Source organism: Quercus robur, chromosome 2, assembly GCF_932294415.1.
Source record: "Quercus robur chromosome 2, dhQueRobu3.1, whole genome shotgun sequence".
NCBI lineage: Eukaryota > Viridiplantae > Streptophyta > Magnoliopsida > Fagales > Fagaceae > Quercus > Quercus robur.
Genome location: NC_065535.1, coordinates 76,965,282 through 77,109,460, shown reverse-complemented (window position 1 = coordinate 77,109,460; position 144,179 = coordinate 76,965,282). Strand labels below are relative to the sequence as shown.

The window sequence follows — 144,179 nt, the reverse complement described above, 5'->3', positions numbered from 1 at the left end:
AGAAGATTAAACTATTAATTTATTATGGACTTTATAGCTTTGTAGCAATTGATTTGAATCATTTTTCTTTTTCTCTTTTTTTAAATTTAATAGTTTGGATTTGGGATAGGAGTTTTAAGCCATAAATTTTTTTTTTTTGAGAAACGTTTTAAGCCATAAATACCTCCATTGAAAATATTAAAAAGTACCAACTGCAACTAGTTTAACTACAAAACTTTTGACCCAAAAACTTATATATATATATATATATATATATATATATATAATAAAAGAAAAAAAGAAAAAGGAAAAAGGAGAAAGAGAAAAAGTTGTTCAAAGGCAAGAGTTATTTGAAAATATCCCGGAAGGTAAGGCGTAATTACAAATGACATAAAGACGAAAGGGACATTTTTCAACACCAAAAAAAAAAAAAAAAAAACCAAAATGTCAATACTGTCCTCTCATAATAAGAAAAGAGTTTTTGTTATAGAATGACCCAATGACAGAAGTTAAAAAAGTGGATTTAAAATTTTATGAAATATATTTTTCTAAAAATAACGTCAAATTGTGCATAAATATTAAAAAGACACACAAAACCATAATGAGCTTTTTTTTTTTTTCTTTTTTTTTTTTAAGGGAGTTAATGATATTGAGAATGAGCTTTTTAAAAAATAATAATAATTTTAAAATTTTGGTCATTTTAAAGATTTTTGGGCTATTTTAGTCTTTTAGAGGTTTTTGGTGTATTTTTGGCATATTTTAAAGTTTTGCAGATATTTTGGTCATTATATTATTGTAATGTAATCATACGATCTAAGATTACATGATTTGAGATAACATTATATATTGATGTAACATTAAGCGAAACCTCTTAGAATACACAATTATAAACTTTTCCTTTTATTAGGGTCTATGTGGAATTTAAGCTCCTTGTTTGGAGCTTGGAATATACAGGACGGTCAAATTCCATGGGGTCAAATTGGATCAGCTTATCTACGAGAAAAATACTTACAATTACAAACAACAAAATCTAGAGCTAATGTGGCAATCACATTTCTGTCTGAACTTTGATTGGGATTTGTTAGAGAGATTAGGCAAAAACTTGTTTTGCAGTGTATTTTTATAACTTGAAAATGTGTTCATGTGAGATTTTGGTACTGGAAAAGTAAGCTAGGAAGACAAAATATATCAAACATTGCAGGATATATATGAACCAAAATCTCTTACCTCGTATTCCTGAATTGAATCAAACCCAAGAGCAACATCAGCCAGCTTTCCTGAAATGAAACACAAATACTATAATAAATTAGAGATGGAGAATAAAAATGTATAGCATGAGAAACAAAATTTTGAGGAAGAAGAACCAAAAGTAAAAGAGTAAAGCTAAACAGAAAAACCAGAATAATATAATATACATACCATTTCTGTCAGGAAGAATGACGGAGACAATAGCTGCACCCCAGTTGGTGAATTTCAAAGTGATATTACCCTTTCGCAGCTCATAGAACCCAATTTTTTGCGCATTGACAGATCCAAATGCAGCAAGAATGATTAAACAGCATAGCACAATGATCTTGGCCATGTTTTCAGACAGTGGTCTTTTCTTTTTTTTCTCTCTTTTTTTTTTTTTTTTTTGGGAGAAAATCTTTTAGTTTTTCTCCTAATGAATAGCTGAATGGTTTTTGTTTTTTTGTTTTTGTTTTTAGGATCAAATAGCTGAAGGCTTGATAGGAATATATACATGTACAAAGTTAGGATAATGTTTGTGCTAGAAAGAGATGAAAGGTACGAACAGGATTGGTTTAAGCTGTCAACGACTGAAATAATAATAATTCAAAGACTGGTTTAGTTTGACTCGGTAAAGGCATGATGTGTAAAGAAGATACTTTATTTATAGTCAAGCGTTGTTACTTTAGCCTTGTTGTGGTCCGCAAGATCCATTAATTTCCCCAAGGGGTCCCAAAAAAGTCAAATTTCTAGATTTTTTTGGGTCAAGAGGCCCAAATAATTATGCGCAAATTTCGTATATTTTTTGTAATTGCAAAATTTAAAAAAAATCAAATATAGATAATTATATCATCAATCAAATATTTGAAATTCAAACTTTTATAATTTACCACTGCATATCCTTAACGTGATGGTTACTCCATAAATATAAGTGTTTGTGGAGTATGGGAGCAAAAACTGAGATTCAAGTTTATAGAAAAAAGTTTCACACACATATATACTTAGATTATGCTAGAGTAGAATTTCTATCTTGTATAAAAAAAATAAAAACTTTTATAGTTTAAAATTAGGACAAAATTTAGCAATAAAATTGGTTGTAGGCTAAGGTTACAACATTATTCAATATCTTTTTATTGGAGGTGAATTTTGAGAATTCTAGTATTGAATTATATCTTCTTTTTATATTCTCCATGCTTACAAAATTTCTAAAAAATTAAAGATCAATAGCTATGCTATCAATAAATTGTTTAAATTGCTAGTTTTTGTAGTTTAAAATTATATATAAAATACAAGTTTATGGATCATATAGTATATAATATCTGATTGACATAAAATTTGACATGTGTATTAAGAGTGTAAAGAATATATAATTCAACAGTTAGATTTTTAAAATAAGATTAATGTTTATTTTATTGAGTAAGGTTGTAGCCTTAGACTACAACCAATTTTATAACTAAATTTTGTCCTTAAAATTATGCATCAAAGATGGGTTAATGGATTAAATAATAAATAAAATATAATTGACCCAAAACTTGGCATGCGTCTTAAGAACATATCAAATATGTAATCAAATAGTGAAATTTTCAAATTACTAATCCAATTAAAAACCACTTTTTTTTATTAAATATGGATTTTGACAAATTCATCGTTAGATTACATTATCTTCGTATATTCTCTATACTTGCAAAATTTTAAAACAATTAAAAATCAATAATTATGTAATCAATTTAAAGTTTAAATTTCAAATTGTTATTATTTAAAACTCTGCATCAAAGATGAAATTAAAGATTAAATAGTAAATAAAGTTCAAATAACACGAAATTTGGCATGCACATTAAAAATATAAAGAATACATAATCAAAATTTCAAATTTTTAATTCAATAAAAAGTTATTCAATAACGTGACATTTCTTAAAATTACACCATACATAACTTAGAACAACTCTAGCATCCTTTCATTTATAGCAACAATCTTTAAAAGCTAAGTACTTAAACCCAGGCAACCTGACAATAGTCAAGTCACAACCGAAAGAGCCGCTAATGGTTCACTCCATCTATGAGTTTTTATTGGGCTAGGTCTTTGAACAAACATTCACAATGTGACCTTTGTCATTGCAACTAATAGCTACTAGAAAAATTATGTTGAGGTCGAACTACTGCGTCAAAATTGTCCTTTATCCACCCAAATTGAAAGACTGCCATGAATCATATTCAAAATTATAATCCTTTCACGCCTGTTAAAGAACATAGGAAGCTCATGATATTTGGATTTTAGTACTTATATTACTCTTCCCTCAAATTTTTGCTAAAATAAATAGATGATTTGGAGAAGTTGAATGTTTGACCTGACCAATTCTGGAAGGTGTGAAGAACTTTTTGATTGTATGTGGTTAGGACTTTAATTGATGTTTTTTTTTTTTTTTTTTTTTTGAGAAATTTAATTGATGTTAATTATTTATATTTGTATGAAATTTAAATGTTATAATGATTATAGTGTATGTGCTTTTTAAATATGAAAAAAAAAATGTTAATTTTATCAATTTTTTGGTCATTTTTATTGAACAAAATGAAATGGGCTGGGACTACGCCAACTCAATATAACATATTTATTAAAGAATCTGATGGGTCATGAAACGGCCTGACCAATTCTATTATGTATGTGTTACTATCAACCTAACAAAGAACTATTTAAAGAGTGTGTTACATGGATCATTTCGAATCAACCCACTTAATAAACTAATTCTGATATGATTAAAGTGTTTTAATACAATTATTAAATTTGTTATGCTTGTATATATGTAGTTATGTACCCATATAATGGAATACTCCCTATCTTAACAAGACATGAAGTCGGCAAAACCAAATCACAGTCCAACTTTCCAAAAACTCCCTCTTAATTTTACATTTTGTTTTATGGACATTGGCAAACCAAAGCACACAATCCAAAGGTCATAAATTACGTTACCTTATTAATTGGCTTAGATTGTGTGAATTTAAATTGATTAGTTTAGATTGTATGAATATGTATTTTGCATGTGTGATAGTCTATATTAAGTATTTGCTAGATGTGGGTTCCAATTAGCTCAACTGGTAAAGTCTCTGATGGTTGTATAAGAGATCTGGGGTTCAATCCCCGCCTACACCAAAAACTGATTGATGTCTTGGTCTGATTATAAAGAGTTATCATCAAGAGCTATCATTAACTGTGACATAACTATTCCTTTTTATGATATAATACAGATCAGAGGTATGGCAAATGGTATCACTAGATACGTTTAATGAAGATAGAATATCACTAGATTGAATGTGTTTATTTTGGATGTTGTTAGAAAAAATAAACAAACAAACAAACATTGAACAGAAACAATGTTGCCCTGCTAAAATTTAAAAATAAATAAATAAATATATAAAATGTTGCCCAAAGGAATTGTCCTGCTAGATTACATCATCTCCAAAGAAGAGGCCCATTATGAAGATCAACTTACCAAGTTGGTAGTAGTACTTTTTCTTTTCTTTCTGATTGGTTTTAGTCAGACATTTCTTCTCTCTTGATCAGATCGAAAATTGGTTCATCACCGATTTTAATGGTCCAATGGCGCCTTCTTGTGTCTCTCAATGGATACATCTAGAGTTCAATAAACACACACATAAAAATTGGAGGACAGGATCAAGAATAGTATGAAATAATAAAACAATAGCTTGACCAATTTGGGCCATGTACCAACCATTGAAGACATGGGAACATTCCACCTTCCATGGTTTATACGTTGTGAATCTCTTAGCCCAATAAAAAGTTCGCCATTAGATATGCCCATAAGTTCGGATAAGACCCCTACAGGCTACAGCCCAGGGACAGCGAGATGAGTTGAGTGAATTTAGTGATGTATTAGGAATTTTTAGTAAGGGTCCGGACACAAGTTTAGAATAGTTATTGGCAAACCCAATAAATTTACTTAATTAATAAAATATTTTTAATACTAATAAAAATGTTAAATTTTCACTCCTTCAATCAAATTTTGTTTGAATTGAATAATTACTATAGTTCAATCATGATTGAATGTAGAGGTCTATCAACTTTTAATTAATATTTAATTGTGGTTAAGTAGTACTTTTGAACTTAATATTAAACTAAGTATTTTTTTTTTTTTGGAGTAGACAATAGACTTGACTAAAGTATAATAATAAATATAAAATAAACGGGTGGATAGACTTTTTTCATCCTATATATATATATATATATATATATATATACACACACTTTAAGTTTGAAATTTGATACTAGAGAAAACAAAGAAAATGTTTCTAATATTTAAAACGGATTTAACCATCTATGTCCCAAGTGTACATTGTTTTCAAAGATTTCTACAAAAGAATGTATGATCTTGAGACTTTTTCCTAGTCGAATTTTCTTTAGATACAGCTCGGTGCTTGGTCACCCTCTATGTCATGTATGTCAAAGCATGGGACGCACCGCACATATTTTGAGAATAAAATCGTGTGTCACATATATAAGACAAAATCCTCAAATGGCTATCTAGTTATAGACTTATAGCTAGCTGTTTAATTGTCATACACTATATTTTTTTTTTTGAAGAAAAAAAAAATATATATATATATAGTGTATGACAATTAAACAGCTAGCTATAAGTCTATAACTAGATAGCCATTTGAGGATTTTGTCATACACTATATTGAACAATAAAAATATAAATGGATTTTTTTTTTTTAACTAATGCCTATTGTTCAAATGGAATATTCTCTAGAGACATTATTAGTTGGAAGTGTAAAGATATTAGAATAATTTTAATATATTGCTTTATTTGACAACAACTTCACCAATAATTGATTTCTCAAAAAAAAAAAAAAAAGCTAGGGAATGAGAACACTGAACAGATACGTACGCTTCACACGTAGTCAAAGTTAAAATAGCTTAAAATTGCCCATTATAAATATGGAATCCCCGAGTCCATACACCAAGAACAAATTAGGCTTTTCTCAAAAAAAAAAAAAAAAAAAAGAACAAATTAGGCTCACTTAAATATGGCAAGTCATAGATTCAATGGCATTCTCTTTCTCCTCTCTGTGTCCTTTGTCTCCTAACCTTCACATCTTCTGCAGATTCCAATGTAATATACATCTGTCTCCATCACATGTACAAACACACGCACAGATGCATCAATGGATAGAATTTTTCTTTTTGGCAATGCATGCATCCATAAAAAACTATCACTAGTTGTGATGTCAAAATAATTAACCCCAAGTTTCAGTTTTGGTTGGTTTTAGTGGCATGGGAAGAGACCAAAGGGAATACAAAATTGGTTGAATCATGGTGGAGATTTGCGCAATAGAAGAAGGAGACCAAAATATATCAGCCCCACAACTGTTTCCAAAGTAATGGCCTGTTTGGAAATTTAGAGAGGGAGGAGAGTAGAGGGGAATGGTTCCCCTCCACATTGTTTGGATGTTTTTAAAATTAGTAAGAGAGAATGGAATAATTAGCATTTCCCTTTATTTGGATATTTTAAAAATTAAGATGGAGAGGAGAGGAAATTATTAAAATAGACAAATTTACTCCTATTTGAAAATGGACTTGCAACATTGGTCTATTATTAATTTAGAAATGGTAAATTGAGAAATTTATCGAGTCAATAATTTATCTACTCTATTCTCCCTTCAAATCTCTCCAATTTGGGGGAATTAAAAATGAGGGGTTAGAGGTGGTTAAAACCCCTTCAAACTCCTCCCCCTCCTTTCTTAAAAAACTTCCAAACAAAGTAATTGAATTACTCTCCCTCTCTCTACTCTACTTTCCCTTCTTTTTTAAACTTCCAAACAGGCCATAAGTCTAAAGTGGAAATTCAATGCAGGCAAAGATATAACTGCAACACTAGCAATTTTCAATGGTACCCTTTATTTTCCAAGCTGGAATGGCTATATCTATGCAATCAAAGAGTCTGATGGGTCTCTTGTTTGGGAGAAGAACTTGCAAGAGTTAACTGGCCTTAATGCAACTGGGTTTGTACCTAAGGTCAATTGGACAGTATCAAGATCAACACCAACTATAGCTGATGACCTCCTGATCATTGGAATCTATGGACCAGCTGTGGTTATTGCTGTTGAAAGATCAACTGGGAAGCTTGTTTGGTCAACCCAGCTTGACAGCCATGCCGCTGGACTCATCACCATGTCAGGAACTTATTACAAAGGGTTAGTAAATCATTTATAAAGCATATATATTACTAGAAATTAAATACTAAAATTACTATTGATTTTATTCCAACATGCCTATAAACTCAAGTAGAAATTAAAGAACATAGTTTCATTTCAGTCACATAATAATAGTTTCATTTCAGTCACATAATAAATAAATACTTGAATTATCCTTTTGTATTATTGATATGACATATTTGTTTATATAATTTAGGTAATAAAATTTTGTATTTTTCCGTAATTGAATTAATATTATTTTACTAATTGTTCATGTTAAGAACCCACATCATATATCATCTCATCTCTATATATTAAAAGGATTTAGAAAGTTAGTTATTCCTTTTTTACTTCCAAAAATGCCCATAATTTAATTAACTTATCATTATTCCTAAAATATCAAGAAGTGAGGTTAAAATTGTAAATCAACAAAAAATTAAAAATATTCCTATAAAAAAAAAATACCCCACTTCCCTTGCTCCTATAAAATTCCTATTAAAAGGGTTACTTATTCCTTCCCACACTTCCCACCACCCCAAGTCCTTATAAATTAAAAAAACAAAACAAAACAAAAACTACCCACAGTTCCTATCAGAAACAAAAACTACCCATTCCCACGTCATATAAAAAAAAAAAAAAAGTAAAAAGAAAAAAGAAGAAGAAGCAAATCCACACAAAAATCAATTACAACTTCCTGTAAAAAAAAACTTCTCCTTTCATTTATTTCTCTCTTCCCCTTTTTAACTTTTTGGAATCCACACAAACCCACAATATTCCTTCAATTTCTTCTTCATTCTTTTATCCTATTTTCAACTAATACTATCTTCTTCTACACTCACTGTTTTATATACCAAATTCTTCTCAATAGTAAGGCATTTTCCTATCAAAATTGGTAAGTTTTTGAAAAGAAATTTTATACTACTTTCTCAATTGAATTATATTATGTATTGTACTTTATTAACTATATATACTGTGAATTGCTAACTCTGTGACATTTTGTGATGCACTATATGAAAGGTATTATAGAAAGTTTGGTTATGAATGAAAAATAATAAAACTAAACCTAAAAAATAAATAAATAAATAAAATAAATAAAAAAACACAAAAACCACATTGCATGCGCTTTGTGTGTGATGAGGCTAGTACATATTAATGTGGTGAGTTATCCACACACACATATATATATGTTTTGAAATGAAAGGAATAAGTTATGACTACTAAGTTTCAAAATAAGTTATTTCAATTACATGTCTAAGGCTCCTAGCTCACCTGCATTTTAATCATTCACAAATATAAGTGTTTGTGGGGTATTAGGAGTAGAGGTTAGGGTTCAAGTCTCCAGGAGAAAACTTCACACTTATATACACTTATATTAGGTTAGATTAGAATTTCTATCTTACATAAAAAAAAAAAAATTTTGAAAATTGTAAATTACACTCCTAAAATTTGGGGTGTTTGGATTTTCTATCTTAATGTCTCAAAATTTGAATTTTACCCCCTGAAGTTTGGAGGTGTTTGAATTTTACATCCTAACGTTTCAAAATTTGGATTTTACCTCATAAATTTTAGAGGTGTTTGGATTTTATACCCTAAAGTTTGGAGTATTTGAATTTTATATACCATAAAGTTTCAGAATTTATGGAATAAAATCCAAACACTCCCAAACTTTAGGGGGTAAAATTTAAAATTTGAAATTTCAGGGTATAAAATCCAAACATTGGCTTCAAAATGGTAAAATCCAAATTCTGAAATTTCAAAGTGTAAAATTCAAATACCCTCAAATAAGTTTGGGGTGTAGTTTGCAACTTAGCAAAAAAAAAAAAAAAAAATTATACAATCAATGTAAAATACATACCTTGCTTGATTTGCCGCTCATTCTCTTAAGTCTAGTCTGAAAATATTGAACATCTATTGGTGTATTTGCGTGGTTGAGTTGGCATTACCGCATTAAACTCTCCTTGCTAAAATTTCGTTATTCATTCCCCATGAAAACTCAAAGCCAGGCTGAATTTTTGAGCAAGGATAAGATAGCAAAAGAATAATAATAATAATAATAATAATAATAATAATAATAATAAAGAAGCTGAAACAATTAGAAATATTGGGTGTGGACCAAAGGATTCGATTGATTTGGTCTGTAGTAGAGTTTTACAGAAAGTCAACTTGAAAGCAGACTTATCAAAGTATCAATCACACACAGCATGCTCTTAAATATTTTATACGTATACTCATCGTGCAAGTTATTTCCATTTCCAAACAAGAAGATGGCCCCGAGGGACCCGGGAGTTAGTGCGTTTTAGGGTAGAATTTGAGTACACTTTTACTTCTTTCTTTTCATTTTTATATAATGTTAGAAATATTAAATGAATGTATTGTATTTCTCAAACTTAAGGTGGGTGTGAGACCAACTTGAGGTTGTCAACCAAAGCACGAAGGCGGACCATTAGAATGTGACTTGGTGAAGATATTTGCAAGTTGATCTTTAGAGGAGGGACCGAGAACAGCTTGAGAGCACCATGACCAAGATGATAACGGATAAAATGACAATCGATCTCGATGTGTTTAATTAGTCCGTTCATGAAAGATATCATTGTGAGCAATATGAATGACACTCTGATTTTCACCATAAAGAAAAGTAACAGAGGATGTAGACATACCTAAGTCCTTAAGAAGCCATCATAACCAAAGGAATTCAGATGTGGTATTAGCAAGGGTACAATATTCTGTTTCAGTAGATATTTTATTTTAGTTAATAGAAGATAAATAAAGCTGGTATAATATTTTTTTTTTTTTTTTTTTTTGAGAAAGAAGTTGGTATGATAATTAATATGTAATAACTGATAAGTATCTTATAGTTGGATAAAACATCTATATTCAAATTCAAGATGTTATATGTTTAATTCAAATTCAATTATTATAAAGTAGAAAAGTAGATGTTATATGTTTGAGAAGTGTTTTTGAATCCATAATTTATTTAAATTATCTTTTTGTCCACCCTTGTTAACAACTAGCCATTTAAAATTTATTGTGAAAGTGTTATGAAAATATTGTTGACATAGCATTTTTTTATATGTTTAACTCCTATCGTATCTATAAATAAAAATTCAAGATGGTAACACATAGGAGTTACAAAATTAAGGATAATGTATATTAAACCAAAGGTTATTTTTGTCTATCATTTATGTCAAAATTTTATAAATTGTTCCAACACGTTTTGAAGTTTTAAATTAAACATTATATTTTAAAAAAAAAAAAAAAAAAAAAAACAGTTCAATTCAAATCATAAATCTATTAAACGTGAAATTGTAAATGAAAAAAAGTTAAAATAACAAAATAACCGTAACTTAATTGGAATGAAATACTGTTTATATATATATATATATATATATTATTTTTTATTAGGCATAGGTGTTAATATAGTCACACGACATTCTTTTTTTCTAAGTATTTATTCATCAATGACATCATCCTAAATTATTATATGAGAGATGCTACGTTCACAATATTTTTACAATAAATCATAGGTGGTTAGTTGTTATTGGTTCAAATTTGAAACGAACACTAAGATTACTTTTTTGTTCCAACAATAACAATCAGTAACAACCTGCCATTTAACTTGCCACTTAGGATTTGTTATGAAAATGTTATAAAAATTTTGTGAATATATCATTTCTCTTATTATAAATAGGGGGGTTGAATTGAACCATTATCGAAACGTATATGTTTTTTTTGTTTCTCAAAAAGAAAAAAAAGTTTTAATTAGAAACTCTTTTTTACATGATAAAAAATTTACTCTAATTTAATTTAAGTGTATATATTTATGAAATTTTCTCCTAATGACTTAAACCCCGTTATAGATGTACTTCATTTTAATTTTGCAAAAATATTCCAATAGGTTTACATTACTCCAAGGAGAATTTTGTTCCCATCCCCCCTTAGATGAAAAAAACACATGCTACCTTCACTACTTTACTATAATAGGAAAAACCTGGGATATTGTCACCTTAATGCTTGAAGTTCTGTTTAAATATAATTATGATGAACTTTATTACAAATTTACAATACTTCATACGTAATTCACCCTGATGTATGTGACTTGATTTTTGTAGGGGTTTCTATGCTGGTACATCTTCACTAGAAGAATCTCTCAGTGTTGAACAATGTTTCACCTTTCGTGGCAGCTTTTCCAAATTAGATGTTCGTTATGGCACCATCTAGCTTGTGCCAAACCTTTATGTTGCCCGATAACTATGGCAAACTTGGAGGATATGCTGGAGCTGCTATTTGAGGAAGTAGCCCTTCCATTGATATTCCAAGGAAACATGTTTGCATTGCCACTGGAAATCTATACTCAGTTCCTTTAAATGTAAGCCAATGTCAAGCAAAAGAGAATAATCAAACTGTACCAACTCACCCAGACCAATGTATCGAGCCAGATAACCATTTTGATTCAATTTTGGCTCTTGATCTAGACTCTGGAAAGATAAAATGGTATCACCAACTAGGAGGCTATGATGTATGATTCTTGGCATGTAACAATCTTTCGACTCCTAATTGTCCTTCGAGTCCAAACCCAGATGCTGATTTTGGAGAGGCACCATTGATGGTTAGCATAAATAGTAATAATACCAAACTAGATATTGCTGTTGCTGTTCAAAAGAGTGGATTTGCATGGGCTTTGTACCGCAACAATGGCAGCCTCATATGGAGTATAGTAAGTTTACTTGATATCTAAACTCTAACAAACCCTCACCCACTTTATATATATATATAAAGAAGACGAAGAAAAACCCCATAGTTAACCTCTATCTCCATTTTTTTTCACACTCCCTATTCTCACGGTCAATAGACTGTCACATTTTTTTTTTTTTTTATATATATATATATATAGCATTAGATGACATTAATTTTAAAGAAAATGTTAAAGTTACAATAAATTTTATATAAAAAAAAATGGCAATATATATAATAATAATATGATTAGCATCATTTCAATAACATAATATATAAATAAATATATGAATTATTATTATTATTAGTATTATTATTGATGGAATCTGAATTATTTTTTTAGTTGGTAACAATAATTTGTAAAACTTAAGTAATAAAATTGTAATATCTCTAATAAAACTCTAATCTTAAACCGTTGAACCTCTAGCTTATAGAATGCCTTTTTAACCAAAAAGGTTAAATAAAATGTCACTGGCAACATTTTTAAACAATACGAAGTATACAATCTTCCTTATCCAGTTTCTAACTATGATTTTGTTGCAGGAAGCTGGACCTGGTGGTCTTTATGGAGGGGGTAACTGGGGATCTGCCACTGACAACAAAAGGGTGTACACCAACATATATAATCAACTATGATGACAAGAACTTCACTCTCAAACCGTCTCAGGCAACCACAACCGCTGGTGGATGGATGGCAATGAATGCTCATAATGGTGAAATCCTATGGTCCATGGCCAATCCAAGTAACGCTACTTCCTCCGGTCCTGTTACTATAGCTAATCATGTGCCTTTTGTTGGATCCACAAATCCAAAAGGACCCATTTATGCATTGAATGCTAAAACTGGAGATATCTTGTGGTCTAATGAAACTGGTGCCACTATGTTCGGAGGCATGTCAGTGAGCGATGGATGTGTCTATGTTGGCAATGGATACAGTTTTGGGTTGGGTAGCTTTAGTCCATCTTACACTGCTGGAACATCACTCTATGCCTTTTGCCTCAACTGATTACTCATTGAGTAAATCTATAAACATACGAATAAAACTTTTATGAGGCATGAAACTTGCTATTATCTTAAGAGGGTCCCAAAACCCAGATAAGAAAGAGAATGTGGACTATATATATGATTCGTGACCTGATGGATTTACAGAAACATATGGATTTGTTGGACATTTGGTGCTACTTAATTTCTTTGTAATGGTGCTTTTAGGAAAATTATCAAATTAATAAGGAATAATGTTACAACCACAAACTATTTTACAATATTTTAATAAAATGCTAATGTGGCCAATAATGCAAGAGATACAAACTATTTTACAATTTTTTTTTTTTTTACAAACTGCTGATGTAGTGAGAGATTATTGGTAAATGAAAAAATGATATTAATGATGAGTTTAGATAAAAACCAATAAGAGGTTAGCCACATCAACATTTTGTAAAAATATTATAAAATAGTTTATGATTGTAATAGCATTAGTGCATTACTCAACTAATAAACTTATACTTAAATTTGATTTGGCCTCTGTCTCAGTGAAAAGAATCAAAATCTTTGTTTTGGTAGGCGATTACACAATTGACTCCAATTCTAAATACAGGCTTTTAATTCTACACCAAATTATAGCAACGTGCATATGTCGTAGCCATTTTCCAGGGGAATGGGGGGAGGAATTATATTTTAAACTCTATAATTTAGGAATATAACAATTTGAACTTTTTATTTTTTTAAAGTATCAAATTAAACTCTATTTTTTTTTATAAAAAAAAATGTTAACATATTAAACTTTAAATTTTCAAAATTAATAAATTCAAATCTAAGCCTCTAAGGATTCGAAAGGTTATAAACTAAAATCTTAATTCATATTAAACTCCAAACACAATTTACTTTTACTTAAGTAGGTGAGGGTTAACATATTTAAAGATCAATAGTTATGTCATCAATAAATTTTTTAAATTGCAAATTTTTATAGTTTAAAATTATGCATTATATATAAGCTTATAGATCATATAGTAAATTGTATCCGATTAACACAAAATTTGACATATATATTAAGAGCGTAAAAACAAAATTCAATTTAATAGTTATATTTTTCAAAATAACAAAGTTTAACTACAAAATTGGTAATAGCCTAAAACTATAACATTACTTAATAAAATAAATATTACTACTTGTTTTGAGAATTTAACCATTAAATTTTATGCTAAAATAAATATTACTTAACAAAATTTCAACAGTTAGATTCTCAAAATAAGTAATAATATTTATTTTATTAAGTAAAGTTATAGTCTTAAGCTACTATCAATTTTGTAACTAAATTTTGTCCATTTTTTTTTCTTCTTCTTAAATTTCAAGGTTTAATTTGTAATTTTTAAATTTTAATTTGTTACTTTTGAAACTATAGAGTTCAACATGGGTAAGTTTGAAGAAATGAAAACTTAAATTAAAGGGTCATGTAAATATAATTGATATGATGTGCATGATAAATAAGAGTTATGATTTCTCACAGTTCATGAAAAAAAAATTGATGGAGCTTTAACTGAAAATTATTTCATCAAAATTATTGCTGACTGTAAAATATGTTTAGCAAACTTTGAGGATTTATCCCATCATTTTGAGGTGTCACGAAATTGACAAATTTAGAATTATGATCTATAATGCAAAACTCGAACAAGAAGGTTTTATTTGGAGTCTAAAGCAGGGGAAAAAAAAAAAAGAATAGTGGAAATGTCATTCACTTAAGAAGATGGGGAATCGCTCAAATGAAAGGGATGATCCCTATATCTGATGTATAGAATAATTACAACATTCATAAAATCCTTAAATAATTTATACGTATACTATACGCCCTAGGAGCTAGGGGTGTATTTGAGTAAACTTTTTCCCTCCTTTTCTTTTTATTGAATGGAGGGTAAATAACTCTGTATCATATGTTATAAGTATTTTATTGTCAATTAAGGAATTTTAAATTTTAAGTTGAATTATATTTATTCAAAAAATCATTTGATGTATTGGTTTTATAATGAATAACAAGTATTATAGCTCTTCAAAAAAAAAAAAAAAAAAAAAAAAAAACAAGTATTATATAACAAACGTCGTATCATAGGTTCTAATCATTGTGAAGGTGATTCATTCTATGTGACTTGATGTTTGTAGGAGTTTCTATGTTGGTAAATCTTCATTGGAAGGTGGTCTCAACATCAAACAATGTTGCACCATTCGTGGCAATGTTTCCAAATTAGATGCTCATTCTATAGTAGCATCTAGTCCATGACCAATCCAAGCAACACCACTACCTTGAGCCCCATTATTGTGGTTAATTTTAATTTATTGCTTTTATAAATTATAAAGTTTAATTTGTTAATTTTAAATCCATAAAATGCGGGTTAGTTTTAAGAAAAAAAATTGAAGTTAAATTAAAGTGTCATATATATTATAATTCTTGAAAATACATGATATATATAAATATATATATATATATATATAATATGAAAATTTTTGCATAAATAGGTAAGAGTTAAGAATTCTCATGGTTTATGAGAAAAAAAAAAGAGTATGATATTTCTTTATTTAACAAAATTACAATGTTTTAATGATTATAGTGCATGTGCTTATTAAATATAAAAGAAATGTAAATCATGCCAACCCTGCAAGAAGTATATGAGTTTGACAACAATGGCCTCCAAGTCCTATATGAATGTTTTCTAGTCATGTCTTGCTTGGGTTTCTCTCTTCTATACCAAACAAAAATAAATAAATAAAAAACAAAAAATCACAAAATAGTCAACCACACTAGTTAACCTAGTAAATAACATATAAATTTCTACTGATTTGAGTTATATATATATATATATATATATACACTGCTTTCCTAGGCTTAACTGCATAGCCCCCTTCATACATGCGCAAACCTTTGTGTATTCTTGATTCGCAGCAGTCGAATGTCTATCTTAAAGATCAAGAGCCTATGGTTATTAGACATGATGAAAAAGAACCTGTCAGTTAAGCCAAGGTGACTTGCGTGGGAACCAAAGAAGGATTCTAGACCATGTTAAACACTTGAAATCTCTCATAGGACATAGGCAAGTCATCCTTGGCTTCCAAACAAGACTCTTATCTTCATGTAAGACCTCCCTTCTCCTAAACAATCTCCATTTTATGTGGAAAAATAAGAGTGTCAAAAGCTTAATTGGGGAAGAAGAGAAAGTCTAGCATGAGAGAGAGGAGCCTGTCAGTTTAGCCAAGGTGACCTACGTGGGAACCAAACAAGGTTTGTAGGCAATGCCAAACAATTGAACCTCTTGAAAGTGGCAGGTAAGTCATCCTTGGCTATCAAACAAGACTCTTATCTTCATGTTAGACCTCACTTCCTCTCAAATGTTCTTGCTCTAATGGGAAGTCCTAGAGTTTCAATTTATAGGCAATGAAAGAAGAGAAGATTAGATTCGGATTGGCTGCCTAACGGAATATATTCCCTTTAGTTGAGGGACCCAAATTATAGTATTATTTTCTAGTAGCTCAATCGTGAAGAAAGAATTTTCCCTGTAAGAAAACTCATGCATCTTGGTACTAGTCACATGGCTTCTTGATCATACCACTTGTCGTGAATATGTACCTGACTAAGCTGACTTTTAAGTTCCTTCAAAGGATGTGCATCGCAAAAAGAATCAAGATCCTCAAAGAGTTTCTAAAAAACCCTACTACATAGAGTTCCTTTAATCCTATCATTTCTTTTAAAATAAACATTCTATATTATTTATTGTTGATATTCTATTAACAAAATCTCTTAAAATAACAGTTTTTAAAACTACTCCAAATATGTAATGTTAACGTGAAGTAGACGGCATATCCAGAGTTAAGGAAAGATAATAAATAAAAAGGAGATTGAGATAGAAATATGGATAAAAGAAGAAAGAAAACACATCAACCAACTTGCATTTAAAGCTTTTGTTTAAAATTCTTTACCTGAAGCGCCATAGCTTAATTTTCTTGTGGCTGATCAAAGAAGATGTTTAGATCAAGATCCTCTAACAATTCTTATGGACAATTTGAAGAGATTGACTTGTGGAAGATGATGAAGAAGTGTAACAAGTTAAAAAGAAAAAGATAACTATGTTGTTAAAGATGAAATATGTGTAGAAAAAAAAATTAATTTCTAATACTCGTACTATTCTCTGCACTTATCTGTTATCTCACATGCTTCTTTTATTATTATTTTTAGCCTAATAAGCTATTTTATTTTATTTTCTAGCTAGTAACTCGATCACCAAAAAATAAATAAAAAGATGACTGACCTTCTAGATACCATAAATTCAAATGGTTTTGCCCTCACAAAAACAGCATAAAATCTTAAGAAAGAAAGAACAATTTTGAAGTTTGACTAAATTTGGAGATAAGGCTTTGCTGATAGAAAGCTTGCAACTTTACAAGATCAAAAGTAATACCCCTTTAGAATCTTTTGGGAACATGATTCTAATGGCAACACATCTATCGAATTGGACAAGTCCACCTGGAAGATAAATGTCAATGCGTTGGCCACTAAACTTAAGGTTTTTGTTCTGATTGACTTTGTGCTTTACTTTTAGTTTTAGGCTCTCACATCATGCATTCAAGGATGTTTTTCTTTTTACCGTAAGTAAATTCTTGTACTAGTATTTTCCCTAGGACTTTTGAAAGTGGTTTTCATTTAACTATATAATTATATTGACTAATGCAACACAAAAAAATGTGCTATTTTTCTAAAAAGATAATTGAGTTTAATTATGTGACACATTGGTCCATGTAGTCACATGAAATGTACCTACTTAAGTTTTTTCTATCATGCAAATCCTTTGTAACTGTAATGCATATGGTAATTGGAAAAAAATGTTAAAATTTCTAAAATTTTCCATAAATTCATTGTGAAGGCTAGGTTCTATTAAGTAAGTTGACTAATCGATGTCTCACGTAATGTGGATATAAGCAATTAGTTCATTTTGAAATTTTTAATAAAAATTATTTTTATAGTTCATATATAATACCTATTATGTGTTATAATATTTGAAAAATAAATTTCAATTATAATTACACATTATTGACTATATTTGGATAGTTAATTTTGATTATATATTATGTGTCCTTAAAATGAGTTAAAATTTATAATTTCAATTAGTTCTACCTATACTCTTTTTATTATTATTATTTTTTTACAATAAAGATTATGGGGATTACGCTCCCAGAGGTTTAAACCTGCACACTCCCTACTTGAGAGAGACAAGCGTACCATTCAAATGACAACATTCAATGGTCCCCTAAGTAAATTCTAGGTGGCATGGATTTCTTGTAAAGATGTGGCTCACTTGTATTAATTTCTTAGAAGTGATGTTTTTTATTTTTTTTATTATTATTTTTATATAGACATATTGGTAAGGAAAGTTCCATTCAAACTAAGACCATTTTAGTTTGAAGCAATGTGGTTCACTCATCCTAATTTCTCCAGAAGTACTTTTTTCACCTCCCCTATGGTACAATACGGTTATACCATTTTGCGAGCGATTTTGATCAATATAGATGCAGTCGCATATCCAAATGGTTTCATGAACACCCCTAATTATAAGTCCATAAGAATTAAAAACAAAAAATACTTAGTGCATATAACTAGCACTTTTATCAAATTTGAGAGAAATGATTACCAAGCAACAACCTTTCTCCTAACTTTCTATAAGCAATAAAAAAATAAAACAAATATCAGGTTGTTCTCATGTCATAATTCTATGTTTCACTCTTATACCATAAGAATGCGAAATGAAAAGTTCAAAATTAATTAGTGTCAAGTCAATTAGTAAAGTTATTGTCAAATAAAGCAATAATAATTCCCAAAACTCTTCTTTTATCTTTTACTTTTTTGAGGAACCTTCTTTCAACTCTTCAAATTAAAGTCTCTGTATAACTAACATCACTCATTCAGAAGTAGATTGTTTTTTACTTTTTCCTTTTGGAAATTCAAGTATGAATTGTTGGTCTTTGTATGTAAGTTTTTATGTACAGCTTTGATTGTTCATTTTTGACCCCTTAAACTAGATTGTTTAACCTAAATAATTAACCAAGTTGATTATTAGGTTTATTATTCAGATCTAGGTTAAACAAGCATATATCATATCATGCATAGCAGCAGAAAAATAAATAATTACCACAATATGATGACCCAAGAAAACCAATGAAACGAACCATTTCATGGTAAAAACCTAGGGAAGATTTGACCTAACTATTCTCAAGGTAAAGCAAAACCACTATAAGAGAATTGAAGTTTTTACAATCAGATTTAATCCTAAATCTATGGCTACCTCTAGTAGTAACTTACTGACACAACCACCTGCAAGATCCAAATCCACAGACTCCTCTCCCTAGATTTACAGCAACAGAAGCACCCACACTTGAGACTTTGAGATCCCAATCAAAGGTTTCAGATCACTTTCAGTTGTTGATCTCTGTAACAGCAACTAGGTTCTACCAATGCTTGATTGTAGATCTTGCTCTGGTAGATGCTTGTGTAGTTAGAAGGTACATCACCTCTTAGATCTCACAAGAAGTAACACACAAGTCTTCCAAAAGTCTCCAAAATGTAGCTAGGATTTCTCTTTTATATGTAGACAAGTTAGAGTGAAACCCTAAACATTTTCATGGGCTTGGGCCTGATTTAAAATTCTGCAGAATTTCTTTTTCTGCGATTCTCAATCAGTTGAGTCTAATTCTCGATCGATCAAGTTTGGTAGATTGTGACTTCCCTTTTATGTAGTTAGCACGAACTTGAAACTTGAAACCTACACCTCTGAGCATTGCCTAACACATAGACTAGATATGTTTTGTTCTCAGTTTGCCAACCCATACAAAATATAATTCTAAACATTTAATCCTTAAATCTTTAAAACCTAAAAATCTCTCCATTTGGCAATCCGTGACAAAACACACATACATAATGAAATGCTCAATACAAATACCAGCCCAAATACAAAGTATTGCCCTAACACAATTCTAACACAACTACTAACTATTAATTGCTAGTATAGATAGTAGCTGTTAAAAGAATTAACTTGTAAATTTTTGGAACACTAAAAACAAACCATAAACGCATGTGTGGAAGATATAGTAGAATTCTAATAAAAGAACTAAACTTGAAATCACAAGATATCAAATGAACAAACATCAAATATACTATCATAGTCAATGAACCATCAAAGTTTGTGAAACAAGAACAATAACACTAAACAATAATAAAATAAAAAAAATACACAAAACTATAAAATAAAAAAAAAATAAAAAATAAAAAAACGTCAAACTCCCCCTAAGTACAAACACTCTCTACTCCCCCTAAATACAAGGACTCTCAAAGTCCTAAAACCTACTCCCCCTTTTTGTTACGTATTGCCAAAGGCAACCATCAATCAATAGAGAGTGGAGGAGGTGGAAAAACACTCCTATACTTAGCAAAATATGCTCTCAAGGCAGCCACTTCAGTCAATAACTCATCTAGAAGCTGTCCATGAGCTGCCTGAGTAATCATAAAGGACTCCATCATGGCACAAAGTGAGAAAGGAGGGGTAATCGTAGGGTTAACATGGTCATCATTGCTAGAAGGATCCATAGCATCAGTGGGATCCACATGTACCTCCTCAGCAACAGGCATAGCACCAGAGGAAGAAGTTGTAGTAGAAGCTTCACCTCTTGATCTCTTTGAAGTCCCAATGCTTGGTTCAGCACTCTTCATCTGAGCTTGTAGCTGTCTAAGAAAAGTGGCTCCTATAGGGACAGTGATATGAACTAACTCTAAAGGAGGAAAATCTGATAAACCTAAGAACCTCAAGATCCTATATATGTACATAGGGCAGAACAACTTTTGACCATTACTCTTACTCCTATAAATATCCACAATAGTTTGAATGAAAAGAGAAGGAAAGCACATAGAACCATCAGTAATAAGAGCATAAAGAAATGCACACCTATCTATAGGAACAGTATAAACATGAGAGATAGGATAAATGTTATGGTAGGAAATCCGTAAATACAAAGAGTTAAGCTCAATAAACTCTCAAGAGTTTATTCTTGGTTTAGATCCCCAAGAAACAAACCTACCACAAAGCAAAGACATAATGTCATCAACATGAGGAAAATCAGTGTAAGGATATGTGGATTTACAAATTACAGGAACTCCTAGAGCTTCGGAAACTGTTTGTTTACAAATCCTAAACTCTTTACCCCTAATCGAGGAAGTCAAAGAATGATCACCTATAACCTCATAAATGATAGAGAGATTTGAATAAAACTCTCTAATCAAGGCAGCAGGAGGAGGATCAGACACTTCACACAAGGAAACCCAATTCCTAAACACAAAGTTCCTACATATAGAGGGATCTAACTCATCTAAGACAATCTCTCTCTCCCCCCAAATAGACCTATATTTGGTTAAGGTCTCATAGGTATCCTCACACTTAGCAGAAAGAAACCTAACCCTATCAACCAAGGGAGAGACAGAAGAAGATGAAGCAGTGTTCCTATTAGCTTTTGTCTTAAACTTCCTACCAACCTTAGGAGCCATGACAAAAGGAAAAACAAAAGACAAACAAAAACCAAGGGCAAACTACTTCAGATTGAGTCAGAGACAGGATAACATAAAATTTTTGAAAAACTATATGATGCATGACAATAGTACATAGATGATGCATGATCTAATGCTCTAAATCAGTTCAATTTCATCTTAATTTTGAAAATTTACCAAGAAAATTAGAAATTTATCAAAAACCCCAATTTTGAAAAACCTAATTTTCAAAAATTCTTATATTGAGCAATTGAACAACACAACAAGTATAAAACATGTTAAAATCACTCAATTAAACAATATCAAGAGTCAATTTTAATCAATTTAGCCCAATTGAACAAAATTCTCAAATCTCTCAAGAACACAAAAACCCTAATTTTAAGATTTTTGAGGAAAGCATAAAATTTTTGAAATTAAATGATGAGAAACATGTTTATGTGATTCATAAACAAAAACCCATTAAACAAATTTGATCAAAAAACACAAAATCATCAAAAACCCCAAATTTTCTTTGATGCGAAAATTTTGAAAAATTTCATGAAAAATGCATGAATGCATGTAATTAAAACAAAAAGAAAGGGTAAAAGGGTCTTACCTTATGTTGAGGAAGAAAACCTTTGAATGTTTGACTCAGAAAAAGACAAAAAAAAAAAAAAAAGAGGTGAGAAGGGATCGAGAGAGGAATCGAAGAGAAAGACAAAAACATCTAATCTGATTCCTATTAGTTAAAAAAATAAATAAATAAATAAATAAAAATAAATAAATAAAACGAGTTTCGATCAATCGGGAGGAATTGAGACAAGAATCAAAAATCATTTTAAAAAAAAATCCGACTGATCGAGAGGAATCGAGCAAAACCCAAGAGTTTTAGCCTAAAAACTGAAATATTCTTATTTCTTTTCGATTGGTCAAAAAACAAGCTCGATCGATCAAATCCTGAAGAAACAGAAATTTTTTGAAAAATCTAGAAAATTTTTTGCAGAAACATTTGTAAACCAATTTTTTATGATATGAGATGCATGTTCATGATTTCAAAAGTTTTGCAAATAAAATTTTTCCAAAGAAAATTTTGATCCAAAGCAAATTTCATCAAAATTTTCTTTCCTCACACTCCCAAAATGCATTAAACACATCAATAAGTTAAATCTTGGACGGCCATAAAAACTTAACACACAATTGCATGTATAGAGTTTAACAAAGACTTATTTGTGGTATGTGCAACTAGTCAGTGTATGAGATACTCACAAGGTGATATGTAGATGGAAAATAAGCACAATTTCTACATTATCAATCACATAAGTTTGAAAGTGACTATCACCTAAGGAGTTACATTATATAACTCTCACATCTCCTAGAAAACACGCTTGCAACCATGCAATTTTTTTTTTTTTTTTGCTTTTCTTTTTCTTTTGAAGCATATTTTTCTTCATTTTTCTTTTTACTTTTTGCTTCTTTTATTTATTTTGATAGCAACAACTTAAAAATCTTGTTGTGCAAGTGCTACAACTTACTGAGCACGACTTTATGATTTGCACACAAGTGTTCATGATTGGTGAGTAACAGTGGTAAGATGGCTATTTACGCCTTTCTCGTAGGATTTTTTTAGTCCTTCCAATTAAAAGAATGAGACTTCAAAATCAAGAGCATGTGTTTAAAGACCTTAAACAACTCACACATTATAAGCACTACATAGCACAAACTAGCAAAGTGCATAAAATAAAGCTTATCAAAGCTAAACAAGATACACAATCATGAATCGCAGATTTCATAGGCTACCCTCAATTACACATCTTGAAGATGTATAACACAAAAACCTTCCTTTTTCTGATTTTTTTTTTTTTTTTTAAACTTGAAAAACATCAAAAACAAACCTAGAATGAAATGCATGATTGTAATGCAAATGCAAACCCTAATGAAAAACAGTTTTGGTCATATGAGATAGAAATAATTAACACAAGGACCATGAAACTCATAGGTGACTAGGGACATGTGATCACATCAATCACTTGACAAAGAGACTTAAACTTGCTTCTATCAAGTGGTTTGGTAAAGATGTCAGCATTCTAACGCTCAGTAGGAATGTACTCAAGAACAACAACTTTCCTATCAACAAGATCCCTAATGAAGTGATATCTAACCTCTATATGTTTGGTCTTAGAATGTTGTACCGGATTCTTAGAGATATCAATAGCATTAGAATTATCATAGTAGATAACCATAATTTCCTGTGATAGACCATAATCACCTAAAAGCTTCTTCATCCAAAGGAGTTGTGAACAACAACTTCCAGCTACTATATATTCTGCTTCTGCAGTTGACAAAGAGACAGAATTTTACTTTTTGCTCATCCAAGCAACTAAATTGGTTCCCACATAAAAACACCTACCAGCGGTGCTTTTCCTATCATCAACATTACTAAAAAGCTCCTCATCAGAAGGGTTCTAAGAGACAGAATTTTGTTTTGCTCATCCAAGCAACTAAATTGGTTCCCACATAAAAACACCCACCAGTGGTGCTTTTCCTATCATCAGCATTACTAAAGAGTTCCCCATCAAAAGGTTCTCATCAGCAATCTCAATTTCACTTACTACAATAGTAGTAGTGAAAGCCATAAATTTTCCTTATTGATCAATTTCTAACTCATGTTCAAAAACTTCATCATCATTTAGAGTAACAGCTATAGCTTTTCCTTTAGATCTCAAAAATGTTGGACATTTAGATTTTAGATGACCATAACCCTGACAACCATAACAATGTTGTTCTAAAGAACTATTAGAAGATTGACCAACTTTACTTTTTGATTTTTCAGAACTTTTATTTTTGGTTGTGTCATTCTTCTTCACATTCTTAAGATTAACATTGTTTCTATTTCTTGCCCTTCTATTATTATTTCTTAAAAAATTTCTAAAGTTCTTGGCAAGATAAACAATCTTAGTAGATGAAAGTTCATCATCAAATCCACATTCATCAACATCATCAATAGATTTCAAGGCCATAGATTTGAATTTGTTAGTTTTTGGTAAGTCGGATTCTTAAGACTGAAGAGATCCTACAAGTTCATCTACAGGAATTGAATCAACATCTTTACTTTTAGTTATGGCAGTCACTTTTGGTCTAAAGTCCTTACTTAATGATCTAAGAATTTTCCTAACAATTTTATGTTGATCATAAACTTCACCCAAATTAAAAGCAAAATTTACAATATCATTCAGCTTAGCATAGAATTCATCAAAAGATTCATCATCAGACATTCTAATACTTTCAAATCTAGAGGTCAACTGCTACAATTTATTAATTTTTACTGCCTTAGTGCCTTCATGCATTGTTTGCAAGATGTTCCAAGCAGTGTAAGCAATCTCCACATTTAAGATCCTCTTGAATTCTTCGATGGAAATAGAATTGAATATCGCATTCATAGCCTTACTGTTAAAGCTTGCTACTTCCTTTTGGGCAGTTGTCCATTCACCAAAAGCAGTGGTTGGTCTTTCCCAACCATCTTCAACAATTAGTTATACTTTCTCATCAATAGATTTAAAAAAGGCTTTCATCATAACCTTCCAATAAGCATAGTTATTTCCATCAAAGTGTGCAGGAATCACAAGCGAGTGACCGTATTCTATGACAACAGGGGTCAAGGATCAACTTTAGGTCAAGATTCCTAGAAACAAGAGCTAACCTGCTCTGATACCACTTGTTTGTTCTGTTTAGACCCCTTAAACCAAATTGTTTAACCTAGATAATTAACCAAGTTAATTATTAGGTTTATTATTTAGATTTAGGTTAAACAAGCATATATCATATCATGCATAGCAGCAGAAAAATAAATAATCACCACGATATGATAACCCAAGAAAATCGATGAAACGAACTTTTTCAAGGTAAAAACCTGGAGAAAATTTAAGCTAATTATCCTCAAGATAAAGCAAATCCACTATAAGAGAATTGAAGTTTTTACGATTAGATTTAACTCTAAATCTATGGCTACCTCTAGTAGTAACTTACTGATATGACCACGTGCAAGTTTTGAATCCACAGACTCTTTCTCTCCTTGGATTTATTGCAACACAAGCACCCACGCTTGTGACTTTAAGATCCCACTAAAAGGTTTCAGATCACCTTCAATTGTTGATCTTTGTAGCAGCAACTAGGTTCTACCAATGCTTGATTGTAAATCTTGCTCTGGTAGACGCTTGTGTAGTTAGAAGGTATAGCACCTCTTAGATCTCACAAGGAGTAACACACAAGTCTTCCAAAAGTCTCTAAAACGTAGTTAGGGTTTCCCTTTTATATATGGATAAGTTAGAATGAAACCCTAAACTTTTTCACAGGCTTAAGCCTAATTTAAAATTCTACAGAATTTCTTTTTCTGTGATTCTCGATCGGTCGAGTCTAATTCTCGATCAATCAAGCTTGGCAACTTGTGACTTCCCTTTTCTGCAGTTAGCTCGAACTTGAAGCTTAAAACCTACACCTTTGAGCATTGCCTAACACATAGACTAGACATGTTTTGTTCTTGGTTTGCCAACATAGACAAAATATGATTCTAAACATTTAATCCTTAAATCTTCAGAACCAAACATTTAAAAGTAATGTGGGAAATATTATAAATCTTATGTATACTTAGATTATTTAGTTTGTTTGCTATAGCATCAGTCAAATTAATTATTATGTCTACTTGAAAACATTGTTTTAGTAAAAAATCAATAATAATAAAATTGTTAACTGAAAGTTCACTTGGTGTGTAAAATACTAGTGAATGTTTAGACCCCAATTTCAAAATTACCAACGCAAGCTTATACTCAAACAATATATGTGTGGAATGATAAGTACAAGCTATACCTAAACAACCAAACTACTCCAAGCCATAATGTAATCACAACACAACAATAATTAAAAACAAAGAGTAAGAGTTAGAGAGATGCAAATACAAGATAACACCGACACGTGTTATCGAAGAGAAAACCGAAAACTTGGGGAAAAACCTCTCCGACGCCCTCCAAGTGGTAAAATGATCCACTAGAAAATCAGTTGGGATACATGAATAGCAATAGACCCTCCAAGCCTAATCTACCCAATGCACCTAAGCCCTCCAAGCTTCTTGTTCCAATAGGGTTAAGCTTAATCTTGTCTTCTCTAGCTTACCGGATCCCGCAACAAGCTCATTGCATCAACCAAATGAATTGGTCCTCTCTGAACTTCTTCCCAAGCACCAAATAACCTTCTCACTGATATGAATATGGTGAGGTGAGGATTTGGCTAAAGCTACTCTCAAGGGTATGTCAATGGAGAGGGTGCGAATAGAGGAATTTGAAGAGTTAAATGTATAAGATTGTGGATAAATCAATCTTATTGTTCTTTGGGATTTCTCTCTCAAAATTCTCTTTGGAAGCTCTCTACATTTTGTGGGTATAATGGTATTTGTAGTAGGGTATAAGAAGGAATGTGAAAAGTCATTTTTTTGCAAAATTAGGGTACTTTAGATGAGTCGCAAGTTCTAGTCACCAACTAACAAAAAGGTCAGACTATATTTTTTGTCTTGTAGTGATCCAGCTGTCATGACCCTTCAACTTCTTGTATGCTCCACACATGTGACACTTCTGGCGAGTCACCACTAGTGAGTACATCGAGAGTTCCAATCGCGAGATGCTCTTTGATTGCACACACGTGATCAAATCTTCACACAACCCTTACATAATTCCCACCTAAATACAGAGTTTCTAATTGCTGAATTACAAGCAAATTTGGCGTAGAATAAAGCCAACACATGGTTGAATAAATTCAACCTTACACTAACAATTATATTTTTACAAAAAATAAAAATAAAAATACAGATTGACATGATATATAATAAATGTGGTTGGTGTCATGTCAATAACTTACAAATGATCTTTTTAAAGATTTATTATTTTATGTTTAAGAATTAACATATTTATATTTAACATTTTCAAATCATTTAAACAACTATGAAAACAGTGAGGAGTTTTATAATAAGTATTACTAAAGATGTTATGCTTAAGTTTTGTCAAAAATAAATAAATAAATAAAAGAGAACGAGAAAGGAGGAGGAAGCCTATATGGTTAATTAATGATATATGAAGGAAAATTGATTTTCCTGTTGTTATGGAATCAATTTTTAGAATAGGTTTTTAAAAAAAATCTTAGAATTCATCATTTAATAAGCTACTTAATGAATTACGGATGCAAAACCCATAACCTCTTTACAATTTCATAGAACATTGTCTTTTTTTTTTTTTTTTTTTTACAAGATAGAATTCTACTCTATCTTAATCTAAGTATATATGTGCATGAAGTTTCCTCCTGGAAACTTGAACCCCGGTTCTTGCCCCCCACAAGCACTTATATTTGTGAAGTAACTATCACATCCAGAATGTGCGGTGGTGAACATTGTCAATCTAGAGCTTTTTGAACCCTGAAGCATCACTGACCCAACTTCATCCTAGCAAGATTTATACTTGTAAAGGATCGAATGTTTGAGAGAGAATATTAAAACAGTCCATGGTAAATATTTGTCAACGGAACAATCTTTTGAAGACAGATTGACATTAATAATGTAAACATTATTTTTTTCCCAACAATTCAGCTTTGTAGATAAGTCTAGTCATGACATGGCTAATGGACTTATTAGCTGATTGAGTACTCCGACAAATCTGAATTTTTAAAAGCATAGATTAGATTGCTTAGCTAAATAAAAAATTAATCAGCCAAATTTACTAAAAAAAGATCAGATTGCTTAGCTAAATACGCGATCTGAATTCCAAACATAAAACAAATTTTAAGTGGGTTGACAAAATTATGATTTGTAGCAATAGATATATATTAAAGATAACCTGTGGTGAGTGAGGTAGCATTAAAAGTTGTTTTAGATTTTCAATTCTGTTCTGACTTTCTTTATTTCCTGGAATAGATTAGACTAGCTGAATTCTCTAGGAATTTTACTTTTTGTCAAAGCTATTAGTAGGATGTAGATCGATTCCTAATTCTGCTTGTGAGAAATTCTATATTCTCTTTTCTATATGGGTTGACCACTTGATATTGTATTAGTAGTACTGGTCTCATGTTACTCCATACACAAAATACTTGAGAGTCTAAGAGGAAAAGGAGTTCATTAAAAATTTTATATGACTATAATTACATGCAGATGGAAATTTTTAACCGTTACATAATCGATTGTATAAAAATTCCTGTAATTTAGGTTACATAAAAACTTTGCTCTCTCATTTTAGTGTCGCAGATCTCTTAGATTACAATTCATTACATTTCCATTAATAGTTGTTAATATGCATTGTCCTTGATATTCGTTACTACAAGGAATGGTTATACTCCTTCGTTTTGTGTTTATTACTACAAGAAAGCATACTAAATATTTATTTGACCACATCGAGAAACTGATAGAGAAGGAAGGAAACCCAAAAGGGAAGGAATATAATCAAGTAGGTGTTTTTTTCAAAAGCCTAAGCAACTATCACACACACTGTTAGGAGCTTTACAAGTTGCTGATGATGGCATAAGAATTGGAGTGCTTAGACAACATCAGGCCAGTCACATGGCTCAATTTTTTCTCAAGACACTAATGGCTCCTCATGCCTATCTAGTGAAGCTCCTAGTTACTCTTTGAGTGGGACAAGCCCAGTCTCCTTGCTGGATTCAAATTGATGAGCATGATGAGGGGCAGCATGTGGAGGCACCTTGCTCCACATGATGCCCCAAGGCCATGGCAAAGGAGGGCCATGGTGGGCAGAAACGGATTGTTAATGATGGGCAGCAACAGGTGGTGCTGACCCTACGTGGTAGTGCATGGCATGATGACTTGGTTAGTGATTGCTTTGTATGTGGGCTTGGTGGCTTGGGTGCAAGGCAGTGCTGGGCTGCTGTGATGATGATATGCTGTGCAAGACATTGGGCTGGTTGGTGCTGGCTAAATGCATGGACTTGTATGAGTGGGCCGATGGCAGTTACTTGGTGTGCTGCTGATGGACATGTTATGTGGGCTGTGATGCTGATGAGAAGGGCTTGGGCAGAGGGGCAAGGCTTCTAAAACGTGGTAAAACTATTATGTGTGGGCTGCTGGAACATGGGCAGAAGCCTCATGATGATGTGCTGAGTAATGGGCTGGTATGTGCAGAGTGTGCAGCAGCAGTTATTGGCAGTTACCAAACGTTTCCTGGCTTTGTGGATGTTCAGACATGCTGTGTAGGGGCTAGAAACGTGGAAGGCAGGCCAAGACAGCATCAGGTGAAGGTGTCCTAAGTCAGACCACATGTGGCAGCAAGTCCTGGACAAGGAGCAGTTACTGGGTAGTAACTACTGTGACAGTTTATTTTGTACATTTATCCTAGGCTGTTGGGGCTGTCAATAGCAGAGTGTGTATTATTTGCTTAGAGAATTTTGTGTGTATTCTCCAGGCTTCCTTTGTGCTTGATATTGAGTAATAAAGGTTGGGGTTGGTGCCCTGTAAATACTGTGTGTGCTGTGTGTGTGTGCATTCCCTTGATAAATCTGTGCTAAGTGTTCCTACAGTGTGTGAGTGTGGAGTGTTGGTTGAGACTAAGTCAGTGGGCTTAGTGTCATCACAGGCAGAAAATTTAAGAGAAAAATTGACCCTATGACACACGCACATATAGTAGAATTTCAACATATAATGTTCGTGCCATAATAATTCTTCTTTATCACCAAATCAAGACACTAATTGGTTTTTGGTGTAAACGAGATTTGAATTTCAAATTTTTTATTCAACAATAAGAGACTTCTTCTCACAAAAATAAAAAATAAAATAAATAAAATAAGAGACTTTAACAATTGAAATAACTAAATCCATAATCACTGTCATTTTTAAGTAATGAAATCTAAATCTTACATAACTTCTCTCGTATATGACCTTACAAGATCTATATAACCCTTGGCAAGGAAACATATTTTTTTTTACGTAAAACCAAGCTGCACGACTTTTTATATTGACTTACTAGTTTAAGCTAATAAATATAATGGAAAACCAAAATAATATTTTATTCTCATTTTAATAAATAAAGCAAGTTGTTAATCTCGTTTCATTGCCAAAGAAAAACATTAAATAAAAGTTCCTTATATCCTCTCAAGACACTAAACCTGGTCTGTCCTCTAAAACACAATTGGAAAAGTATATTTTATAATTTATATCAATAATCAAATAGTAGATGTAGGTTGTATATATGTTCTTAAATGAAATGCTTGTCTTACACTGAGACTGCTACCAAAGTATCCAACCATTAGAGTCATACATGACCCCTCAAGGCCTAAACAATTTGTTACCATTGTTTAAACAATAGTTTTTAGTGTTTAAACAACATTACACGTATTTTCACACATTTTTTCACTTATACGTATTTTCAAAAAATACAAACAATGTTACTAAAACAACATTACCAAACGGGCCCAAAATGTTGCTGACTCTCGAGTCCCAAGTAAAATCAATCTATTTATTTTTATAGGCACATGGCATTGAGGATTTTTCTTTCCTTCGGTCAAGATGCCACGAGGATAATCTGTCACATATACTTCATTCAAAAAAAACCAATTAAGCAGAAGTGTCCATTTGGCATTGGATTATAGGCTATTTTTTTGCTTTTAGTTTTTATGTACAACTTTTTAAAACCTCAATTTTACTTACTTTTTCTTCCTTTTCAAAGTACAATTATACTTTAGCACCCTTTCAACAACAAGTTTTAAGCAAAAAGCTAAATTACCTATTTCCAAAAAGCAAAATACACCATATAAAGTGTGAGTAGCACAAAGTATCCAACTGAGTCAATAATTCGATATGTATCTTCACCTCATTAAAAGAACAAAATAAGAACATATATTAGAAAATTAAAGAAAAAGGTTAATAAAAAATTAAGTACATCCGTTTGATCCTAATTCATAGTTTATATATACTAGTTGCAAACCCACGAGATGCATGAAAAAATGTAATATAATTATTTTATAAAAATATAATGTAAAATTTGTAGGTTGAATAGAACATGTGTTATTAAAAAGTATTTTCTATTTTTGGAAGTTTTATGTAATAAAACATATAATGTATTTAATTTGTACTCAACAACAATACATGGTAATTGTACAAGCATCATGTCGAGGCCCAATCGTTTAGCCTCCGTAAGGTTACATGGTCAAGGACTAGTGTAATGTTGGGGCCTAGCCAATCAGCCTTCATAAGGTTACAAGGTCGGGGGCCAATACCAAGTTACGAGGTCGCCTGCTAAGCACCATTTTGTAACATTTGCAAGTTTCAAGGGAGTCGCATCAATCACTAAAAATAGGTCCCATTTGGTCAAGAATATATCCCAGAGGGACCCACCAACATGGAAAATCACTCTCTCATCATAATGACCCCACTAAGAGAAGTCTATAAATAAAGACTGATAGTAAAAGGTTTAGGGGTTGGCAATTTGAGAGGGACACATGAGAGAAAGCGAGGAACAACAAAAGAGAGAGGAAAGGTTTCAGTTTGATAGAGCTTGGCCTTCTCGGGAAACATACACACTATTGAAAAGAGTAGAGGGTGGGCTATAAGCACCTTCCCCTGGGCTGTTGGATTGGTTCAAGGTCTTTTTCATTGTAGGAAACTCCATACCCATTAAGAACAAGTAAATTGGGAGTTTGGCCCAAAACTTCTTAGTCATCCTGGGCTCAAGCACCAGAGTAATATATATTGTAATTTAATAAAAAAATTAAATTACATAATTATAATATTGTTTTATATAAATGGAGAAATTTTATTAAAATAACCTTTTTTAAATATACCACAATCGGTTATGTACACTCTTATTCCATGGAACACATGCAACATGTTACATTAAGTTTTAATTTTATTATTATTTTTTTTTTATACAAGATAGAATTCTACTCTAACCTAATCTAAGTGTATATGTGTGTGAAACTCCCTCCTGAAAACTTGAACCCCGGCCCTTACCCCCCACACTCCACAAGTACTTATACTTGTGGAGTGACTATCATACCAAAGGTGTGCAGTCATTAAGTTTTAATTATTATATAAGTATATAAGTTTAGCATTTTTTTTTTCTTTCCAAATATAAGTATAATGCCTAAATTATTGAAACTTGAAATTTAAGGTAATTTTGTGAATATTTATTATTTTTATTGCTTTTTTAGAGCTCATATCTCTAATTTCAAGTGTTTATTTTGTTTGTATTTGTTTACCCAAAACTTAAGAGTTTGGCCATAGAATGAAATTTCATACTTTTTAACTCAAAAAAAAAAAAAAAAAAAAAAAAAAAAAAAAAAAAGAGAGAGAGAACTTAGCCAAAAAACTTAAAAAGACAACCAACATAAAGAATCAATTTAAGGCCTAAAATGGACCAAATTAGACTAAAGTTTACCGAATTTGACCGAAATGGAACACAGTGGACCAATTGGACTAAAATCAACCGAAGTGAATTGAATGGACCGATTGGACCAAGTGGACTGAAATTGACTAGAATGGACCGAATGAGTCCGAATGGACCGAAGTGAACTAAATTGGACCAAAAAACTATACTGATGTGACTTAACAGAACCATAGCAATTATAAATAATAAATGTGATGTCTCATCTTTTAGATATATTGATTTCTAGGGTCAATTGAAAATGACAATTACATGCCTCATAATTTATTAAATGGCCTATCAATTTATTTAAAGATTACTCAAAGAGTAATTAAGAGAGGCAAAAGGCAAAGAGTGATGTTCCATGAGTGGAGGATGGGGATCTATATCCATTACCAAGATATACACATCCATCACTCACTGACATGCCCCCATACACAGTAGCTCCTGTTTCATAGGACCATAGAATTTCTCCAGTTTTAGCGTTCATTGCATATATGGGTCCTTTTGGATGTGTGGATCCAGCAAAGAGCACATGATTTGCCACAGTTACAGGACCTGCAGCAGTGGCATTGCTAGGATTGGCAGTGGACCATAGGATTTTGCCACTATCAGCTTCCATCGCGACCCATCCACCGGCGGTGGTGTTTATTGCAGATGGTTTGAGAGTGAAGTTCTTGCCATCCGAGTTAGCAATGTTTGTGTACAACCTTTTATTGTCAGTGGCTGCTCCCCAAATACCCCCTCCAGTAAAGCCACCCGGTCCAGCTTGCTACATCAAAATCATAGTTAGCAAATCTGGTAAGAAAGATTTTAAGCAGTTTCAGTGTGTAATTCATTCATAGGATGAGTGATTTTGCTAAAATAAATTAATCTCTATGACAATCTTTGGAAAAAAATTTAAATTAAAAAAAAAATGTAACAAATAGATATTTAGATGTGGGACCAAGGATTTGTGTGAAGATGGAACTTAAGGAATATTTTTATCGAAGGAGTATCATGTACCCTCTCCATTTCTAGTGAAAAGTCTATCTCTTGATATATGATTAAGATTTTATTTTTTGAATATAAAAATGTACAAATTGTGATGTTATTTAAATTTTTTTAAATAATTTAATAATTTGTATAATTTTAAATTTGTAATATTTCATCTGAATCAAGAAATTGACTCTTTTCATTTCCAGTAAAATGCATTTTTCCTCTCTCACATAAAAATATATTAAATGTGTTGCACCTAAAGGTGTGACTAACCCTTACATGAGAGGAGAGTATAATACAGTGTACTGAATGATTTCACAAAAGAGAGTTGGAGTTCTAAGATGTTCCAATATTTATTTTGTCTAAGATCAAGCCGACTTACTGTAACCCATATGAGGCTTCCATTATTGCGATCCAAAGCCCAAGCAAATCCACTTTTCTGAACAGCAGCAACAATATCTAGTTTGGTCTTATTCCTCTTTACACTTAGCATTAAAGGTGCCTCACCGAAATCAGCATCTGGGTCTGGACCAGGTGGGCAATTAGCGGTTGAAAGATTGTTACATGCAACAAAAAACACATCATAGCCTCCTAGTTGGTGAAACCATTTTATCTTGCCAGTATCTAGATCAAGTGCTAGGATTGATTCGGAGTGGTTATCAGGCTCAACACATTGATCTGGATGAGTTGGTACCGTTTGATTATTCTCCTTTTGTTGACATTGGGTTACATTTAAGGGAGCTGAGTATAAGTTCCCGGTGGCAATGTAGACATGCTTCCTTGTAATGTCAATGGAGGGGCTACTTCCCCATATAGCAGATCCAGCATATCCTCCAATTTTGTTATGGTTATCAGGCAACATAAAAGTTTGCCATAAAATGGTGCCAGAATGAACATCTAATTTGGATAAGCTACCACGAAAGGTGCAGCATTGTCCGATGCCAAGGAGTTCTTCTAGTGAAGATGTACCAACATAGTAACCCCTAAAAAATCAAATACAGCAAATATCACATGAGGTGAGCTATATATGGTGGAAATGACAGCAAATATCACATGAGGTGAGCTATTTATGGTGGAAATGAATCACTTTTTCTTTTTTTCTTTTTCTTTTTGCCTGAACTAATTCTAAATCTCTAGCATAAGTTCATCATGTTATCTCCCAATTGTAAGATAAATTTAAAGTTGCGAAATAAAATACACATACCTCCAACCATAGTTGTTTAAGTTTTTGAAGAAAAGAAGACTCACTATATGATAATAGTGTATATAAAAGGGTCTTCTAATCTATGGCCTTTACCTCACACATATCCTTTTGATGGAAACACAGGCTATATATATAGGCTAGACTAGAGACCCTTTTAGATGAAGATTTCCATAACTCTCTTTCCATCAAGGAGCTTAAAAGTTGTAATTTCATGGTGTTTATTAACCAAATGGGTTACACCATTTGAGAGTTACTAAAGGATGTTTTATCTAAAATGTAACTTTCACAAATAGGAAACTTAAGACATAAAATAAGAAACTTAAGACATGAGTTTCATCTTTAAATGTGGGCCACATAAAATTTTCTTTAAGGAGATATAATCCTACACCAATTACATGTGTGCATTTTGATCTAGGGGAAGGAGGAACAAAATTTCCCATAGAGCAATGCAATCTAAATTGAATTTCTTTACATAATCGAATGGACTAACTATAATGCATAATGCATTCGGTTCAAAATGAATAAAGAATTAAGGATATGTTTGGTAGACTGTAATAGGCATTATAATATAATAGTTATTCCTATGGTTTAGCTATTCAATAGTTTGGTTATATTTTTATTACAGGAAATAGTCATTCTTTATGAATAACTATTCTTTAAAATGAGGAATAATTATTCATCTCTAAAAGGGAAAATTATTAGGTAATCCCGGAGTACCATAGATGTATACTCCCCCTTCTCACATAATTGTGGGTCTCACTAATTAAATTCATGGTAAGACCCACAATTCATGTGAAATGGGGGAGTACTCATTTATTGTATTCCCGGAGTATTCAATAATTTTCCCTAAAGGGGATGTAATAGCTATTCCTTAATAGGTGCATTAATTTCTATAATTAATATATTTCTAAATCAACAAACTTTTCATATGCACATAACAATTATGAAAATAAAAAATTATAAAAAATAACTAATCTCTCTTTCAAATTTAAAAATATCATTTTATAGGAAATATAATTATATGAGTAAGATATTTCTTAAAATATATCTTAAGTTTGATTTAAAATATTTTCATTCCATTGTATTTAGAGTTCCATTATTGTGTTGTCACTAAACAAATGAATAATAATAAGCATTACATTACAACACTTTGTATTCTTTGTAATATCTATTCTTATTCCTATGTAATTACCGTTATAATCTACCAAACATGTCTTAAGACATGATGCTTTTACAAACTTGTTTACCATTCATTAATAGAAACCTAAGGCCATTTCAAGTTCAATTTCTGGTTACTCAAAGAGCAATGCTAAATATATAATACTTTGGGTAAACTACATATTTTGTCCCTATCATTTAGGTTAAATGTCAATTTAGTCACTAACTTTTCAAATGTTTTAGTTGAATCCCTAACATTTTGGCATTGTATCAAAATGGTCTCTACTGTTAAGTGATGGATAAAAAATATTGACATGACTAACAACAAAAATAAAATATTATTTTCATGCACGGCCACATGTTTCGCCACCTCAACGTAAACTTTAAAAATATGTTAGGTGAAGGTGAGGTGGATTTTTATTAGACTAACGGAACCCAAATATATATTTTTTTTATCACTCCATTATGGAGTTATCATTTATCCCACGCCTACACTCTTCTTCCCAAATAAAGCTTTTATTCTCCAGTCAAGAATCATAACACCTTTCCATTCAAGATCGTAATGCTAGATCTTCGTTAAAACCCAAAAATAATACCAATGATAGATTTGTCCAGACCATCAAAATAAAAACTGAAAAAATATTTTCTGTAAAAACCTTCATTTTCTTGCAAGCCAAACAACCCAAATTGGCAAGGACGGAACCAGGATTTGTACCTGGGAGGGGCCAAAGCTTAAAACCAGAAAAAAAAAAAAAATTTATGAAAATAAAAACTAACATCTATTTCATATTCAACAAAATACTACATACAAAATAAGTATTTCTTAAATATTTCATATTATAAAACACATCAACAAAGTATAACATACAAAATAAGTGTTTCTTAATTTGTGTATGATTTTTATTTAGTCCATATTTATTTTTTTACTTTGTTTTTGTAGTTAAAGGGGCATGAATTTTATTTATTTATTTTTTTCTCTTTTTGGTCAATATCTAAATATTTTAGAAGAGGAGAGACAAAATATATATATAAGGGCAAATCTTAATTTTTTGTATACCAATTTGTATGCATATATTAGTTTTTTTTTTTTTTTTTGTGGCGCGGGGGGGGGGGGGGGGGGGGGCATGGCCCCCCTCTGCCCTAGTGTAGGTCTGCCCCTTACCCAAAGACCCTTGCTGAGCTACACGTACACAGCGACCCAAAGGCTTGCCAATTCAAGCTTTTCGCACCGTTTGACCACTCCCTTATGATTCTACCCAACTCGATCTCCACAGCCACTGAGCCCACCAAACATTGCTTCCTCTTCTTCCCATATGGTAACTCCCTCTCCATGATCCAACCCTGTCCATGTCATTCCTTGGATTCTTGCAAGATGCCACTGTCGAAGTCTAGGAACATGAGGTTGCCAATGGTGAGGATGGTGGAGGTGATTTCAAGGAGAGAGAGAGAGAGAGAGAGAGAGAGCTTATAAAATTTGGGTTTTGTTAATATTGGCTGAGGTGGATTTTTAATTGAGATGGCAAGTTTTAATTAGTCCACTTGGAATACATGTGACAGTCTATGTGCCATGAAAATAATATTTTATCTTGACCGTTAGTCATGTCAATATTTTTCATCCACCTCTTAATAGCAGAAACTATTTTAACACAATACCAAAAAGTTATGAACAAAACTGACACATTTAAAATGTCAATAACCAAATTGACATTTAGCGTAAATGTTAGAGATCAAATATGTAGTTTACCCTAATACTTTTTACAATTTTTTTTTATTAACAGTTTGTAAAAATGTTTATATTTATGTTTATTGTTTTTGTCTATAAGAAAAATGAGAGAAGGGGGTAAAGAGTACTGATTTGCATTTAATTAGATTTGTTTTTCACTGTTTCTGTTTTTTCTTGTTTGAATATAATTTCTAAAGATTTTGTCAAGTCTCTCAAAGGCATAAGTTATTGTGCAATTAAGATTCCATTAAATGATATTTATTTTTTAAAAATAAATAAATAAACTCAGACACTATACAAATATTTAGAGAAGTGCACACATTAAAAAATAAATTGCATAATTTTATACATAATATTCTTTAATTAACGTCAACTTTAACTTGTAACTTAGGCAATTCTTATATAAGACACTCTTTTATATACGTAAAAATATTTAAGAGCATGTGTGAATTATATGAGAATGCATGTGCTCTAGCATTCTCATATAAATTAACCCAAGTCAAGTTGAGATCTCAACTTGACTTAGGTTAATTTATTTTTTTGGATAATGTTATGCGATCACAGCTAACTTTTTTAAATTAAATAACTGATTAATCAAGAAATATACATTAATCTTTTAAGACGAGATCAAGAGAACGAGAGGCGAACCTGCATGCAAGGTGTATATGGTTGAATGACTAATATGATAAACTATAAGGGGGTTGTTCTAGTGGTTCTCTTCCCAATGTCTAATAAGATCTGTGAGATCATGAGTTCAAAACTTCTAACTCCATATATGAGTAATCTCCAATGAATTCTTCATTGTAATTACTAGAGATACCAGTGTGCATGGGTCGGGTTGGGTCAAATTGAGAGGTTTTTATAACCCGACCCATGTGAATCGGGTTAGACCCATGGGTTAAATAGTTTTTTTTTTTTTAATTACTATTATTATTATTAAATTGAGCATTAGAACAATACAACCACAAATAAAAGCAAACTTATAATCAAATAATCATGAGCATAACACCAAACCAATACAAACTATACAAGACCAACTTAGAGTTTGGGTTTTATTTATGAAGAGGAGCAAAAAAGTAAATAACAAAATCGTACAATATATATTTTTAAATTTAAATATATATTAAATATAGGTGGGTCAGGTCAAGTTAGGCAGATTTGTGAATCTTATGACCCAATCCTAACCCAATCCACTATAAAATAAGAAATTCATAACCCAACTCAACTCACCAACCCTCAAAAATATACCCAACCCAATGGGTTGAGTTAGATCGGGTCTGTTTTAGGAGGTTGGCCGTACAACCTTAGTAATTAGCCTAATATCACTAATAATTTAGGATAAATTACTATTTTGGTCCCTAAACTTTACCAAAAATTTGTTTTTCATCCCTAACTTTTAAAAAGTTCTTTTTCATCCTTAAATTTTGTAAATAGTTGTTTCAATAGTTTAAAGATGAAAAAAAAAATTAAAAGTTTAAGAATAAAAATAAAACATTTTCAATAGTTTAAGAATTAAAGACAAATTTTTCAATAGCCGAGACAAAAAATGAATTTCTTAAAGTTTAAAAATGAAAAACAAACTTGACTATAATTTATAGATGATTCACCAACCCTTTGTAATAAGTTCCAGACATGGTGATGAGTCCTGCGGCATGGTTATCAAGTTGTGTTGACCAAACAAGCTCCCCAGTTGATCTTTTAACAGCAATAACAACAGCTGGCCCATAGATTCCAACAATGAGGAGATCATGATCACCAACTATCGTCGGCGTTGATCTTGAAACTATGTAGGTGAGAGTGGGTACAAACCCGGTCGCATTAATGCCAGTCAACTCATGCAAGTTCTTCTCCCAAACAAGAGTCCCATTACATGCATTGACAGCATAGATATTGCCATTATAGCTTGGGAAATAAAGGGTACCATTGAAAATTGCTGGTGTTGCTGATATATCATCACCTGCAAAGAACTTCCACTTTAGACGTAGTTTGGAAACAGTTGTAGGGCTGATTTTGGTCTCCTTGTTTGCATATCTTCTATTATGCAAATCTCCACCATGATTCAACCAGTTTTGTTTAGCCTTTGGTCTCTTGCCATGCCACTATAGAACCAACCACAAACAATAAAATTTGGTTAATAACTTTAACGTCGAAACTTGTAATATCCATTATGCATGGACGAATTTATATGTGTGCATGTGTGCAATTATGAGAGAGAGTTAATTACATGGGAACTTGCAGTTGCTGTGATGACCAATAGACAAAACATGTAGAGTACTAGAAAGACAAAAGGAGTGTAGAATTTATGAATCCCCATTCTAGTGGAGCTTAACTTGTTCTTGGTGCAGGGATTTGCAAAGTCCGGATCCTTATTTATAAGGTTTAAGGGGACTGTGAGGGACATTTTCACTCAAAAGTTATGTCAAATTTTTTATACCATTTACAGTTCCCTGCATTAGAAATAGATTAATTTTATCGGGAATCTTTCACCTCACTAACATTGCCAGATTAAATTTCATGTGAAAAATTTAGGTTTGAACCCTTTCCCCCTCCCCCAACTTGTTGTAAGCACTAAAAACAAAAAGATATTAGGTGCATAAAAATACCATTTTTATAAGATTTGAGAGAGGTGTTTAGCAAGCAATCTTACTCCTAGCTAACTTATTGTAAGGAGTAAAAAATAAAAAAGATATCATAAATCTGAAGTCTTACAATTAAGTTGTTGTCATTTCATAATTCTATATTTCACTCACATATCATAAAAATACAAAATGACAGAGTCAAATTAATTAACTGGTGAATTTATTGTCAAATAAAACAATAATAATTTCTTAAACTCTTTTTTTCCTTCTTTTTTTCCCCTTTTTTGAGCTACTTTTTTCAACTCTTCAAATTAAAGTCTCTTTATAACGGGACAGGTAATTTATAAGTAAATTTTATTTTACATTTTTATTTTGGAAATCCATGAATGAAGTGTTAGTCTTTGTGTGAAAGTTTTTAAGTACAACTTGTGTGTAAATTTTTTAAGTTTTTATTCTTTTTAAGTACAATTTTAATTCTATCATTCTTTTTTTTTAAGTTAAATAAGTTAGTAAATTTAAATTACTTCAAAAAACATTTAAAAATAATGATGAAGATATTACAAATTTTAGTACATAAGTCTTATACTCTAAGACTATTTAGTTTGTTTACTATGGCATCAGTCATATTAATTATCATGTCAATTTATAAACATTCTCTAGTAAAATCATTAAAATTGCTATAAATTATTTTCTTACAAATAAAAATAAATTATAAATTGACATGATATATAATAAATGTAATTAGTATCATGTCAATAACTTATCATTTTTTTTTTTTGGGAGAATCATTTATTTTGTGTTTAAACATTCACGTATTTACATTTAACATTTTCAAACATTTAAACAACTATGAAAACATTGATGAGTTCTATAATAAAGAGTACCAAAGATATTTACCTAAGTTTTGTTCTTAAAAAAATAAAAAAAGATACCTCTATAGTGAAAACTTTTGGGTGTTGGCACATTGAAATTTATATCAACGAGCGGTTTATATATGTTTTTTTTTATATGACGGTTTATATATGGTTGATTAATGATGAAGGAAAATTGATTAACTTATTAGCATGCATGGAATCAATTTTTAGAATGGGTTTGGAGGAAGAAGAAAGAAAATCTTAGAATTCATCTTTCAATAGGCTACTTTTTTTTAATTTTTTATGAAAATTCAATAGGCTACTTAATGAATTACGGATGCAAAACCCATAAACTCTTTAAAATTTCATAGAACATTTTCAATCTTGAGCCTTCTGAACTCTGAAGCATTAGTGACCCAACTTCATCCTAGCATGATTTATACTTGACACTTGTAAAGGATCGGATTTTTTAAAGAGAATATTAAAACAGCCCATGGTATAAAAATATTTGTAAACAGAACAATCTTTTGAAGACTGATTGATCATTAATAATGTAAACATTTTTTCCCCACAATTCAGCGTTGTAGATAAGTCTAGGAGTCTAGTCATGACATGATTTATTAGCTAATTGAGTACTCTGACAAATCTGAATTTTTAGAAGCATAGATCATATTGCTTAGCTAAATTAAAAATTAATCAGCAAAATTTACTAAAAAAATATCAGATTGCTTAGCTAAATACGCAATCCTAATGATGATTTGTAGCAATAGATAATAAAAGATAATTCGTGGTGCATGAGGTAGCATTAAAAGCTGATTTCAAGGGAAAGTCAACTTGAAGCTTAAATCAATAACATCCTTAAAATTTGATCTAATAATGTGAATCTTGCACGTAAATTATTGCCAGGATAATAAAGTTTAGTCATAGTATTGAATGCAATCTTGACTTTTGATTGAGAATATGCCAAAGATTGCAGTTTTGCAGTTCTGATCTTTACTGAATTCTTTCTTTCCTGGAATAGATTACAAACTAGCTGGCTACCTTGGAATTTTACTTTTTTTTCAAAGCTATTAGTAGGATATGGATCGGATTCCTAATTCCTTAGTCTATTTAACACAGGGCAACCTGCTTGTGAGAAATTTTATTTTTTCTCTTTTCTTCTAAAGCACGATGTATAGAATTTGACAACTTGACATTATATTATAAGAACTTGTTTCATATGCCAAGAACTTTGTAACTCAATTTGCACCTCCAAATGTATCCGACAAAGACATTCAAGATTCAAAAATCCTCTACTCCAACTATCAAATTATCGAAAAAGTGTACCGGTTTCATATGGTTTGAGCCATTATGAATTTATAATACTGAATTCATTGCCATTTTGCATCAATTAACCAATGGTGTCTTGTTGTCACAAGTGGTGAAGACTATTTCTTATCAGCTTCTCAAGAGTTAGGGTCATGGACACAACCTAAGAGGCGACAGGTCTATATGTGGTTCCCAAGTTTGTAGATTTGAATTCAAAAGATGTTTGAACTTTAAAGTCCTTATTTGATGCGTGGAAGAAAACATATTTTTAGGTAAAACCAAGCTGCTCAAGCTGATATCAATACTAGCTTGATCATTTAATAAGCAGCACATGACACTCTACATTAACGTATTAGTTTATGCTAGTAGATCCAAGTGGGGTAGTGTTAAGTTTTTATAAAAAGTAAATAATGCAAGTTGGTAGTCTTGTTTCATTGCCAGAGAAAAACATTAAATTAAAATTAATTATATCCTCTCAAGACACAAAGCCTGGTCTGATCTCTAGAACACAACTGGACAAAAATATTTTACATCAATAATCATATGGTAGATGTAGTTGTATATAAGGATGGCAATTTTGCCCCACCCCTTCCCGCTTCGTCCCACACGGGTTTTCCTGCCCCACCCCGCCCTGCCCCTTCCCTTGATGGCAATATTACAACTTGTATATTCTTAAATGAAATGCTTGTCATACACTGAGACTACTACAAAAGTATCAAACCATCAAAGACATAAATGTCGCCCTCAAGGCCTAAACAATAAAGAGTTGCTAACACTCGGAGTCCCAAGTAAAAATGTAAAATCAATCTATTCCAGAAAATGAGATTGCATAGTTCAAACTTCAGATTCCCTTTATAGAAAAGTACAGTCTCCTAAAGAAGAGGATTGTTTTTCACTAATATGGCATCCTAAAGAAAAGTTAATTTTATTGATTGCAGACTATCCATTTCATTTATAAAGATTATCAACCTATTTAACAGCTCCAAGAAAACTTATTTTCTAATTTTTTTAAAAAAAATCATAAACAAATTCTATTGGATACATTATCATAATAAGACTACTTTGACTAGAAACCGCTTAAAAACACCTAAAATCGAGGAAATAAAATCTTAAATTACTTGATCCTAAAATTACATAAAATATCAAAAATAAATAAGTGATAAAAATTGATGCCTACGTTATGTTCCATGTCAAACCCCCATCACATGATTGAAACTCGATCTCAAATTTTCATCTAAAAATGTTCCACATCAAACCCCATCACATGAATGAAACTCAATCTCGAATTTTCGTCTGAAAATTGAAATCTTCCGCTCCAAATAAAAAGACATTTCAAATACTTAAAAAACTTGATAGGGTTTTGAAATTTGTACTGCATCCTTGAGATAGTGAAACAAAAAATCCCCACATTCTGTCCTACATTATACCAAGATGGGGAAAATTAAGTGGTCAAATGACATGGGTGCCACCATTTATATTTGTAAGCAATGGATGCATTTATCTTGTAAATGGTTACAAGGGAACTTTTTGATATATTAATCAAAACCATACTCTGGAACCTCACTCTATTGTAAGTTTGTAATAAATGCTGCTTTCTTCCCCACAGCGATGGGGAGAAATTGCATTTATGAATTAATTTCTGTTACACCATTGATGTCTATGGACAATAACAAAGTTCAAAAAGATATGACATGTTTTCTTAGACTTATGATGGACAAAGGCCTGAACCTCCCAGTTCCTATTATCAGCTTTCTCCTTTAACTTTCTTATAATCCTGACCTTTCCTAATCTGTCCTAGATCAATTATGAAATACTCAGACAAGTGTGAAATCAGGCTAGGTCAGAAAAAAGGACCTTGACTTTATGCATCAGATTGGCTCAGCACCAAGCTCATATTTTTATAGATTTTAATTTGAGCCCATTTTGCTTGTCAAGCTTCATGGTAACAAATTTACTATATTGAGAAACTTTGTGGTTTTAAAGAGGCCTAAATGCAAAAACACCCCTTGTTGGATTTGGATTAGTTGCAAAAACAATCTAAGGTTCCCATATCCATCAAATTGACCTCTGATTAATTTTCGTTTGACCATATAGACGGAAAATCATATGACCAACATGTGACTAGTAACGTGAATCAATTGGTAAGTCTTCTTAATGTGGACAAGCAATTGTCACGCTATTTTTCCAACCCTAAGAGCTAACGGGAGTTAGTCCAAGGTCAATTTGGGGGATATGGAAACCTCAAAGAGTTATAAGGAATAATTGAAACTTCAAGAGGTGTTTTTGCAATTGAACCAAACTCCAAGGGGTGTTTTTGCTTTTTGGCCTTTAAAATATGTAAAGATGAATTTTTTGGGAAATAAATTTTACAGTCAAGGAAAAAGAGAGAATTTTACAAGGCATGCAGTAAAAATGGAGTTGGGGGTAAAACATTTAGACTAAGGATATTTCATGGCACCCATTCCTTGATATCCAATGCAGTATATCAAGATATACCGCGCTTTGTCAATCAAATAACCAACAAAATATAAATCAATAAAGTAAACAAGCTAAATATTAAATTTCATAGATTCTGGGTTAAGCATAGTTAAGATTTCTTACATCTGAGAATTCTATGGTGGAGCAGAGAAATAAAGTATAAAGCATACATTGATGCTAATTTCAACCGACAATTATGCTGAAGTGCAAGTCCATGACTATACATTGAATTTAACACACAAAACACAAAGAACTAAGGTTAAGACTCCAGGTACACCACACCCCTGTTTTTCCACATACCTTTCTAATATCTGAATTCTCAAAGCAGATAGCACCAAACTCACCTTCTCCACCCTGGCCGGGCCACCTTATCTGAAAGTTAAATCCACCAAATGGTTAAATCATTCGGAACAAAATTCCAGAAACAGCATCAACAGTACACAACTGAAGATTTTTTGGAAACTAATATATATAAACTACAAATTGAGTGACCCAGAAATAGAAAGAATGGTCTGACTTTTATGCCAACATGCAAGAAGAAGAAAGTACACATAAGAATGGAAATCATTTTTTATGCATTTGATAGAAAGCTATTGTGTTGGCTTACATCTTCCATGACCAACTTAAGAAACATTTGGAAGTTCAAGAGATAAGTAACACAATTTCTCGCAGCCCTTGAAACAATCTTAGAAACAAGATGATGAGATATAAGCAACATGCTTAATATCAGATGGATACAACAGGTGGAGAACAAAAATGTATTTAAAAAAATCAAGTACATTACAACCAGCTGATAACAAAAGTACAAAAAACTGCATATCTGTTCAAGGTTCTTACCCTCACCATCTTTAAAGGATGATAGTGATCTGTCACTTTTGCCCCCTCCTTTGCCATTTGATGGAGCTAACCTTTGCACCCGTGGTGACATTGAGCTCAATTTACCATTAGTGGAAGCTGGCAAAGAATGCCGCCTGATGAAACCATTTTCCATTTCATCTTGACCAAACCTCGGGGATCCTTGTGCTCTAAGTTTTGCCTTGGCAGATTCAGTTGCTTGCATATACTTTGGCAGGGTTGGAGTATTCTGTGAAACATTCTCTGGGTATTCCTGCTTTGCTGGGAAAGATCTTCTCCGGCTTTTCTGGTTCTCCTTGCTAGTGTGATCCTCCTTTGTATTTAGCTCCTCATTCACCACTGGAATCTTATCAATTTTTTCAACAGTTTCTAAAGGAAGTCGCTCACCAGTAGGGTGATCATCATGCATCATATCAATTGTCTCCTCCAATACCAATGGTTTTGGAGGTATTTCTACTATTGGGTCATTTACTTTTTCAGAGGAATTATTGCTACCCTTCTGAGGAGCATCAGATACTGTGGAGTTTGACACCTTTCGCATATTTAACTTTGGCTTCTCAGTCATAGCTTCTGACCGATCAGGAGTCACTGAGTTGGATACAGCAACTTTCCTCAAATTCCGTTTCACCCTCTCAAGTTCATCTGGAGTCTGTTCATGCACTGGTTCTGCTTGATGGGTCATAGCTTTCCTGAGGTAGCGTCTAGGCTTTTCACACTCAGATGTGGGATGCAGTGAATTATTTTCAACATTTACAGTTGGGACCTTGCGCACACCTCGTTTTGCCCTGCTTGGTTGAGTTTCCCCTGTTTGAATGCTGTCTTGCTGTCTATGAGATTTAGCATCGGGAACACATTTTGGCTGTGAAAGTGGTCCCCAAAATTGAGATGATGTCCAGCGTTCTAGCCAATCCCAAGCTGAATTTGGTTCAACTGGGTCATAGTGGAGGCTCAAGGGCATAGCAGTTGGCAATGAAGCAAGAAGCTATATAATGAGCAACATTGAAAGTCATCAACTCCTATATTACATGCGGTAATAAAAATAAAAGACTAGATATATAATATCCTAATATCTTACTTGCTTTGTCACTTTGTTTCAATTTCATATAGTTTTCTTTTCTTATATGAATCATTTAAAATGTAGATTATAGAGGCCACTCAAGTTCTGCAGCTTGAGCCTTATCTGGTAAGTAAACCACAGTGTTACATGGGTCACTCTATATTGAGAAGGTTAATGATAACAATGCTATGGCTACTTAATTTCCCCAATTAGTGCACCCATACTACAGTCTATACTACCTTTTGCACACATAACTGTAGTGAAATGGCTGACTAGTCAGTGGATTAATCTTATACAGAAGATGATTCTAAAATTCAGAACTTTTTTTTTTCTCAATTGCAAATGATATACTAATCGTACAAACCATGAAAGTTTTGATGTATCTAAAAAAACCATAAGCTTATATACCTTACAAATAAAAGCATTTGTTGACAGCTTTTCTGGCCTACTGGTTGTATGTAATCCAACTGGCTCAACCCGTGCAACATCCTGGTAAAGGGAAGGAGATATTACAAAGACAGAATAAGATGCACAAGATATTACCACATTTAGAGCTACCTAGAAAATGTAATAAGCTCAACAAGAAATGAGCTTATCCAAGTAAATCAATACCTCAACAGTGAAAAGGAAAAAAGAACAAAAAGTAAAAGGAACTGAAAAGCATTATGACATCACATTCTTGAGATAAATGCTGACGGTCAAGGAATAGAAAGTCTATAAGGAAGCATGTATTAAATTTGGATGATGAATAGATGAGTGACACACATGACATTCATTCAAATCTGAAAATTCAAAGTAGCATCAATCAAGGACTTTTTGGGGCAGGTATTAAATCAGGACAACAAGACAAAAAGCAAGCAAGGTCATTTCACTCATCTGCAATTAGATCAAACCATCTAGAGATCATTGTGGTTCAATTTTGAAAGCACTGTTAAGGACAATGAGAATAGCAAATGGTTGATGCTGTGATATAAGATACAATAGCAAATGGTTAACAAGTGATGACAACCTTTTGGGTAGCCAAACCCGATTAATATTGTTTAAAAGATTTGAGCAGAGCTGGTTTATATTCCTGCAATTACTTAATAAGTGGGAATACCTCAAAGATGAACAGGATATGGATTTAGTGCAAAAGGGTAATCCATAATATACCAGAGGCCCCAAGAAATGTAATTTTAGAATTTCTTCTATATGATGAACATAACTCACAAGGTTTTATATAGGGCTAAACAGCAAAAAATGATCCATATAGCCAACCCCACTTACTTGGGATTAAGGCTTAATTAAGTTTAAATGATTTGTATAAACACAGTGCATAAAGAACTCCCAATATTGGGTATAACAGAAAAATTACAAGATTCTTTTTTCCACATCATATAGATATTCAGAAAGACCAGTTACAGATTAAATAAAACCAATTTAGGTGTTACTTGAAAACTTACCACACTGCATCCTTTCTGCACTTCAAGCCCACAAACAGAAAGTCTGACTTTTCGACCACGAATGTGTGCCTGTAACTTAACAATTCCCTGCATGCAGTGCAAAGTAGCAACGGCTTGTCTCCTAACCAGGTGTCCACGAATAAGTGCTTGCAGCCTTATGATGCCCTTGAGAGCACGAAATGCCCGGCGAGCCTTCACAGATATTACACTTAAATTAGATCCGTATTACATTGAGATAACCTTACATTTAACTTAATGAAAGAAAAATTTATGAATCTGTGTTTCGCAGATAGCCAATGAGAACTTAATTTTCGTTCAAAAATTATCTAAGTACAAAATTTCCTAATAGCAAATCACATAAATAATTAATTAAAAAAAAAAAAAAAAAAAAAAACCCACTAAATATAGTGTTTCGTAATCCATACACATCCTTTTTCTTTACATTAAGAGGAAAATTTGTGATCCCACCTGAATACATGTCAGTAACTGAAATAAGACCCTCATACAATAGAAATACAGACACGTCCACAATATCTATACTTCCCCACCCCCAAGCCAAAACCCTAAAAGATTAACTAGAAAATTAAAAATCAATGTGCACACATGCATATAGTGCTTTTTTCCCTTAAACAATGTACCATAAAATTTTTACATGTATGTATTTCTATCTCAATTTTCATTTTATGACTATCATTAATAATGCTAATTGCTTAAACAATCATTCGCAGTATGTACTGGTACTCCATAGCATCAATTTTTAGATGGTTTCACCAAGATATTATCTCATAATGGCTTTCATGAGTACTTTAAAACCACGAATGCTTTCAATTATAAGACAGTACTATAAGAGACTGTAGTCAAAACCCCAACACATTGCCATAAGGGCATGCATGTATCTAGAAGATGTGGCATACAACGCATTAGAGAACCGGAAAGACATGCTAGAAAGGATCGCAGAATTAGCTTCAAATTTCTGGTTCATGTAATTAACCATTATGACATATCTTTTTATTTCATGCAAGAAAAGTTACCAAATAGCCTTTAAAAGCTGCCTGTGCCTTTGTAGCAGCTTGTTCTTGCCTAGTAATCTCAGCACTGCCAGCTGAATCCAAACCCATGGTTCCCTCAGTATGTGCACCTTGCTTTGCAGGCATTGAGACAACTGCATCATGTGGTAGGTTGGCAGTTACTCCAATTTCTGATTTTTCTTCAATTCTGTTCAAGGTATGAAGTGCCACGTCTGAAACTACAGAAGGATTCGCTGACAAATCACCAGACACTGCCTTACAGGCAATGGTTGCCTCTTTATTGGTTGTAGATTTCTTCACATGAGATGAGATTCACAAATTAGTGCAGGCCCAAGTCAAACATTGCTCAGAGTATATCAAAAACCAAATTGAAGGCATGTGCATAATTTCCACTAAATATAAGCAGTAAGCAAGTAACAAGCAACAGGCAAAATGGTAAATCTATATCTTCTAATCATCAATTGACAAAAGATATGTGAAAACATATTATGTACTGAAATTTCAAGTATTACATGAATTAGATATATGATACATGATACCTAGACATAACGCTAACCTCACATAAACTTCTACACTTTGATCCAACAATCAGGAAGAGGCTATAGTTGCAAAACATTGATAATCAGCCAATTCAACCTCCAGATGGGCTATAAGCCACATTATATAATTATGCCTTTTACATAATTTAATGGAGCATAAATCATTAGAGGCATGAGATATTTAGATAGTATGGTATTCTGACATGACAAGATGATATCAATATCTCAAGAAAAGGGAACAGTACAACTGTACAAGTACAAAAATATGTAAAAATCTGTCATTCAAATAATTATAATGCTCCACATGCTCCCTTCATACCATTAAACCAACATGATACATCAAATCATGTACACATGCATGGATTCAGAGAGAGAAAGAGTCAGATCACAACTGTGAGCAGCAATGGAATACTGAAAGGCAATAACTAAGTACCTTTAGAAAGCTAGATTTGGATGGTTTCTTCCCAAAAAGTATGGTCTTGATCCACTTTCCTGGAGACTTTCCCATTGCAAGAAGGCTTATACCAAATAAATTGAACTTATTCTCCTAACCCTGTATGGTTTAACAAGTTAAAGCTCAAAATACATATATACAAGCTGAAAAGAAACATGAGATAAGTTTTATGTTGAACCAAAAAAAAAAAAATTAAAGAACACCAAAGATTAAGTCATGATTCCCAATTTCAATCTGAACCAATTTTTTTGAGCCCACATAACCTCACTCTAAGTCCTTATAAATAACACAGAATCAAAATATCATTCAAACAGAAATAAACAGCAATTTCTTTGTTGCACACTAAAAGCACTTAAACCATCCAAACTAAAAAATTCTCTCTGGACTACCAAGCAAAAATTACCAAGACTTCTATACACAGCTACTGAAACCCTTCCCATCTCACCCCCCCTCCCACTCTCCAAATACCCCCAAAAGAATTCATTCTCTTGGTTGTTGTCCATGTCATATCATCATGAATTAAAAGATAAATTAAGCAGTGAGTATGCAGCTATCATATACTCTTGACCACAAGACAAACTCACATAAATTCCTCTAGCTCACAATCAGAGCGCCCAGCATAGAAATTCAAATTTCAAAACAAAGATGCAACCACAATTTTAATTGTATTTCCACTAAAAAAAAGGTAAACATTCCAGTAAACTAAACACTTGAAGGCAAATTACAGTAAAGCATAAATGCAAAAAACTTGGTTCCTTCATTCATTCTCAAATCTCAATGCACCCGAATTCACCATTTTGCACAAAACCCAATATTCTAAATCAGACACAGCCTCATAAACACCACAGACCCACTACAATAAGCACAAGGAAACATAGTGCCCACAAACCAATACAGAAACAATACGAAAATCCACAAACTGCCCAAAAACCAAGCTCTCATATGAAACTAATGTAAATAGAATAAACACACAGAAACACTGAAACAGTAGAAGATCTGCACAAAGTAAAACATACCTACATACATGAACACTCAGTTAAACAAAAATATATAATACACCAAACAAAATAACAACCAAAAAAAAAAAAACCAACATTTAGAGTAGAGAGAGTGAGGGAGAGAAATGAAAGTGGGTTTGAGCAAAGTGGCTCAGATCTGAGACATACCTGAGAAACGGAGAATGGTGATAGCTAGGCGTATGAAATAGTTCAAGAAATGTTTATACAAAGAAATCAAAGTTTGTATGTATTAAAAATCTGACCCTTTTTTTTTAGTTGACACAGCATAAAGATTTGAACTTTAAAACAAACAAAAACAAAGAAACAAAATTTCAGGAAGACTTACTTGATAGGAGTAGTATAATGGATTGGGGCCCTTCAACTTCAACCTCTCTCTCTCTCTCTCTCAGTCTCACTCACTCACTCTCACTTAAAGTGGTTTTGTTTCTTTTCTTTTTTTGGGTGGGAAATAAAGCAATGAGAACTCAAATATTTTAATATTGCACAAAGGAATAAAAATTTTAAAATATATATAATTTTTTTTTTTGAAAAGAAAAAAAAAATTGAAGAGAAATTGCTGAAAGGAAGTGGTTATTGGAGGTCGGGTGATAGGTCAATTGCATTCAGATTTCAGAGGGACCATGGGTCATAGCCCCACGATTTTATTTTGCTTCTTGTTTTTTCACCTAAATTCTTAATTTTCTCTCAGAAATTGTACATAAAAATAAATGACTTTCTTTAAAGAAAGCCACTTCATAGCTCATACATTTATTATGTGCATTAGTATTTTAAAGGTGTGAGAGAAGAAAAAAGAGAATGCAATAAATTACAAATACTGTGATCTCGAATTGTTAATGCTTGTCCCATTTCTATTTAGGTTCCAAGTCCTGACAAATTTAATTGGGAATGCAAATCTTCTGTACCACTTTTTATGTACTACTCTATGTTTTACTAATTACTAATTACTTTCCATTTTAAACGTCAATTATTCTATAAGAAAAATAAAATAAAAACATGACAAATAATGATTGGTAAAACATAGAATAGTATACAAAAAGTGGTACAGAAGATTTGGACTTTTCAATTGATGGACTTTTTTTATTATTAATTCTATAGCTACAATAATAAATAAGAGAGTTCCAAATCTTGATTCTCTTCAAAGAAGAACTATCAACATCACTAAGCTAAAAGGTTCTAACAACTTATGGTATGTTTCTTAAAAAAAAATTATATGTTAATATTATTTTCAAATTTTAACCTTTTAAAATCCAATAATATTTGAATTTATAGCATCTATTTTATGGTAATTATCCTTTATCATCATATGACACCAATGAATTTTTATTTTTATGAAAACAAATTTAGACTCAAGCTTTTTATTCAACAATAAAATACTTTACTAATTGAGCCTTTTTAAATTGACTTCAACTATTTTTTAAGAGTCTTAAATATTTAAAAATGCAAGATGAACCCAAAGAATTAATTTCCTACTATGTATAATCAAAGTCGGCCCTATAATAGATGCAGTTGATGTGGTCGCCTAAGGCCCCAAGTAGAAAAAAGTCCTCCAAATTTTAACCAATAGGGTTTTTTTTTTAATTAATTAAGCCCAAATATTAGCTAACAAATAAAATAAATTTTTTTATCAAATGAAAGACAAGAAAAAGAGAGAAAAAAATGCTACATCTACAACATTTTTTACAACATTTTTACAAAAAAATCCTAAGTAGTAAGTTGTTACAAGCCGTTATTGATAGCAAAAAAATAATTATAGTAGTAGGTTCAAATTAGAATCCGTAACAATTTAACATATAGGATTTGTTATGAAAAATATTGTGAATGTAGCACTTCTAAAAAAAAAAAAGTTCACAACATTTTTTACAATAGTTGATAAGTTGAGTTGGCAAACTTTTACTAATTCTCACTTAAGTCCACCACTACTTATCACTATTAATCTACCACATTAATAGGTGTGAAAAGTTTTGTCAAATTTTTTGTGTCTATAAACTTTCTAAAAAAAAAAATTACATGAGTCATGTTAATTAGTAATAATTTTGCATATATAACAAGATAATAGAGTTTAAGTAATATTTAATTTTTTTTAAGTCATATATATATATATATATAAAATGTCTCAATGTTAGTTTTCGTTTTAGGCCTCTGAATACATCAAACAGCCCCAGTATATAATTTGGGAAAAGATAGACATCAATTTTTTAGCAGACAATGGAAAAGTAAGTGCTTTTATGCTTTCATGGAGAGAAGGCTCCAACCACAACATAGTTACTACAAAAAAAATGCAATTAATATTGGCCTATATTTGAAACCAATTTTTTATTATTCTTTAACAAAGAGTCAAAGTTCACTAAAAAAAAACAAGGAGTCGTAATTGAGTGAAAGATAGGGTTATCTTCAAATGCAAAATGATTAATCTAAATGGATGAGCTGGGTTTATTTCAACAGACAAGTGGGACGTCATTATTCTACGCTGTCCCGACAACTGAATTTATTATACAACAAGGACTTCGTTTTGGAATTTTGGATTTGCCGACTAAAATAACATCAACATCCAACTCATTTTTCAGAATATACAAACTTCTTCCTCGTGAAATAAGAATGTGACATTTTTTTTTTCCTTTGTTTTTTAAATAAATGGTTAAGATCACAGGACCTTCCTAAAGAAAAAGGCAACTTTAGATTTTTGGCTATCAGCTACCGACACATTAGGCTTCATCTCGACCCCAAAATGTAATGGATTAGAATGATTACAAATTGATTAAGATTGAAACTTGACCAGTGAAAAGATAATAAAGGAAGATGCACTAACACTTTGACAAGCTGATAGCCAAAGAAGCATAATTATCTATTTATTATATTTATTGAAGTAAAAGCTCAGTAAATAATCCGAATATGATTCTAATTATATTTTAATTTTGTATTAAGTGCCATTCCAATTTAAAACTATTTCTAAAACATTCAAAACTATAGATTCAATTAAAATTTTAAACTTATTTTTAATCAAATCAACTTCAAGTTCGTTTATAACTACTTCTAGTCATTCTCTCAAAAAAAAAAAAAAAAAAAAAAAACTACTTCTAGTCAACTTGCAACTCATCCAAATTTTCTTGCCAAAATTATTATTTAATCAAGTATATGCTTCAATGAAAATTTTACAATTTTCTAAAAAAAAAAAATTCTTTTAAATATATTTTCATAATTGCTATTTTTTTATAACTCATTATATGATAAAAGCAAATTAATATTATCCATTGCAAATGTTCTAAATTCATTGCATCTCAATCGGCAGTATTAAACTTATAAATGAATATTTTCTATGTTCCTAGTATTTTCTAGTTACACACTGTTGTATTAATTAAGTGTTGTGTGTGTCACCGTGTTGTGTCCAGGGCTACAACAAAGACCAACATCAAAATCAAGGAGATGAGAACCAATATGGAAATCAAAGAGATGATGACAGGGTGAGATTGTACATTGTCACATCGAGGCTTGTGGTGGGTAAAGGTTAATTTTAATGTACCAGTCAGACCAAATATGTCCCATGGCAACTGTTGTGTAGAAATGACACCAGTGAAGTGATTTTTGCTCATTAGTCATTACTCTCTCTCTCTCTCTCGTGTGTAGGAGAGGAGGATGGCAACTTCTACACACCCAAGACAACACAAAGGAAGATTGACACCAACATACTCACTGGTGGGGATTAGGGGAACTCAAACCCAAGACCTAAGTTTTGGGCCAAAGTTTTGTTGGCCCAAGGCTTGGTTACTAAAGAAATGAGACTTACAAAAGCATTAATAGTTGGGACTTTTGCTTTGTTTCTAGGAACTCAAACTTATTAGCCCATGACTTAGCAAATTGGATTACTCATTATAATTGGTATAAGCCTATAATTATCTATTCTCTTCCTAATTGGCTCTTTTGCCCATAAGGTAGAGATGGATTTGAATCCTTCCCCTCTTTTTGAATATAATTATCCTTAATTATAATTTTTTTTTTAAATAAAATCAACCCATTGCCCATATGCATGTCTCTTGCTTTTGCAATCCCCCCTCCCCCAAATAAAGGTCTATGTTTTTAGTGGATTGAACATTTATTTTGCCCATTGGGTAGAGATGAATGCACAACAAGATTTGGTAATTCTTGATTTTGTAATGTTACTCTTACCTACTCTACATTAACATATTAATATATATATATATATATATTCAGTTTTAAAAAAATTAAAAAAAAAGTATATGAGATTAACCCATACTATTGGTTTTGTAGGTTTTCTTTCCTCTTCCAACCCCCTTCCAGGAAAGTTTAATTTGAATTCCAATAAGATTTTTGTAATTTAATTACCATTTTTTAATATTTTCAACAAAAACGTTTAAAGTTCAAATCCTCCGACTATTAAATTATATATATATATATATATATATATAAAACTCCAAAATAATGAAATTAACAACCCGTTACAAAAAACTCCAAAATAATGAAATTAAGGCTACGTTTGGATAAGGCGTTTGCGTCTGCGTTTTCCTTTTTTTTTTTTTTTTTTTCACACGTTTTTGAGCTTTTTGAGTGCTTCAGTTACTGTTCATGTACTGTTTAATGAACAGTAACCGCAAATTTTGACTTTTCCAATTTATTTCAGCCAATCACAGCACATCGTGTACTGTTTACGGACCCACAAATTTCACTTTTCAGCAACTTTTTCAATAAAAATGGGTCCCACGATACTATTCACACATTTAAAAATTATTTTACTACAGTGTTTTTCAGTTTTCAACTGTATCCAAACAAACTCTAACAACCCGTTACAAAAAGGAAAAAAGTCAGCTTAACCCTAACCTTTCTTTGGGCCAAGTGTAAAGTATCCACTAGCCCAAATTGTAGTCTAACAGATTTGCACTTTTGAAGCCCATCATAAACGACGCCGTTCCAGTGCAACACTATGAATTAAGCTTCGTCTCCAGCAGTCTCTGTGTCTCTCGCTCTTCCAAACCCCCAAATGGGTTATCTGAGCAGAGCTTCAAAGACCTTAAAATCACTCAAACACTTCTCTCTCACACACCCATTTCCCTCTACATTCAAAGCCAACCCGCTATACACAAGACTTAACAACAACAACAACAACGACCATTTTGGTTTGAGCAATGGCTTTTGCTCTCATTCTCGCCAAAACAGCAAAGAAAACTGCTTAGATTTGAGCCAGTACCCTACAGAAAGGATCAGGAATTTTTCCATTATCGCTCATGTTGATCATGGCAAGTCTACGCTTGCTGACAGGCTTTTGGAGCTCACTGGGACCATTAAGAGAGGCCATGGTCAGCCTCAGTACCTTGACAAGTTGCAGGTATATCAGCACTTTAAAAAAAAAAAAAAAAAAAAAATTCTTGTTGTTTAGGAAGAAACATGAATTGGGTATACAATGGAATTTGTATTGCTTTCGAGTGGGCTTGTTTCAGAGTGATGAGTGAAGTTTATGTTTGCTGAGTTGTCTAGGAAGAGACATGAATTGGGTATTATATGGAATTTATATTGCTTTTGAGTGTATGATGCTTTTCATGGGTTTGTTTCTGAGTGAAGAGTGAAGTATATGCTTGCTAAATTGTTTAGGGAGAGACATGAATTGGGTATTCTATGGAATTTGTATTGCTTTTGATGAGTTTGTTTCTGAGTGAAGGTATAGACTCTTCTTAGTTAGTGAGAATTATGAAAAAAGAAAAGACAAGAGTTTGCTTAGTTGTTTAGGAAGAAACATGAATTGGGTATTCTATGGAATTTGTGCTGCTTAGGACTTTTTTTGAGTGGTCCCGTATTTGGGGGTTTACACATTGTCATTCTTTGTTTAATTTTCTTAATTCTGTTAGCCTTTCTTTTTGATTGGCTTGTATTTTTTTCAGTGCAGTGAGTTTACTATCGTAAATCCATTGTACTTCTATTATCAATAAATTTGTTATTACCTATCAAAAAAAAATTGTATTGCTTTTGAGTTTGTGGTGCTTTTGATGAGTTTCTTTACTAGTGAAGTTCGAGTCTTCCTACTTGATTAGAATGATAAAAGAGAAAAGAAAAGAGTTTGCCAAGTTGTTTAGGAAGAGACATGGATTCGGTATTTTCATTGCTTTTGAGTTTTTGGTGCTTTTAATGAGTTTGTTTCCCAGTGAAGTTGGAGTCTTCATAGTTGGTTAGAATGAGAAAAAGAAAAGAAAAGAGTTGGCTTAGTTGTTTAGGAAAAAACACAAATTGGTTACTCTATGGAATTTGTATTTCTTTCAAGTTTATGGTGCTTTTTTTTTTTTTTTTTTTTTTTATCTTTCTGAGTGAATAGTGAAGTTTATGTTGGCTTAGTTGTTTAGAAAGAGACATGAATTGGGTATTCTATGGAGTTTGTATTGCTTTCGAGTTTGTGGTGCTCTTGATGGGTTTGTTTTTGTGTGAAGTTTATGTTCTTAAGTTGCTTGTGCCAAATTTCTATCTAACAAAAATATCAGGTGTCTTGGGGAGTGTGTAAGCTTGAGAAAACGATGGCAAAAGACTTCTGTTGTTCCACATTCGGTTATTGTATTACATTAAATGTTGTTTTACACTTTTACTTGATTTTTATTCTATATGCCACTAATTTGATGAAATTTTAATAGGTAGAAAGAGAGAGGGGAATTACAGTAAAGGCTCAGACAGCAACCATGTTCCACAAGCACAATTTTCATGGTACTAAAATAAGTGATGCACAAGATCAGCCAAGTTTTCTACTAAACCTGATTGACACACCTGGTCATGTGGATTTCAGTTATGAAGTATCACGATCCCTAGCAGCTTGCCAGGGTGCTCTTTTGGTTGTTGACGCTGCCCAAGGTGTTCAAGCCCAAACTGTTGCAAACTTTTATCTTGCTTTTGAATCTAACTTGACAATAATACCTGTCATAAATAAGATTGACCAGCCAACTGCCGATCCTGATCGTGTCAAAGCTCAACTAAAATCAATGTTTGATCTTGACCCTAGTGATGCTCTTTTAACATCGGCCAAAACAGGGCAGGGTCTGGAGCAAGTCCTTCCTGCAGTGATAGAGCGCATACCTCCTCCTCCCGGGAAGAGTGGTTCACCTTTGCGTATGCTTCTATTGGACTCATATTATGATGAATACAAAGGAGTAATATGCCATGTAGCAGTTGTTGATGGTGTGCTACGTAAGGGGGATAAGATTTCATCTGCAGCGACTGGCCAAGCTTATGATGTTTTAGATGTCGGGATTATGCATCCTGAACTCACCCCTACTGGAGTCCTACATTCTGGACAAGTGGGATATGTTGTGAGTGGCATGCGTTCAACCAAAGAGGCTCGTGTTGGAGACACACTTTCTCATAACCGAAGTACTGTAGAGCCCCTTCCAGGTACGTACATATATTTCTGTAGTTATTTTCTCCCACTTTAGGTTTTTTTGTTTGTTTGTCTTTTTTTGTGTGTATTTGCGTTCTAGAGAGAGGGGCTGTTTTGGTTGGGGGGGGGGGGGGGGGGGGGTGGTGGTTGACACTGCAACCTAAAATAAAAGTAGAAATTTCTGCAACCTCCTGTTTCATGGATTTATTGTTGCTATTTGCAACTAGGCTGGCAAATTAGGAATTAAGTTGAGTTTAGTATCAGATTCCCAGCCAAGTGGTGGTATTTTGGTAATTCATTTCAACAGGAGAAGATAATGAAAGTGCTATATACTCACAATTTTTAAAAAATTCATGGGTGCACCCCTCTTTTTAATTGATTACTGTACTTATCAATCATTTTGTTGGAAATTCACTTACACCTTCTAGTGTGATCATTATTTGACTTTTTCAAGATATTACTGACAAAAAATCTCATGTTAAAGCAAAGATAAAAGAGTCAAATATTGTGCTATTTAAGAATAAACTTAGATGCAACCTAAAATAATTGGGATAAAAAAAGATAAGGAAAAGAAACTGTTAATTAACATGCAGATCATGTGTGACTAACAACTATATATGATATATGAATTTATTTCAGGGTTTTTTGAGCTTCATAAGCTACATAAACAGGCAATCTAAGCTGAGGATTATATCTTTATCTATATGATGCCACATGCTGGTTTCATATTTGCTTGTAATAGGTAGCATGACAAAGGAAGCTATAGACAAAAGTTGAGAAAAATTATGACTGACAACGAAAAGGTTATAGAATTTTAGCTGGATGACTGCATAATGTTTCAGCATGTCAACTATGAGTGTTTGTTGGCCTTGCAAGGGACAGATCTCTTGTATATTGCATTATAAATGCATTCCTGCAACTACAAAACTGGCTTCAGTTAAAAGGGTATTGCTATATAATAAAATCTTAGATAAACTTGAAAATATAGCAGTTTACAAGCATAACCATCGATAATGAAGGTGATTATGTCTTGGGATTATATATTTGTTGGTTATATCCTTAGCACTCTTTTCTTATCAACGTTCACTCATACCTCTTTGACATTTAGGGAATTGAATCTGTGAACTTGATTAGTAAATTGTTATAAGCTTGACCCACAGTGAAAAAAATTGGTGGTATTTGAAGTTTTTACCTAATGACAATTTAAACTAAGGCTGCAGGAAATTGGGTTATGTTGCATGGATTCTATTTCCTTTTGTAATAAATGCACTGGGTGACACCTGTGAAAGTCCTATTTCATGTCCACAATCTTCCTCTGCCAATAAAGTATCAGAATACTGTTGAGGTTGGGGTATCTAAATTTTGAAATATAGGGATAGTTAGGATGGTTAATTTGTTCTGTTTCAGTCTGGCTTTGGCTCTGAAGCCATAAGTCACATTTGTAAAAGCTACTATTCTTATTGCTAGTCACTGCCAAGTTTTTCATGAATCATATAGAGATTAATCTCTAGCATAGTTACTGGAGGAAATGGCTGCGTCAGTTTTACTATTTGACCCTTATCATTGGACTGTTTCGTCTCTTTCTCTCTGAGAAGAGGGATTATGAATAATTTGGCAGATATTTATTTCTTTATTATTATTATTATTATTATTATTATTATTATTATGAATTTGTAGTGGGTAGTTGTAAAGTAAACAGATATTTTGGCTGTAATTTGCATTTAGATTTCCCAGGTCCTGATGCCTTTTGTGAATTTCCAAAATGTAGGATTCAAGCCTGCAAAACATATGGTCTTCTCTGGAGTTTATCCAGCTGATGGATCTGATTTCGAAGCGCTTAATCATGCAATAGAGAGACTGACATGCAATGATGCTAGCGTCTCTGTTACTAAAGAGAGTAGCACTGCACTAGGTCTGGGTTTTAGGTGTGGCATCAACTAGTGAATGACTTGTTTCAGCTCCTACTTAAATGAGGAACTTTGCTCCTTCTAACATTTGAATTCGAGCCTCTTCATATGTAGTAATCTTTTATGTGCTTGTTGTGTTCTACCCACAGGTGTGGTTTCTTAGGCTTACTTCACATGGATGTTTTCCATCAGCGTCTTGAACAGGTGATCTTTCTTTTGTTTCTTGTTACATGAAGCCAAAAAGTTATGTTGGGTTGTTTAAAAGAGTTATTCTCTTTGCAGATAATGATTGCTATTGGGCATAATATCAAAAAGTGGCATTTAGAGTTGATATGGCAATAAATAAGGAAATTATATGATACCAGGAATCTCTTTTTAATTGAACACATCCATCTTGTGTCTGCACTATATCTTAAGTATGATTTAGGATAGGGCTCAAATTATTTAATTTGGTTTGGTTATAAATCATAATTTTGAGATACAATCTGCTTAATGTTACCCACATTGTTTTGGCCTCTAAATATTGAGAACTCATGTCTGTTTATGCAATAACAGGAGTATGGAGCTCATGTTATTTCTACTGTTCCAACTGTTCCCTATATTTTTGAGTATTCTGATGGAAGGTATATATTCTAATCTTGTGTCAATGAGATAGCGTTTCCCATATGCTTTACCAAAAAATTTATGTTGGTCCCATTTCTAGCAAAGTTCAAGTACAGAATCCTGCTGCATTGCCCTCAAATCCCAAGCAACGTGTTACAGCTTGTTGGGAACCTACAGTATTAGCTACAGTTATCATTCCTAGTGAGTAAGCTCTCATATTCCCTTGTCATAGTTATTTTTTGGCAGCAGGTGAACCATATAATTTATCTGTTCTTTATTTGTCATCCATTGAAGGTATGTGGGGCCTGTTATTACCCTATGCTCTGAGCGTAGAGGACAGCAGTTGGAATACTCATTCATTGATAGGTAAAATTCGTGCCAGAACTAGTCTTAAATTATGTTCTAATTATCCTCCTTTGTTCAGAATATGTATGGGTTATCACTTATCAGAATGTGTAATTACAATATATTCTTATGCATATTCCGTGGTCTTACCTTAAATATTTTGTTGAGCTATGTTCCTTCATTTTCTTCTTATCCTAGAATTTTAGTGAATTGGGTTTTATATATAGACAGAAAATTGTATGCTTTGTTGCTCATATGTTTATATTAAGCAATAATGTTGTTTTTTAATGGTTAAAATACATTTTAGTTTGTCTAGCTTTTATGTTGCTGTCAAATTGGTCTGTCAAATATCAATTTAAGTCATTAACAGCCTGAACTTTGGGTTTGCCATGAATTGGCCCTTCCGTCAAGCTCCATCTGCTTAGTGTATAATTCCATTTTGTTTTTTTTGCTAATTTTTAATTTTTAATGAATTATGAAACAAATAGATGGCTAACCTTTGCATGACCATGTGAACTCGTGGAACAATGTCATTCCAGAAGGTAAGGAAGGATTTTGTGCAAGGAAAAAAAAAAAACCTATAATCACAATCCAATCCCACTCCGCTAAATGCCACCTATGCTGCAGCTAGAAGACCACATTCCATGGCATCATTGCAGCAAAAAGTATAATCCAAACAGCCACAACCCTTATTCACACCTTCACCAAATTGCATCCATAATAAAAAAAACTACATCCAAAGCAACTACAGTAGCAGAAAACATTTAAAGAAACAAAAGAAAAACCCAAAGTACCATAACTCAAACCCACACCACTGGCTGACACATCTGGAAACCCACAACCTATAGTATTATGATAGAAGAAAATAAAATATTCAAAAAAAAAAAAAAAAAAAAAAACCCCAAAAAACCATGGGTCGAATCCACACCACCACCAAATGCCATGTGCAGCCACCATGGCTAGAAAGAGCACAGCCTCAACCCCAAATACTTAAACCTTCATCCACTGATCACCAGCACAAAAACCCCATAACCTTTACGAAAACCCACAAGAATTCCAAAGTGAGTTTCAAAACCCCGTTCATCTGCTGGTCACCTTACTCCATGGACTATATTCATGAAAGAATGACACCCATTTTTCCAGATCAATGCCAGTGATACCTGGAGCCCCCACAATCATCGCTAACTCACCCATGGCCAAACATCAAGCCTGCACCCCTTAAACATCACCAACAGCAAATCCTAACTACCAATTGGAAAAGTATTTTCCCAAACCATCAAATCCCTTCCATGAACAAGGCTGATCGACATAAATTTATTGGAGAATGTTGAAGGTAAGAATAAGGATTGGGTCCAGGTTGATGATGTATAGTTAGGTGAGCTTGAGGTTGATGGCATTGGTTATGTGGTCCGATGGCAGTGGCTTGGTGTGTGACCGTGACAATGGGGCATGGGTGATTTTGGTAATGATGGGGGTGGGAGGCAAGGTGCTGAAGGACCTATAGAGGAATTCTTCTTTTCAGCCCCACAATCTTTTGTATGAATTTGTTTTACTGGATAATAACCCAAATACGGTGTACTTATAAAAATAGAAATAAAAACAAATATGATGTCAATTTAAAAGGGATCACATTTGGCCCTCTATAAAATTATTATAATAAATTTGTAATAGTTTAAAGACATGCAAAAAATGGCATTGTTTCATGCACTTAATGGTCCAACATCAACAGGTTTTGATGGAATGGAAAACAGTAAAACCAAATTTTAGGTTGTTAATTGCTGAAATTGAAACTTGGGGGCCAAATTCACGGTAACATATAGAGGGACTAAATGTACTTTAGCCATTTTTAAACGGTTATTTTTAGCTTGTTCTAAGTAACCTTAGATGCACTTATTCATGTTTGAAATGTTGATATGACTTCAATACATGCAGTCAGCGGGTATTTATGAAGTATCGCTTACCTTTGAGAGAGATCGTTGTTGACTTCTACAATGAATTGAAAAGTATAACATCAGGATATGCATCATTTGATTATGAGGATGCTGAGTAAGTTTTGATTCTCTCTCTCTCTCTCTCCTCACCTGTATGTGCACCCACACAGCCTCACCTTAGATATTAAATAATGGCACCACCAATAGGGGTAATATGCTAATGCTCTCCCATAAAAAGTGTAGAGCAGTGATTTTGGAATATGTTATAATTTTCATAATAACTAGTATGGGCTGTACTGTCTGGCACAGCAATCACTATCTGATGCCATTAATAGTGAGCTTATGTTTCTTAGTGAACCAACTCACAAAGCAGAAGTGTCTGTACATATTTTATCAAATAAAATTAGTTTCATTATAGCCTATGAGCGTCGATGTCACAAGTAGCTAGGTCTTCTAGATGGCCATTTCTCTAAGCTTTTTCGGTAAATTTATGGTCCAATATAATTTCCCATTGTCTGATGCACTTTATGGATGTCATTGACAGATATCAACAATCTGATCTGGTGAAGCTTGATGTCCTCTTGAATGGACAGCCAGTTGATGCAATGGCAACTATTGTTCATAACTTGAAGGCACAACGTGTTGGTCGTGAACTGGTGGAGAAACTGAAGCAGTTCATAGACAGGTCTGTCTGTTAGTAGTTAAGCATTATTATTTTGTATTTCTTTTTCTTTTTTTGTTTATTCAACAGTAGCCACATATCTTCTGATTTTGAGCAGGCAAATGTTTGAGATAACAATACAAGCTGCAATTGGAACGAAGGTCATTGCAAGGGAGACGTAAGTTCTGTAAATATTTTTGAGGGTTAGAAAGTCAGTTTTTGGTCATTTATTTATGCTAAAAGCTGATGTAAAATTATAAAATTTCATATATAATTACTGACCCCGGGTAATATTCTAATTCCTTAGTAAGTTTTTATTTCATGACAAATTTTGGAAATGTGTGTTGCAAAGATGTATACTGGATTTTCCGATTCCTTAGTACATTTTTATGGTATTCATTTGTGGCAAATTTTACCAATGTGTGCGCTGCAAAGATGTATACTGGATTTCATTTGTCATTGAAATTTTGTGAAGCTTTTCATTGCAAAGTTGCATTCCTTAAATTAGCGTAACTGCTTGTTCAACTTTCAGTTTTCACCTAAATTTATCTAATTTGATTTTAGGATTTCGGCTATGAGAAAAAATGTTCTCGCAAAGTGTTATGGTGGGGATGTTAGTAGAAAGAAGAAGTTGTTGGAGAAGCAAAAGGAAGGAAAGAAGCGAATGAAGAGAGTTGGCTCTGTTGATATACCTCAGGAGGCATTTCATGAACTACTGAAGGTTTCATGATATGTCCTGAAGAATTAGCCAGATTTGGACTGGTAATGTCAGTTCAGCCCTTATGTTTCTGTCATTTAAACTCATTTCGGGTTAATTATATTATCAATGCAGCTAAGGCATTGTGCATATCCAGGTTAAGATTGTAATATATAATGGGGGTGGGAGTTTGACTCGTACTTAAGTTGAAGTGGACGTAAAAAGTTTCAGTTCTAATAAGTTGTTGGCTTGAGGTGGGTTTCCAAACCCATTCCCACCCACACAAAAAATCCCAATTCCCACCCACCCACACACAACCCCCCCCCCCCCCCCCCCCCCCCCCCCTCCCTTTTTTTTTCCTTTTCCAAAGAAGAGAAAATCTTACTTTCTGAAACAACACTTTGCTCAATCCGTTTAAAATACACACTCATGTCTTTACAAACTGTGACAATGTATTATTTCAAATAAAATTCCCATCTAAAGTAGCCTCAGATAATGGTTAATAACTAGACTGGTTAATGAAAACGAAATATCAAGGAAAAAATAGTAGCATAAGGTTTCATAAAAAAAATAAATAAATAAATAAAAAGGTCTAAGGGGTAGGGTTGTGCATGGGTCGGGTTGGGTCAGGTTGAGGAGATTTTTTGATCCAACCCACCATAGTGGGTCAAAAAAAATTCAACCCAACTCATCACACAAGTCCAACCCAACCCACATGGGTCGGGTTGAACCCATGGGTTTGACAATTTTTTTTATTTATAATTATTAAATTGAGTAGAAAAAAATATATAAATATTAATATATTAAAAAAACCTAAAAATTAGTATCAATGTAACTCCTTAAGGGCAAACAACACTAATGACTAAACAACAATAGTAATTTATTAGGATTTGTGTGAACTAATTGACTTTTATATAGGATAGGAAGAACTGGTTATTTAAAAAAATTATTAATTATATAATATATTTTATATATATATATATATATATATATAATTAGTATTAATAGGAGGAACCAAGGAAATGTTACTCTATAGCTAGTTTTTTTTTTTTAATTATTAAATATATAATATATATTTAAATATAAATAAGTACCCTACAACTGATTTTTTTTTTTTTAAAAAAAAATTTATTAAATATATATTAAATATAGGTGATTCGGGTCGGGTTTGGCAGGTTTGTAATTTTATGACCCAAACCCAACCCGATCCGCTGTAAAAAAAAATTTTGTAACCCAACCCAATCCACCAAGCCTTAAAAACCAACCCAACCCGACGGGTCGGGTTGGGTTGGGTTGGGTCGGATTTGGCAGGTTGGTAGGTTTTTTGCACACCCCTACTAAGGGGCAGAATATCATTAATTCATTATTGAAAACAGGTTGCAAGTCCATTATTAACAATCATTCTTCAATATCACTTAGTGGCAAAGCCCTTATGTGTTTGTTTTTAGGTTTTTGGATGTGAGAGTGATCTTGCAAAGTTCTATATTGGAGAGGCTGTTGGAAATGGTAAAAGGAGGAAGTAGTAAATGAAGTGCACTGTTACTATATGCAGCCTTCTGATGAGATGTCAAAGATATGCAGAGAAGAAAAAGTACTACACGTGCGACCATCAATGATATTTTCTCCTTACAACTGGCACAATTGCTTTGTAACATCTAAATTTAGAGATGCGAGTAAAATTACCATGTTTTGGGGTTATTTGGTGAGTATCAAAACTTATTGATTTCCCCTTTGTTTCTTTGTTTCTAGGGGATGGGGATGGGGATGTATCTTTGTAATTGACATTATGTGTTATTAGATTACTCAATAAGCTTGCAGTTACTAACTGTTTTCTAAGCTTAATTGATAGCTAAGCATAGATGGATGATATAAAAGAAATAAATTATTTTGTTTCAGGTTATTGCAGAAACAATAAAAGTTAAGGTTTTCTTTTTCATATCTCATTTGTGCGGGCTTTAACTCTTGACTTGTTGCTCTACTGTGGTATGGATGGCTCAAAACCTGATCTGTTCAGACTTACATTTACTTGATATTGAAAAAAAAGTAAGAACAAAAGAAAATATATGCTCAAAGGATGACTTTTACTGTCATGGTCTTGGTGCAATGTTGGCTTGTCCCATATTACCAGCTTCATGAACAGAAAATATGCAAATAACGCCTGTTTGCAAGGCATTGAAGAGAAAAAGGATGCTTCAACCATTGTAACATTCAAGGTGATTTGATTTGATCCCCAATGGCAGAAGTAGATGTAGGAGTACTCTTGGAGATGGATAATGGCAACGGAGGCTGCATAAGCATCAAGCCTGATGTCTGGGAAGGGGATGAAGCCAATCTGTTGAAGTAGCTTGATGCACATGCTTTTCCGTTTTGGGTCAATGAATCAGTAGAAACAGCCTGAATTGGCTCACCCCACTTCATGTTTTGGCCTTATCTTTCCCCTCCACCTTGGTTACTACCTGGGGTTGGTCGACCTCCTACCATTGATGAAATTGTGGCAGCAATCATGGATCGGAAACTTGCGTCCGATGCAATTGCCTTGGCTAGGTTATCTGTTAAAGTCTCTTGAGAAGAAGCTTGGTGGTACTTTTCCAAATAAGATTGGTAGGAAAGCTGCTGCTCTTGGAATTGTTTCCCCATATTTAAGGACCCCCCAGTGTGGGTTTTGTTGTAGGGTACTGAGTTAAAACTAGGGTATCCATTGCCCCAAGCTGTTGGTAGAATGTTGGATTGTGAGGATGAGAAGCTTAGACTTGTTGAAGGAAATCTTGGGTTTGAAGCAAAGCTTGAAGATAATCTATTAAAAGGAGTGGATGAAGAGGGTGGGGAGGTAGTGAGGTCTAGAGTGACTGTTGGGAAAAGGGGTGAGGAAGAGTTTGGCAAGTAAAATTGTTTTGCTCTTGAATTATCCAGGGGATTAAAATGTAATCCATTAGGTACAGGAGCAGCAGCTGTGGAGCCAAGGCCTGGTTTAGACATTGAAGAGCTAGACAATAGCATCGAAGCGGCAGCGGAAGTGGTGGAAGCCATGGCAGTGGCAGTAACTGGAAGTGGGTGGTTGTGATTTCCTTCATAGGTGGTGATCAAGATGGAAGTATCCTCAGCACATCTTTGCACCTGTAATCATTTAAAGAAGTGTTAAACCCTTTCAAGAATCATAGAAAACATTTGGACTACCATTCCTATGCAATAAGGCCTCAATATCGATCAACTTAAAAACAAAAGGAACTTTTGTAAACAAGATAGCAATACCTGTTTTCTTACTGGACAATCTGGTGCAACTGTGCAACGATAGTAAGCTCGAGGGCATGGGTTTCCTTTGGCAATTTTCTGTCCATATTTCCTCCATTGGCATCCATCATTCAGCTGTTGGAAAGACATGTACTATTGTATTACATGCTATTACAACTAATTTATCAAAGTTATCAAAAGAATGCACTCTATGATTTATTAACCAATACTTCAGTTTTAATCCCAAAATTTTAAGGTTTGCAATGAATCATCAATAGACTAATCAAGGTCAGTCAAATATATTCTTTTCTATCATTCTGTTATATTTGAAATCATATTCTCAATTACCTCCTTAATTAAAATGTTTTTTTTTATTACTTCTATTAATGTTATTTTAGGTATTCTTCTACATTTTTCGTTTCATCGATTTGAATTAACACACTCTTCCTCACTTATACATTAAACTATTAATCGCTTATGGTTTAGTAAGTCCTAAATGAAAAAGAAAAAGAAAAAACGAACTACATGGATTAGTACAAACCGTTGGAGTGTCACATCTAGCTCTCACAGAAACCCTAGCTCTTTTCACATGTGTTTGCTGTGAAACTTCATCATCTCCATTTCTCATTGTCTTTAGAGTCTTACTTGGTGGCCATGTCTCTCCAGCTTCTGCTTGCTTAGTTTCTTCCAAACTTGTCTCCGGGCTTGGATCAGAAACAATCTCTGTAGATAGTTGAAACTTATTAGAGTCCCATCCAAGTGAAAGGCTAGCCTTCCATTCCTCATCTTTGGTACTGATTTTGGTAGGGTTGCTAGCTTTCTCTTCTTTCTTAGGCTCAGTTGGACTTCTTCCAAGGCAAAGAGACACTAGTTCAGGTTCTTCAGTTTCATCATGTGAGGGAGTTGATGACTCAGTAAAGTTGTTGGGAGTTTCTTGTTTAATGATGTCAAAGAAACGCAGCTGAAGAGACTGGTAATCCTTTTCAATTTGCTGTAACATCATTTTTAATCTTTTATTTTCTTCTTTCACCTCACCCATTTCGGCTTTGGCAGATTCAAGTTCATTCTCCTAGATGATGGAAAAAATTAGTCATGAAAGTTCTTAGAATTTAGAATTCACCCACCTTTTGTTCACTTACAGAAATTAAAACATAAGGGTCATAAACAAAATGGTAAAACTACATAATTTTCCTTTGAATATTATTATTATTTTTTAAATTCAACTAAACTATAAACATTTATATCGTTGATTAATTCACAATTTTAGCAAATTATTATTAATTAAAAGTAACATAAATTCACATAAGTTGTACGTAGAACTAATTTATATACCAAAATTATTTTCATTTGAGTTGCACGTAGTATTCTGTCTCTTAAAAGGAGCATATATAATGACTTTCTTAAACGATAAATATAATTAAATGAACATGCTATCATGTTCATTTGACAAGGCAAGTCTAGCTAGGTAAGTCTAATGTGTATAATTTATTTTATTTTTCTTTACATTTATCTAACAATGATTCTTTGATGGGATGAACTGAAACCATTTAAAAATTCAGAGTTTTCAACTAAAAAATTTTAAAATCTAAGGTTTAATTTAAAATTTAGGGTTTCAACTAAAACAATAGATTATGTAATTAAAAAGAAACTAATTAATAAACAATTTAAACTTGGAAACAAAGGGATATAAAAAAGCACATTCATGTAACAAAAGCCGAAAATGAGCTCTAACTATCAACATACATGTATGATATATATATATATATGGTTTCATTCAGTATTTTTTTTAAGAGCATATCTTCATGGATTTAAAAGTAATAAATTCAATTGGATAACAAGTACATATATGATATATGTTCTTCTAGTGTTTTTGTTCAATAATTTTTTTGAGATCATTTATTAGAAATTCATGGATTTAAAAGTGGTAATTACTCGGATCCCGGCATAAAGATGAAGTACAGTAATGCAGAAATTCAGCATCATGTTTTGTAAATTAAGAGGAAAAAGGTTCATATTCATTGAACTAGTCGCAAACCCTATTCAATCGTTCATTGAACAACTAAGCATATAATTATGACTTTTCAGCCATAGCTAGCTTGCATGGATTTTGACTAATTAGATCTGTTCATTTCCATAACATGTCCATTGACTATTACTTTCCCTCATAAGCTTTACAAGGGAGGTGCAATTTTTCTTAATAAAATATCTCTCTCTCTATCACACACATCAGTACACGCATAGAGTCTCATATGTTTAACAAAAGAGGTGCAAAATTCTTGAGAGAGTGAGAGAGAGAGAGAGAGGGAGAGGCATTAAATGACAGTGGAAGCAGATAACCATAAACTACAAAACTAGTTTCAACGAACATGCATGTTTCATATACTAGTACTAAAAACTTATACCGAATATAGATGTACCTTTTTAACATTTCCCGAGGCCATATATTGTGGTGAAGATTGGTTCAAGTTACCCATCTCCAGCAATATTTCTCTTCTACTTTTACCCTAAAATTACAATAAGAATATTTCATAAATAACTCTTGTTATATCCATGATCTCCCAAAAATTGTATTAAAATAAAGCATATTATAAATGCTTAGCAAATTCATAAACCAAAAAAAAAAAAAACCAAGGTTCTTTAAATTCATTGAACCTGAAGAAAGTAGAAAATTTTAAGACAAAAAACTCATAATTCAATCAAATATGCATGAAAAGAACCATTGTTATATGAAGTCAAGACACCCTTCAAATATATATATATATATATATATATATAGAGAGAGAGAGAGAGAGAGAGAGGGAAACTCATATTATCTGTGAGAAATTCAGATTTTCTAACAAAACCAATATTTTCTATGATATTGATCCCAAGAAAAACCTCAAGAATTTAAAAGTAAGAAGAAAACCCGAATCCAGAATTCACAAGAAGAAATGAATGAAGGGTTTACCATACCTGTCCAGCCTCTTGATTCTCATGGTTGCCAGTAGATTCAAAGCTCTTTTCTTCTTTAGCTTCACCACAAGAGCTAGGCATTTTTGACATGCAATCCATTGCTTGTGAAGTAGATCTCTTTGGCTTTTCGAACTTTATATACACCCCATCTTTAAAGTACTTTACCGGCCCTTACAAAAAATAAAATAAAATAAAAAATATACAAATCTCAGTGCTTATCTATGCCCTATGCGCAGTCACACCTAAAATGTCAACACCTTAACCACGCTCCCAGTCTCCTACTTTTTTTTCTTATTATCACAACAATAAACTATTTACTAAGAATTAAGTTTCAACGTTTCACAGGTAAGACACAAATGAGCTTTAAGGAGTTAAGAGAGCTGGATTTTTGGGAACCAATTTAATGTATAGTAATATATATTATTAAATTTAGTATGATACATTGTTTAATAAATCTGTGTATATTGTAGTGGTACTATGGTTGAAACTTGTGCATAGACGATGTCACAACTCACAAGGCTAACAGTCAAAGTCTTAATGCGTAACCTAGTTGCCTTTGTGGCAGGTAGCTAGCCTCATGTGTCATTATCTATGGCGTAACCTTTGCTTAATTATTGAAGTAATTATATATTTGATTTACCTTATTAATCGACTTTTGGGCAATATAATTAAGGTTTTTTAGGAAAGATGACTCACCAATATGGAGTGTGTTTTTGAAAAGACAAAAAAATAAAAATAAAAAATCAAGTTCTAGAAATTTCATATAGTTTTTTTAGTCTATCAAGGTTTTTAATATCTACGAATTTTTTATGATCATGGAATAATCTGGTAAAATCGAGACTCAGTCCAAGAAATACCGTAGTAAGTAGTAACCAATGTTTAATATTTAATTATTTATATATATTTTTAAGATCTCGACCATGAAAATTGGAGATTTTTCGAGAAGATCAATATTCCAAAATGATTTTCATGCATCTATAATATCATATATATATTGATAATTGAAGGGACACGGTTATTTTAACAACCCAAGAAAGATATTGGGCTCGTATGTAAAGGGCCCTTACAATATAATTTGTAGAGAGTAGGCTTGAAAGGCAGAGCCTTGGTCACCGGTCAGTGGTTTAGTCTTGATTTTTATGGAAGCTTTTACATGGGAGGGCAATGCTTGACTGGCCAGGCATTCCATTGGTATGGGTTGTAGGATTTAAGTCCTCGGATTGCGTCCGAGGAGCACAGTATCCTTCCCACTCTTCCTTTTGCAGGATTTTTTCCTCCTTCCCTGGGGGGGGGGGGGAGCCCCCCTTTTCTTTTTCGCCTTCTTCCCCTTTTATACTAGTGTTCCTTTCCCCTTTTAGTGTCCACGTGTAAGTTTTACTTTCTGGGGTGCAGACCTGTCCTGTCAATCCATACCTAGAGTGGTTGGGGGTGGTTGGAAAAGTTAAATAGCATGGTTTGGAGTATGAGCCTGTCAAATGCAGGATTTTGTATTACGATGTTGGCAGCTTTCTCCCTTGCCCTGCCCCTGTACTGAGTTTGTTCTTTTCTTCAGGCGTTTTGTGAGGTGCTGAGCATAAGATCGACCTCGGCCATATCCTTGTGCCTTTTTGGGCTTCCATTATGCGTCCTCAGCAATAGCTCTCCTCGGCTTAGGCCTTGGACCCTAACGTAGAGTGGGCCTGGGCCACGAATTCTCTGGCCCCACAATAATTAATATAATAAATTAATATAAGAGTGAGCAATAAAAATTTATAAACTTGACTTTAAATAGCCATACAGTCATATTTGAAATATTACAAACCAAGTCCAAATAAAAGTTAACTGTTCTTCCTTTTTTTACTTTATTGGGGTAAATATCATGAAAATGATTATAAAGTAACACAGTGAAAAGAACTAAGGGTTGAGTCCAATTTTAAATATCCAAAGTATTTTTTTTCTCACTCTTAGAATCATTATGTGACTATAGAGTAGAACAAAAAAAGAGTGACCATTGAGATTAGAAAAAAAAAAAAAAATTCCTCTGATATCACTTCATTTTCTATGGACTTAGCCTCCTTTCAAGCACTTGGGACTAGTTAAAAAAACTCTTCATTTAAGATCATTAATTTCTTTGTATATATGTAAAAAAAAAAAAAAAAAATCTTTTAGTAATGTAAAAAAGGTCTCACTATAAGTAAACTAAGTATATTTGGTTACTCCAAAAAAAAAAAAAAAATCATTCTCTCTCTCAAAAAAAAAAAAAAAAAAAGGAAGTAAATGAAATCATGGTAAGAATTCAGCAAAATAATTATAATTATTATTAGATTGTTAAGAGAAAAACTTACTAGAAATATATTTTCAAGAAAACTGATATTTTAACCAAAATATAGCTTATAATTTTATAATGTTTCAATTAAGATATTATTTTTTTATATTTTAAGATATCATTTTCGATTTTTATAGCCAAAAGGTCCAAAACTGAGATCTCGTGAGATCTTGTGATGATTAAAAACCATACGATATATCTGCTCCTCGGTAATAATGTACATCATGCCATTTAATGTAGTACTTTCTTTTTTAAAAAAACATATAAATGTAGTCATTAAGAACTCAATTCTTGTTTCTCAAAAAAAAAAAAAAAAAAAAAAAAGAACTCAATTCTTGTCAGGTCAAGTTTAGCAGTTATTAACCAAAAAAAAAAAGTTTAGCAGTTTGTACCCTTCTTTGTAAAGGGCCCGGGTCATGTTATTTCCATTGACCTGCTTGTAGGCGTTTATATCATCATATCCATATATGCCACAACAATATGATAGATATATATCTCACTCCATCCATTCATATTGTTGAAGTTATTATGTGACTAATTATATGTGATGATTAACCAATGAGTGGAAGCATGAGAGAAAAAAAAAAAAACATACAAAAATTTACATGGTTTGGTCAGACGGTTTACATTACGATAAGAAAACTCTTGACGACTATATATTAATATTAAACATTTGTGTTACAATTAACTCAATGTATAATTTATATACTAAAGAATACTTAACTAACATTAGTCTAATTATAGACTAACCTAAAGTTAATATGCTTGTTTACAAGTATATGGACTTACCATTGGTTTGAATTACTAAGGTCTTAATATGTCTAACACATGTATTTAGCCAAAAAAAAAAAAAAAGAACAAGAACAAGAAAACCTAAACCTGATTTCAGGATTCTTTATCACCAAGAATGAGTGTTTGATAATATGGTATTACCATGCACCTCTCTTTTCTCTTCTATTATCGATTGGATACAAGTGCATGTAGTTGGGACTTGGGCAATTGAGCTTACTTTTTCCATCGTGTATTGGATTTTTTTTTTTTTTTTTTTCTTCTTTGTTTTCGTTTTGTTAAAGATATAATAGGATTTGAAATTTATAATGTTTACTCAATGATTATTGTTAGAGATATATTAGTGCCTTTATATAGGAGGCAGAGTGTGCAGTACAAGTAAAGTGTGCTATACAAGTAAACAAGGTGGGTTTAAAGCCCACATACCCTAATACACGTTAACAGCCCCCCTCAAACTCAAGATGGATGTGAGACCAACTTGAGGTTGTCAACCAAAGTGCGAAGACGTCTCTTAGGATGTGACTTGGTGAAGATATCTGCAAGTTAATCTTTAGAAGAAACTGAGATCAGCTTGAGAGCACCATAGACAAGATGATAACGGATAAAATGACAATCGATCTCGATGTGTTTAGTTCGTTCATGGAAGACATCATTGTGAGCAATATGAATGGCACTCTGGTTGTCACAATAAAGAGGAGTAGCAGAGGATGTGGATACACCTAAGTTTTTGAGAAGCCATCGTAGCCAAAGGAGCTCAAATGTGGTATCAGCAGGGGCACGATATTTTGCTTCAGTACTGGAGCGGGCCACATGAGTTTGTTTCTTACTTCGCCAAGAAATCAGAGAAGAACCAAGAAGAAAGCAATAACTAGTGGTGGACCTGCGATCAGTGGGATCTCCTACCCAATCAGCATCAGAAAATGCACTGAGAATAAGAGAAGACTGAGCAGAGTAGAAAAGATCATGGACGATAGTGCCCTTTAGGTATCGAAGAATGCGCAGAACAGTAGCATAGTGAGTCGATCGTGGAGTAGATAGATACTGACTCACCTGGTGAACAGCATAGAAAATGTCTAGATGAGTGACAGTGAGATAAACTACGCTGCCAACCAAGCGTCTGTAAAGAGAGGGATTAGACAACGGTTTCCCCCCTGACGAAGTCAGATGCGCATTAAGCTCAACTGGAGTGTCAACAATCTTGCTATCAGTAAGTCCAGCTCGAGACAAGAGTTCAGAGGCATACTTGGCTTGAGTAATATAAAGTCCATTTGTAGAATGAGTGATTTCAAGACCCAAGAAGTAGTTGAGATGTCCAAGATCTTTCATCTCAAACTGCTGACTGAGAAAACCCTTGAGTTCTTGAATGCCACTAAGGTCATCATCAATTATGATCATATCATCCACATACAGGAGAAGTAAAATAGTGCCTTTGTCAATGCGATGAAGAAATAAAGTAGAATCATAATGGCTGGCCATGTAACCTAAGCGAGAGATGGTAGTGTTGAATTTGGCAAACCAAGCTCGTGGAGCTTGTTTAAGGCCATAAAGAGCACGCCGAAGGTAACAAACCTTATTTGATTCAACAGAGAGACCAGGAGGAGGTTGCATATAAATTTCTTCACTTAAATCCCCATTAAGGAATGCATTTTTGACATCCATCTGAAAAATGTCCCATTTTCTGGCAACAGCAACAACTAAGAGAGCTCGAACAGATGAGATACGAGCAACCGGAGCAAAGGTCTCTTCATAATCAATCCCATACTCCTGTGTAAAACCTTTTGCAACAAGATGAGCTTTGTAGCGCTCAATGAACCCATCAGAGCGAGTCTTAATCTTGTAGATCCACTTACAACTAACCACAGATTTCCTAGGGGGGAGAGTCACCAAATCTCAAGTATGGTTTTTAGATAATGCATCAAGTTCCTCTTTCATTGCAATCTGCCACAAAAGGTCAGTGGAAGCCTCACGATAGGTGTGAGGCTCATGCAGTGTTGTAAGGGCAGTATAACAATGATAATCAAGTAAATGTGTAGGAATGGATCTTACTCGAGTTGAAATGGATCTTACCCGAGCACTAATATATCTCTAACAATTATTTTTCTTTATTATTAAGTCAAAATACAAACAAATTTTTTTTAGTATGGGCGAGATTTTGATCAATTAGGTTCTTTATTTGACAACAAGAGGTTTTATCATATCATAATCTAAATCAAATCCAAATTAGCTTCTAATTGTAGTCTAATTTTGCGCCAAGTTTTCGTTTTAATTTTCTTAATTTTAATACAAGTGACTCATTCATAATACTCAGCAGAAGAGCTAAGATGACAACTTCACTCACTTAGATAAGACTATCTTATCAGCATTAGTGATAAATATTTTTGTGTGTAAATACAGGTTACAATCTACTTAACTAATAAATTGGATAAAAAAAAAAATTTTACTAAAATTTTTAAAAATAAAGATTTAAAAAAGTTATACCTAATAATCAAATTATAATTTAAATAAATTGGAAACTAAACTAATTAACCAAAACACAAGCAAAATTCATTTAGTCCAAAATATTCGCATGCTTTAACTTGGAAGGTTATTTTGTAGATTTCACCCCAATCAAAAGGGAAAAAAATGTTTTAAAAAGCTTATAAACAACTTATTAATACTGGTTGATGTGATGGTGAAAATTTGCCTTTATAGTTTATACGTAAGAGCATAGTATGACTGTGATAACCTTGCCCAAAACCAGTGACTTTTCGCAATGCCAAGCGCCAACAATTGGGTAAAAAGGGTCAGAAGTATGAACATGTTTTCAACTTCTTTACGTTCTTTTAGATATACAATTTCGTAAAGCAATAGCTTGGTTTCATATTTCATGTTACATCATCATCATCATCATCATCATCATTATTATTATTTTTAGCTTGAAGACAACTGATAGAGCTTGTGCTTTGCACATGGAGTCTCTTTTTTTTAATACTTTTTAATGATAATTTTCTATTTATTATCTAAAAAAAACTAGCTTGACTTTAAGAAGATCTTGATAGATCCTTAAGTAGTAAATAGTACAAAATAAATTTACTTCACCGCATATATTAGGGGTGAGCGTTTTCTTTTGGACAAAAAGAGAAGACACATATATAGATCTATGAAAGGAGAAACCCACTCTGGACCTATGGTCTCCTTCATTATTTAAAAAAAAAAAAAATATATATATATATATATATATTAAGTTATAATAGTATTAATCTATCGAAAAATTCGTCTTTTTTGACATCATTAAGGTATTTAATTTGGTAATTCAATTAAAAATTAAGGATTTGGTACTTTTATGTATAGTATATATAGATGAAAAGTGAAAACAATAGATTTTAGATTTCGTATAAAGGCACTTATACTGATGTTTAAGTTAAACTAGCTTCAGACGAAGCTTATTGACTTGATGAGATAAAAGTTAAAACCAAAAGAAAGAAATATTTTAATCCATATTAAACAAAAAATAAAATTCAGTATTGCTTTACTTCACACTTGTTTTTATAAAGTTATTTAATCATCAAGTTAAACATAAAATTATTTTGATTAAGTGTGAGGTTTAAATAACAATAACTTGTAAACCTTGCATATATATATATATACAACCATAATTAGATAAATAAATATTATATATATAATATTTCTATCTAATAAGTAGCAAATTGTACACATTGATAGTAGTATATAGATTCATAGAAGTATAATTTGAATTTCTAATTTTAGACTCATGAATTTGCATGTAAATACTGACACAAATTACAATATTATTGGAAGGATACTTAGTATGAAATTAAGGTGCATTTAAAATTTAGAAATGCTTGACAACAAAATTGAAGTATACTTAAAATTTAATTTGAATTCTTAATTGAGTTTTCATTTTAATATATTATATATGATCACACTATTGCTCTTTTAACTTCACATATATGGGTTGTTATTACATTACGATATCAGTATTACTGTTACTTGTCAATATCTAAAAATTTCGGCACTGGCCGCCCAAAACTCGATACAAATTGGTCTTTGTGTTACGTAATGATTAGCATTTGATTACAAAGCACGTGTTTTTTTTTTTTTTTTTAAGTAAACAATAATACTTATTAGGACACACAAAAAAATAATAATATTAGTGTTTTAAATTGGGTTTATAATATATTACACAACCAGAGTACAACTATAAAAAGACCTAACATTTGTAGTTATAGACTGGGTTATAAACAGCAATCATTAAACACACAACTAAAGCATGTGCGTAATTTACACATAGAGCCTTTTCAATGATAGTTTATTTCTGATGTCATTTTTTTATATATAAAAAATAAAGTAGGTAAACTAATAAATATTTACCAATTCTAGAATGAGTCAATTGCTTTGATCTTATGATCCCTATCATGAACTTAATTTCATCTTCTTTTCAGGTTACAATAATATTCTTATTATATAAAGATTTAACTTTTCAAAATCACTATGGATATTTCGTAATTCATTTATGAGTAAAGAAGCACGTTATAGAAATTTATCGCTCTGTTTGTTTCAGCATTAAAGTTTTCTGAAAAATTGTTCATTTTCTAAAAAGTATTTTCTAGAAAACTGTCTCATTTTCCAATATTTGATAATGATTTTGAAAATGAACTTGAGAATGTTTTTTGTTGTTTAGTATGCAATTTTTTTTAAAAATATTTCTTGTATAATTTAAAACATGTATATTATGTAAACTAACTAATGTAATCATTATAAATAAATAAAAAACCAAGAATGAATTTGATTTTCATACTAAAATTTTGATAATAGATAAAATCAAAATTAAATTAATTAATTAGTAGTCAAATTTTCATGATCTCTACCACTCATCTTTCTCATATTTATAGACGTCAATAACGTACGTACATATGTACACACACACACACATATATCAACCATTTGTATATATATATATATATATATATAATTGACGGGGGAATACATTTTCAATAAGTATAAATAACAATAATTTTTAATTGTCTACTATTTATGTTGGTATACTAATTATCTATTATAGTCAACCATAAGTTTTCAATATTACTCTTAGCCCTTGCTCGGGAGGAGAGAATGGAATGGAATAGAAATGAATGAAAAGAATAATTTTAGAATATTCTTTATTTCCCTTATTTGGGAGTTTTAATGGAGAGAATAGAAGTTTAAGTGGGAAAGAATGGAATGGATAAGAGGGAACACCCATTCCTCTCTATTCCCTTAAAATCTCAAATTTTCATTCTCCCCGAAATTGGGAGGAATGGGATGGAATGAAATTAGATTTAATGAATTTTTTACTAAAACTCTTAAAATACCCCTATATGTTCAACAATTTATTTTAAAATAAGAGTCTAATAGTAATATTATTATAAAATGATTTCATTATATTCCCTCTATGTTACTCCTAAACAAGATTACTTAGGGCATGTTTGGTAAACTGTAATAGACACTGTAATGTAATAGATATTCTTATGACATAACTATTTGGTTGTTTGGTTATATTTTTATTACAATGAATACTTATTCCTTATGAATAGCTATTCTTCAAAATAAGAAATAACTATTCCTTATCAAAAGTATTGAATATCTATTCCTTCACCTTATGTAATAACTTTTTTAAAAAATTTCCTAAAAAGCCATTAGTTGACACATCTTCAAAAGGAAAGAAAATAAATTTTCCTTGTTGTTAATTATTAGCTCTATTTTGAACACCCTAAAATAAGTGTATTTTAGGGAATTTGACTTAAAAATGATTTAATTACACATTCTTTTTATACTCTACTAAATTGTGGATGCATATTCAGAATTCTATTCCTAAATGGTCACCAAACTAATGAATAATAATATTTATTACATTCCAACTTAATGTATTCCTTGTAATACTTATTCCTATTCTCATCATTTTCATTCATTTCCACTCCTTTATTTTAAAACATCTAATCAAGGTTACTTAATTCTATTCATTTCCTTTACTTAAATACATTCCATTCCATTCCATTCTCTTATGATCATTCCATCCCATTCCATTCCCTTATAAATACATTATGTATTTTGTTACATTCTAAGTACTTAGGAACTAATGTATTAGAACTCTAATTTGTATTGTTGACAAACCATGACCAAAACAGGTTTTTAGTCTTGTTTTAGACTTGCTCAAAGTATGTGTTTTATGTAAAGTTGGAATCAAGCTGCTGCAGAATTCATTGTGCAATTCAGTCTGGCTTAATCGATCGAGAATTAGATTCGACCGATTGAAAGTCGAGCAGAATGTTTTTTTTTCCTGCAAAATTTCCAACTCAGCCTTAAGCCCATATGACGTGTAGGGTTTTATGTTTTATCCTAAGTATAAAAGGGAAACTCTAGCCACGTTTTTTAGGTTGCTCTATTTGCTATGTGTGTGAATCTCTTGTGAGATTTGAGAGGTGGTTGCCTTCACACATGCTTAGGATAATCAAGAAGGAGATTTCATTCAGAGCTTAATGATCATTTAGTTGTGTTGAGGTCTAAAAAAATGTCATAATAAAATAAGCCCAAAACAGAAGAACAAGTCAAGCCCAAAAGGAAAAATTCAGGTTAAGCCCAAAGCAATAGATACGGATGACCCATGGGGGAATAAAAGGAAGGCCCAGAGGATCCTGAAGCCCATAAAAGAAAGAAGCATCCAAAAAAGAGACCACGGCAAAGTATAGAGAAGCAAGGATCCTCAATAAGCGCAGATCCCTTCAAGCACAAATAAAAAGGAAGACCGGGACAGATCGATAGAAAGAAGACAGAAGAAGAAAAAAAACAAGAAAGCAAAAGACGCGAGCGACCTCTCAATGGCATAGACAGAAAAGGACCTCAGGGAACCAGGACAGGGAAGAAGAATGGTAACAAATGACTTTCAAAAATGGCAGAACAGGATTCCGCCCAAAAAGGAAAGAAAGGAAAAAGAGGAAGACGCCAGAAATGGGGATGCCGAGAAGGGCATACCTCAGCACGTCCCAAAGAGGATGGCCAACCAGAAGCTTTCGAAGGAATCAGAACCAAGAGAAGGAAAGAATGAGAGAAAACGGAAAAGGGACTTACCGAGATGATGGGGACAGAACATGCTCTGTTTGCAAAAGAACAAACAGGGGAACCAACAGTTCCCCGGGACGCTCAGAAAACTCCACTATAAAAGGAGGGGATGGGTTGTGAAGAAGGCAGCGAGTAAAAAAAAAAAGAAACACAAGAAAGAAGAAATTCTCTAGGAAAAACTATCAGAAAAATCTGTGCAGAAAGAAAATACTAAGGGAAAACAAATACTGCTTCCCGATATCCTGTAAAAGCCACTATTGCACATACTCGGATTCAACGAGAATCAAACTTTGCAAGTTTTGAAGGCTGAAATAGCCATTCAAGACTGCAATTTTTGAACTTGATTGGACCTTGTATCACGTCCTAGTGAGCTTTCTGTAATCAAACAGATAATGTATTAATGAAATACTGTTTCATAATTCCCAGGATCCCCACAGCACTTTTTTTATCGTCTTGCTAATCCTGTTTTTTTCTTTCCTTCTGAACTTACATTGTTAATTTTTGGCACTCTTCGATATCCTTGTTTGTCATTTTTTCTATATATTGTCAGGAGTATTCTCTGCATTCACTTGATTCTTAAACAGCTTGTTAGCTGCGGTGAGTCAAGGCCTAGTCCACCAAATCCTTTCATTTTCATTCAGGCCCGGGATCCTTGGACCTGAGTATCCCGAAAAAGGCACTCTCACAAGTTGCTGCAATAAAAGCTTAAAAATACACAAGCAGGAGTGCTTGTACTTGTTGAAGAATCCAAGAAAGAAGGAGTCCGTAATCTCGGAGCTGTCACGTGGTCATGTCAATAAGTTTTCTACTGGTGGGTAACAATAGGATGTTAGGGGTCTAAGTTGCTATTGTAAAATTTTGATTCTTTTATAGTGGATTCAAGTTTACCTTGAGGATAGTTAGGTTAAATCATCCCCAGGTTTTTACCGGTGTGGTTTCCTGGATCATCATATCTTTGTGTTCTTTATATTTTGCACTTTACATTGATATAATTATATGATTGTGTTAACCTAGATCTGAAATTTGGACTAAGTAATCACTTGGCTAATTAACTAGGTTAATCCAATTGTGTTTTAAGGGGTCTAAAAACGTACATATTTACATAATGTATCTGCATAATATATCATCATTGCATAGTATCTGCATAAAGTATCTGCCAACAAAAAAATAATAATAACTGCCAATAAATGCAATTCCCCAAAACAATTATCTTTCATTATATAACAATATTATTAGTCCACAGTAAAGATTGTCCTATGTAAAAGCAATTTAGAGAAATATAGGAACTATGTTTAAAATTTTCTTCTTTTACTTCATTCATTCTTTCTTCTTCTTTTTTTATTTTTTATCTTTTTGCACTTTATGTACGAAAAAGAAGTAACTTTTGCCTGGAATCCATCAAACAGAAAATTTCTTAGAGAAAAAGGAAAATCAAGCTTGAAATTCAAAGCAAAGAACTGGGGTTTTGGTAGAGAAGAATGATATAATTACCACTGCAAATTTATTCTCCTTTGCAAGTCAGAGCTATTGACCGATCAATAAAGGAAAAAAAAAAAATCTAATAAGAGAATTGTGTTACAGAGGGGAAGAGAAATATGGAAAAAGAGAGAAGAGAGAGAGAGAGAGAGATCTATGGGAAGAGGAGAGACTAAAGTTAGTGACAGTGAGGGTGTGAGAAGAGAAAAAAAAAAAGGAAGAGAGAAAAAATGAGAAAGCTTATCATGAGAGAGAGAAGGCGCAAAAAAATATGTTTTCCATGATTACAAATGAAGATAATATTTATAAGAGATGCAACGCATGAGAGAGAGATTGTTTTCCAAAAAAAAAAATTGAAAACAACCTATATAAAATAAACCTTATTTTTATTAGAGTTTTCCGTTGACCAAAGATAATTTTTCATTAACCAGTTTTTTTGTGCTACTAAGCACTAGAAAATGTGAAAAACTATCTTTACAAAAAGTTTTCTAGTGAAACAATCAGAGCGAGATATATATACTAAATTCAGCATATATTGATTACTGCAATCTTCCTATCCTATGTGAGAAGAGACTCCAAATCATTGATAGGTCTAATGACTACGCTAATATCCCCATTCTAAGCTTGAAAGTTGTATGTAAAGTTGTAACAACTAGCAAGTTCAATTTTCAGTTAACGTCAATCTACTACAAGTAAGGCTGTGTGATGCATAATATAATTAATAAAATAATATTGATAAAGTATAAAGTATTGATTCTTAAAAATAATTTAAAAATTAGAAATGGGTAAATTTAATCTAACACCCTATCATCACGTGTGAGTCTTAATTGCCCTTATTAAATGAGACTATATTTGTGGGAATTTTTTAAATAGAAGGTAAGATGAGAAAATTGTTGGGTACTTGGAACACGGATAAACAGTATTTCTTCTTTTTACATTCATGGACCTCATCATGAATTTAATAAATAATCCATATATACCATGAATGTAAGAGGAAGAAACATCATTCTTCATGTTTCGAAAGTATCTAAGAATTATTCGGTAAGATGGAGACAAGGTTTTAACCAAAGATCTCCCACTCTAGCTTATACTATTATAAATAACCATTTGCTTCAAAAACTTAAATTATTAGAAAATTGTGAATTTTTAATCATTTAATATAAAAATATAAATAACCTATATAATGTGTTACATGATACAGAAATATAACGTAATATAATACTCGATCATTTGACTACAAATTACATGATGGAAGATATATTAAAACAAAAAATTTTGTTAAATAAATATAATATTTTAAAGTAAATAAAGTTTTTTTTTGTTAAAGCTTTTTAGTAACAATAGAGTTGTAATTAGAGTAGCGTTTTAAATTTCTTAGAAAGTTGATATTAATCAATTTAATACATTTATAATGAGCCAAATGCTGCAGAAACCATACTCTATAACGTATAATGCTCACACTGAATTACATGACATACGCATATACAAAATGTAAATAAATAAAAATTTTCCCTAATATTGTCAAAATTGAACAACAAAATAGATAGTTAAAAAAAACCCCCCAAAATTACGTGACATAAGCACATGTTATGAAACCAAATTTGTATCGAAACTAAAATTCATAGTAGATTAGAATAATTAAAAAATAATAATGTATTGAGTTACATGGCATATATATAGTGATAAAATAATTAGATTTTTTTTTCTTTTGTCTTTTTTTGCTGAAGATGATATAATAATAAGATAATATTTGTAGGGACCGAGTTTGAATCCCAAGCCCAAAAAATGAATAGGCTCAAACCCAAAAAACCCAAAACAATAAATTTATAGAGAGTGAATTGGAAAAACTGAGCTAAAATGAGTTAGATGGCAAACAAAATGGATTCAAATTACTAGAACAAAAAGGTAGATGGATTTCAACTGAAGAAAGTTGTCCTCGGACAGGTCCGAGGACATCAGTTCTTGTATATTTATCTTAAGTATGATCAAACAATTATTTCCTGACTGTTACAGTGTTTCTTTTTAGATTTCTTTCCCTCATCCATGGAGGATTTCTTATATTATATAATTCCCTTTGGATAATCTTGATCCTACACTTATCGATCATTTAAACTACTACTTAAGTGCTTGTCCCATCAGACACCCTCTCAGGCCTTCTGTGAGTTGTGGTAGTTAAGGCAGCACTGTTCAAGGGTTTTTCTCCACATAAATGCGGTCAGAAGTTAGCTGCAGGACATTGAATACGGTGGCAGCAGCTTTTCCTTAGATATTTCCTAACTCCCATTCTTCCAGTACGTTCATAATGCATGTCTCTCTTAGTGGAATTTCCTAGAAGGTCACTTTAAGTGATAGAGTATACATTTGATCTATGCTTCGTTTATCCGAGGAGACAATCCTCCTCGACCACATTTTCTAACTCTTCCACTTGCATGTTACTTATGGGACTCTGGACTTAACACCTTCATTATTGTCTATTCATTCTTGGACCAATCAACGCTCTCAACCAAAGTCCAAGGCCCAATATACAACTTTAGGCCTTATCCCTACAATATTTATAATTTTTTTTTTTTTTTTGAGTCAATATTTCTAGGTTCAAGACTCCTCATCTTTGACCCCAATGTATATCGGGATCTGAGTACCACGACTACTAATTATTGGTTTCGATGCGCTCAACAAATCTCATCCATTTTGAAACTTAGGTTAATTTAATTATATATATATATATATATATATAAAATCAATTTAAACTTTGAGATAACTGCTGGATTATAAAATTTCTTCATGGTGTCAATGTGGTTCTTAATAACGACATATATATATATATATATATATATAAACATATCTTAAAATAATTTAATTAAATATATTAGATACGACTCTGAAAGTGTTTATATTATATGGGGGTGTCTATTTAGTTACTTAAGAGCTATATTACCCTACATGAGATAAAATATTATAGATCCTGTTCCTACCGACCTATATAAATATTGGTTGCAAAATTATTAAATTATTGAAAACATGGTGGCCTTTGTTGGTAATTGAAGTCAATGCGTACAAATTTATGATGTCATGGACTTTGATCCATGGTAAGGATTAAGGAGTTGTTAACCCCAAAAACTTTAACCTAAGTTAAAAATTTAATCGAGTCACCTCTTGGGAATTTTTAGGTATATTGTAGTTTAGGGGTCTTATATATAAATATGAAGTGATTATTTTGTTTTTTACTTACTTCCCTGGGGTTATTATTATTTTTTTCTTAACAAAGTGGTCTTTCTCCAGTCTTCAAGTTGTAATGGTCAATGGTAATACATAGAATAACAGTCTTCACCTCTGAGAGAAGACTAGAAGACAGAGATGAAGAGGTGTGTCTTTGCACCACTTTCCATTAATTTAAAAAAAAAAAAATTATAGATCTTTTTATAGTTTTAGTCTATGTATGACTCCCATGTTCCAAGAGCTTGAACTTACTTCTGGCACTTGCATCATTAAACTCTTAATTAAATGATTAGCATTATAATATTTGGAGAGAGAGAGAGAGAGAGAGTTATGGGACTAATGGTGGTCCAATTGCATACCATTATGAAGACTTTTTTTTTTTTTTTAACTCTTGTTAGTTGCAACAGGAGACCTTCAAAGCCAAATTGTGGTTATTTTATTGAGTTAAGGTCAATAGATTGGATTAGCCATTGAAAATGGTATTTGAATATTAGACATGGGTTGTATATCCTTGTTTCATTATCTGAGCAGTTGGACACAATTGAAACTTGCTTTATTTATAATTTTTTTAAAAAATGGGGTTTGAAAAATAAAAAAGAAAGAGAAGGGCTGCTAGGAAATAGACCTAAGTGAATAGTTCATGGTATCAGCCATTTACTTGGTAAAATAAGAGTCTTGGCTCACGTAAGGTTTATATTTAAAATCCCAGCCATTATTTATTCTGGTAAACTTTAGTGGAGGCTGGAGACATGGATAATAAGTTGTAAATATCTCTTTCTTTAGATTAAAATGACCAGTGGCCTAGTTGCATAGTCGGTCAGTATTTCAAAAATTAATACTATGAACACACACAAAGTTTTACATGTGATTTTACATCATGCTAAAATGATTTATTATGTAACAAATGGTGGACAGAAAGCAGTGTCTATCATTCACACAGTCAATCACTTCATATACTGTCAATATTTCAACAATAATATGGACACAATCTAATTTTACAATATATTGAAGTGGTCGATTGTGAGTGATGGACAAAAAATTGTGAATCCATATTAAAAGTAGTGAGTAGAAAATGTCAATTATTCACAGCTGACCACTTCAATGTGTTTGAAATTGAGTACATCCCTGGATTTTGTTTACTGGGTTCATTATAATATAATACATAGAGCTTAATATATAGTACTCATTAAGGCTTTTTTACTATGAGTATAACCTTTAATGTTAAACTACATTAATTCTCTACATTTTATGTCTTTCTCTTTATGCCTTCTTTATTTGTTCCTCATATTTTCTCATATATATCATAACTATGTCTTACCTTTTCTAACACGTTATCAAAGTCATGTTTCATATATATCCTAATATGGTATCAAAGTCAGGTTTCTATGGCTTCAATTGATCCATATAGTTAATAAGTAAATCGAAGTTACTTCTCCCACCACCGTTGTCAATCATTCTCCATACTCATCCGCGCGCGGTGTTGGACTTGGATATACCTTTTTGTAATATTTCATGTAAACCATGAAATAGTTCAATTTCAAATGGAGATGACTGTTTTCCTAAGCACAAAATGATTAAATGTTTTTTCATTTATTATCATTGTTGTCAATGATGTTCATACGAGAAAAGCAGTGCACTCAACAATTATTTGTGCTACCCCTTTCCTAGTTCAATTGATGCCATATCTATTCATAAAATGCACTCAATTTGAGAATTATGTACTAACAAAATAAATAGAGTATTTAAGTACTTAATCTAGAGTAATTTTAAGGTACTTCCAAAGTATAGATAATGATATTTCCTCATCTCACATTCCCGGTGGGGTCCACCATGAATGTGTAAAGAGGGAACACAATTTTTCCATATTCCGAGAGTACCTAAGAATTTTTCATTAATCTATGTGAGTATTGTGTATAGACTTTAATGGGAATCAAATAATCCTGGCAAGAAAACAATTAAAAAAGTTGTCAAGAGCCTTGTACCAAAGTAGCACAAAATGGTCTCTTTTATTAAAAGATCTAGATTTCGAATCTCCCCTCCCCAAAGTATTAGCTCTCCCTAAAAAGGAGGTGATCCAACCTATTTCCAGTCATTTTTTTATGTAGTGCAATGGATTCATCAAAATTCTTCTTGTTCTTATGAAGATAGGCCGGGCTTTTTTAAGGTATCTTTGATGACTCTACTACTTCTTACTCTAATATATATATATATATATATATATATATATATGTATGTGTGTGTGTATTGTTAAATATGCTCATCCTATCACACTAAAAAATCAGCACTTTTTTATTTTCCATTTCCAATATTTAATCGGCATAAATTGAAAGGGAATTTAAAGAAGCCAAGGTATTAAATATTCACTAATTTCTTTATTTACTTGAATTACTTCAACTTTGAGGTTTTATTAAATTTTATCAATCATAATCATTTAATCTCTTTTATAAGGAGAATTAGAGTTTAAATTTCCCTCCTCATGTGTAACCATTGTATTATTCATAAATAATTTTTTTTTTTTTTTTTTTTTTTTTTTTTTAAGAAATCACCATCAAATAGCTTGTGTAAAGGCAACAGTGAAAGCCTACCCAGCTTTCATTACAAATTTGCTTGAAGTCCTAATGCAAGTCCACAAGACTACAAGCAGAATTGAGTCATAATTAGGCTATAAACGTTTAAGTTTCAGCTAGGTCGATTAATAAAGTATTTTATTCTCAAATAAGGGGTTTGGATTTGAATACTGCTTACACCAAATTAATTGGTTCCTTGACCTAATAACAAAGTAAATTCATAAATTTAAATCATATTTATAAAAACAAAACAAAAAGGGGGGAGGGCTATGAAACATCAATTTGCAATAAAACATGCACATTTAAATATAAATTATTATATGACTTCATTTAGATAGTGTCTTTTATTTTGGGGGGTTTGGGGGAGACAATGTAGATTTTCAAAGAACCTGATCATTTATTCAAAAAAAAAAAAAAAAAAAGATCATTTGAGCAGTGGGCTTCAGCATTTTTGACCCATTAATCATTCATTGGGCCTAGGAAGAGGGGTTCCACTTGGAAAGGAACGAAATAGTGTAAGGGCCTTTGAAGGAGATGTGAATTCTCATGGGCTGGCAACCCTAATAGCTGCTTATGTGAGATATCTCACATTCTTACCATCTTTTATATTCATTCAACCCACAAAACCTTATGAACCCAGCCTAAGCCTTGGGTTAGTTTTTCATGAATTGACGGGTTTGGTTGGGTCTTAATTAATATATACTGTATATTTATAGTTTGGGTTGGACTCGAGTTGGCAAATTTTTTAACCCAAGTAACCCAATCCAACTCATGCTATGAATATTTTGAAATATGTATATTTGTAATTAAGATTTCATTTAAATATGTTAGTTTGATGTATTTGGGTATTTTAAGGTTTAGTTTTAAAGAAGTTGGAATATTGGGTGTAATTGTATAAATTGTAATCATTTAGTGAATATTACATTTCAAAATTTGAATTATAAAAATCCAATATTTTTATTAAGCCTAACGAAAAATTTCAACATAAGGAACAGCCCAATCTAGGGGTTGATTTGAGCTACAATAGGTTGGATTGGGAATTTCTCAATTTGAAAAAGTTAGGTTGGGTTGAAAACACCCCAAGCCCAACTTAACCTAATTCAAGCACACTCATATAATCTTATTATATTAAATAAATAAATAAAGTTAAGATCAAATTCTAATTTCTACATTCACTATATTTGAAGTTTTTTGAGTTACGATGAGCAATTTCCAAAGTGCTATTGGCCTACCAACTTCCAAACTAATGATTGAAAATATGAGTAGTTTTGACTTGATAGGTACTTTAATTATTCAAGTAAAATGACTTTAACTAATTAAGTTAATTGGAATATAATTAATCATTCAAATTTAAGATGTATAAATAAGATTATTATTATTACTCTCCTTTGGTCCACTTAAGGCCAATTCTTTTTTTTTTATTAAAAATAACTCAATAATTGGGGGAGAGGGTGATTTGAATCTTGGGTGTCTCTATTGAAAACACTAAAATGTGCCAACTAGTGAACTTAATTTAAGATAATTATGTCCTAACAAAATAAATAAAGTAACCAATTTATCTATTTTGTGATTTGGTATAGACCTTAACGGATCAAATAAACTAACGCTTAAAAGGGCTTGAGGAATAATTTCATCCAAACACGCTTGAAAGAAATCAACATTTTTCTTTTTCATTTTCATTTTTCAATAATTGATCTTGAGTTCAAAAGGGAATTGCAAGAAGCCAAGGTATTACTAAATTTCTTTATTTGGTCTAACTCTAAATTGGGCTATATAGCCTATAGGAAACATCAAATTGCAATAAAACATTCAGAGTAAAACAAAAATGACTACTATAAGACTTAATGTTTTTTTTTTTTCTTTTCTTTTTGTTTTTGAGAAGAAACCTAAATATTTCATTGAAAAAACCCAACAATAATTAGCTAAAAGTGTGGAAGAACATCTTCCATCTATATAGATAAACTGCAAACATGTCTCACATGTTTAGTAAGGTTCTGAGTCAGGTTCTGAGTCACAAAGTTATTATATGAGAAAAGCTAAAACTAGTAAAGGATATGACCATTTGAGATTGTACTATATAATATAGATTTTCTAAGAACATTTATTTGAGAAATGGGCTACAGCACTTTTGACCCATTAATCAAGCACTGGACCTAGGAAGAGGAGTTCCACTTAGAAAGGAACGAAACAATGTAAGGGCCTGTGAAGGAGATGTGAATGGAACTTCATGGACTGCACCCCTAACCGTTGCATATGTGAGAAATGTCACATTCTTCCGACCTTTTAAGCCACCAAATGATTGAGACCATCCACCCACCTGCAATTACATTTCACATTTCATTAAATTTCTGTCACTGAATGAGCAATTACTTCATTCTTTATGGCCCTGCCAAACAGTGTTTTCTTCACCAAAGGCCTCAATTTTGTGACTTAGTTTAAATCTGTTAGTTTGATGTGTTTGAGTATTTTGAGGCTTACTTAACAAAGTCGGAATATCTAGTTCAATATTACAAATTGTAGTAGGTTTCAACAGTTGAATGAAATTTCAATATTTTAATAAGCCTAACAAATGATTTTAACCCAATTAATCAACCCAACACAAGTTGGGTTGGGTTGAATTTTTGAGCTGCAATAGGTTGGATTGAGAATTTCTCAATCTGAAGAAGCTAGGTTGGGTTGAAAATACCCCTAACCCAATTCAAGCACACACCTACGTATAATCTAATTATGTTAGTTAAAAATTGTTAACATAAATCTACCTTCACTATATTTGAAGCTTTTTAAGATAAGAAAGCTAGTGCCATTGTGTTTGTCCAACCTTTTAAAATAAAAGAAGTGCTGAGAGAATCACAGAATTATATACATACCTGTTTCTTGTCATACCAAGTACCATATTTTGCAAAAGGAAATAGCTTCAAATCCTTCGCCAGCTTGTTAGCAATTATTCTTGTTTGAGTGAGAGGAATTTTTGAATCTTGGTCACCACTGTTTGATGTAAATGTACTCATAAACTTTTCAAGAAAATGTCAAGGAGAACTGGAAAACTGCTCAAGTGTTCAACTTCCAATTTTGTAGTTTTGGATGTCAATAAAATGTAAAGAGAAAAATCAAGACTTGGAAGTTAATTGTGATGTTTTAGAACCTGTAAAGCATGATAGGAATGCCAGCCCTTATAAGGTCTGAGATGAGGGGTATGAGGTTCATGTCCAAGTTATCTTCTTGATATTCAAGAGGCCTGCAATTTTTACATGTTTTGATTACCTAGTCAATAAATCAACTTGTAAGTAAACTACAAAGTAAACCACTAGAGAATTTCTTTTAACTCCACACACACACTGAAAGAGAAAGAAATAGACCCTAAACAAAAATTCCAACTGAAGGGCAGGTGAGTTGTGTTGGCATGCATTGCCTTCTGAACTTGAGGGTGGTTTAGATAACTCAATACCCTTCCAACAAGGCATGGATCCCCTCTGGTTCCCCTGCTAGCAACCTGTCCAGGGCCACAAAGACTCCTCATTATATATGTGCTTGGTTTAGCTTTTATCTAGAGCCTATTTAGTTTATTTGTTTATACTACATCTTTTTATAGCCTCATTTTTCTTGGTACATTTGTACTTTTACCTACTTTCAGTGAATAAGCCAATCCAACCATGTGCTTGTAATGCACAATTCAATCTCAATGTTATTAAACATCATAAAGCATTGTGTATACCATTGCATGAATCTTCCCATGCTTCCCCTTGGGCCTAAATTGCTCAGCTGAGCTTGATGACAAGCAATTTGGCAAGAGGAGGCCATCATAAGCAACATCTGCGCTAATTTCATCTGAAGCTCTATTAAACACATCTTTGCATCCTTGAGACAATTTCCCGTGGACATATTCACGAAGATATTTTGAGTCATTGCAGACAGTCTTCTTCAACATTAGTGTTTTATCAGATATTGCTCCATGTGACCACAAGTAGTCGCCAGCCTGCACGCTAATGTCTAGGTCCAAAAGTGGATTTCCAAGCTACAAACAACAATAAGAGTAAACTTATTGTTATTATTAACAACATTGTAATCCAGAAAGTAACTTTTTAGCTCTCACTAATATTGGTCATTACAGCAATGGCTCTCAGCTTGATCGGTTTGATGTTAGGATTCTTGTTGTACTCCATCAACAAGGCTGCAAGCTGTGGGATGTAGTGGCCTGTAACCAAAGATGTCCATATTGAGATAGCTGAATTTAATGATCATATCTAGAAGTTTTAATGATTGTTTAGGTGCACAAAATCTTAAGCTTAGAGCTTTTACCTATAAAGTTTCATCTACTTTCTTCTTCTTAAAACCAATTAGCAAAAGAAATCCCAAATCCTAAAAATCTTGGAGCTTTTTAACAAGTGTTGACCTTACACGTAGAATTTTAATCCTGACCTCAAACTCAGGATTACTTGCTTTGATATCATGAAAAATTGTCAATTTTCTCAAAAGTTTAAGCTCTTAGGAATAGGTCAATTTAATTATTCAACCACTACTCTAACAATTTTCAATAATCATAATCATGAAATTTGAAGGATAGCAAAATCAAATCATAATTACCTGCATAGCTTTCACCAGTTAAAAACAAATCGGAGTCTCTGTAGTTTGGGAATTCTTCCAGCCAGTTTTCTAAAAATCTCAAATTATCTTTGGCTGTTAACCAAAAAATAAATGATTATGTATTGAAAAGTTTGAGAAATATTAACAAGTGCAGAACACAGAAGTAAAACTACCAATAATAAAATTCATATATACCCGTCTGAGTATCATTCCACCTTAAGTAATCCGAGCTTGTGTTTGAGTAGGAAAATCCAACCCCAATAGGTGACTCAACATATAACATGTTTGATTCTATCCAAATATTTCATTATGAACTCAGCATAGCATGGCAAACATTTTTTCATAAAAAAAAAATTAATAATAACAATAATAAATAAATAAATAAAACTTGCTAGATAATGAACTGGTATAAACACATTTACCCAAGTTCCATGAATATCCATTCTTGACAAGAAGTCCATTATCCCAAGGTCGGAAAGGACCATGTTCCATAAATGCACCAAAACCAACGGAAGAACATCCCGGGCCTAGAATCAAGCATAAAACAACAAAGAGTCATAACATATGAGCAATGCCAGATATACAAAAATTTCACAGCTTTTTGCACGACTTGCTGAAATGGTAAGTTGTGATTGGTTAAGCAATACTTTCACATGGGCTTGTAAGTGACACCACTTTTATTGTACAATAATCACAAAACCTCACCTCAAAATTTGTGAAAATAATTGCAAAATTTATTGTATAAGTAGACTTATTGATATATAGTATCAGTGACCATATAGCAAGAAAGATGATTAAATAACTCAGATATCAACCTCCATTGAGCCACAAGGTCAAGGGTCTTGAAAGTGGGCTCGCTGATTTTGCTTCAACAAAGTAATAGAATAGAGCTCGGCCATGCTGAGAATCTGTAGTAATGTAACCAGAAAACTGTTTGAAAGAAACATTGGTTGGCTGTCCAGGGAGGGCTGTTATCACCTCTGCAGAAGACTTGGAATAGAAGGAAAAAATCAACACAAAGAACCAAAAAGCCATAAGAGAGATGGGCAAGGGGAAGAGATGTTGGTGTTATAGATGGTGTAAATAGCATTTTTCCTATGTATTTATATATATTTTTGTTTGGGAATTACACTGAAATCAACATATTATGCACTTCTATTTTCTTTTCTTTTTTCTTTTTTTGGTCAAACAATTTTTTATGCATATTCTTGTATTTGTTCAGTAGTCCATCCATATAAGATGAAAAGCTCTACTAATGCCACGTTCCATATTTTGTCCAATGTTTGGAAAATGAAAATGGGTGAAGTTGGAATTTTTTTTTTCCTATTAACCTTAAATATTAAAGAATTTCGTTAGTTGTCACGTTTCAAAACAATCTGGGTAACTAGCATCTTGAGTGTTTAAAACTCGAGATCAATGTAGAACTCGAGCTTTTAATTCTCGAGTTCGGGATTTTTTCATTGAACAATTTTCCATGTAGAACTACCTAGAACTCGAGTTTTAGACACTCGATTTCCCTTTCTTCATTTTCTCCTTCCTTCCTTCATTCTCCCTGTTCTTCCTTTTCTCCTTATACCTCACCCACAGATTCATCAAATCTCAGCACCAAAGCAACAACCCAGACCCACAAATTCATAATATCTTGGCACCGGATCAAAAACCCAAACCCAAAAATCACAACCTCGGCACCGGAGCAGCTCCCTACGCTTGGATTTGTTGATCTCGGCACTTGAGCAACTTGGGTTTGTTGATCTTGGCACCGGGGCGGCTTGGGTTTGTTGATCTCAGCATCGAAGAGCTTGGGTTTGATGTTCCTATCTGGTATTATTGCTTGGTTTTGTTTTGGTTTTTTTTTTTTTTTTTTTTTTTTTTTTTTTTTTTTTTTTTTTTTTTTTTTTTTTTCGGGGTTTGTTGTCTTCGGAAGTGGGTTTGGGGTTTTGAGAGTTAGAGAAATCGTTGGGGAATAGGGTGAAGGGGAAAATAGAGAAGGAAAAAACGGATTGAAGAGAAACGGAACTCGAGTATCTAAAACTCGAGTTTCACGTGGATTTCAGACTACACCTTAGTTATGCCAGCACATAGAAATCGAGTCTTTTAGGCTTGAGTTGCTACAGTGAACTCGTCTAAGAGACTCGAGATGCTATTTAACTGAATTGTTTCTAATGCATACTAACTAACGATATTCTCTCCCAAATGCATGCTAGTTGGAAAATTACCTCAGTGAAATTGGATGCATTATTATTATAAACTAGTCACGGATCCCGCACGTTGCGTGTGATAATATTTTAAAGTGGTCTCATTAAATTTTTTTTTTTCAATTTAGAATAATTTGATAAATAGTAATGTAATTTATAATCATATTTTCATTTACTATAGAGACAATCACAAATGTAATATATATAATTTATGTTGTACCAAAATTAAATAATACAAATTTTCTCTAAAGTTCAAAAGGTAAGTTAGTGAAAAAATTAATTTTTTTTTTTATAAAAGTTATTTATAATATTTTGTGTATCATCAAAAAGTATATAAAATTTGGAAATTATTCTTTTAGTTTTAAATTAACAAAGTTCTCAAACCCATTTTTTTTTTTTACCATAAAATCAAAAACACTGAGTAATATATCTAAAAAAAATTAATAAAACTCAAAAAAAGTAAAATTCAAAATAAAAAAAAAATAAAGAAAGGGAAAAATAAAAGATTGTAACTCTTTTTCCTTTTAAAAAAGACCAAGAGTACAATTTCAAAGGGGAAAAAAGTAGAGATTTTTTTTTTTTTTTTGGGAAAAAGGAGAAGTATTGATTTAATGTTGTCATAGTCTAATCTAACATGTAAAAAATAAATAGATAAATAAATCATTTTAACCACAAATTTGAATTTTTTTTCTTAAAAATCTTAAAGAATACACTAATAAAGTAAGGAAGATAAAGAATAATATAAAATATTTGTAAATGCTTAAAACAATTACTCAACCATCTAAGAACATCATATAACAAAAACATAACAATTTGCTACTAATTAATTTGTTAAACAAAATATTTACAAACAATGAAAGGAAATTGCATAAAGACCATTGTTTTCAACTACACTAACTGTTCTTATAACACTCCGACTCAACTTTATAGTTAAACTATGTGTTTGAGTGGTTAATTATTATTTTAAACCACTTTCTTTCTATAATTAACAGAAGAGTATTTAATAAACATATTACTTTATAATGCCTTTGAATAATAATTGTAAAGATTATATATAATTGAATGACTAATTGTATTATAAATATATATTAAGTATGTACAAAACATTATTAAGTGGTTTAAGTTATTAAATACATAGTTGTTGGTGTTTAATTAAGTGTCTAAGGTAAGGGTTTATATGCAAAGTTATTTTATAGTTTGGGCCTTATAGAATATAAGCTTATAAGGGGGGTGGAAAGTAAATTTTAAAAAGTTTAAAAGTAAGTCATCAGCTCACTTTTCCTTAGCATATACATGCCCCACCCAAGTTATTTTCCTTGACTTCTTTGCCGCACCAGAAACTTCCTTGGTTCTTCTTTCTTTGCTCATTTGTTTTTTTCTTTCTTTGTTCTTATCGGTAGCACCTCGTCTCTTCTTTGACTTTCTCAAAGCAACTAGAACAATCAAGAACTCTCTCCCTCTCATACCCACAGGTCCAACACCAAAAGAAAGAAAAACTCTCAACTCTCCTCTCCCTCTCACACGTACGGGTCCAACAGCAACAAGAAGTTTCTTTTAATTCTTCTCAAGCTCTTGTTTCCAACTTGAAGCTAGAGTGATTCTAGCTTTATCACTCTAATAATCCGTGTCGAGGGTAAGGGGAAAATGTAATTCTTTTAGTCTATTGTCCATTTTAAACTTAAGTGATGGTTATATGAATTTGTATATAGGTGTGTTGGAATTTAGAGCTTGTTGATTGCCTAAATATGAAGTAAGTCATGTTTATGCTTGCATGTGCTCCTAGATGATAGGCAAAGATAAAATCTGTTGTTATGGGTCAGTGTCAAAATGAGTAAAATAGTTAGATAAACTTTATTGTATTGCTAATTGAGGTGCTGAATGTGTAGTTGATTCAGTAATTGAATCTGGTTGAGAGTCAGTTAATAGACACTTCATGAACCTGATGAGAGTTGCACTCATTAGTTAACTTATTTGGTCATTATAAATCTTGTATTTTCTAGGATAGCTATGGGTAAAAGGTTTGTTGGAGATTATTATATAATATGTCTAATATGTGTGTATTAAATTTCATATGAAAATACCATCGTTTGATAATTGTTTGTAAATTTACAAGAAAATGTTGCAAAGTTATCACTGTGACAGATTTTGTGTTTACGCATGATAAATTATGTATTAATTTGTATACAGTGAATATGCTAGGAGTAGTTTTTATGAATGCTAAGACACATATGGTTCTAATGGAAGTGGTCTCACAGCCATTGGATCAATACAAAAATAATGGTTTAATTTCTAAGTTAATTGAAATTCTGTTACGACATATTTGAGTATGCTATCTTGTATGATTTTTAGTAAATCATGGATTTATGATTTAGTTCTAAAAATGATATGGAATCTACTAGACATCCATAGGAGTGGCTCTGTAAATTAACATGAAAATTGGATGTGAATTGATAACCCATTGTATTTTATAAGTGGAATATATGTTGCTGGAATAAACAGTGAACAGTAAGTGACATACCTAACTTTGAAGATTTAATTCTAAAGTTAAGGTGAATGTTTTGAGTTATAAATTAATATATTCATCATTTGGTATGTTTGGATCATAGATAAATTATGTATAACTTGGTTCAAGGTTTAGTACTGTAAAGGAGGGGTTCTAAACCATTCAACTGTTATTTTTATGAAGCTATTTTGTTCATTTTGTATGTTGCCTTGTGTAAGTTTATGCATGCACCATTGCTTCCAATCTCAAACACATTCTGAATTTATTTTAAAGCTGTTTGACATGATCTGAATATGAACATTAAAATAATGGTTTCTCTATGATTTAGTACATCATGTTGTTTGATAAATGTATCTTGTTGTTTGATAAATGTATCTTGTGTTTAGGGAACCTCATTGAGATGGGATTAGGATTTCGTTGATTATGAGAGATAGACTTTGAGATGAATGTGTTAGTTTATGATAATGAGTAATTGATATTAATAAGTTTTGATATTTGATTTAGGTGTTACCAGTACCCAAGTCTAAGCTCCTTCGACTTTAGGCTCTCGATTCATCTACTTTCAAGTAAGGGATAAGTTATTTGGGTATTTGGTAAGTCATAAGGTTATTTTAAAGTGTATTATGCATTAAAAGGTTTTTGATTAGAGATATAGCATATAATCATGTTTTAGACAAAGATATGTTCGTGAGCTTTCGAAAACTTATGTATATGATTTGAGCATATTGATGCTATTACTAATTCTACAAACACGATGCTTAAAGAAGAGAATGAAAATGCTATTATTATGAAATGTTATACAAATTATGAATTTTAGTATGATATATAAGTAAGAAATGTTTTCAGGTTATGTCCTCTGATAATCTGAACTCGATCAAAGTATGTATTGAGGATGGCGATGCGTCCATGCTCAATCAAAGTATGTACTGAGGATGGCGATGTGTTCGCACTCGATCAAAGTATGTACATACAGTAGAAGAAAATTGTAGGGGCTTTGTCATTACAATACAAACTTATCAGATATGGACTAACCAATATGTTATGAACAACTATATTATTTTATTGATCATGAGAGAATGATTTTGTTTAAATGCATTATGAGAAGCTGAAAGCTCTTATAAAAAGAAGTTTCTGATGAAAAGAAAAGCTATTCGTTAAAGATAAACATTTCTGAAGTTTCTGCTGTTCTTTAAAGATAAAGTTTCTGATGAAAGTACAAATTTCTGACGAAAGTACAAGTTTATGTTAATATTAAAATGTGACTATAAAAGTAATAATATTTTATGAGAAGAAGTTTATGAAGAAAAGTTTTTTTATTCTTTAAGATGTTTCTAAATTAAGACAAAGTTACCAATTATTTGATTTAAGTCAAAAAGATTATTTTGTAATGAAAATATATGTATGTATATATATATATATGTATGTGTGTATGTATGTATTTATGTATGTATATGATTTTAAACAATCAATATTTATATTGGTGACTTTGTAAGAAAAGAAAGAAATTTAGTCTGAAAAGGTTTTGTAATATTATTCTGATAAGATAAAGGAGAACAATTATTTTCCTATGAAAAACATATAAGTTATTATTATGAACAGTATAAAATACTGTGCATGAAAAGATGTTCTCCTATCTAATAATCATAAAATGATTTGATTTGATTTACATACATTCTTATTAAATTCTTATGTATCTTACCCTTATTGAGCTGTTTAGCTCACCTCTTCCACTCTTTCAGTCAAAAAGTTTTATTTTGAAGCAAAAGGAGCCTTAGTCGAGTTTTGAAAGGAGCTTGTTTTAGTTTTATATGTATAGATCCGAAATTAGCAATTTGATGTTTAGCTTTGTAGTATTGTGTATTTTAGGATCTAATGAAAGTTGTGTACCTTAAAGTCTTAAGAAATGTATTATGTGAAAGTGTGGATATTGAATGACTAGTGGATTATGTTAAACTTTGAGTACGGTGTGGATGCTCTAAATATCAAGTGAAAAGTTATATTAAGAAGTAAAGAAACAAAAATGAAAAGAAAAAGGAAAGCTTTTGTAAAAAGTTTAGTTGGTTCTTGTTAATATCAGGTTTCTCCCAAATCAGATCAACAACAAACACTATTCATTAAAAGTATATAGTTTAGTAAATAAAATGATAAAAAAAAAATACTTACATCAAGGAACACATATGAATTAGTCAATAATAAGAAAATGAGGGTTACAAACCTCTAGTAGGAGACCCTCCTGTAGACAGTTATTAGGTTGTATCTTTTCTACCATTAATGATTAAGCAAGACCTATAAATACCTTTGTATAGACAATTTTTTTATTAAAAAAAATATTACTCATTGATTTCATTTTCCAATTATAAACAACCAAAAGTAGAGTTCTAAAAAACACAAATATTCATCAATCTAAGGTAGAGATGCAAGAAAAATAAAATAAAATAACCCAAAAAATTGAGAAGTAGAGTTCATTTAAAAAAAATATTACTCATTGATTTCATTTTTCAGTTTTAAACAACCAAAAGTAGATTTCTAAAAAACACAAATATTCATCAATCTAAGGTAGAGATGCAAGAAAAATAAAATAAAATAACCCCCAAAAAATGAAAAAAAAAATTTGAGAGAGAGAGAGAGAAATAACTTTTTTTGTATGTTAAAAATATGAATAGAATGAGAGTGACAAATTTATAGTGAGAGAGTGAGAATAAGAAAAGGCAAAATAAAGGAAGATTAAGGGAAAAAATAGTATTTAAAGTAAAAGCCGCCCAAAAGGAATATACATAGACAACACTTTTGTATTGATTTTCCATTGATTTATTATTTAGTTATAACATCAAAATTAATGTAGATGAATATGTAAAGTTAAAACTGCTTTAAAATGAGTTTGTAAAACAAATATATAAATATATATATATATATATATGTAGGGACTCAGAAAATAAAAACCTAAGCCCACCTAGAACAGTGGTACCTTATCCCTCAAATCAAGCCTAAACAATAGAATTTTTAAGAGGGTGGGTCACTAACTCATGTGCAATACAAGGATGAGTCCAAGTCTAAGACCGAAAAATCCAAAGTAGCAAATAAGCGCAATTGGACAACAATTGAGGATAACATCCTCCTCAAGCAAACCTGATGGGTCAATGTCTTGTATATAAGTTTAGTTTTGATTCCTTACAAGGTAATTCTGAACTCTCCTCACCGGTTTTTTTTTACTTAGAAAATGTTCCTCCCTTTTTTTCTAGGGGGTTTCCTTCCTTTTATAGTCCCTTCATTGCATCCCAACCCTCCACCTGTACGTCCTAGGGCATTTCTTAGGATATTTGTCCCATCAGGATCCTTCTAGAGGTGGTAGAAGGGGTTGCTAGCTGTGAAGTTACTGTTCATGGGTCATTTCCACATTAATGCAGCTGATGTGGTTGGTGCTGGGCATTGAATGCGGAGGTGGGAGGTGTTTCCTTCAGGAAACTTCCTCCCACCAACCTTGTTCCAGTTGCTATCTCTTCTCCTATCCTTAGGCTTCTAGGGGATATCAGTTGTTCTGATTCTCTTGCTCTCCTTGGGTAGGCGAAGTCCTCAGAGTTTGCTTACCTGCCTTGGCCTGGATTGGGCAAATTAATCCTTATCTAGGATTCCTCGGTCCTCAAACCCCCCACAATATATATATATATATATATATATATATGAAAAAAATAAATATGAAAAAGATTAATTATATGGTTATTGACGTGGCGGATGAGGTGGCTCCACAAGAGTGCAACAATAATAAATGCTACGCTTCAGCTTTTAAATATATATAGATATAGACTAGCATGTAACCCATGCAAATGCATGGATCATTTAAAATTAAATACAAATTTTATTAGAAGAATAAAAATAATTAGTCAAATTATTTAAAAAAAAAATAGCATTTAACACATGCATACATATTAATATATTTAAATTTAAACACAATTTTTATCATAAAATATTAATAATTAGTCAAATCATTATTTAAAAAAGTAAACATAATTAGTCACATATTAAAATTCTTACCTAAATTTAATACTACTTATGATCAAATTTTTTTCTAATTTTTAATAAAATAGAATGTATGATGATCTTTGTTGTGTGGTGATTTTTATTGAGTATATATGATTGATTTTTTTTTTTTAAATTTTATAATTCATTAATATTAGATTCTTAGTATTTTGTACTAATTAACTCACTTGGCACAAAAATTAATAAACTTAAGTGAACACATGGCACAAACTTAAGTAGATAATTATGGTGTGATCTCCATGTAAATTTAGACATAAGGTGCAAAATTGGACTCTAATTTCAAATTCCAATTTAACTTTCTCTGAGATTTGCCTATTAATATATATATATATATATAAAGTTAAGTTTTTGTGATGGAGTATCCTAAGTGAGAGTTAAGAGGTATTAAATATTGGCGAAAACCACATTTTTGTCCCTACATTTTTAGGTGATTCCCACTTTGGTTCTTAGATTTTTTTTTTACCACTTTTAGTCCTTATTTTAAAAAACACATTTTGTTTTGATCCCTACCGTTATCTCTATAACGGAAATATCCTATGTCGCAAATGGAATGCACTGTTGACATATAGAGTGCTTACATTGCCATTAAAATAATAATAATAATTTTTAATTAACATTTAAATAATGCCACATCAGCATTTTAAATATTAAAAAAAGCCACGTCAAAAAAAATTAAAACAAAATTCTAAACATGTGATTTTTAAAACCAAATCAAATAAAATAATTAAAATAAAATTTTCTTTTCCTTTCATTATTTTCTTCAGAAAAACATATTCATATATGTTTTTTGTGTTCTTCCCCAAGAACATGACTGTTCATATTTATGTTCTTAGCAAATTAATTCTTAGTTTCTTTTAATTTCTCTGTCTTTCTTGTACTTTCTTTAAAGCCAAACACATCAAAACTCAGATCAATAACAGTTAAATAAAATCTAATTTAATTAAGCATTTTCTTGGCAAAGTCAATCTCAAGATCTGAACATTTTTTTCTCCTAATTGGTAATCCAAAAATCCCCTTTTCACAAACCCAACCAATTCTCATTCATAAACCCAAAAAACTCCCTTTCACAAACCCAGAAGATCCCTTCTCAACACACACAATAAAGAGTCCTTTCACAAACCCAGAATATCCCTTCTCAGCACATACAACAAATGAGTTTTTCAAATTTGTAAAAAATAAGAACAAATAAAATAAACCCAAGATCAGCTTCAGATCCTCTTTAAATTCAATCCCAAGATAGAGAGGGTGAGATGAGAAAGTGAGGAGGAAAGGAAAACGTGGGCCTTCAGATTTGCTGGAAACCCATACCACACACCACATACGATCCAAAAACTGACCCACCACCTTGCCGAACTCAACACCGATGAACCTTACCGATCCCACCACCTATGAACCTTGCCGAACCCATTGACTAGGAGGATCTTACCAACTTGATACCTGCGGTGGCGGCAGCGATTAAAGGAGATGAATGGTGGGAGCTTCGGCCAAGGGGTACTGAGAGAGAGAGAGAGAGAGTTAGATCAAGAAACGGAAGTTTGAGGTGTAAGAGCATCCACAATGGGACATGGATATGCCAAATGTCCACAAAATTTAAGCATTGAGCAACAATTGGACTCAGCAGCCGGAATGCCAAAAGTGGGAAAGTGTAAATTTTTTTGGCATAGTGCTACAGTGCCATCTTACATGTAAGATGGCACTGTAGCACTATGCCAAAAATAATATTAATATTTTATTCCACTTTTTTCCCTCTCATCTCTCATCTCTCGTCTCTCTCTCTCTATCTTTCTCTGTCTCTCACACTTTCCTCTCTTTCTCCCTCTTCTCTATCACACCTTCGATCCGTCTCCGATGCAAGGTCCAAAAACCAATGTTGTTGATTCGGTCCGTCGTCGCTGTTGAGTCCGTGCAGATTGCCGGTGCTTGGAGAGGCACAAGACGATCTCTCCATGATGATGTTGTTGGATAGCGTGACGATGAACGCAGTGAATAGGAGGAAAGCGATGAACGTGAGTTTGTAGGTGCTAAAGCAGAGAATCTGGTGTCAAAAAGCGCCGCCGAAGTGGGTTGCGATCCGATTCTTTTGGGTTGCAATCTGGGTTTTGTGTGTGTGTGTGTATGCGTTTTTTTTTTTTTTTTTTTTTTGGTGACCGATGGCTAAAGGAAGAGGTCTGGGTTCTGGGTTGCGATCTGGGTTTTTTTGATCGATGCTGTGGTTGTTGATGGGTTGATGGGTTTGGGATTGGTGATGGGTTGATGGTTGTTCGTGGTGGTGGTAGCAGGTGGTGATTTGGGTTTTTGTTTTTATTTGAGTTTTGGGATATATTATTTTAATGAGTAGAATAGGAAAATAAAAGTTTGGTATGTTGGAGGTATTGTAAAATGGTATGGTATAATGATAAAGTGGCTTTTTGGAACGGCAAAATAGAGTAGAATTGGAATTTCAGGATGCTGATGCTCTAAGAATCTGAGATGGTTTTGATTAGAGGTGAAGCGATGTTGGAGGTGAGAGGGAGGAAGTTTGAGATTAGAGGCATCTTATGAGAATCTGAGATTAGAGATAGTTGTAAGAAAATCTATTCATATTTTTTAAAATATTTTATTTTATTTTTAAAATTGACAAATTTAAAAAGAAAATGGTTTTGATTTTAAATTCATTTTAAATGCTGACATGAGCTTTTTAAATGTCAATTAAAATTTTTTATTATTATTTTAATAGCCATGTAAGCACTCTTTTGCCAACAGTGTCATTTCATCTACCACATAAGATATTTTTGTTACAAAGATGATTGTAGAGACTAAAACGGAACACGTTTTTTAAAATAAGGACTAAAAGCGGTAAAAATAAAATCTAGGGATCAAAGTGGGAATCGCCTGAAAATGTAGGGACGAAAATGCAGTTTTCGCCTTAAATATTTCATTGTATTATTTTTCTTTTAAATAAAATCTAATTGTATACAAATATAAATAAAAATTCACAATCAACTTGAATTTGTACATGCAGCTTGCAACATGCTCCATGCTCAGTCATAGATTGCTCCTAACTTGCACGCTGTGAGCAACCTGCTTACAATTATTCATCCAAAGTAAAAACAAATAAAAGTTTTTCCATATAAATATAGAGGGTTAAGTTCATCTACATGTACAACCTTCTATTTAAGGTACAGATTTAGTACCAGTAGAGATAACAAACAGTCGATCCTCTCCATTTCTCTTTGAAATTGACAGGATCTTTATGAAATGTATCAAGGGTCGTAGATGTGCTACCTCAATTAAAATTTAATAACTTAACCTAGTACATTTAACTATGGTTAAACACACGGTTAACCTAGCAAGATCTCTCTCTCTCTCTCTCTCTCACGAAACCCATCTGAGAATTTCAAAAAACCAATCTCCAATGCTTCGCTTTCCTCTCTTAACCCTGTCGTCGTTGCTGCCACCACCACCATCCTCGCACTAAGCCATCATTAGCACGAAGTCCTCACACCAGCCTAGCATCACCGGAACAACCACTACACAATAAGTTCTCTCTGATTTTCTCAATAAGATCGATTTAGTTGGTAAAAACATATATAAAAAAAAAGGGGGGGGGGGGTGGGGAACATAGTATGATACAGCTTTTTTTTTTTCTTTTTTTTTTTTAATGGATTATTTGGTACTAAATTTGGTTTTTTTTTGCTGCGGTTTTTTTTAGTTGTTGGTTTTGAGTATAGGGATTAAAATTAGCTGGTGGATGTTTTAACATTGTGGAATATGAGCAGTTTTGACTTGGTAAGTACTTTAATTATTCAATTAAAATGATTTTTACTAATTGAGTTAATTGGAATCTAATTAATCATTCAAATTTAAGATGTATAAATAAGATTTTTTTTTTCCCTCTCTTTTGGTCCACTTAAGGCCAATTTTTTTTTTCTACAAATAATTCAATATTTGGGGGAAATGGTGATTTGAATCTTGGATACCTCTGTTGAAAATACTAAAATATGCCAACTAGCGAACTTAATTTAAGATAATTATGTCCTACCAAAATAAATAAAGTAACCAATTGATCTATTTTGTGATTGGATATAGACCTTAACGGGATCAAATAACTAACACTTAAAAGGGTTTGAGGAATAATTTCATCCAAACACACTTGAAAGAAATCAGCACTTTTCATTTTCATTTTTGGATAATTGATCTTGAGTTCAAAGGGAATTGCAATACGCCAAGGTATTACTAAATTTCTTTATTTAGTCTAACTCCAAATTGGGCTATATAGCCTATAGGAAACATCAAATTGCAATAAAATATTTAGAATAAAATAAAAATTACTACTATAAGACTTAATGTAATTTTTTATTTTTAACTTTTTTAGAAGTAACTTGAATATTTCATTGAATAAAACACAGCAATAATCAGCTAAAAGTACAATATTTAAGTATGGAGGAATATCCTCCATCCACACAGATCAACCGCTAATATATCTTGAATGTCTAACAATGTTTTAAGTTAAAGACTTACCTTGTCTACACATACGAGAAAAACTAAAACCGTTAAAGGATATGATCATTTGAGATTGTACAAGAATATGATCATTTGAGCAATGGGCTTCAGCACTTTTGACCCATTAGTCAATCAATGGGCCTAGGAAGAGGAGTTCCTCTTAGAAAGGAACGAAACAGTATAAGGGCCTATGAAGGAGGCAAAAATGGCCCATTACCATCAATTTTGGAAATAATTTGCCCAGAAACACTGTTTCTGAACTATATAGCAATGTACCACTTTTTCTGGTACTCGAGCTTGGTGAGCTCGAGTACCATGTTTTTTTAATCCACTGTCGCCCCATATTCAAGGAGTCCTATAGTGGCATTTTTAAGCCCTATAGTGACGTTTTCGGGCCCTATAGCGGCGTTTTTAAGCCCCCAGACCAGGTTAAGGGGCCCTATAGTGACGTTTTCAGGCCCTATAGCGGCGTTTTCCTGCAAAAAAAATTTTATAAGTCCCCATAACAGGTTCAAGGGGCCCTATAGTGGCGTTTTTAAGCCCTATAGTGACGTTTTTGGGCCCTATAGCGGCGTTTTCCTGCAAAATTTTTTTATAAGTCCCCATAATAGGTTCAAGGGGCCCTATAGTGGCGTTTTTAAGCCCTATAGTGACGTTTTCGGGCCCTATAGCGGCGTTTTTTTTTTTTTTTGAGAAGATGTTTGACCAATGAAAAGATGGTACTCGAGCTCACCAAGCTCGATTACCAGAAAAAGTGGTACATTGCTATATAGTTCAGAAACAGTGTTTCTAGGCAAATTATTTCCAAAATTGATGGTAATGGGCCATTTTTGCCCTATGAAGGACATGTGAATGGGCTGCACCCCTAACTGATGCATATGTGAGAAATGTCACATTCTTCCCCTCTTTTAAGCCACCAAATGATTGAGACCATCCACCCACCTGCAATTACAATTCACGTTTCATTAAATTTCTGTGACTAAATGAGCAATTACTACATTCTTTGTGGCTCAGCCAAATAGTGTTTACTTCACCAAATGCCTCAATTTGAGACTTTGTTTAAATCTGTTAGTTTGATGTAATTGAGTATTTTAAGGCTTAGTTTTAACAAAGTTGGAATATCAAGTTCAATATTACAAATTTTAATAGATCAACAGTTGAATGAAATTCCAATATTTTTATTAAGCCTAACAAATGACTTTAACCCAATGAATCATTGGGTTGAATTTTTGAGCTGCAATAGGTTGGATTGGGAATTTCTCAATCCGAAGAAGCTAGGTTGGGTTGACCCAATTCAAGCATGCCCCTGCGTATAATCTAATTATGTTAATTAAAAATTGTTAAGATCAATCTACCTTCACTATATTTGAAGCTATTTAAGATAAGAAAGCTAGTGCCATTGTGTTTGTCCAACCTTTTAAAATAAAAGAAACCAAAATTTAAGAAACCATTGTCACACTCAATCAAAAGTAGATGTGGAAGTAGAGCAGCAACAACAACAAAAGCAAGAAAAACAAGTAGTGGGATTAGAAAAACAGCTTCAATATAATAATAATGCACAGCTCCCTCCTTGCATGGACACAACTTCTACAATGGTGGGAATGGAGCCTTCTAGTGAGCAAGAAGAAGACCCTTGGAGATGCGAGTTAAATGACCTGTTTGACCACAGGATTTGAGGATGACATTGATTTTATATTTGAAGCAGCAGCAGCTGTGACACACCAAGATGTTGTTGATGTCAAAATGGATGGCATTTTGGATGATATTTCAGGTTTTGATGAGACTCTCAAGGTTGTTGGTGTGTCAAGGAGCTTGGACAATATAATTGGGCAGTAGAGGTTGTTGTCTTCTTCTTCTTCTTCTTCATCTGCTATTTCTTCTCCATCTTCTTTTACTACAACCTCGGTTTCTTGTATCTATTCTGCACCCCTAACTGATGCATATGTGAGAAATGTCACATTCTTCCCCTCTTTTAAGCCACCAAATGATCGAGACCATCTGCTCACCTGCAATTACAATGGAAAATTATTAGGTACTCCCAGAGTACGCATTTATAGTACTCCGAGAGTACACAATAATTTTCCAATAACAATTCACATTTCATTAAATTTATGTGACTGAATGAGCAATTACTACATTCTTTGTGGCTCTGCCAAATAGTGTTTACTTCACCAAATGCCTCAATTTGAGACTTTGTTTAAATCTGTTAGTTTAATGTATTTGAGTATTTTAAGGCTTAGTTTTAACAAAGTTGTTAAAAATACTTAGTATTCTCAAAAGAAAAAATAGTGAGTTAATCACATGTTGAAAAATGAGTGTGAGTAAAAGAGATTTAAAATCTATGCTGTGTATCCAAAAGTTATGCCTTTTTGGATATACATCACTATAAGTTTTTTTAAAAAAACCTTCTCTCTTCTCTCCGTATGTATGTTAAAAATACTTAGTATTCTAAAAAAAAACAAAAAAACAAAAGTTCAATATTACAAATTTTAATAAGCCTAACAAATGACTTTAACCCAATGAATCAACCCAACACCAGTTGGGGTGGGTTGAATTTTTGAGCCGCAATAGGTTGGATTGGGAATTTCTCAATCCAAAGAAGCTAGGTTGGGTTGAAAATACCCCTTACCCAATTCAAGCACGCCCCTGTGTATAATCTAATTATGTTAATTAAAAATTGTTAAGATCAATCTACCTTCACTATATTTGAAGCTATTTAAGATAAGAAAGCTAGTGCCATTGTGTTTGTCCAACCTTTTAAAACAAAAGAAAGAAGTACTGAGAGAATTACAGAATTATATATATACCTGCTTCTTGTCATACCAAGTACCATATTTTGTAAAAGGTGATAGCTTCAAATCCTTCGCCAGCTTGTTAGCAATTATTCTTGTTTGAGTGAGAGGAATTTTGGAATCTTGGTCACCACTGTTTGATGTAAATGTACTCATAAACTTTTCAAGAAAATGTCAAGGAGAACTGGAAAACTACTCTCAAGTGTTCAACTTCCAATTTTGTAGTTTTGGATGTCAATAAAATGTAAAGAGAAAAATCAATACTTAGAAGTTAATTGTGATGTTTTAGAACCTGTAGAGCATGATAGGAATGCCAACCTTTATAAGGTCTGAGATGAGGGGTATGAGGTTCATGTCCAAGTTATCTTCTTGATATTCAAGAGGCCTGCAACTTTTACACGTTTTGATTAACTAATCTATAAATCAACTTGTAAGTAAACTACAAAGTAAACCACTAGAGAATATCTTTTTACTCCACACACACACTGAAAGTGAAAGAAATAGACCCTGTACAGAAGTTCTAATGGGAGGGCAGGTGAGTTATGTTGGCATGCATTGCCTTCTGAACTTGAGGCTTGTTTAGATAGGTGAATTCCCTTCCATTAAGGCATGGATCCCCTCTGGTTCCCCTGCTAGCAACCTGTCAAACTCCTCATTACATATGTGTTTGGTTTAGCTTTTATCTAGAGCCTTTTTAGTTTATTTGTTTATACTAAATCTTTTTATAGCCTCATTTTTCTTGGTACATTTGTACTTTTACCTACTTTCAGTGAATAAGCCAATCCAAGTATCCAACTATATGCTTATAATGCACAATTCAAACTCAGTGTTATTAAACATTGTTGAGGTCTAAAAAAAAATCATAGTAAAATAAGCCCAAGAAAGAATAAGCTAAGCCCAAAAAGAATGAGTTAAGCCCAGAAGGAAAAACCAAGCCAAGTCCAAAGGGAGTATACGAAAGGTCCAGAGGATCCCGAAGCCCAGAAAAGAAAAGCATTCAAAAAAAAAGATCACGGCAAAATATAAGAAGCAAGGATCCTCAGGCACCATCAATAGACGCAGATCCTTTCAGGCACAAAGAAGAAGGAAGATCGGGACAGCTCGATAGAAAGAAGACAGAGAAAGAAAAAAGAAAGAGAAAAACAAAGAAAAAAGCAAAAAACGCAAGCGACTTCTCACGGCACAGACAGAAGAATCCTCGGGGAACCAAGACAGGGAAGAAGGATGACAACAAACGATCTTTAAAAAAGGCAGGATGGGATTCCGCCCAAATAGGAAAGAAAAGGAAAAGCTGAAGGCATCAGAAGTGGGGATGCCGAGAAGGGCATACCTCAGCACTCCCAAAGAAGATAGCCAACAAGAAGCTTTCAAAAGAATCAGAACCAAGAAAAGGAAAGAATAAGAAGAAGCGGAAAAGGGACTTACCAAGACAACAGGGACAAGACGTGCTCTGTTCGCAGGAAAGCAAAACAGGGGAACCAATGGTTCCCCGGGACGCCCAGAAAACTCCATTATAAAAGGAGGGGATGGGTTGTGAAGAAAGCAGCGAGAAAAAAAGGGAGAAACATAAGAAAGAAGAGATTCTTTAGGAAAAAACTATCAGAAAATCTGTGCGGAAAGAAAATTACTAAGGGAAAAACGAATACTGCTTCCCGATATCCCGTAAAAGCAACTATGGTACATACTCGGATTCAACGAGAATCAAACTTCGCAAGTTTTGAAGGCTGAAATAGCCATTCAAGGCTGCAATTTTTGAGCTCGATTGGACCTTGTATCACGTCCTAGTGAGCTTTCTGTAATTAAACAGATAATGCCTTAATGAAATTCTGTTTCATAATTCCCAGGATCCCCACAATACTTTTTTTTTTTTATCGTCTTGCTAATCCTGCTTTTCTTTCTTTCTGAGCTTACGTTGTTAATTTCTGGCACTCCTCGATATCCTTGTTTGTCATTTTTTTTATGTTGTCAGGAGTATTCTTTGCATTCACTTGATTCTTAAACAGTCATTTAGCTGCGGTGAGTCAAGGCCCAGTCCACCAAATCCTTTCTTTTTCATTCAGGCTCGGGATCCTTGGGCCTGAGTACCCCGAAAAAAAGACACTCTCACAAACATCATAAACCATTGTGTATGCCATTGCATGAATCTTCCTATGCTTCCCCTTGGGCCTAAATTGCTCAGCTGAGCTTAATGACAAGAAATTTGGCAAGAGGAGGTCATCATGAGCAACATCTGCGCTAATTTCATCAGAAGCTCTATTAAACATGAAAGTTCAATATGTGTATAAGATACCCTTGAACGTTTAGACCCCCAATTACAAAATAACCAATTCAAGCTTTATGACAAACAACAAGTGTGCGGAAAATGAACACAAGCTATAAACAGAATTGGTAAACAATCTAAGCCAATTAAAATCACATCCACAGCAGAAAACAAAAGGCAAAGATTAAGGGAAGAGAGATGCAAACACAAGGACAACACAACGATGTGTTATTGAAGAGGAAACCGAAGCCCTCGACGTAAAACCTCTCCGCCGCCCTCCAAGCGGTAAGTAATCCACTAGAAAATGTAGTTGGGATACATGAACAGCAATAGACCCTCCAAGCCTAATCTACCCAGTATACCTAAGCCCTCCAAGCTTCTTGCTCTAACGAGGTTGCGCTAAACCTATTTCTTTTCTAGCTTCCCGGATTCCGCTACTTGACCATAGCATCAACTAATGTGAAATTGGTTCCTTCCTAACTGCTTCCCAGAACACCAAACAGCCCTCTCACAGTAATGGATATGGTAAGAAAAGGTTTTGGTAAAAGGTCTCTTAAGGATTTAACAATGGAGAGGAAGAAAGTAGTGGAATTTGAAGAGTCTCTTATGTGAAGATCCCAGTGTACCTAAGCCCTCCAAGTTTCTTGCTCCAACGAGGTTGCGCCGAACCTATATCTTTTCTAGCTTCCCGGATTCCGCTACTTGACCATAGCATCAACCAATGTGAAATCGGTTCCTTCCTAACTTCTTCCCAGAACACCAAACAGCCCTCTCACAGTAATGGATATGGTGAGAAAAAGTTTTGGTAAAAGGCCTCTCAAGGATTTAACAATGAAGAGGAAGAGAGTAGTGGAATTTGAAGAGTCTCTTATGTGAAGATTGTGGATGACTCAATCTTGTTTTACTCTAGGGTTTCTCTCTCAAAATTCTCCCTGGAAGCTCTCTTTCTTTCGTGGGTAAAAGGGGTATTTATACTGGGGTGAGAATGGAATGTGAAGAGTCAAGTTTTTCAAAACAGGGCTGGCTCGCGGCTTGGCCTCGCGGCTTGACTGAGTCACGAGATCCAGCCGCGAGATAACTGAACGGCCAATTATCCTATTTTGTCCTGTAGTGCTCTAGCTAGCATGACGCTTCAACTTCTGGCATGCTTGGCACATGTGCAGCTTCTAGCGGCTTGCAGCCGCGAGTCACCCGCGAGATCCAATCGCGAGTCTCTATTTTTTCTTGTACATTCTTGAGCATTTCTTCACACTATCTCACTCACTACCCTTACAAAAATCCCACCTAAATACAGGGTTACTAATTGCTCAAATAGAAGCAAATCTGGTACGGAATAAAGCCAATAAGATGATTGATTAAATTCAACCTTACAATCTCCCCCTTTGGCTATTTCATGACAAAACCCTAAAACAGACTCTAGACTTAACATGTGAGTTGGGAACAGTTGAACATAACTCACTCACACCTAACTCTAGAAACTGTGAAGCTCTTGAATCATATGAACATGAATCTCCTGAAACACAACAATACACCATGATCATTGTACGCAGAAAAGCATGAAATGCATATGAAGCAGGCATGATGTGATCAAGCAAAGATGGAGTTAAGAAACAAACCATGGCTAGATCAAACAATTAATCACTACAAGATAGTGACCACAATGCTCATTCACACTTGGACATACAAGCTAACAAGAACAATGCAAGTCACTTGTATGCCTAACACTCAACCAATGCATAATACACTAAGTATATGTATCTAGGAACAATCCTATAAGGGCACAAGAGTGATATGACTTAACAAGAAAATGCATGACATTTAGTTAGAAGTACTGATTTAACAAAGCATAAAGGCTACATACAGCATGGTACAGATCATAAAGCCTATAGATAATGAAAACAAACCCTAAAAGCTTACAAAAGCAACATGGGTACAAACCACATTATATACTGAAAAACATCATCAATATATAAAAAGTAAACCAACCATGAGTTATGAGTTAGAACCAAACATAAACTATAACCACAGTGTATCAAACCCATAATAACAACAATTATCCAAAACATAATCCTATAAGTTAAAAAGTAAGACCAAAACAAAAGTATGTGTGGTGTAACTCCCCCTATTACTATGCACACTTCCCTTTGATCTTTCTCCCCCTTACTATATGCTCTCCCCCTTTTTGGCACGAATAGCTAAAGGTTGTCTTTTAACTTTTGTTGAATAGCTTCTAGCTGATTCTCCATGGTCTCGAGTCGCATTTGGACATGGTTGTTGGTGGAGTAGAGAAGTGTCACCATTCCCTCAATGCGCTTCTGAATACTTTCAAGCAAACTACCCAATCTATCAGTTTGAGGATCAAACTGTACTTGCGGAATGCTAGTTTGTTGAAATTCAGGGATGACATGCGAAGTGGGTGTGGTATGTACATGTGTCTCTGACTCAGGAGCAGACAGAGTAACTGGAGAGATGTGTGCACTCTTTGGTGTTTTAGAGGAATGACTTTTGCTAGCTTGTAGAATGAACATGGAAATTGGACGCGAACAGGTCATCATTTTTCCATCTGAGGGAGGATTAATACCTTCACGAAGAATGAACTTCATGATGAGACTGATGTGCATGAAATTTATATAATAAAATACTCTCATATTTGCATTTTTGGCCATACTTTTAAGCTATCTCGTGATTGATTATAAAGAATCTTTGTTTTATAGGTGATAAAGGTTTTACATGATAAAGGGAATTAATGAAAGAGAAGGAATAGAAAAATCATTGAAGAAGCAATTCACATGGAGGTTAAATGCTACAAGATGGGCCCAAAGTCAAGCCAAACTTTAAAGAGATCCAGTGAAGTAAAGAAAAAGCAAAGAGAAGAATGAAAGAAGGCCCAATCCAGGCGTGATTTAAAGAAAGAATAAAAGAAAAAAAAGATTGAAAGTAAGAGAATGAGAAGTGAAGCCCAATTCTAATGTCCTGGATGTGTGGCCTACAACTAATAATAAATAAAGTCATTGTCCGACTTGTACTAGGAATGTGTCAGGTGGCTTCTCTCTTTTAAGTGGTATAGGTCGGTCTTTGTGTGATATAAATAGGAGCAAAACAGAAAAATAGAGGGGGTTGAGGCTAGTGCTAGGGCTGAGGACTGTACATAGAGAGTGTGGCTACTTCTTTGGTTTTCTTCCATGACAGTTAGTTTTATTTTATTTGTCTAGTTTAATGTTTAGTATTTTATTTTTGCGTTTTAGTTCAATTACTATGAGTAACTAAATTTATAATTAGGGTTGGGGATGAAACCTTGTTAAGGATTATCAGTAATATTTATGTGATTTGATTTTTCCCACAATAATTGTTCTTTAATGATTTAAATAGTTCTTGCTTCATATCAATTGACTAAGATGGGATTCTAGATATGAGTTCAATCATGTTTTTCTCATGATTTGTCTTAAAAGCAAAGAAGAACATGCTTTTGATTTTTAAAATAAGGATTTTAATGATGATATTTTCCATGAAATCAAGATTGATTTCTAGATTATCATGTAGTGAGTTGGGAAAAATTAATGATCATAAATATATACTGATATGACTTACAAGGCGGATTCCAAAACCTTAATTCGTTTCCCTTGATTGTTTACATCTTTTTATTGTTTTATATCTTTTGCTTAGTTTAACTATTTGCTTAGTTTATTTAATCTCAGAAAACCAATTTTTATTAAACTAGATTAGGATTAATTTGGTTAAGGTTTAATTAATTTTCCTACATTTATTCAAGTCCCTGTGGGTTCGACCTCGTTCTTGTCCAACTATACTTCGGTACGGTTCGTACACTTGCGAGTACTTTAAAATTTCACAACAGAGACTGCAAAATGGAATACATCCTCGTGCTGCTGATCGAGCCGCGGTCTTCCTTATGGTTTGAAAGATGTGGGCACAGATATCAATGGGGGCTCCTGTAATAAGATCACAGAGGAATTGAGCTCTTCCAAGATTGATGAAAGTCGTGTTTGACAGTGGGTAGAGATTGTAGAACATGATCAGCTTTAGTGTGGTCAACTCAGGTGCAAACTTGGCAGTGCTTATGGATGTCCCTATACTAGAGACTTCATGGTCAAGCCAAGAACTTGTAGAATGTCTTGAGTCTCTGGAGTTCGATCATCATACGGAGTTAGATCCACATTCTTAGGTCTAGTGATGCGGAGAATTTCGGCTATGGAGTTCGGGGTGATGATAAATTCCTTTCCTCTTACCCAGCAAATTAGCTTAACTCCAAGGTCACTTGAATTAGAGTAACATTCCTTAACCAGTTCATCCATTGGGTCTTCAAAATTCCCAAATAAGTTTGCCCAATCTCTTGACTTAAAGATCCGAGGGATAAAAGTGGTCCCCAAGGTGTCAAACTCAACCACACATTCCACTATAGGAGATACCCTGTCAAAGATGTTTGAGTAGATGTGTGAGGTAAGCGGGGTTCTAAACCTCTCACAATTGGAGTCTTTAGATGACTGAGATGAGAGTCAAGTTTGTTTAGTAACCGGGGTTGATGGATCATCAATTACAACGTCTTTGCCTTTAGAGGATCGACGAGACATCTGCAAGAGAGCAGGCACACAGCAAAGAACCAAAAACAGCACCACAAAGGACAGATATCAACTTGATTAGATTCAGATAAAAATGTGAACCAGTGATATCTCACACAATCACAAACATGAGTCAGGTCAGTACCAAACAAAATCATAAGCAATACTGAAGTATTGAATGAGGCAGGAGCACCAAAATGGTGATTGTTCAAGAGAACACTGAATAACACAAATTTACAAATAACTATCATTGAGACAATCTACCATGAGCATGATATGCACAGATCAAACACAGTAGAGAACTAAGGAAGGATAGCTCAAATTAGACCATAGTAAGACAGGAACAGGTATAAAATAGCAATATGTAAGAACAGTGGAAACCACATACATGCAAAATAGAGCAAAGGACAATGAGGCATAACATACTAAAAATGGAATGTTTTAAAAGAATACCCTCAAGACAGAAGCACACACACGATATGGCAACATAAAAACACAGTAATATAAGATAAGCAATCCAAAGCCACAGACATACTTAAACACTCAAACTCACAAACGGAGTAAAACACAGAAAAACACCAAACCCATATACCAAATGAGTAAGTAAACCAACAAAAGCCAAAGCATAGAACAAATATTAGCACAATGTGACTAACAATATGATAGCAGATGAAATCAGCAACAAAAACAACCAACCATAAACAACCAAACCCAGCAATCTAAGAAAAAACTGTTCGAACACAGTATGTCTCAAAATACAGTGACAACTCAAAAAGCAAGAAAATAATACTCAAAACGTAAAATATGAAGTGAGGAAGAGAAGACCCATACCTTTTCTTGATGATTTTGAGAAGAAATGAGGCAAAAATGGAGTTTGTAGAGAGTGATACAGAGTGTTTGGGTCAGTTCCAGTCGAATGAGAAAGTGAATCGTCACAAAAGTTCGAGGAAAAACTGAAAATGGTTTTAAAAACCGCCCTTACTGTGCAAAACACGCGTTTTTCGCGACTGAGGTAAGTCGCCAGGAAGTCGCCAACAACACCCGCCAAAAACACTTCAAATCAAAAGTTTTGAAAAATTTGCTAAGTGTTTTTCGCAACTAGAAGTCTCACTCGCGAGGGAGTCGCGAGCTGAGCCGTGAAAATCTCTATGTACCCCTCGCGACTGGACCTTCCACTCGCAAACAAGTCGCTAAAATTGACCTGCGAGCTCGCAATTGTGGCATGTGACTTAACTGACCCGCAACTGAGTCACCAAAATAGGGAAACACTATTTTTGAAATTTTCTGTTTTTGTGAGAACAAAATACTTTCCAAAAACAACTAAAACACTCAAAAATCTGTTTGTGTTTGAATCAACAAAGATTGAGCATGTGAAAACACATTTTATCAAGTACAATCACACAAATGAATATGACATTCATTGAACATAAACTTGTGTGTTGTGTATGGGTATCAACAATGAGATAGTCCTTAGTCTAATGTGAAGCTTCAATGATCAATTCAACAAAGGTATACACAATTAACACTAGATCATGTGACCTATCTCAATTATAGAAGTTTGCATATATGACCTCCCACAAGACTTGATTACATAATTTGGATCTTTACATTTGACTCTACTTTCAATCATAACATTTGATCTTTTTGATCCTTTTGAAACAATCACCTCTCATTGTGAGAGTGATATTTGATATTTCACTTTGATGAGATAGCCTTTGGCTTTTTGAATAATCATACACTTTATTTTTGGTCGCTTTGCCTTTTTCCTAGTCGAATACTAATATGTGCGATAGGCTTTTTCAACTCAATATCTCTTTACATTTGGTGAGCTCTTTTTAGCAAAAAAAAATAAAGAGTGGGAAAATATATAGGCACAAGTCTATGTATGTCTCAAGATCAACATAACCATTCACTAATCATTCATGACAAGTTTGAAGATCTATTTACAACAGTCACATAGATTTCAAGATTTCTCCCATAGTGATAAGAGTGTAAAGGAACAAGTTACGCTCGTAAATGCACAAAGCCATTAGCACAAAGGTACAAGGCAAAACAAGTTTTGAAACAAAACTCAACAATGTTGATCAAACTTTTTGACTTTCTACTTTTTATGTGGTTTTTGGATTTTTGACACAAAAGAAAGAAAAGATTGATCAGAAGCAACAATTAAAAAAATTTAAATGATAGAATGCAAAAACAAACAAACAAATTTCAACCCACACAATAAATAAGCAAACAACCAAACAAAGTCACAAAGCATAGGAAGTATTGATGCATAGACATGTTGTAATGCTTATGCATGAGTACCCTTTTTCACCCACACGTCACTTGCGTTTGAGGTGATTTCCTTATAGGATTGGGTGCGAGAGTTAGGGCTTTCAAACCTTCGTGTGAAGCTTTCCAAGCAGTTGGTAAAAGCACCAATCATCTTCATTACGTCCATCATTCCAAGATCACCAATTTGATCTCTTGATGGGTCACCAGCCCAATTTCTCCTGTCATTTCTAGGTCCTCGTGACCTTGGAGCAAGTGCACTATTCATTGCTCTCAGCTTTTGACAATTTGGTCGAGTATGCCCTTGAAGTCTGTAGTGATAACACACATAGTTCGATCTAGGACCTCTTTGTGATCGTGGACGAGACTTGGCTCGAGATTCAGACCTGCCCATAGATTGATTACGGGGGTTTTTCAACATCCGTTGGTTCTCCACATTCCTCTTCTCCTCCATCTTGGGCTTCTCAGCAGTAGGGTCAACTTCAAATGGCTCTCTGGCCTTTATAAACTTCACTTCTTTAGTGATATTGCCAGATGAGCTACTCCCTCCGGTATATCCTAACCCAGATTTGTCTGAAAAATGCTTTTGAGATGAAATAACATCATCTAGCTTCTTGGTGGAGACCCTCTCTATCTTGGCATTTGCTTGCACAACCTCTTACTCAAGAAATCTCACTTTTGTGTAGGCTTCTGACAGCTCACCATTCAGTGTCTCTATCTCACATTTGGCCTCCTTATAGCGAATTAGGAGACTTTTATAGTCCTCCTCTGCCTTCTTCATCTTTCTCACAGCTACCTTGGCCACCCTTGTGTACTCACCCGACTTCTCCAGGAGTGAGTTATAATTCTCTTGAAGATTGGTTGTGCTTTCATCTTCTTCAGCATCTGATTCTTCATCACTATGTTTTCCAAGTTCACGTACAAGTAAATTCAACTCGTCTGAAGACTCAATATGGGCAATAGTCATAAAAGCATAATAATTCCCTTCTTCATCATAGCTTTCCTCAGAATCTGAGTTGGATGAATCCAAGTCACTCAATGTCGTGGCATACACCTTACCTTTCGATTTCAAATAATTCGAACATTCTTTCTTAAAGTGTCCATGCCTGTTGAATTCAAAACAAGCGACACCTTGTGTAGATTGGGATTCTTTTCCATCTTTCTTTTTGAATTCCCTTTTCTCCCTTCCTGAACTTTGGAATTTCCCTTTATCACCAAATTTACCATTATTCTTGAATTTCAAGAATTTTCGGAAATTTTTCACAAGGTATGCAACATCTTTGTCAACCACATCCTCATCCGATGAGTCATGGACTTCCAACTTTTCATTAATGGTCTTAAGAGCAAGAGATTTGCTCTTCTATTGAGTGGGCAGCGACATTTCATAAGTCTGAAGAGAACCAATCAGCTCTTGGACTTTGATGTCATCAAGGTCCTTACTCTCTTTAATCGCTGTCACTTTGGCACAAAAACTTTCCAGCAATGACCGAAGGATCTTCCTTACTATTTTAGAATCCTTCATTTTTCTCCCCTAAATTGAACTTGCTAACAACCACCTCATTCAGCTTGCTATAGAAAGAGTCAAAGGACTCATCCTCACTCATTTTGAGCTCCTCAAACTGAGTGGTTAGCATCTACAGCTTGGTGTCTTTCACTTTCTTCGTGCCTTCGTAGGTGGTCTCCAATATCTCTCATGCTTCTTTGGCAACGATAATGTGAGAAATCTTATGAAACTCATTTGGAGACACACCACAGAAAATTGCGTTAAGTGTTTTACTGTTAGCATTAGATGCAGCGAGTGCTGCCTTATCCCATGTGGATTTGGCTTCCTCAGGCCTGGTCCAACCTATATCAATAGCATCCCAAACTGATTCATCAATGGAACATAAAAATGCTCTCATGCGAACCTTCCAAAAAGCATAATTACTACCATCAAAATATGGAGATGCATTTAGGGATTGAGACCAATCCATCTCAATATAGGGTCAAGGATCACACTATGGTAATGAAACCAATAAAAGTGTACCCGCTCTGATACCAATTGAAAGTTCAATATATGTATAAGACACCCTTAAACGTTTAGACCCCCAATTACAAAATAACCAATTCAAGCTTTATGATAAACAACAAGTGTGCGGAAAATGAACACAAACTATAAACAGAATTGGTAAACAATCTAAGCTAATTAAAATCACATCTACAACAGAAAATAAAAGGCAAAGATTAAGGGAAGAGAGATGCAAACACAAGGACAACACAATGATGTGTTATCGAAGAGGAAATCGAAGCCCTCGGCGTAAAACCTCTCCGCCGCCCTCCAAGCGGTAAGTAATCCACTAGAAAATGTAGTTGGGATATATAAACAGCAATAGACCTTCTAAGCCTAATCTACCTAGTGTACCTAAACCCTCCAAGCTTCTTAATCTAACGAGGTTGCGCCGAACCTATTTCTTTTCTAACTTCCCGGATTCCGCTACTTGACCATAGCATCAACCAATATGAAATTGGTTCATTCCTAACTGCTTCCCAGAACACCAAACAGCCCTCTCATAGTAATGGATATGGTGAGAAAAAGTTTTGGTAAAAGGCCTCTCAAGGATTTAACAATGGAGAGGAAGAGAGTAGAGGAATTTGAAGAATCTCTTATGTGAAGATTGTGGATGAATCAATATTGTTTTACTCTAGGGTTTCTCTCTCAAAATTCTCTCTAGAAACTCTCTTTCTTTCGTGGGTAAAAGGGGTATTTATACTGGGGTGAGAATGGAATGTGAAGAGTCAGGCTTTTCAAAACAGGGCTGGCTCGCGGCTTGACTGAGTCGCGAGATCCAGCCGCGAGATAACTGAATGGCCAGTTGTCCTATTTTGTCCTATAGTGCTCTAGCTAGCATGACGCTTCAACTTCTGACATGTCTGGCACGTGTGCAACTTCTGGCGATTTGCAGCCGCAAGTCACCCGCGAGATCCAGTCGCGAGTCTCTGTTTTTTCTTGTACACTCTTGAGCATTTCTTCATACTATCTTACTCACTATCCTTACAAAAATCTCACCTAAATACAGGGTTACTAATTGCTGAAATACAAACAAATTTGACACGAAATAAAGCCAATAAGATGGTTAATTAAATTCAACTTTACAAAACACATCTTTGCATCCTTGAGACAATTTCCCGTGGATGTCTTCATGAAGATATTTTGAGTCATTGCAAACAGAATTCTTCAACATTAGTGTTTCATTAGATATTGCTCCATGTGACCACAAGTAGTTGCCAGCCTGCACGCTAATGTCTAGGTCCAAAAGTGGATTTCCAAGCTACAAACAACAATGAGAGTAAAGTTATTGTTATTATTAACAACATTGTAATCCAGAAAGTAACTTTTTAGCTCTCACTAATATTGGTCATTACAGCAATGGCTCTCAGCTTGATTGGTTTGTGCTTGTTTGTTTAGACCCCTTAAAACAACTTGTTTAACCTAATATATTAACCAAGTGATTAACCTAATATATTAACAAATTGTTTAGACCCCTTAATGAACCGTTTCAAGGTAAAAACCTGGGGAGGATTTGACCTAGCTTTTCTCAAGGTAAAGTAAATCCACTATAAGAGAATTGAAGTTTTTACAATCAGATTTAACCATAAATCTATTGCTACCTCACGTAGTAACTTACTGACACAACCACGTGCAAGCTCTGAATCCATGGACTCCTTCTCTTCTTGGATTTACACTAACACAAGCACCCTTGCTTGTGACTTTGAGATCCCACTCAAAGGTTTCAAATCACCATCAGTAATGATCTTGATGTAGCAACTATGTTTTACCAACACTTGATTGTAGATCTTGCTCTGGTAGATTCTTATGTAGTTAGAAGGTACAGAACCTCTCAGATCTCACAAAAAGTAACACACAAGTCTTCCAAAAGTCCAAAAAACGTAGCTAGGGTTTCCCTTTTATATGTGAAGAAGTTGGAATGAAACCCTAAACGTTTTTGCGAGCTTGGGCCTGATTTGAACATTCTGCAGAATTCTATTCCTATGATTTTCGATCGGTTGAGTCTAATTCTCAATTGGCCGAGCTTGACAGAAATTGTCTTCCCTTTTTTGCAGTCAACTGGACTTGAAACTTGCAACCAACACTTTTAAGCAAGCCTAACACATAAACTAGACATGTTTTGTTCTCAGTTTGCCAACACAATTAAAACATGATTCTAAACATTTAAGCATCTTTAGAACCTAACAGTTTGATATTTGTTTTCTTATTGTGCTCTATCAACAAGGCTGCAAGCTGTGGGATGTAGTGGCCTGCAACCAAAGATGTCTATATTGAGATAGCTGAATTTAATGATCATATCTAGAAGTTTTAATGATTGTTTAGGTGCACAAAATCTTAATCTTAGAGCTTATACCTATAAAGTTTCATCTATTTTCTTCTTCTTAAAACTAATTAGCAAAAGAAAATCCTAAAAAGCTTGGAGCTTTTTAACGAGTGTGGACTCTACATTTATGATTTTAACTGTTTAAATGGAAGATAGAGTGGAGATAAAGTTCCAACTTAGGATTACTTGCTTTCGTATCATGAAATATTGTCACTTTTTTCTAAAGTTTAAGCTCTTAGGAATAGGTGAACTTAATTATTTAACCAATACTCTAACAATTTTCAATAATCATAATCATGAAATTTGAGGGATAGCAAAAACAAATCATAATTACCTGCATAGCTTTCACCAGTTAAAAACAAATCAGAGTCTTTGTAGTTTGGGAATTCTTCCAGCCAGTTTATTAAAAATATCAAATTATAATTATCTTTGGCTGTTAACCAAAAAAAAAAGAAAAAGATTATGTATTGAAAAGTTTGAGAAATATTAACAAATGCAGAACACAGAAGTAATACTACCAATAGTTAAATGCACATATACCCGTCTGAGTATCATTCCACCTTAAGTAATCCGAGCTTGCGTTTGAGTAGGAAAACCCAACCCCAATAGGTGACTTAACATATAACATGTTTGATTCTATCCAAATATTTCATTATGAAGTCAGTATAGCATGGCAAACTTTTTTTCATTAAAAAAATAAATAATAATAATAACAACTTGCTATATAATGAACTGATATAAACACATTTACCCAAGTTCCATGAATATTTATTCTTGACAGGAAATCCATTATCCCCAGGTTGGAAAGGACCATGTTCCATAAATGCACCATAACCAAGGGAAGAACATCCAGGGCCTAGAATCAAGCATAAAACAGCATTAAGTGTCATAATATACGAGCAAAGCAATGATATACAAAAATTTCACAACTTTTTTCATGACTTGCTAAGATGGTAAGTTGTGATTGGCTAAGCATCACATTCACAAGAGCTTATCAGTGACACTACTTTTATTGTAGATGAATCACAAAATGTTACTTCAACAATTGTGAAAAAAAGTTGCAAAATTTATTGTATGAGTAGACTTATTGATATATAGTATTAGTGGCCATATAGCAAGAAAGATGATTAAATAACTCAGATAATAACCTCCATTGAGCCACAGGGTGAAGGGTCTTGAAAGTGGGCTCGCTGATTTTGCTTCAACAAAGTAATAGAATAGAGGTCGGCCATGCTGAGCATCTGTAGTAATGTAACCAGAAAACTGTTTGAAAGAAACATTGGTTGGCTGTCCAGGGAGGGCTGTTACCACCTCTGCAGAAGACTTAGAATAGAAGGAAAAGATCAACACAAAGAACCAAAAAGCCATAAGAAAGATGGACAAAGGGAAAAGATGTTGGTGTTATAGTCTTATAGATGGTGTAAATAGCATTTTTCCTATGTAGTTTATATATAATTTTGTTTGGGAATAACAATGAAATCAACGTATTATGCACTTCTTCTTCTTTTTTTGGTCAAACAAGGTTTTATGCATATTCTTGTATTTGTTCCCTAGTCCATCCATATAAGATGAAAAGTTCTTCTAATGCCAGGTTCCATATTTTGTCCAATGTTTGGAAAATGAAAATCGGTGAAGATGGATGCATTATTATTATAAAGTTTTTGTGATGGAGTATCCTAAGTGAAGTTTTTTTTTTTTTTTTTTGAGAAGCAAGTGAAAGTTAAGAGGTATACAATATTTCATTTTATTATTTTTCTTTTAAATAAAGTCCAATTGTTAGATTTTAAGTGAATTTCAATTATAATCTAATTTTGCATCATGTGCCTCCTTTAAATTTCTTAATCTGTGTTCCAATTGAGTTGTTAAGTTCAAAAGTCGAGGAGTACTCCATCCAAATTTATGACTTTGTTTGGCTAAAAATACAATTAGTCACCTTGATTAATAATGATTGATTTTTGTCCAATTGCTAGAATAACCCTCTTTCTAGAGCAAGTTCAAGGCCTTGAACAGTCGTCCTAGAAGGAAGGCATGCACGCTACTATAATGTCCGTACAGGCATTATGGAGAGGCTTCGATGTTAACTTTGATATAAGGTTGCTCTATTGTAAATGTGTGCTTGAAGTTGATGAAGAACACAATAGGGATCTTTGATTTGGTATAAAATTTATCCTCTTTCTCTCTATCTCTCTTTGTTTATTATATTTGTTAAATTATCATTCTCTTTGTTCACTTCTAAATTAATCTTGAACTATGGTTTTTTCCTATGCAAATGTGAATGATTTATTATTCATTCGCATTGTTTTAGGACCCACGAGATATATCAAGCCTATAATCAAATACTACCAATACAAGAACAAGGGCTCCAGGAGATAGCAAAGATTTCACTTTCTTATCCTTTCTCATAACATCACAGAGCCGAAGCCAAAACTGAGCGACGATTTAGCCTCACCAACTTCCATGTTTCTTATGGTGTATGTTGTTTTCGTTTTCTATTACCTTATTTATTTATTATTATCAATTTCTTCTAAAAAAACCCATATATTATATCCCATGTTTTTCAATGTTAGGCTCAATTAGTTTGATTTCAATATTTAAAATGGTTATTTTAGTAGGAGATAGAGGAATATGCAAATATCTTTATATTTATACTAATCGCTTTCCCTCTCCTTGGAAAATCGACAATTTTGATTCCTTTTAAGGGTTTTCAATTTTGGAAAATTATACTATTTGGTTTCCCAACCCTAAAAAAGGTTTTATTTTTATTTTATTTTTTTTGGCTTCTCAATTTGTGGTGAAGAAAATGCTTGAATGTGGTGGAAACCAAATACCCAAATATTTACTATAAGCTTGGTTGTCTATCCATTTGTTAGTCTCTATCTTTCAAACTATTGAATACTTTATTTTGTTGAATTATTTGAGTTGTGCTTGATTTCATCTTGGTTTCACTAATTTTTGCAAATAAGCATGAGTGGCCTTTTTTCTATTAAATAAGCCATGTCACACTCAAAAATCGTTGGTTTGTAGGTGAAGCGTTAATTTGCGTGCCCATTTTAAGATTTTGCATATTAAGTTGTTGTTGTTGTTGTTGTTGTTGTTGTTGTTGTTGTTGTTGCTTTTTTTTTTTTTTTTTTTTTTTTTTTTTTTTTTTTGTAGGGTGCATATAATTTGTAGGAATTTTTATGGCTTTTGGTGTTTTAGCTGCTTTTAGGAGGACTAATTTTGATATTGTCAAGTCACTGTGGCATTATTTATGTTGTTGTATCATCACACTGTAGCAATTTCTTAATTAATGGTCGTTTTTGCCTTTCTGAGGGTTTTTATTTTTTTTGGGAATTTAAAGAATTAATCATTATTGAACTGGAAAGAATTAATCAATTTATATTTTCCTTTTAGCTACCTTTTCAAAATAAAAGAAAAAAATTATTGCTACATGATTAGAAAGATACCCCTGTTTGAATTTCACCTTATTATGAGTAAATGAGCTGTCTACAAAGGTGCCTCAATTTTATGTCTTATCCAACTTTTCTTCAATGGTCACAATGTGCATTTTGCATTTTGTAACTCCCTTAATTATATAAAAGCTTGGATATATAATTTGACATGATTGTAAAGCATGCCTAATATGTGTAATTCTTTAAGTGAGTGAAAATTAATCTCCCTTCCCCGGTTTTCATGGGTTATCTCATTTTAAATGAATCAAAACAAAATTATGGGCCCTCAAAATTATGTTCCCCCATAGTGCTTCTTCCCTAGAACTTGGTTGTAACATTAAGGCTATGTTTGGTTAGAATGAAAATAGGGAGGCGTGAAAATAGGGAGGAAGGAAAATAGAGGAAAGAAAATATGAGAAATTTTAAATGGAAAAGGTGTTTGGTTTGAGTGATTTTGGAAGAGAGAAAATGGTGAGACCCACCTATTTTCTCTCATGGCCCACCATTTTTCAGCTCCCCCAAATTGGAAAGAAAATGAGAAAGGGAAGTGATTTAATGAAAATGACATTTTTACCCCTCCTATTCTTCTAAAGTAAATTCAACATTAACACTTTTTTCTTTCCTTTTTTTTTTCCTTTACTGTGTTATTCCCCCCCCCCCCCCCCCCCCCCCTTTTATGGGTTCTTTGTCTCACGTTGAACCTTGCTTCATTTTTCTTTTTGTTTAAAATCTTCTTTTTTTTTTTTGACTTTGTCTTTGGTTTCGTTGAACCTTTTTCTTCCTGGGTTCTTTGCGACTCACGTTTACATAGAACCAGATTTTTCTTTTTCTTTTTCCTTTATAAAATATTTATATAAAATAAGTTATGTAATAAGGGCATGAGAGTAAATTTATACAAACTCTATTTTCTATCATTCTACTTTTCCACCCTCCAACTAAACATAAATGAGAGAAATAAAAATATCTTCTATTTCCCAACTTTTCCATCCTCTCTCAATTTTCTATCCTCACTTTTCCATCCTCCCTCAATTTTCTATCCTCTCACTTTTCCATCCTCTCAACCAAACGAACCCTACGGGCATGGTCGATCAACTGTAATAAGCATTGTAATGTAATAGTTATTCCTATAATTTAGCTATTCTTTAGTTTGGTTATGTTTTTATTACAAGAAATAGTAATTTCAACCAAATGAACCCTAAGGGTACGTTTGGTACACTGTAATAGCTCCTGTAATGGAATAGTCATTCATGTGTAATATCAATTCGGTAATTTGGCTGCACCTTTATTACATGGATTAGTTATTACATTGTAATAACTATTTTTTAAATTTAAGAATAGTTATTCCTCTTTAAAATGAATATAATAGTTATTCCTTAGTGTATATAATTGGTTTTAAAATTAATATATTTCCAAAAATATAAAGTTTTCTTATACATCATCTTTTATAAGTTTTTTATATGTAACAACCAAACTTATGAATAGTAATAATTATTTCATTACAATGTCTTCTATTCCCAATAATAAAGATTACTATTTCTAATGTAATCTATATTCAATGTACCAAACGTACCCTAAGGGCATGGTCGTTCAACTGTAATAAGTATTATAATGTAATAGTTATTCCTACGATTTAGCTATTCTTTAATTTGGTTATGTTTTTATTACAAAAAATAATAATTCTTTATGAATAGTTATTCTTCAAAATGAGGAATAACTATTCCTCTTTGAAATGGTTGTATTAGCTATTCCTTAATAAGTGCAATAATTTCAAAACTTAATACATTTCCAAATAAACAAATTTTCCATATACATCTAACAATTATAAAAATAAAAAATCATAAAAAAATAACACATATCTCTCTTAAGTTTAAAAAATAACAATTTTTAAGGAGATATAATTGTATGAGTGAGATATTTCCTAAAATAAATTTTAAGTTTTATTCTAATTTTATAACTCGCAGGCAAACTTATGAATATGTTTAGTTATTACATTAAAACATTTTATTCCTAATAATAAAGATTATTATTATTTTGTTTTTTTTTAGAAACACACACACACATATCTAGGGGGAGGGGGATAAGATAAGGGAATACACATTCAGGGGATGAAATAAAGATTATAATTCTTGTTGTAATCCTCATTTAGTGTACCAAACGTACCCTAAAACCACGCATTTTAATTATATTTCGATATTTAAAGTCCAAGCCCATTTCATTATTTTCTTCTATGCTTACAGGTATTAATGAAATTTAACAAGTTTTAAGAAATCCACTGCAACGAGTACGTACGATTTAATGGAAACAATTGCTTATCTAGCACACATTGTGAGTTGTCCCATTATTGCTCTATTTAGTTTCATATACTACTATTAAAGAACAATAAGGATTCTACTTAGAGAACAAAATTTGATTTTCAATTCCATGTCCTTTAGTTTTTCTTACACAAATTTTGGCTTCATTTTTGCAACGTTATTGCACAATATATTACTAGATATAATAGTCAAACACAAATGGAATTGTAATAAACTTAATTATGATTGAAGATTAAAAAATGTGGTTGGAAATACTTAAAGTAGAACAAAGTGTGAGTTTATAAATTTGTCTTTAGGTATGTGAGTTTTGTGAGATGCAAACTTACATTTAAAAAATAGTTGGATAGTATCTTCAAGAATTCTTTTCTGCTTATTGTACTTTTTTGAAGGTTTTTCCTATATTCCTAATAATTTTTGTTTTCCATTCCAGAGAAACCATGTTTGACCCATGATTGTCATTACTTTGCTCTTTGGAATAAAACTATAAGAGAAAATCCAATTAGATTTTAAATTGGATGTCTAATTTAGTGTCATATGTCCTATTTAAGTTTTCAATTTCTGTGCTAAGTAAGTTTTTGAGGGGAAGATACAAAGGAATTTTATACACGTTATGCAAAAGCCAAGGGTGAATGAGAAAAAAAAAATTGCATCATTTAAATGGACTGCATTTGTAATGCTCAATGTGAAAACCAAGACAACCACCTTACCGTTATTATTGTTAAATGTTTTAGTGTTGTACGTAAATATGGGTTACATGCTAGTATAAATAATATAAATAAAAAATCACAATCAACTTGAATTTGCACATGCAGCTTGCAGCATGCTCTATGCTCAGTCATAGATTGCTCCTAGCTTATATGCTGTGAGCAACCTGCTCACAGTTATTCATCCAAAGTAAAAACAAATAAAAGTTTTTCCTTGTTCATATTGAGGGTTAAGATCATCTACATACAACCTTCTATTTAAGCATTAAGGTACAGATTCAACACCAGTAAACACAACGGACAGTCGCACTAACTTTATGCACAAGCATAGAAATATACAAGGTTTTTTTTCTTTTTTTCTTTTTTTTTTCTTTTTTTTTTTAAATGAACGAAATATACAAAATTTATACATTATTAGGGATGTGCATGGGTCGGGTTAAGAGGATTTTTTGACCCAACTCACTATGGTGGGTCAAAAAAATTTAACCCAATCCAACCCAACCCACATGGATCGGATTGGGTTGAGCTAAACCCATGGGTTGGGCAAATTTATTATTATTATTATTAAATTGAATAGAAAAAAATATAAATATAAATATATTAAAAATACCCAAAGATTAATATTAAGGTGACTCCTTAAAAGCAAACAACACTAATGACTAAACAACAATAGTAATTTTCTAGGATTTGTGTGAACTAATTGGCTTTTATATAGAATAGGAAGAGCTAGTTATTTTAAAAAATTTAGTAACTTTATAATATATTTTAAATATATATATATATATATATATTAAATATATGAATGGATCGGGTTGGATTTGACGGATTTAGAATTTTATAACCCAACCCAACCTACTATTTAAAAAAATTTTGTATTCCAACCCAACTCATCAAATCCTAAAAACCGACCCAACATGACGGATTGAGTTTGGATCGAGCCAGTTTTGTTGAATGGTAGCTTGGCTGCACCCCCTATACTTTATAGTACCATCATTCACCCTATAAAACATTAATGTACGGTACATTTATGCTACTGCCCCGCCTAAATCTTATCCGGCAACAGACTCCAGAATATTTTTATATCCAATAACTGTGGTAATTGCTGCTGCCTGCAGAATCAACCCCTAGTTTAACTTTTAAATGGCATCGCCAACTTTTTTCCAGACAATCACTGCAGTGTAAATTTCGTTCACTCGTCAACTTGCATGGGAAAGTCCTATCTGATGGAATTGAAGTCAAAGAAAGCTGCACCACACACACCATTTCATTTCAAGCTGTCTCCAAGTAATCAAACATTCCATCATGGGGAAGAGAGACACCACCCCCCCCCCCCCCCCCCCTCTAGCCCAATCAGTTCACTATCACAGAACAGAACAGAACGGATATTAAGAAACCTTGGTCTCCTAAGAAAACCCCTTTTATAGTTTTGTCTCTCTTGGAGGTACCAAACAAGTAATCAAACTACTTGTGGACCTATACACCTCCCTAGCTAGGTACCATCGCTATAGCTCTAATTATACATATATCTTTTTTGCTCTCGATGGAAGCAGCAGGTACATATTGCTATCGTGTACTAGAAGGAAAGGAATAGTCCCAGACATCCAGTTGTACAGAGATGATGCTGACAATTAACTCAATTCACTTTCATGCTCAATTTTCCAGTGAACTTCTCTTTGTATCTTTTTCTTTTTTTCGGTTCAGAGTATGTACATAAACTGTAGAGAGAAAAAAAGGATCTAGTCCCTCATGTCCCACAGGAAAAAAAGCTTTTTTAAAGCAAAAAAAAAAAAAAAAAAAAAAAAAAAGGATGAAGGAAAAGAACCGCAAGAACAAGATACAAAATGAAACAAAAGTTTGGGTGCTGCAAGGACTGGACATCATCAGCCAGTGTCAACATAGGTGAGATCATTTTTCCACAATCTTTGGCCCTTTGTAAGGTGCTCCATCTACAGTCAAGTCCTCAGGTTTCTCCCTCTCTTGAAGCCATGCATAACCTTCCCTATCCTCTTCAGGCACTGAAACCCCATCAACTGAAATTTCAAAGAGAAAAAAGTAATTAAGATTTTGTATCAAGTAAAAGGCATTCCTCCCCACCATTTGAGTAACAAAGAGTGTTATAGTATAATCAAACGTGAAGAGGCAATGTGCTACCTGCAAAATTGGTGAATGGAAATTCAAGGTAGTATGTGCAATGCCGGCCATCAGGATCAGAATATGGAGGGCCAAGCACATCCAGCACTGCACACGCTGTCACTGCTGTGAAGCAATGCATGTTGCCTCCATCAGCTGGGTAAAGGATGGAGGTGTTGCAAGGAGCAGTAATGTCTGAGTCGACCTTAACCTTAGCCAAACGAGCAGCAGGTGCAGTGACTGCATCATCAAAAGCATGTCAAATAATGTCAAAGAAGGGAAAGCATTGAAAGTAAAATTTTTGACCGAAAGGTGAAAACTTGGATCAAACAGCTAGCCACTATCTGATCCATCAAACTTCATTGACTAAAAAAAATCACAGATGGATTTCTACAACATCAATAAGGACATAAAGTATAGCCTCTACAAAACAGCAATAAGAAAAAAGGATGCGTTTGTCATACCAGAACATTTCTTGAACCATCAAGATGTAAGGTGCTACAGACATAAATCGATAAAGTTTTCCTTTAACCCATTATGACAATTTTCCTCCAACCCATTATAGTTCATAAGACCATACACATGTATTAAATCACATGATTTATTAAATCATTTAAACGAGTCACATGACTATTAATTAAGTAGTGGTGAAAATTTTTTTAAAGTTGAAATGTTGAGGATTGGAGGAACTTTCCCCCAAACTGATCCGGAGGAAAATTCTATCTCATACAAAAATATCATATTTTCTTTAATCTCCCACTAGACACCTTCATAAGGCCCTTCTTATATAATTATTCCTTCCCTCATTCTTTAAGGAGCCTAATTTTTGCAACGTATGTTAACACCAAATGGAAAAGCAAGAGTTACACTAAGAATGCTTTGGCATCTGCAAGCGTGTAGTGGTAATTCAAACTATGCTTGTCATCTACAGAAACATATAAAAAATGCCATCTGTGTATATGAGAAACTGTTGGATGGTAAAACCTTAAATGAAAGACCTACTTTCTGGCAGATTCACATCAGCAGATGCGTTGCTAGGGGCATCGGGGGCATCGGCCACCCAATCATATGATTTGATGTGCATTGTCCCAAAGAGCAGTTTACTGAAAACTGTCATTCCGGGGTGATTGTGAAGTGGAAGAACACCTGATGGTGGCAAGCAAAAGATCCCCATCTGCAATGATTGAAAAGATTTGAGAACCACATCTATCATAAGGTACTAATTTTGTCTCATCACTGCGTGACAGCACCTCAGAGAAGCCTACATACCGAGAATTTGTCACTCTCATAGAGGTGCAAGTATCTAATTTTCGGGGTTCTCCGAGCCAACTGTGTCCTGAAATACGGCATCTCAGGAGCGAGGCCAACATCCCCCGGCTTCATTTCATCTGCAAGCATGAAGTTGGGCTTGTAAGCATGAAGGACAAACAGGCGAAGGTTCATGTCAGTAATGAACAATTACAGGTCCTATGCTATTACAATTTAAGCCATACGTTTCGAATTTCCAAAATATCATTAATTATAAAAGACAAAAATAGAATCTTGTCTACAGCAGCAAAGACATTCAAGGGAAGCGTGGGTGGCCCCTTGTATAAGCCATTGTCATATTTGAGACCAAGACAAAAAGAAAACTTTCCTGAAATCCTGTGCCAGCCTTTAAAATAAAGCCAAGTAGTCCCACTCCCTATGCTACTAAAAAATGGAGAACTTAAAAGCAGCGTAAAAGAAAACAAACCAGTGTGGTCTGATACCCAAATGCTCCCCCCAGATTTGTGCTAATAGAAACTACCAATTGAGGATCTTTATTGCATAACCATTTTGCACGAACTTTTTATTTTCTCAAGTTCCAACATCCCCCAATCTAGAGACACAAACCTCGCACAGTAAAGAAATACATGCTTACTTGATGCATTTTTTTAATGCTCGTAGCATATAATGCGCATCTATATATCCTCAAAAAACAGAAATAAATTTTGAGAATCCTTGCACCACACAAATTCATAAAATAAGGAAAAGCATAAGAAATCCCTATTGAAGCTTGGTGTAAATAAAAATTACAGCAAAAAACAAACTCAACACGCAGGTTGAGAATTGACACTATTGTAAGAGCAATGGTATCAGTTAGATAGATCCTACTTAAATGATATTGCATTCTAAGTCAGAAATCATAAAATAAACATCTCCAAAAACAGCAAATAGCCCTCAAACATTCACATATTCAGATAATATTATCATTAAAGTGAAATTATAAACCTCAACCACTTAAAAACCCGAATATTATCAAAAATTTCAAATAAAAACATAAACCAGTTAATGTAAAACCCATCAGAAAGCTTGAATTCGACCAAATTTTAATACCCTTAAGCACAACCATATGAATATCTCACATTTGACCATGAAATTCAATTCAAAAACAATTAAGGAAAAAAAAACATACCCAAAACAGCTTTTAGCCGTTCGATATCTTCAGAACAAGGCACAATCCCAGTCCCACCATTGGCAAACACTTCCTTACAAATCTCAAATAGCTTCTGAACCGGCAACATCTTCTTCTGACGTCGCCGGCTTCTCTTAGACCTGGAATTCGGACTCGTGTTCGTGTCCGTAGGCAATTCACGAAATTCTTTAACTTTACGATCAGCCCGAGTCGTCTCAATCCCCATTCAACCTCAAAATTCACACAAAATAGCTCGATATACAAGCCCAACACACCCACCACATAAAAAAATGCAAAATTGCGATCTGGGTATTGACCCAAACACGAATTGAAGAACTGGGTATTGCTCAAAACACCAAAAAACTATCTGGGTATCGACCAAAGTTCCAAACTTTCAAAGAAATGGCTAGAAACCAGAGAAAACAGAGTACGGAAAACAGAGCAATATATTTTATACCTATTACTAATGATGTTTCTACAACAGTAGTATTGCTGTACAGAGAAATTAAGGGTGTAAAAAGTTGAGAGATGCGAGAATTGGCATCATCTTCTCTGTTGTTGTTGTTGTAGATGGAGATGGTTGGTGAAGATTGAAGACAGAATATAAAGGAGGAAAAGAAGAGGAAGGCTTTTAGGGTTAGATGAAAGGGAGAGAAACAGTCGGTTTTTGAAGGAGAGAAAAAACCAGGGGCCATGGTTTGCTTTCCAGTGGGCTGTTCCAACAGCGGATTTTTATCTATATACCTCTCTCTTTTTTTCCTTTTCCTGAATTTTGGTCCTTTCCTTATTTTTTTGCCCTTCTTATATTCATTTTTCACAGTCTACATTACTCACTTTAAACGAGGAAATATTCTAATAATAAAATGTTTTGGAAAAAATAAGGAAAGCTCTTTTTCTTTTTTTATTTAATGTTTTTTAAATATCAGTGTATGAGTATCTTGTTGTAATTTCATACCCGACCATACGACTTGGGAAAATTCAAAATCTGGCTATGATTTTTTAATATGTTACATGGAGTTATACTTATTAGACGGAAAAATCTTGTTACACATTCAATATTATACACTCCGTACATATCATATCTTGAATTGTGTACGAAATATATGCAATAAAACATGAACAATGACAATACGTACAGATGATATACACTAATAAGTATATAATAATCACTACTTTTCTTAAAATACCACCCATTTATTTTGAAATAAGTGAATTAGAATCTGTTTTGTCATCAACATCTAAACAAAGGTTGTGTATAACTAATTTAGTATTTATTTTATTTATTGATGTCATGGTAAGATCCAATCCACTCATTTCAAAATGGATGGATATGATTTTTAGAACTCCACAATGGAGTTGCCCTAACAATTCTAAATAATCTTTCTTTCTTTCTTTTGTTACCTAAATGGTCTTAATTTCCTTCTAAAAAAAAAAGGCCTTAACTTAAACTTTCTTCCCTTGCCAAAAATATTATGGGTTCAACGGGTTAGCACATCTTTAGTGTTTCCAATGGAGACATATAGTGTACAAATGCCACTTCTCTTGTTGTAACTATCATATTATTAAAATAAAAAATTATTTCCCTTAGTTTCTTCTCTCTCTTTTTGGCAAATTACATTTTTTGTAAACTTGAAAATGACATATTAGATCATATATTTATGGATGGTTTCAAATTTAACCCTATTGTTTTAAATTTCAAATTAAAATATGAAGTTTAAGATTATTACTTTCTCAAAAGAAAAAAGATTAAGATTATCACAAATTAAACCTTATAGTTTCATTAAATTAAAATCAAACCCTAATCTTTTCATATATATTTAAACCCTAGGTTAATCCCACATTGGAAAATGAGTGTGAGTTAAAAATGTTTAAAGTCTGTGTTGTGTATCAAAGAGTTAGGCTCTTTTGGATATACGCCACTATAAGTTTCTTTAAAAAACCTTCTCTCCTCTCCTTGTGTGTGTGTTTAAAATACTTAGTATTCTTAAAAGAAAAAATTGTGGATTAATTCCACATTGGAAAATAAGTATAAATTAAAAAGGTTTAAATTTTGTACTATATATCTAAGAGTTAGGTCCTTTTAGATATACACAACTATAAGTTTCTTTTTTTGGATACAAGATAGAAATTCTACTCTAGCCTAGTCTATGTGTATATGTGTATGAAACTCCCTCCTAGAGACTTAAACCCGGCCCTTGCCCCCCACACCCTACAAGTATTTATACTTGTGGAGTGACCATCACATTAAGGGTGTGCGATGGTCAACTATAAGTTTCTTTAAAAAACCTTCTCCCCTCTCCCCGTGTGTGTGTTAAAAATACTTAGTATTCTAAAAAAAAAAAAAAAAAATTAAACCCTCAATCAAATTACCAAAACAGACCCCAAAAGTACATTGTTTAAATTGATGCAATTTGATTGGATTTGAAACTAGAAAAATAATAAAGTTTACCTTGTAACAGTCTTAAATTATAGGGTATACTTTGAATTTTTTAAAACTTTATGATTTAATTTGAAACTACCCCTACAATATGGGTTTAAAATATAATTTCTTTATCTTTTTAATCTTAGGCTACACCATTTTAAGGAAGGGAACTATCACTAAATTATAGAGCTAATAGCTAATAAAATGGATCTAATCTACTAATATCTAAATCTTTACACTAAATTAAGTTGCAAGTAGATGCATGAATAGTACTTTTATGATGATTACAATTATAAAAGTATCACATATATGATATACCTATACATCGATCATACATGCTTTTAAATAATCTTACTTTATTTTTTCTATTTTCAAACCATCAACGGAAATAGTGAAAGAATCTTGTTCCCCACTTACAGTTGTAACTTGTAAGTGAGGATTGATATTTCTTATAGTGGAGGGTTCTCTTATGACAACTAACCTTTTTTGTTACTATTTGACTATTTGTTTTGATTTTTCTCAAATTGGATGGTTAGGTTAGAAAATAGAAATTACAAGATAGTTGGCTTATTAATTGTTGCGCAATTTCTTAGAAGGTGATAGCTAAGTTGACAATTTCTTTTTCTTTTTTTAACCTCAAAGACACATTACAAATTCATTCAAAAAGCCATAGTATTACTATTTGAATTAATTAAATTCTAAAACCTTATTTTTCATATTTTTAGAGAGCACTGACCCTATACCTACGGGAGTACCTTTGTGTTAGCTAGCTATCAGTTCAAGGTCAATTCATCATACTATCAGTTCATTGAATTTTTGCTTTTTGAGATGTCTTCTCAAACTATACTACTCCTTATCTATATAAAAAAGAACATGTCATAAATCTTTGTCTATAAAAATAACCATAATGATTCTCAAAATAATAATAATAATAATATTAAGTTGTAAGGCCAACCCATACTAAACTAAATAGTACTCAATCAAAATTTACCTTATACGGTGGGTTCCAATTAGCTCAATTGGTAAAGTCTCTGATGGTTGAATAAGAGATTTTGGACTCAATCCCCGCTTACACCAAAAATTGATTGATGTCTTGATCTGATGATAAAGGACTATTATCATGAACAGACACCATAAATTGAAACTCATTCAAAAACAAATTACCTTATATGTGGGTTCTAGTTAACTCAACTGGTAAAGTTTCTGATGGTTGAATAAGAGATCTAGGATTCAATTCCTGCCTACACCAAAAATCGATTGGTATCTTGGTCTTGTAATAAAAAGTTATCATCAAGAGTGGACGTTATAAGTTGAAACTCTAAAAAAAAAATTACCTTATATTTGTAAAAAAAAAAAAATTACTATATATAATTGCATATGCTTTATATCTACTAAATGCATGTAGTAAATAAAGAGACATATCCAAAAAAAAAAAAAAAAAAAAAAACATGCACAACTCATATAGATCATGCAGATAGATAGTAGAGTGGTTTCCTTATTTAGTGAATTAAAAATCTGGTTCGTTTTTATCTATAATTCCAGATCACAAATATCAAATTAAGAAGCTAATTGCCAAATTTGGATATTATTGAAACAAAAATACTGCATTCTATATATACTTAACATTTACAAACATAGACCGACTCTCTTTTTTTGAAAAGAACATAGACCGACTCTCTTTCACTCTTTCTAATATGTTCTATATATTTTGATTTTTGCCCCCTCATAATAATTTTTTTTTTTTTTTTTTATACATATTATCTTTATTGTGCCATCATTTTCATCTAGACACGCTTCCCAATAGAACACATTAAACATGATTTGATATTTTGATTAGTAGGTGCTTTGGCCTAAATTCCAAACCTTTTTTTGGTGGGAGGGCAGAACAAAAATGCACCGCCTAAATTCCAAACCTTAATCATACTAAACTTGATTAATTTCCTTAATCATGTTGAATAATTCTATCACGTGTAAATCCTTCAATATATCCCTTCTAGCATGAAATTAAAATATGAAATTCATCATACATTAGCATACAGTTTGATGTGAAATTATGATTCTATAATTACACTTACAACCATATATGGACAAAAGTAGTACAATAAAAATGTCCTGTTGTAAATAATTCTTTGTTTTATAGAAAAAAGAAAAAAAAAAGATCTAAGATGAAAAGCAAACTAAAAAGAAATACATTGGTGTTTTAATCTAAAAATAAAGGGTAATAATCATAACATAGATCCCATAATTTCAAATCTTATCATATTAATTTATTTAAAAAAAAAACAACAACAACAATGTGGCTAGCTTTGCTAATTAGGTTATTTAAGATACAACTATTATTGATAGCAGTTCTCGTCTAGTGACCCTCCTCTTCTATTGGTCTGATAGGTGATGCTAACAACCCATTACTTACGAAAGCAAATATGAAAATAGCAAACTGACTAGATATGTAAACAATTGTGACAACTAGTCTAACTAGTATACTCTTCAATATTGTCTGCCTATCGATTAAGCATGCTGATTGACTAAATATTTGCCAATTAACGATATATATGTTTACTTAAGTCGATAAGATGGTTAAACTGATCAAATCATGTTGAAAAAAATAGAGAAAAAAGAAAAATGATAGTGGATATAAATGAGTTATGAAGTGCCTAATTATAAGCTCAAATGATTTAAAGCAAAAGGAATATATATATATATATATATATATAATTATATATATACACACACTATGTTACATATAGTTTGAGAAAAATCTTAGGGCATATAAATAAAGCATCTACCATTAAAACATTCTTTATGTGCCAAAGACAGGTTGCTCAAGCATTGGATTTGATGATCAATATAAGACAATTAAGTTAATTTTTGGCATGTAAAAATGAAAAGAAATGGACTGATGAACAGACTCACCAACTACCTGAAGTGACCCATGAATTATTGGTAGAGGGGTTTTTAGCCTTGAAAGTTAAAAAGTGCTTGAAGAAATTTCTTCCTTTTTCATTCTATCATTGGATGCTTCTCCGAAAATGTAGAATGTGTCAATCTTTTTCTTTGACGTTAGCAGGGGGTAAGAAAAGGAATATATTTAGCTCCTTACAATACATATTCTCACCTCAATCGACTGACTTTTTAAACTGCAGTTGTTTAAATTAATATTAATATCAATAACTATACAATCAAAGTTAAATTTTTTTTTAATAGGAATCAAAGTTGAAATTGATAGCCAACTACTTGCATTCTTACTTGAAATTGAGAACTATATCTATATAAGTAATATACATGAATAAAACTATGTTTCACCTTTGAATAACTCTAAACATTCACTTACCTTGCTTAGTAGACAATTTGAAAGCATTTTGATTCATAAAATCAGCTGATGGATCTTTTAGAAATAAAATGGTAAACACAGCTGATGGATTGAAAACTGGTATGTTCCATCCTCACTTCATAGGTGATTGATCCCTGCAATAAAATGATATGAGAATGCTTCTATCTAAAGATCGCATCCTTTAGCATTATCGTTTACAAGGTGCGGCAACAATGAATGTTAAGATTCGATTTAGAAATATGAAACAAAAGTATGGAAATTTTTTTTAAAAAAAAAGTAACTAGATAACATATCGACACATGCTAATCATGCTTGAAATGGAACAAAAATTGTTGCACCAAACAGTATTTAGCATTAATAGAACGATTCACGTGTTCTCACACATGCTACTTCATTATATGTCTCAATTTATTCAAGTATTTTGGAAAGTTAATTGAAATAAAAGCACAAATAAATCTATTCCAATACTTGTATTGTATCCATACTTGGTTTATATGTTTTTCCATTTTCTATTTGTAGTTCATGCTTTTAGTGAATCGTTCATAAAATTAAGTACAATTCAAAGCTACAATTAAAAGAAATACCGATAATGTAAGTGATGTACCAGCATTCCTTTTAGAACTCAAAAGTACAAGTGCATTTTCTTTCTTTGCTTGAAACAAGTATGATGGTATGAGATTTTTAGTGCTTCCATTGGATATATAATAAAAATTTTGTGAAGAAGAATGCACATAAACTTCTTTCAATTTGTTTTAGATTTAACATATTTTGGGAAATCTTACACACTTAGGTACTCAATTTATGTTACTTATCCCCAATAAAGAGTTTGCAAGTAATCTATTACGTAGTAAGAGAATCATTTAGGTGTTTTTTTTTTTTTCCAACAAATAATGGGGGATAATTTAAACTCAAATTCTCTTCCATAGAAAAATTGAATAATTAATGTCATTAAGTTACAAAGCTTTTGAAAATAGCCATATAAGTTTAGGTTTCTTCAATGTGCCCCTTTTGTTAAAGTCTCAATCTCTTCGTGCCTCATCAATCCATCTTTTAGCCAATCCCAATCCCCTCTTGGGAACTATGCATGCAACAAAATAATAAAAATTCAAAATTTTCATATAATATATCACATCTATACTATTGTTTAGTATAGGCTAATGACGAAGTAAATCAAATTTTACGATAAAATAAAATGACACACCTCACCCCCTCTATCTCTCTCTGTCTTATGAACGGGGGAAAATGGCCGGTGGAAAAATTTAGAGCTTCACGCTTTGAGTATTGTGGTTTGATTGTTTATTCCAAAATTAAATTCTCTTGACAAAGAAGGTAAATGGCCCAAGAAAAAGTAAAACAGAGAAGGAATGTCAAAGAACCACATATATATATATATATATATATATATATATATATTCTAGGTTGAGTGGTATAGACTCTTTTTTGTTGTTCTTTTTTTCCCCGTTGAGTATAGGAGGAAATTTCAATACTAAAGTAGAACATGGCCTCTCAGATATCCATCTATTATAACATTTCCACTAGCTATACCAGCTTAATTAGTTGTTCATTGAAAATTTCTATCAGTTGTGTTCATTGTATATATAATTTGCAAAAAATAAAATAAAAAATATTATGTTTTTCTAAGATTTTTTTGGATAATGAGTTTTATATTTAAATAGAATAATGGGTCAATCACCTAATTGTACATATTTGAGTAGGGGGATACAAAATAATTACAACTTCATTGGTCAATATGAAAAACAACAAAAAGGACAAGGAGAATATATGCAAATAGCCAAATAATATAAACATGTTCACGACTATAAGAAAATATCTGATCACGTACAAAGAAACGATGACAAAATAAATCTCATAATTAATTTTATTTTATGAGAAATTAGGTTAAATATATCGAGGACAAAACAGGAAGACCAAAGTTCTTCAAGTTCGAAATTACCAGCTGGATTTTTTCTTTGCTTGTTTTTCTTATGATAAAGGTTAGTCCACTATGACAAATTCTATTTCCAAGTGTTCAATAAGAGTATGGTTTTACACTTGCAGTTAGGCCAACATATAGTATAAAATTGTTTGGCCAAGTAACGTAAGCTTTGTAAAAAGAGGAAGGGTTGGTGGGTTGAATTGTTTTTGTCGTAAAAGATAAGAAGTTTGCCACAGCAAAACTGAGAAAAGCAAATATAAAAACACTGCAACAAAATTAAAAATGGTTAAAAAAACACACACTGTTTTGGTTTCAAATCCACCAACTTAGCCTTCATTTATGGTAGGGTAGCTAACTTGAACGCGTACCCTTCTGAGCTTGCAAGGTGGTGGCCCTCGTGTAAGACTTTTCCCGGGTTTTAATTGATTCCGCAGAACCAATTTGGCATTAGGTTACGACTCATGAGAAACGCAAATTAAATATCTTGTAATTCAATGGTATTACCTAGTTCTCACGTAGAGGTGAATACAGATTTAATTAGATCCCCTAAACAAGACCTTTTTTTTTTTTTTTTTTTTTTTTGAGAAAGCAAGCGTATATAGTAAATATAAGACTTTTCCTCTGAAAGACTATCCATGCTGTGTGATTTGAATTATATTAAATCAGGCCTTGATTAGCCAGACTAATTGGTTTATTAGATTAGCGGATTTAGTGGTTGAGTCATTGGTTTTGTCAAATCCTAAGGTACACACTTAAATGAGTTAAGGTGTAAGTATTTTCTTATGCAAAAGAAAAACCAGACCAGAGAAAGAGAGAGGTCAATAAGTGTATTATATATGATGACGATATTCATCGAAAAAATTAAATTGTATGATGATGATCTTTTTTAAAATGCTATTTTTCACATGAACTTCAATATATCATCACTAGGGTAATATTTTAATATTGCGGAGCCAGAAATTCATCTTTGGAGGCTATGTATAAATTTTTTTTGTGTGTATAAAATCTAAAATAGTAATGTACAATACTTCATAACTCAATATGTAATAAAAACAACAACTATTAAATTTTTTTTTGAAGTGCTAAATACATATTAATATAATAGTATATACTGTATATTTTAATCAAATTAATCAAGTATATTCATAAATTATAATGTCATACAATATATAATATATTGATTATTATAATAACAAATAATATATTATAAGGAAAATAAAAAAGAAAGCAAATGAAAAGTAAAGTAAAGAAATCAAAAGAAAGTAAATGAAAAGTAAAGTAACATAGGAACACTGTATAGGGTTGATTGGCCTACAGAAGTTTCAAGCTTGTCTTTCACTTTTTCTTGTCTAATTTAGTCACATAGAAATTTTACTTTTATATTGTAAACACAAAACTGTGGTAGTAGTGGGAAAAGGAAAGAACTAAAAAAATAAATAAAAAAAAGGCAAATGCCAACGGGGGGAGAGAGAGAGAGAGAGAGAAAGCACTGTGAGAAAAAATTTCTGCAATTGCGTGGGGGACTTGGTGGTGCGGCAAATCAACAAAATTGCTAACCTTTCAATTTTTCTACTCCTATGGTACAAGTAATCCCTATATGTGTTGGGATGAAAATTGGAATTTTTTTCCCTTTTATTTGTTGAGGTAATTATTAAAATACCTATGTGTTCATTTTAAAGATGCTAAATGTTTAATTATTGTAATATTTTGACATATATTTTTATGGATTGTATTCTATTTTACAATATTTTTACAAAAATGTTGATATGGTCAACCTCTTATTGGTTTTCATTTAGATCCACCATTAATATCACTTTTTTCATTTACCAATAATCACTCACTACATCAGTAGTTTGTAATTTTTTTTGTAAAATGGTTTGTATCTTTAGCATTATTCTTCTATTTAAATGAAAATTATGTTGATTTTTAGAATTTTTTTAAATATATATGTATATTATCAAGTATGGGGGGCCAAAATGATAAGGTTTTCATTAATTATGGATGAAAAAAATGACCATGGCAACATGCATGCTTTAGTTATAGTCACTTTCTTTTGAAGGAGAGGGTTATTTTTTGAGAAAATTTTTTATAAGCCCTTCACAACCTAGTGTAGTGCATGTGTGTACTTTTGTTAAAAGGTTTATAGCTAGCCTAATATGACAAAGTATAGAACATACTTTCAGGACATGAAGTGAAAGTAGAGAAGCACAAATTTTGATAGGCTCTTCATAGCCTCCACTCTTATGCTCGTCTAGATTCACTTCATGTCTTGAAAGTGCGCTATAAATTTTCCTTAACTTATTGTGCGAGCATAAACATTTTGTTTGCATGGTAATTCATCTTCCTGATTCCCCAAAATTCTCTGTCTCTCTCTCTCTCCTTTAGGAAGATCATTTTGATAAGGGGTAAAATCTTTAACACCCCCCCCCCCCCCAAAAATGATCGATAGATCAATCATATACATGAAAATACCGAGAAATTTCTCTTTGGGTTCTCTGTCTGATTAGAAAAGGAC

The 144,179-nt window shown here is 32.7% G+C and overlaps 7 protein-coding genes, 1 long non-coding RNA gene and 2 pseudogenes across 12 annotated transcripts in view; 3 read left to right on the top strand and 7 right to left on the bottom strand.

The window, feature by feature from the left end:
- Positions 1-1,786, bottom strand: part of LOC126715109 (uncharacterized) — a 4,265-nt gene extending 2,479 nt beyond the window's left edge. The window contains exons 1-2 of the mRNA XM_050415550.1: positions 1,399-1,786; positions 1,207-1,256 (exon numbers count right to left, since the gene is read on the bottom strand). Coding sequence (XP_050271507.1) covers positions 1,207-1,256; positions 1,399-1,561 — 213 coding nt within the window. The 5' untranslated portion in view covers positions 1,562-1,786. The remainder of the gene's footprint in view (positions 1-1,206; positions 1,257-1,398) is intronic.
- A 4,152-nt stretch (positions 1,787-5,938) lies between these two features.
- On the top strand, positions 5,939-13,215 carry LOC126703645 (uncharacterized; annotated as a pseudogene).
- A 19,941-nt stretch (positions 13,216-33,156) lies between these two features.
- LOC126715108 (uncharacterized) lies at positions 33,157-40,509 on the bottom strand. Its single transcript, XM_050415549.1, has 4 exons — positions 40,375-40,509; positions 39,762-40,249; positions 34,448-35,048; positions 33,157-33,859 (listed from the first exon to the last, which is right to left on the bottom strand). Exons 1-4 carry the CDS (start codon positions 40,462-40,464, stop codon positions 33,419-33,421), a joined length of 1,620 nt encoding a protein of 539 aa, XP_050271506.1. The 5' UTR covers positions 40,465-40,509; the 3' UTR covers positions 33,157-33,418.
- A 4,923-nt stretch (positions 40,510-45,432) lies between these two features.
- Positions 45,433-52,245, bottom strand: LOC126715107 (protein IQ-DOMAIN 31-like). 3 transcript variants are annotated; one of them, XM_050415547.1, is made up of 8 exons: positions 52,089-52,189; positions 51,911-51,934; positions 50,724-50,843; positions 49,755-50,045; positions 48,724-48,915; positions 47,690-47,770; positions 46,207-47,206; positions 45,433-45,741 (listed from the first exon to the last, which is right to left on the bottom strand). In XM_050415547.1, the coding sequence occupies exons 3-8, from the start codon at positions 50,796-50,798 to the stop codon at positions 45,710-45,712; spliced, it is 1,671 nt and encodes a 556-aa protein (XP_050271504.1). In that variant the 5' UTR covers positions 50,799-50,843; positions 51,911-51,934; positions 52,089-52,189; the 3' UTR covers positions 45,433-45,709. The 3 variants fall into 3 exon arrangements, with proteins under 3 accessions (XP_050271504.1, XP_050271502.1, XP_050271505.1); XM_050415545.1 differs by lacking the exon at positions 51,911-51,934 and having other exon boundaries at positions 52,089-52,245; XM_050415548.1 differs by lacking the exon at positions 52,089-52,189 and having other exon boundaries at positions 46,213-47,206; positions 51,911-52,075.
- Positions 52,246-56,706: 4,461 nt separating this feature from the next.
- On the top strand, positions 56,707-67,167 carry LOC126715105 (translation factor GUF1 homolog, mitochondrial). The gene is made up of 12 exons (XM_050415543.1): positions 56,707-57,098; positions 58,387-59,137; positions 60,892-61,048; positions 61,180-61,234; positions 61,586-61,653; positions 61,734-61,838; positions 61,928-61,999; positions 63,911-64,024; positions 64,454-64,594; positions 64,689-64,748; positions 65,135-65,332; positions 66,716-67,167. Exons 1-11 carry the CDS (start codon positions 56,754-56,756, stop codon positions 65,298-65,300), a joined length of 2,034 nt encoding a protein of 677 aa, XP_050271500.1. The 5' UTR covers positions 56,707-56,753; the 3' UTR covers positions 65,301-65,332; positions 66,716-67,167.
- Positions 67,168-67,329: 162 nt separating this feature from the next.
- Positions 67,330-71,641, bottom strand: LOC126715106 (probable WRKY transcription factor 72). The gene is made up of 5 exons (XM_050415544.1): positions 71,448-71,641; positions 70,913-70,999; positions 69,037-69,564; positions 68,517-68,630; positions 67,330-68,381 (listed from the first exon to the last, which is right to left on the bottom strand). Exons 1-5 carry the CDS (start codon positions 71,544-71,546, stop codon positions 67,695-67,697), a joined length of 1,515 nt encoding a protein of 504 aa, XP_050271501.1. The 5' UTR covers positions 71,547-71,641; the 3' UTR covers positions 67,330-67,694.
- Positions 71,642-90,864: 19,223 nt separating this feature from the next.
- LOC126715103 (serine carboxypeptidase-like 46) lies at positions 90,865-94,558 on the bottom strand. 2 transcript variants are annotated; one of them, XM_050415541.1, is made up of 10 exons: positions 94,292-94,558; positions 93,899-94,003; positions 93,672-93,767; positions 93,477-93,569; positions 93,002-93,087; positions 92,608-92,907; positions 92,252-92,385; positions 92,038-92,130; positions 91,763-91,880; positions 90,865-91,212 (listed from the first exon to the last, which is right to left on the bottom strand). In XM_050415541.1, exons 1-10 carry the CDS (start codon positions 94,509-94,511, stop codon positions 91,036-91,038), a joined length of 1,422 nt encoding a protein of 473 aa, XP_050271498.1. In that variant the 5' UTR covers positions 94,512-94,558; the 3' UTR covers positions 90,865-91,035. The 2 variants fall into 2 exon arrangements, with proteins under 2 accessions (XP_050271498.1, XP_050271499.1); XM_050415542.1 differs by lacking the exon at positions 93,672-93,767.
- A 2,434-nt stretch (positions 94,559-96,992) lies between these two features.
- LOC126715102 (uncharacterized) lies at positions 96,993-99,536 on the top strand. 2 transcript variants are annotated; one of them, XR_007651799.1, is made up of 3 exons: positions 96,993-97,304; positions 98,679-98,767; positions 99,021-99,536. It is a non-coding gene; the product is annotated as an uncharacterized LOC126715102 (long non-coding RNA). The 2 variants fall into 2 exon arrangements; XR_007651798.1 differs by lacking the exon at positions 99,021-99,536 and having other exon boundaries at positions 98,679-98,915.
- A 7,283-nt stretch (positions 99,537-106,819) lies between these two features.
- On the bottom strand, positions 106,820-124,350 carry LOC126703636 (serine carboxypeptidase-like 46; annotated as a pseudogene).
- Positions 124,351-131,027: 6,677 nt separating this feature from the next.
- Positions 131,028-134,690, bottom strand: LOC126715101 (plant cysteine oxidase 2). Its single transcript, XM_050415540.1, has 5 exons — positions 133,976-134,690; positions 132,808-132,926; positions 132,541-132,712; positions 131,560-131,778; positions 131,028-131,438 (listed from the first exon to the last, which is right to left on the bottom strand). Exons 1-5 carry the CDS (start codon positions 134,199-134,201, stop codon positions 131,314-131,316), a joined length of 861 nt encoding a protein of 286 aa, XP_050271497.1. The 5' UTR covers positions 134,202-134,690; the 3' UTR covers positions 131,028-131,313.
- Positions 134,691-144,179: the final 9,489 nt, after the last annotated feature.

What these genes read in the sequence shown, in the direction of transcription:
- LOC126715108 (XM_050415549.1), bottom strand. Translation starts at nt 40,464, where the DNA reads ATGGGGATTCATAAATTCTACACTCCTTTTGTCTTTCTAGTACTCTAC. An exon ending in CAGCAACTGCAAGTTCCCAT is followed by an intron (nt 40,250 to 40,374) that starts GTAATTAACTCT and finishes TTGGTTCTATAG; the next exon opens with TGGCATGGCAAGAGACCAAA. An exon ending in TCTGGAACTTATTACAAAGG is followed by an intron (nt 35,049 to 39,761) that starts GTTGGTGAATCA and finishes TTGATTTTTTAG; the next exon opens with GGGTTACTATGTTGGTACAT.
- LOC126715106 (XM_050415544.1), bottom strand. Translation starts at nt 71,546, where the DNA reads ATGGATTGCATGTCAAAAATGCCTAGCTCTTGTGGTGAAGCTAAAGAA. An exon ending in CCTCGGGAAATGTTAAAAAG is followed by an intron (nt 69,565 to 70,912) that starts GTACATCTATAT and finishes TCCATCATCTAG; the next exon opens with GAGAATGAACTTGAATCTGC. An exon ending in ATTGTCCAGTAAGAAAACAG is followed by an intron (nt 68,382 to 68,516) that starts GTATTGCTATCT and finishes AAATGATTACAG; the next exon opens with GTGCAAAGATGTGCTGAGGA.
- LOC126715105 (XM_050415543.1), top strand. Translation starts at nt 56,754, where the DNA reads ATGGGTTATCTGAGCAGAGCTTCAAAGACCTTAAAATCACTCAAACAC. An exon ending in GCACTAGGTCTGGGTTTTAG is followed by an intron (nt 61,049 to 61,179) that starts GTGTGGCATCAA and finishes TTCTACCCACAG; the next exon opens with GTGTGGTTTCTTAGGCTTAC. An exon ending in TCCATCAGCGTCTTGAACAG is followed by an intron (nt 61,235 to 61,585) that starts GTGATCTTTCTT and finishes ATGCAATAACAG; the next exon opens with GAGTATGGAGCTCATGTTAT.
- LOC126715101 (XM_050415540.1), bottom strand. Translation starts at nt 134,201, where the DNA reads ATGGGGATTGAGACGACTCGGGCTGATCGTAAAGTTAAAGAATTTCGT. An exon ending in ATGAGAGTGACAAATTCTCG is followed by an intron (nt 132,713 to 132,807) that starts GTATGTAGGCTT and finishes CAATCATTGCAG; the next exon opens with ATGGGGATCTTTTGCTTGCC. An exon ending in TCCATTCACCAATTTTGCAG is followed by an intron (nt 131,439 to 131,559) that starts GTAGCACATTGC and finishes TTGAAATTTCAG; the next exon opens with TTGATGGGGTTTCAGTGCCT.
- LOC126715103 (XM_050415541.1), bottom strand. Translation starts at nt 94,511, where the DNA reads ATGGCTTTTTGGTTCTTTGTGTTGATTTTTTCCTTCTATTCCAAGTCT. An exon ending in AACTGGTGAAAGCTATGCAG is followed by an intron (nt 93,088 to 93,476) that starts GTAATTATGATT and finishes CTTTGGTTACAG; the next exon opens with GCCACTACATCCCACAGCTT. An exon ending in ATGGGAAGATTCATGCAATG is followed by an intron (nt 92,386 to 92,607) that starts GTATACACAATG and finishes GGCCCTGGACAG; the next exon opens with GTTGCTAGCAGGGGAACCAG.
- LOC126715107 (XM_050415545.1), bottom strand. Translation starts at nt 50,798, where the DNA reads ATGGGAAAGTCTCCAGGAAAGTGGATCAAGACCATACTTTTTGGGAAG. An exon ending in CAGCTTTTAAAGGCTATTTG is followed by an intron (nt 48,916 to 49,754) that starts GTAACTTTTCTT and finishes ATATCTGTGAAG; the next exon opens with GCTCGCCGGGCATTTCGTGC. An exon ending in CAAATGCTTTTATTTGTAAG is followed by an intron (nt 47,207 to 47,689) that starts GTATATAAGCTT and finishes CTCATTATATAG; the next exon opens with CTTCTTGCTTCATTGCCAAC.